The 144,179-nt window shown below is 36.2% G+C and overlaps 1 protein-coding gene across 4 annotated transcripts; it reads left to right on the top strand.

The window, feature by feature from the left end:
- The first annotated feature begins 24,358 nt into the window (after positions 1–24,358).
- On the top strand, positions 24,359–86,108 carry MACC1 (MET transcriptional regulator MACC1). 4 transcript variants are annotated; one of them, XM_055314675.1, is made up of 6 exons: positions 24,359–24,466; positions 46,892–47,011; positions 64,161–64,283; positions 65,756–67,797; positions 71,747–71,935; positions 85,644–86,108. In XM_055314675.1, the coding sequence occupies exons 2-6, from the start codon at positions 46,990–46,992 to the stop codon at positions 85,854–85,856; spliced, it is 2,589 nt and encodes an 862-aa protein (XP_055170650.1). In that variant the 5' UTR covers positions 24,359–24,466; positions 46,892–46,989; the 3' UTR covers positions 85,857–86,108. The 4 variants fall into 4 exon arrangements, with proteins under 4 accessions (XP_055170650.1, XP_055170651.1, XP_055170653.1 ...); XM_055314677.1 differs by lacking the exon at positions 24,359–24,466 and adding an exon at positions 48,242–48,342 and having other exon boundaries at positions 46,898–47,011; XM_055314676.1 differs by lacking the exon at positions 46,892–47,011.
- Positions 86,109–144,179: the final 58,071 nt, after the last annotated feature.

Below are 144,179 nucleotides of genomic sequence, written 5' to 3'. Positions count from 1 at the left end.
TGAACAAAGTGGTTTTTCTTATTTGAGTGTAGTTGATACACAATGTTACACAATGTTAATTTCAGGTGCACAAATTTGTGATTTGATAAGTTTATATATTATGCTATGTTCACCACAAGGGTAGCTACTTGCTACATTGTATTACAATGTCCTGTTACATGGCTATTACAGAACAAAGTGGTTTTTATACATTTTGGAGAGAGTGGTTTGGTTCATGTGGTTGTAGGTCATTAAACTGAGAATTAAGAAGGATTATTATTGTTTTTATATAAACTCCTGAGTTGATTATTAAAAACAAAAACAGACCCTCTGATTAAAGATAACTCATGGCTGCCAAACTCAAGCTACTTATTACTTAAAATGTTCAAATACAATAATACACATAGAAACACACTTAACAATGCACATAGAAAACACTTGGCTTTCCTTGGACTGCCTTGCATTTTTAGGAAAAGAAAGGGGGAAACTAATATTTGCAGAATGGCATTTAAATTCTAAGATAATGTCAGATGTTTCTCTTTTAATCCTTTCTTCAAACCTTGAAGCAAGTAGATAACAGATCTCAAGGGAAGTGAGGTAATTTCCCAGATTCTTCACTAGAAATTAACAGAGTCTGATGTAGAGTTCAGAGCTCTGAAGTCCATCCACACTCTTTCTCTGTGCACTATTGCCTCAGAAACAAATGTTCAAGGCCAGTGATGAATAATACCCAGGTAAATGGGATAAAATATGCCATTTTTAAGTGATAACACTTCAGACCTGACCTTCTTGTTGCTCTTTGTTTCAGCAGCACATTCTATTTGTAACTAAGAGTCACTTTTCACTATCCATAGCTCATTTCTAGTTCTTTCCTGAGGCTGTGAGACTTATTAGAATTGTTTTTATGATGCAATGTATAGGACTCCTAAGTCTACTAATTAGAAATCACAATTTATTTTAATTTTTAAGCTTTATTTATTTATTTTAGAGAGAGAGAGCATGCAGAGGGGAGGAACAGAGGGAGAGAGAGAGAGAAACCTAAGCAGACTCTGTGCTGAGTGTAGAGCCCAATGCAAAACTCACTGTCACGACCCTGAGATTACGTCTTGAGCTGAAACCAAGAGCTGGCTGCTTAACTGACTGAGTCATGCAGGCACCCAATTGTCAGTTCTTCTAAATTATTATGTGTTTTGTGGTTACTAAAGCTTTCAGATATCTCACATTCTTTTGTGCATATACATTATAGTCCAGTTTTTATATATCATGGAAAGAGATTTGCTGTCCGAATATTAAGATTGCTGAAAGGGAATTCAGTTCTAGAGCAGAATTGGGAATTTCATATTATTATTTTATTTCAAAGCTTCAAAATACTTTGCAATTGGTGTTTAAACAGTGGAGTGCTGTGTAAAAAAATTTATAAGATCTGGGGCACCTGGGTGGGTCAGTTGGTTGGGTGCCTGACTCTTGATCTCAGCTTACATCTCAATCTCATGGAGTGCCATGTTGGGCTCCACTCTGGGTATGGCACCTACTTAAAATAATAACTATAACAAAACAATAACAATAATAATAATAACTTTTATCTATTACCCTGATTTCTATTATTTCTCTCCAGATCATATTAAAGATTTCCAGATACTCAGACAGCAACTAAGTATACTTCATTAACACTTATTCACAAACATACTATAATGTCATATCTCTATCATGGGAGGAATATGACTACACACTTCCTTTCGGCATGCAAAAAATAAGAAAATTACAGCTTGTGCTTTTTGAATGAAGGGAGCCCATTAATAAAACAAATTGAAATCTTAACCAATGGAATAACGATTCTGAGGAATTAGGTCTCTATTTTAATATGCATACTTTGATGTTTCCATAAACTTTAATAAAACCTAAATTAGCATTAATTCAAATTATAAATTAATAACTGAATATTTTAAATAACTGTGCAACAAACAACTTTATTATTTTCTGCTATTTTAATATGCATACTTTGATGTTTCCATAAGCTTTAATAAAACCTAAATTAGCAATAATTCAAATTATAAATTAATAACTGAATATTTTAAATAACTGTGCAATAAACAACTTTATTATTTTCTACAATTTCAATTAGATTCTGCTTTGAATTTTTACCAGTTTTATTTTGCAGAACAGAGAATCAAAAGAGGAAACTCATTTTTATAAGTAGGACCAGAATAACAAAATTATGTCAGTGCTTATCCTGTCCTCTCTGCTAATCACTAATAACTTCCTGGGTGTAAATATTTGCTTAAAGACATTGGCTGTCTCCCTGCCATTACCCATCTCCTTTGCATCCCCCTATCCTACAAAACAATCTGAGTTTGTTAATAGATAGCAAGATATAATTTTTAGTGAACTGAATCAAAAGCAGCAGAAAAAAAATGCTTTTTTTATCACCTATGCTATCTGACATATATGAAGGCCATACTTTCTGTCTACAGTCTCATATATAGTAGCAGAATCAAGTCTAAAACACAGACCTTCAGACTAATATTTATGCCACACCACACTGTTGCTTATACTGAGTTCAGTCAATGATAATTTGTGCTTTGCATATAAATAGATTGCCTTGATATTTCACAGATTTTAAGAAATATCCATTCATCTTACAGTATTTATTGAGCATCTGTTGCATGCTAGATATAGAGTTATGACTTAGGTGGACAAATTCCTTAACTTTGCAGGGCTTAAATTCTAGTAAGGGAGATGCACAATAAGTAAACTGACAAATCTAAAATATAGTAATAAATACTCAAAAGCAGTATAAAGAAATAAGAGTATTTTGGATAGTAACTTTGTGAATACATTGTTTGGCTATATTACTTTTTCAGGTGAAGATGGAATTGAGACATTTGGGGCAATGTATTAAGAAAAAGTATGCTTTTATTATTTTTGGCCTTCATACTTAATTTAGTATATTTGCATTTTTGTGAACACAGAGTGTGTTAGTTAGATTGACACAACAATGGCTTTTCTGATGAATTGTTAAAATGCTGGGTGTTTTTTAAAGATTTATTTATTTATTTATTTTAGAAAGAGAGAGCACAAATGGACGAAGGGGCAGAGGAATCTTCAGGAAGACTCTCTGCTGAGTGTGGAGATCTACGCAGGACTCAGGCCCACAATCCATGAGATCATGACCTGAGCTGAAATTGCAGACTGGATGCCTAACCAACTGAGCTACCCAGATGCCCCCAAATGCCGTTTTTAATACAGATTCATCTCTTTGTGAGTATTGCCATTCTTTTACTCCAATTCATTTCAATGACATAGTTATCTAACAGTATTAACACACCTAATCATTGATACAAAATTTGAAAGGCCAAAAGCTATAGAAAAAGAAAAAAAAAAACCAATAGAATGACTTAACAAAACAGAAAAAACACTGGGGTCTCTTTAGTACAACCGTGAAGAAACTTTTCTCATTCCTGGGGAATTCCAGTGTATTGTGGAGAAGAAAGGCCTCTTGCTCCCTCTCATTCTGTTTTATCAGGAAAGAGTAATGATAGTATTCATAGCTTCTGAATGGCCATAAAGGAAGTGGCAAATATTTTCTTTTTATCTCCTCCACTTTTTCAAATATCTGAGAGTTTGCTTTTATAACCAAAAAACAATTATCAATTTGATAATAATAATAGCTAATATCCAGCTCTTATCATGTTCTTAACATTAGCACTAGGAAGTACTAATCACTAATAACTTCCTTGTACAGTACATATGCAAAGAACTTTACATGAATTATTTTATTGAGTGAAAACGAAACCCCCATGAGTTAAAAATATTGTGTTATGGGTAGTAGTCCTAAAAAGGTTAAACATCTTGTTCAAGGTCACACACCTAATCAGGACAGTCAATGTGGACCTTAGCAATTGGACTTAAATCCTCAGCCCTTAAACAAAAGTCATCTGTGTGACTATTTTATTCTAACAAATAAACTTGTGGGTCAGGTTCTAAGTGAAAAGTGGGAAAAACTGAACTGCATGCTATGATGCAAAAAATGTCTGAAGGTGCTCACTGGTCATGATCAGTAAAAAGAGTACTCCAGTGTGGTGAAAGACTGTGGTTTTTCTAAGTATCTGTCCACTTTTCCTGAGGGTGATCCCCATGAGCACAGCAGAGTTTTTAGACACATAGGTTGATACAAACAGAAACCTTGGAGAAAATTAGATAATTTTTCCCTGCAGTATTTTAGACAAGTACTCTTGGTAAAGCATTTGTAGGGTGTGTTTGGAAAGACCAGGGAAAAGCCTCACAAATATCAACCAAAATCAAAAGGGTACTTGTGGTTGATGGGTACATAGGCTTTATAACAACTTTCTGGCCTCTGCTTCTTCTTCTGTCTCTTGTGGCTACTGAGAGTGAAATTCACATTTGCAGACACTTCCTTGATCACATCTTTCTTCATTCAGCTACTATTTATTGAGCATCTACTCTATGTCAAGCATGAAGCTACAAAGAGAGGTTATAGAAATGAAAGAGCAAATTCTTACTTTAAAAGAGCTTATGGAATGTTCCTTCTCTCCTTCTTCTAATCCTTAACAGATATTATAAGAGGAAATCGTATGCAATATACTGCTTGGTCCTGGCTTACAACCAAAAACAAAGGAAATCTGTACCTGAGCTTGTGTATGAGGCATTCTAAAGATGAGACAAAATAATCAACTAAACAAATACAGACCGATTATGATTATTCCTATGTAGGAATTAAGCAGGGTGCTGTGAGAGAAAATATTAGAATGTTCCTCTTTATGGAGGGAGATTAAGAAAATCTCTCTAAAAAGGTGACACATAAGCTGAAATGGGAAGATGAGGTAGAGACAATCATGGAAAAAGCCAGTCAAAAAGAAGTCCAGACAAAGGAAATGAAAGACTTAACATGGGAAGTAAGAGAAAATAGGAGAGGGGAATTTAGTGACTTAATATAGATTGAGAAAAAAAGATTTTTATTTGCAGGGCCAAGAAAACCAGGTTTCAGAGCCTTGTTCCTATAATTTCTGTTATACTTTCCTGTTTCCAAGACAGTGACATGAGAACTAAATGGACCAAAGAGCCATGAGGAGGAAAAAATTATTTTCAAATTTTAGCAGGTCTTCAAGATACTGTGGGACAAATTATATTTCCAGAGAATTAATGACTCTTCAAAGAGTAATACATCAAGGTAAAATCCTTAGGATACACATTCCTTACTTGTGAAAATATGTTATTTCCCAACAGTTAATTGAGACACTGGGATGGTAGGTTTGTTATAAAAAAAATTTTTTTTTGAAACTTCAGTTAAAAGGCTTTATTGAAAATATTTGTCATGACAACACTTCACTTAATGTTTCAGAAAAGTCATTGCTGAGGTCAATATCTGTGGACAAAAGTGACATAACTTTTGTTTCAGCTCAACAATTGCAGAAATAAGTTTTCACTAATGATTACTTCCTTATTTTAACGAGGTACTTTTCTGTATTGTCACCCTAAGACACTGACACCTCATTACTTGGCAAATTTATAGGGTTTTCAAATCTCTGAATTGTCCAAAGAAGAATTTGTGAAGCCCCAATTTCCTCAGTTTCATTATTTATATGACTGATTAAAAATTAAGTCATGAGGGAAGCACTAACAATGTGATCGAAAGTCTGTGGTTAGCTGCTAGCTTGTCAGAAGAATCCAACATATGCACACATGTGTGCAGGCACACTCACCCACACACATCCTGAACACAGACACAGACAGGAAAGCCATATTTTCAGTGAGCATGGCCATAGGAAGGAAAAGACATTCACAGGCTCAACATTTCTTCTTCACGCCCCTACTAGATGAGCATCTGGTCAGAATATTCTTCGATTCTTTTTTTTTTCCCCCAAAGATTTACTTATTTGAGAGAGGTTGGGGGAGGGGCAGAGAGAGAATCCCAAGTGGACTCCCCACTGACCATGGAGCCTGACGCAGAGTTCAATCCCAGGACCCTGAGATCATGACCTCAGCAGAAATCAAGAGTAGGATGCTTTAACTGACTAAGCCACCCAGGTGCCCCATATTCTTCAATTCTTCAAAGATCACTGGATCATCCCCATATTACTCCATGATACAGCCTTGTGACTCTCTTTTGGGGAAATGGTTTATTATAGGGAGCCACGAGAGCCCTTCTTGAAATCTTATTCTCATCTCTCCTTTCTTTGCAGCCCCTTCAATTTAATTTTCTCTGATATCTAATTCTCTATATCCTTGCTTCTCAAGGTGAGGTCCATGAACCAGCAGTATCACAGGAGGGCTTGTTTGAAATGCAGAATTTGAAGCCCCACCCCAGGCCTGCTGAATGAGAATCTGCATTTTTAACAACAAACGTTATATGTACATTACAGTTTGAAGCTCTTCTCTACATTTAAACATGCACAGATCTTACCTGACAAAGCTATCATCAGACCTTGCCCCTTCTCTTTGCTCTAATTATATTTTTCCCTTCTTTTCAGGCAGGCTTCCAAGTGTTGCTTCATATATTCCAATTCCTTTTTGCTTTGCCCTCCATACCACCCTGTCTTCATGTCCAGCTTTAGTGCCCACATAAAAATCATCACTCCTCAGCATCCTTTCACCTTATCCCCACCTAGCCTCTACCGCTGCTCCCTTCTCAGACCATGGGGTTCACACCCCTCCCCCAGGGTACTGCGTAGGTCCAGGTTAATTCAAGTAGTCAACTACTTTCTCCTGGCCAGGACGACTGGTGTCTACAATGGAGTGGGCTTGTGACCACTTAGAGTGAATGAGGAACAACCAGACTTGCTCAGGACTCCTGGGGATGGAGATTTCTTGATTTATTTCTGTGAGGCTTCAAGATGACAGGATATAAGTTCTGGAGCTCCTTCCATCCTGCCTTTAGACCCAGGTAGAACTGCTATTTAACCTGGGCCTTCGTGCTCTGGTCCTAGCTGTGGCTGGGCTTCTTATGGCTGGTCAAGGATCCTCTGAGGTCATGGGGATGGATCGAGCACCCCCTTATCTAGGAACCCAGGACTCTGGAATTCATCCATTTGATGCCCCCCCCCCCCCCCCCCAGTCTGCTTGCAGAAAGAAAGGTGCTTGCACACTTCTTGGGCTATTTCCTGAAATGTATCCTGCTACTGTTAGTGTATATACTTCTTAGCCTGAGTGGTAACAGGGGCAGTTTTCTGTGAGGGGTGTGGACACAGCTTGCTCCTGGGGGCTGTGTGTTCACATAAGTCTGTCACCATATCCCCATGGGGCAGGGTGGGGCCGGAGGAGAAGAAAGAAACAGCTAATGACAGCCATCAGTATTCATTTATTGTTGGTAGCATGAGACCCTTACCCCATTTCTGCTCTGGAATGCCACCAGTGACTTTTCCTTTCCACAACTTTCCTCTGTTTTCATTTTCTTTGTATACTGTTCCTCATTTGGCACTATAGACTCCTTTAGAACTTGGAAAACTCAGTTATGAAGTATTTGTATTGTGTACGTGTCATAGGTTGTGAATGTCAACCTAGATTCTTCTCTCCTGGTCTGATCTTCACCTTCAGGTCCTTCCAATTAAAAATTGTTTTTGATCAATCACATCTTCACCTTCCTCACTGTAGACGTCATGTATTAGTTAATTCAGTAGATTTCAAATTAGTCTCATTCTTCTCAAATGCATCTTCTGCAGAATCATGAGAGATCTTCCAAGAGGAAACTAAGTACATATTTTTTCCTATTTATTAATCACCAGTGGTCCTCTCCACCTATTTAATATCCACAGTCTTTATGATGGCTTACAAATCCCTTCAGTCTCTGTCCCTTGTTTACATGTCCAATCTACTTACTCATTAACTAAATATTTACCGAGTATCTACTTTGTGGTGGGCAGAATTGTAACGTAGATACTCTAGCTAATAAATTGGGTTCCTGCTTTCAAGCAACTGTTAGGGTCAAATAGTCTATAAACAAACAAGAAGCTAATAAGGGAAATTTTTAAAAATTGGTATACTTTGTTAACAGAATGAAAAGAGTTACCTGTTAGAGAATAACAAGGGGCTAAATTAAGCTATGTGGTCTGTCTGGGCAAGTTTTCTAGAGATGTGACATTTAAGCAGAGACTTCAATGGCTAGAACACATTTGTACCTGAAGTGCTGCCAAGTGAACCTTCTAATAAGCGAAACCCAGAAAGAGTGCAAAGGCCCTAACAGACCTCAAACTTGCAATTTCTCAAGCATGCCAGGCTATTTCAAGCCTCTGGTGGCTTGGTGCATGCTGGTCCATCTGCTTGGAATGCTCTGTCCTTCATTCTTCCCAGACAATTACTACTCATCTTTTAGTTCAATCCACCTGTTACCTGCTTTGTTAAGACTATTGGACAGCCATCCTCTTGCCAAACAGATGGAGGTGTTCCCTCCTGTGCAACCCTCTCCTTGCATGAATTCTTACTGTATAATTCGTTTATGGTCTTGAAATTCTCTTAAAGACAGAGAGCATGTTTTATCACCTTGTTTTTCTAGTCTTCAATGTATTACACACTCAATGAATATTTGCTGAAGTGGATGAAGGCAACTTTCATTTGAAACTGTCTCATCTCTTCAAATCCCTATGCCAGTCTGTTCTAATTAGAACAAAACAAAACAAAACACTCCTGGACATCCTTATTTTTATTCTTAGTGGGCTCTTCCTCCTTCTTTCCCTCCCCATCTAGTCTTTATGATTCACTTAGTGCTGCAGATTACAGCTTTCCAGTTTGGAGAGCCACTGAATTTTCAGAACTTGAATAACCATTTCTGTGTTGATTTAATTTTTTTTTAAATTTTCAATAAGATGCTAGTATTTTTTAATTATATGTTTATTTTTTTTAAGATTTGTATTTATTTATTCATGAGAGACACACAGAGAGAGGCAGAGATGCAGGCAGGAGAAGCAGGCTCCTCATGGGGAGTGCAATGTGGGACTCAATCCTGGAACTTCGGGATCACGCCCTGAGCCAAAGGCAGACGCTCAACCACTGAGCCACCCAAGTATCCCATATCTGTTTATTTTTAGTTGACTTTCATCTCCTTGTTTTATTCCTAGTCCTTAAGATCTTAAAAATTATTGAGAGGGGGAAAAAACACAACATATTAGGCATAAAAATCAAAGTCACTGTGTTTTCAAGGAATCCCTGGTGTGTCTACACATGTGGTGATTGTCAAATAGCTTTGAGTCAGATATCCTAAATGCTTTATGTCATTTAAACTTCAAAAGGGTATAATAAAGTAGACACTTTTATTACTTCCATTTTACAGGTGAGTCAAATAAGGCTTAGGGAGATTGGAAATTTGCTCTCAGCTTCCAGTTGGTGCTGTAGCCTGGATTTTAACTCAAATCTGTCTGATTCAACATTCAACCTATAGGCCAGAAGGACATACAGGATGTGTTATAAATATTAAGCATTTTGTGACAATTCTTTGCGTCCTCAATTTATAATCCTATAGCTATCTTTCAAGTAAAGCTAGGATTGCATTTGGTCTTCAATTCCTGGAGCCATTTAATAATGGGAATTTGTATCCAGCCTTTTACCAACCTTTTTTTTTTGTCCTGTAAACAAGTATATATATACTTTATTTATTTTTTTATATATATACTTTATATATAAAATTTCTTTCTGAATCCAGCCACAACATTTTTGAGTTTCTTGCATACTGATGAAAAGGACAAGAATAGGACTCAGATTGCAGCTTGGTAAAATTTTTGGTGTATAATTTAGGGGATAGAAATTTGGAATCCTAAGAGAAGTACATTTTGTAAATCAAATAACACTATAATCAGGATTCAGGTACCCCAAATGGTTTCTTTCAGACAATGTTTTAGAGATTAAATATGTTTTCCCTAGAGAACTGTACTAAAATGTGACAGCAATCAACTTCTCTGGCTAATTAAATACTTGGTGAGCTTCATAACTTCACACTTACCTCCACTGCAGCCAGGCTTATTTGGGGTTATTCTAGCAGTGTCCCTTGAGGAGAAAGGTAGTTTGGCCATACGTGATCAATATGGCAATCCAATTACACACTATAGTGATTCAATAACAACTAACAGGGCAGCCTGGGTGGCTCAGCGGTTTAAGCACCTGCCTTCTGCCCAGGCCCTGATCCTGGCGACCCGGGATCGAGTCCCACGTCGGGCTCCCTGCATGGAGCCTGTTTCTCCCTCTGCTCGTGTCTCTTTCTCTCTCTCTCTCTCTCTCTCTCTCTCATGAATAAATAAATAAAATCTTAAAAAAAAATAACAACTAACATTTATTAAGACATTGCCGTCACATGCCAGACACTGTTGTAGAAACTGTACATGTATTAAACTCTGTTAATCCTTGCAAAATGCTAGTGATATAAGGATTATTGTCACCACTATTGAGATGAGGGCACAGGAGAATCATAGATCACATGGACCAGCACTCTGCCTTTAAACTCTTCTGCCATTTTGTTCCCCCACTCTACAAGAACAACATTCCTTATATTTGAATAGCAATTTATAGTTCTTGATGCATTATTTTCATATTTACACAGAAAAGATGCATAAATTAGAAAAAACAAGTATTATTAAGGAATTAAGGGTGATTTTTTTTAAGGGTGAGGTTTGTATTCTGTAAAGTCACACAGCTATTCCACATCTCTTCTATAAAATGAGCTGACTTTGAGAGCAAATACTATCCAGGCTAGAAAGTGTTTACTTCTGGATAGAGAAAATGAAAAATTCATAGATGAGTGAATCACAGAATGGAGAAGTCAGAATACAATCTAGGAAGTGTGACTTTTACTTCCTAAATTTCGCAATAGACCAGCAACTTCTTTGGGGTCTAGTCCTTATGAGAGGGAGTCCCTACAGGCAAAACTGTCCACAGAACAGTTTACCTCCACAGTTTACCAGGAGTGTATATATATTCTGTGAGATTGAATTGAAGGAGAAAATGCTGTACATCATTTTACTCAAAGCCCACTAAGAGTTAGTGAGCAAACAACCACTTTGCCCCTCAGTGCCTTGTGTAATCTGGCCACAGGCATGCTCAGAAAATGGGCCCATTTTCCCTTTTTTGCCCCCAAGGAGGTTTTCTTGGTCACTTTGTATGAAGATGGAAGGGAATGATCATTCTTCCTCAAAAAATGGGTTTAAATAACCTTATATTCTTATTGTTATTATGGTTTAGTTGTTGACAAACAGTTGTACAAGAAGGTGGGGGTTCACTCATTTATTCAACAAATATTTATCTCTAGTAAAGTGTCACATTGAAGAGAATGAACACTGGAGCCAGGCTGTGTTTAAATCCTGTCTCTAGTCTTAACTGGCTATGAGATTGATCAGTGTTACTGTTTCCTTATCTGTAAATTGTGGCTAATAATAGTACTTGGATCGCAGGGTTGTTATGAAGATGAGATACCTGGCACATGGGTGCTATGTTAGTATTAGTGTGTCACTGAATGCCTACTCTGTGGCAGACTCTGTTGTAAGGACAGGAAATAAAGTCATAATCAAAGGAGATAAAACCTTTCACTTCCCATGGCCTGCATTCAATCATTCTAGTCAAAAGATATTAAGCATCAAGTTCAGTATACATTTTGGTTTCAAGTTATGTTTTAAATTACATAATGGGTGTACATATTCATATGTTTAACAATATAGTACTTTATAGTAGATAATACTCCTCTGTTTCTAGGCACCTTCCACATCTCTTATAATCATTGCAATTATTCATTGGCCCAGAACAAATGAGGTACATATTTTTTTGAGTCCTCCTCTAAATTCTAAAAGGTAAGAAACTGAGACTCAGAGAAATTCACTAACATGGTAAGTGGTGAAGATAAAATCCAAACTTACATTTGTATCACTTAGAAGTCAGTGTCTCATAATGGCTCTATGCTGCCTCATAGCCCTGAGATGTAGGGGGAAGGAAATCACACCCATTTCCAGCTGAGAAAACTGTGGCTCAGATTAAGTGTTTTGGATCAAGGTCAGATAGCTTACTATGTGGAAGAGCTAGGACGTGAATCCAGGTTTTTGGATTCCTATGTCAGTGTTTTATCTACCATAGCAAAATTGCACAATTCCACAAAGCATTTGAAGAATGATTGGAAATGCTATCTAGTTCCTCAAACCACTCTCAAACTTTATTGTCATTATTCATATCGTTCTAGGACTTAACCATGTATACTTTAAAAAATCCCTATCGAATGTGTATGAGTCAATTCTTTGGAATGGGAATATAGTTTCCCAAAGCAACAATGTTCAAATAGTGGTTAGTTTCTTGGATCAGCCCACAAAAGTCTTAACATTTAGGGGCATGGAAATATAATGTTAGTGAAAGCCAGTAGATACTATTGATTTGTTAGTTTCTCTGGATTTATGTGAGGAAACTTTTCTTTCTCAGGCAATTCTAAAAGTCCTGCTCAGTTGGGAAAGGAAAGATGGAGGATGATTATAGAGAGAGATCACTCTATCTCCTGATGGGTCACCTGTCAGTCAGAGAAGGCCTGCATATTCATTTTCCTGAAAGAATTCCATGATAGATAGCATAGATGTTTCTGACTTTTGTGTGAGACAGTAGTTATATTCTTTATAGTTCTTAATTGTTAAAAACTAACATGACTCAGTATATTCAGATAGTAATCTATCAATTCCTTCATGCCCCCCCTAAAAGATTATATATATAAATATTTTTTGGAAATAACTTTCAAATCTTGTATTTCTCTGATACTTCCAAAATCTCAATGATGTTGGAAAATTTGGCCCAAAGAGAGAACAATAGGCAAATCAATATCAGCAGCGCAAATATAAAAGGAAATTGTGTGGTGTCACCACAAACTGTCCTCCTAAGACTGTTAAATTGGCCAGAAAGATTCTTTTATATTATGTGGTTTACCTTCTGGAAATACAAGCAAATGTATTCAAATGAGTCCCAGAGCTTTTTCATATTTCAGAACTTTTACTTTCATCTACCCACCAGTGAATATGAAAGGGACTTTTCTCTGTTTAATTTCTTCTTTGGAATCCTAAAGCATTTCCCTCAAGTGTTTTTGATCCCCAGATAATTTTTTTGAAAATCGTTTTTTCCCTTTTGCTAAATGGTTCCTTTTAACCATTATATAAAATATTTATTTAAAAATATGCAGTACTATAGTTTACAGAGTGTTGGAACATTCATGATTCCAGAAAGGTTATATTAACTGTCATCATGGTAAAGTGGTTCAACATTGAATTAAGAGCACAGAAAGCCAATGTCCAGCCTGGTTCATCCACCATGAAGATTCACTTAAATACTTCAGTCTGTTGCAGTGCCTGATACATTGTTGTGAGTTATATGAATAAATAATGTTTTAGGAATTTGCAAAATAAAGGTAGTCTTTGGCACGGAATAGGTAGTCTTTGGTGTGGAATTGTTGAATTACTATATTATACACCCAAAACTAATAAAACACATATGTTAACTAGCTGAAATTAAAATAAAAACTTTAAACAAAGTTAAGGTAATCTTAGTCCTGAAAAATTCTAAGTGAGCTTTCAATGTTTAGAATCTCTTTTTAGACTCTACCCTAGAATTTTTCTAATAATTTTCATCATACCTATGAGTGACTTGAGCATCATTTAAATCATGTTCAACAGGACCTTTCCTAGATAATTAGCAAACTATTATTCTTCTGCAAAGATGAATGGAATAGGAGCAATCTATTTTATAAATTTAAATAGTATCTATTTTATAGGTATAAATAATATATGTAAATATCATTTTTACAATAGTACTAAAATTCACTGATTAGGTGTCTTCAAGAAGTTAATGCTGTAAAGTGCTTAGGGAAGCTCAGAATTTAATTACACAGAGAAATTAATGTGACTAACATCCTCTGATTTTAGTCTCAAACAAATTTGATATTTTCTTTCTTACATATATTGAAATTATTTTATTCATGTTCATTTTTAAATGTCTTATTGATGACACATGGGCCTTAAACACAGATTTCAATCTTAAAGTCTAAAATTTCTGTTGCTTAGTTCATTATTGATTACTCAAATGCAAATTCGAATTATATCTTTCAATTGAAAAGAAACATTATTTGTTAAACAGCATTTAAAATTCCACTAGAGGAACTTTGGTAACTTAAAAGAGTTAATATATGTCTAAATTGAGATAAATTATTTCCTTTTTGCTGGCAGCATCAGTCCCTAGGATGACACCAAAAATTATCATCTTGGAATTTAGAGTGACACATTGCTTTAATCACTTGCGTATGGGGCTGGTTAACTTCATTTCCCAGAAATACAGTGAAATATGCAGGCCTGATTTATTTAATATGGCATCCATGACTTTAAACTCTGCCTTTGGAAATTCATAAATTTATTTTCAAATGGAAAGGGGGAAATCACAGTAACTGTGTTCCAGTTAATTATTCTTTTTCAGCAGTGGCCATCTGGATATGTATTTAGTCTCTAAGTATCATGTTAGGGGAATGTCCATGACATATAATTTGGAAAAGATGAGCTACTGTGCCTCTTTTATTAGTGAGGTTATCACCAATGATCCCACAAACAAGTACATTTTCACAAAAACCTCTTCTAGCTAAAAAAATAAAGTGTTGCTTTATAAATTTCCCTAGTGATAAGGACTTCATTTCATCTCCATTTTGGGGGCAATTTTAAAGAAAGATGTAAATCTTGCTTCCACTAAAATCTACTATACAAAAGGAATATAAAATCTACCATTCAGTCATACATTCAGACTATAGTTAACAAACATCTACTGTATCTCAAGACACTATGCTAGCTGGGAAAATAATGGGGAAAAAGCACAAACACAGGCCCTGAACAATAAACATGAAGCCTGAACAAGAAAGAGACATCTATTATGGTGAACCTGAGGTTTTTGAGGCTGTTTTTCAGTGTAGTAAAATCTAGACCATTGTAACTAATACAAGTGTAAAATTTCTTGAGAGATCAAAAAAGATAAAGATTGAAAAAGATCATTGATTTTAGAAAAAAATGGCCATAAGGAGAGCTTGATGGAAGCAGGATTCAGATTAGAAAGGGCTGAGGACCGAGAAGAATGTAAGAAAACTGACAGTGAGTATATATAGAAAGATTCCGTCTGAAGCTTATTAATGATGAGAAGCAAAGATTATCACAGTTGCTCAACAACAGTGTAAAAGTTTGCTGTTTTGTAAAATGGGGGAGACTTAAGAGATGTGCAGGTAAGATAGGATCCTGATGATAGAAAGTGATAGAATATGAAATAAAATATAAAAGAAAATAAGAGATAATTGACACTGAATATTTCTTAAAAAGGCAGGAGGCATACACCTTGAGAACTACTAACAGAGTTATGCGAAGTTTGACTAACAAGTAATTCCTGGTTCCTTATGAAAAGAATAATTTATTGGAGGACAAAAATGTAATTACTAATAAATAAATGAATATTCCAGAATGAATGATGAAACTTTTATTTTATTTAGCTTACTTCATTCTTTTGTTTTGGTCTCAATGCCATTTGCAAAAAAGACAAATTCTTACTTCATCCTCTCCATTATGAGACTCCTGTGTATTTAGAACTAGTCCTAGGCAAAACTCTAAGTAGTCGACTTTTAATTTGGCTCTTTCATTAATTAGAAATACAACAATGAGGATGTGTTGGAAGAATAGAGAAGAGTGAAGGAGCACAGGAAGTCACTGTGACATTTGATGACCAGAAACAACCCAAACCGACTTTGGGGTACAACTCTTAGTAGACAGTCACTAGAATATAGACTCTATGAAGGTAGAGATTGTGTCTGTTTTCTTCATAGGAATATCCCCAGCTCTTAGAAGAGTCCCTAACACATAGCAGACACTCAGTAAGTATTTGTTGAATGTGGGAATGGTGAACAGCTCACCTTGCCTTGCCCTTGTAAATGAGTGTCTCATACTTCCATCTCTGCGATTCTGCTATTCCTGTGACTGACCTTTCTTTTTACTCTGCTTCTTTCTGTTTCTCTTGCCACTGTCAGTTACCAGCTCTCCACCCTGCTGCTCTCTCCTCCCACAGTTTCTGCAAATTACTCAAGCTTTTGACTAGTTTGTGGTTTCTATTTTCCGTCTTGTCAGGTGTTCATCTCGGTTTTGTAACACTCCAGAGCCTACAACTCTTATTTGCAATTTTTCATTGGCATTCCATGAGAGAGATGATTTAATTGGTTTGTTAGTTGCTATCCAATATGTGTGTGTGTGTGTGTGTGTATCCCCTCTATTTTTGAGCATACTCTCATGCCAGAGTACCTTATCAGACCACTATTTATCTCTGTAATTTTCAAATTTGCCTGCAGGAAGTGACACGTTTAATGTTTAACCCAATAGTCAAACATACATACAGACACGTGCACACATCCACACATACATACTGAAATAGACACTTTATGAAACAGTACTGACCCTTTTTATTAGTTTAATGCATCCGGGTCTATTCTTTTCTAGTTTATTTTATTCTTTTCACTGCATGCCATTTATTCTGTTCAATTCTGTTCTGTTTCATTTCCATATACTCTATTTTACTCTAAAATGTTGGAGAATGGATTCATAACCAACAAACAAGTCAAGCACGAAAAACTGGGATCTAGCTTGCATATGGACAACTTTGTTTCAGACATCAATTTTCAAACTAATTACCTATGATCAGTCATCTATGGTCAGTCAGGGCAGTAGAATCCTATATTAAAAAGCATGAAAAACTATCTGTGGCTAGATTCTTTCATGAGAAGGGAAAGACACTCCTTTTCCACGTGAGTTAGAGAGGTACTTTGTATGGCATCTCTGATACAGGCAAACTCCTGCTTTTATCCTTCCCACATTCTGCCCATTTCATAAACCATCCCCTTCTAAAACGTTGGTTAATGAAGCCTTGCAATGGGAATCCCTCTAAGGTGTATTTCCATTTTAATATGGCCCTTTTAAAAGAATATTTTATTTATATATAGAGAGTAAGAGCACAAGAGAAAGGGCAGGAAAAGCAGACTCTCCACTGAGCAGGGAACCCCAATGTGGGCTTGATCTCAGGACCCTGGGACCATGACCTGAGCCAAAGGCACTTGCTTAACCAATTGAGCCATCCAGGCACCCCCCTTTTAAAAAAAATATGGTCTTATTTAATTAATTGAATTTAATTGCTCTTGAGAGCAAATCACTTTTAGAACTGAATCATGGGTCTCTCAAAATAACAGGTGACATTCCAGAAGCAGGTGGATGTTTGGGGGACCTAGGGTCTTTCTTTATGCCTCTTCAATTATATGTCATCTCTTAAAATTGGCTCTGTATGCAAATAAAAATATTTTCTGTCAACTTCAATGGGAAGTCTGTGCAGGGCCCAGCTCTAACCTTAGAATATTACACAGAGGATTTCCTGAGGTGATAACCTGGTATGACAGCCTGAGTAATGTCCCCTCCAGGACGTCCATATCCTAATCTCTAAGACCTGTGAATATGTACCTGACATGGCAGGAATGACTTAGCAGATATGATTAAGGTCTGTACTTTTAGATGGGATGGAGGAGGGAATATCCTTGGCCTTTCAAGTGATCTCAGTATAATTAATGAATTCTTTGCCGAGATGCTTTCCCACCTTCTGAGAGAGAGTGAGAGAGACAGAGAAACAGAAACAGATGGTGACAGAGAAAGGCAGAGAGATTGGCAGATAGAGACATAGAGAAAGAGAGACAGAAACAGAGAGTGATGACAGGATTAGAAAGATGTCACGTGAGAGGATTCAATCTGCTGTTGCTAGCTTTGAAGATGGAGGAAGGAAATCTAAGCTAAGAAGTATGGATGGCCTCTGGAAGTTGAAAAAGGCAAGGAAATTGATTACAGAATTTCTAGAAAAGAATTTACTCTTACATATACCTTGGTTTTAGTCTAGTGAGATTCATGTAGCCTTCTAACTTTGGAACTTTAAGATAATAAGTTTGTGTAGTTTAAATCACTAAATTTGTGGTGATTTGTTATGGTGGCAATCAAAACCAAATACACTCAGAATGACCTTGTTAGCACCAGCAGAACATGTGAAATATAAGCAGCCAACCTCATATTGGCTTTGACATCCCAAATGGTAATCCTTATAGGATAGTGGAGAAGTAACTTAAGACATTTATCTTTTTGTATGTCAGAGAACACTGGATTTTTGTACCTTGTAGGTACACTTGTGTCTGTATGGAGTCCAATCTCTTAGCCCCAAGTTAGAGAATAGAGATTATGCAGTTTAGTTTTTTAAAGATCTTATTTATTTATTCATTAGAGACACACAGAGAGAGGCAGAGACATAGGCAGAGGGAGAAGCAAGCTCCCTGCAAGAAGCCTGATATAGGACTCAATGCCAGGACCCTGGGATCATGACCTGAGCCAAAGGCAGACACAACCACTGAGCTACCCAGGCACCCTAATATTGTGTTTTAATACTTATTAGGAACATGCAAAAGAAGAGGCAGTATTCCCAGAATATTATATATACTTCTACTTTATTACAGAGCTTCAAACTGACAGGAAAATTCCAGTGATGTCCATAGCACATAGCAGTATGTGGATAGATGTTAATATTAAAAATGTTTTGTGTTTTCTTTGCACAAAAAATTTTTAAAAGATTTTATTTATTTATTTATTCATGAGAGACAGAGAGAGGGAGAGGCAGAGAGAGAAAGAGAGAGACACAGGCAGAGGGAGAAGCAGGCTCCATGCAGGGAGCCTGACATGGGACTTGATCTCAGGTCTCCAGGATCAGGCCCTGGACTGAAGGTAGTGCTAAACCACTAAGCCACCTGGGCTGCCCTTTTTGTACAAAATTTAAAAATGTTCAAGAAACATATATTGTAAGACATATTATCCAAATCATATTAGCAGATGAATTAGAACTATCTTGTCTTGGCTTTTAGATTGTGATGTTTATAGAATAAAATTAAAAGTTGATATTCTATTCTCAAATAACTTACCATCTGGTATACCAAGGACTCAGAGTAAACTCTTTTTCCCCCCTAGAGTACACACACATGCACACACACACACAGACACCTACTAAGTGAATGCACACAATCACTATTTTAATCAAAATTCTGCACATTCTTAGGGTTTAATGACAAATATACATATAAATATTCTGGAAAATTATGTAAGTTCCAGGCAAGTTGATGTAAAAACAGTTGAAGATTTTAACAGAGAGTGATATTGGTATAAAAGTGGCAATTGTACCAATAAGAATACAGAAGAGCCAACAAATTAACAACTCTTTAGGTTATGGTTAGGAGGCAAGTAATCCATACATTCCAGCAAAAACTTCACACAGGGTCCTCTGTTGTTGATTGGTAGCAAAAGGACAGGATGGAAACATCTTATGATCATGAGAACAGTTGGCACATGTATCCTTGTGTGTTATCCTGAAAGTAGCGAACGAAAGAAAACAGTGATGAACTTCTGAACTTTTACAGCTTGGTAGGGGTCAGTTTATGGATGATTCATCTTATAGTTGAATAAGGAGCCAGAAAGATGTAATGAAGGAAAATATGAAATGGTAGGAACAATTTGGTTACTTTCATAATCTAGAGAAATAAGATCAATCTGACCTAAATTAAATTTGGCCGTAACATTTTACTATGATTTGAGCTATTCACTGAAATTAACTGGTAAATGGCATAGTTATTAACTGGTTTTGGAAAGTTACAATGTGATCATGACTCAGGGACAAACTGACCCAGAAAACGGATGTCACAGGCAGCCCAGGGGTCTGAGAGTCAATACATAGTGAAAGACAACAGAGAAAAAAACTCCAGGGGGAACTTTCTTCTAAGCTTCAAATGTGGCCTTTCTCTCCAAGATAACCTCATACTGGGAAAAATCTGAGCATGTGGGGAATATGGCTGTTTCCTATCACTTTTTCTGGTATATTTGTCCTTCAGAGACCAAACATGAGTGACATTTAACATAGGTCATTGAAGAAAATCCCCTTTTGATTATTAAGTAACACCCTATTGTGTGTATGTATGTTTGATTTCCCCCTCTAGATGTAGGAAATCACGAGCTACGCTCTCTTACTAGATACAGAGAGGGGATAAAGCCAAAATTCCAAATCAGCTGTAGAAAAAAATTACCTCTGCATTAATAAGCAAGCGACAGCTTCCATGTCAGCTTTCATTCTCTTTAGAGAATTTTGAAATTAGAAGGAAGTTTAAGCAAGGCTTCCTTATTTTACTGGTCAGTTTAATTTAGATAAACAAATATGTACCATAGCCAGGTGGAGGTTTTGGTATTTAGAGATCAAATAAGCTCCAGTCCTTGAGCTGATGAGGTCTAATAGTAGTAGGGTAAGCAAAGGTACTATCCGTGTCATTGAAGGAAGAACTGTGTTAGATACATGTATCAGTCGGTGTTTTTACCTCCTAGCAAATGAGTTCGGCCGATATAAATTGAAAGGCAACATGCCAAACTCCATCCCATGATTTCAAGGGGGGCTGAAGAATTGGACATACAGCTTGTAAAGCCAGAACAGCGCCAAAGCAATGCCACTGGATAAATTGATTGTTTTGGTATCCCTAGAAACTGCAGTTTGCATGATCAGCACCAAGAGTCCTGGACCCTGCTTTCCATGACCATTATAGCCACATTAGAAGTGGGACATTGTTTACACTGCTGCTTATGTTCACTGCAGGAGTGGATTCTCTCCTGTCCTGACTTCTTTGTGTTGCCAGTTCCTGATTCCAGCTCCCAGATGGCTGTGTCTGATCAGATATTCTGAGTGCTCAGCTCCTATCTACCAGGCTGGCTGGGTCAATGAGTCACTGCCATTTCAGCTTCCAGGTTGATTGTCACCAGTAGAGTGTGGATGGAGTGAAGCAGATTTGAAATTCACAGTTTAGTACATCACAGTCATTAGCTTAAATAATATTTTGGGTGACTCCTATTTTATTTTCAGTTTCTCCTCTGCTTTAGTCTCTGGTTTCTCTTCAAGATGGTACCTGAGTATATGGTAGGAAGATAGCCATAACATTATGGTGTGGTGAAAAGACGGGGGCCTGAAGCCTATGTGATGGTATCTGGGTCTTGTTTGGCCTGCTGTGGAGCTGTCCTTTTTGATCTGGTGCTTGATCAATGGGCCTTTTGGGAACATTGCTCAAGCATGGCATCCATTAATGGATGATTTTTGCCATTTTTCTGTAGTCACAAAAGCACAGTGTAGCCTCTTTGCCTCACGCCTGGCTTCTGCATGTCCACTAGCCCTTTTGGCACCTTCACATTCCCACACTTAAGGGTATAGTTATAGTTAGTACCTGGTTAGTTAGCTCTCCCAACTGGGCAGAGCATACAATGGTGTAAGCTGTGTGGCTAAACATGGAGGCTCTACTTCCAGTACATTTGACTCTTCAATACCTACCAATATGTTTCTACAGAAGCCCCCCTTAGTGTTCCACTCTACCTTTGGCTTGCTTTTTCCTACACATTTGGATCAATGGGGCTGGCTTTCCATACCCTTTTTCTATCTATCAGGAAATAACATTTGTCCACATTTTACTTACTTTTTAGATGCAATAAATATCATGGCTGCAAATGATCATGATTTCATGGGTAATGGAAACATCCTGAATTAGCATGAGCAAAATATTAATCCAGCCAGACATCTGCATAAATCAATATAAGAAACATGTAAGGGGAAAAAGTAGAGGTGAAGAGATCAGAAAAGACTTTTTAAAGAAACTACAGTGAGGTATATGTTGATGTTGAGGATGAACTCTGCTCAACTTTAGATAGTTTAGATTATGTTCCCATAGGCAGTCTTTATGACATGTTAGAGGAGGAGTTAGGAAGACTTTCAGGACAAAGTCACCTTCTGCAGCCTGCCTTTGTGTATGATGGTCCACAAAAATATCATTTTGTGTCAGAAGGATCTAGAAGGTCCTTCTAGATCTAGAAGACACAGTAGTGTGTGTGGACCAGGAGAATCCTATAGAAGCAGTGGTGCAAGGAATTAACAGGTGCTGAGAGACTTCCCTCACTTTGGTGAAAGAAATTAGTGATTAGAAATTATTTACAGCAATCAAAAATTCAGAATTACATCTTGAGAGCCAAGAGGTTAGATTATAGGAGAAGTAAGCCAGAGATGCTGAAGCTGGTAATCAGAAAGCATAGATAAAGGCAGGGCTGACTCTCCAGGATGCAGTCACGGGGCTGAGGGCCAGTCTTAGGGAAGCTGTTGGGAAAGCTGAGTGGATGACATAAAGCAGAGCTGTGAAATAATTAGTGCTGATCCATGAGAGCCTTCATTTCAGGTACTGTCAGGAGTTAAACTGATAGATTTAATGCCTTACCGTTCAGCAAACAAACATTGTGGAAGCCACACCAGATTAGACCACGGGGGGACTCTGATAACAGTACTCTTTACCTGAGTTTAGAGAGTTCTTTAAAAAGCAAATGTTTGTTTTATGGGACAGATAGAAATGGTGTTGGTATTGGGGCATCTGGAGGGTTCAGTCAGTTTATATCTGACTCTTAATTTTGGCTTAGTCTGCTTGAGATTCTTCCCTTGTGCCAACCACTTTTGCACAAACATACACTCTCCCTCTATCAAATAAATAAATAAATCTTGAAAAAAGAAATGGTATTGGTAGTGACATTCAGCTTAGATTTAATATCTCATTATTTCGTTCATTGCATATTTATTTGAGTTAGTCAAGTGGGAACAAAATAAAGTATTGTCTTCATACTAGAAGGTAAGACTGCAAAAAAAAATTAAAAAAGAAGGTAAGACTGCCTGTACACACACACACACACACACACACACACACACACACAATGAAACAAGGTATAAAAAGTATTATGAGAACACTAGATAAAATATTATGCAATTTATTAGGACATTTAAAGGTGGGGAAAGAATATTTTAGGGAGAAGAAACAGCATGGAGAACAAAATCTGTAGGGCCTGGGAAAATGGAGAGCCATTTGTTCTGGAAGGAATATAAATGACATAAAGACAAGTTAGGTTCTAGTCAGGAGATTCAAGGACCTGTAACAAAGGAAGATAGAACAGCCCAGTTTGGATTGTGGGATTACTCAAGGAGAAAATTCAGCAGAACTCGGGGTGGGCTAAGCAGCTTGGGCACATGAAGACCCAGGGTTCCTTCAGGAGGTAGCATGTAGAATGGGTAGAGAGAAAATACAGAAAGGGAAAAGACATTTCTCCTTTGTCACTATTCTTCCATATGCTTATTATTATTTTTTTTTTAAGAGAGGGAGATGGGTAGAGGAAGAGAGAGAGAAAGAGAATCTCAAACAGGCTCCATGCTGGATAAGGGGCTCAATCTTAGGACTCTGAGATTATGGCATGAACCAAAAGCAGGAGTCAGATGCTTAACTGAATGAACCACCCAGGTCCCCCACCACCTGCTTATTTTAGATGGATCTTCCCATTATGTTTTGGGGCCCAGTCCAAGCCAGAGCTTGTCTATATCCATTTTCTGGGTTGTGTCTAACAGGAAACAAAAGGCTAGAAAAAGATGCTGTGTGAGCAAATGGAGGAAACACATTCCTCAGCTTTTTTTTTTTTTAAGCATTCTCTTTTCCCAGTGAAGCAATTATTGCACCTTTCATTTTACCCACATTTTAAAATCTATTTTTCTTTTTTCCCTTTGATTTTCTTGTTCTTGAAGTTTGAGCAATCAGAAATAATGCCGGAATTTATAGAGGGAAGAAACAAAATCAGAAAATAGAAGGAAATATCAAAAGGATTTTCCATTTTGCTCACACTTTTAAAAGCATGTTTTTAAAAATCCAGAACATTTTTGTCAGATGAAAGGTAAAAGTTCTCTACTGCATCCGTAATAGCTCTGAGTGCCAGTCACAGTGCTAATATAGGAGAACTAGAGACTTTCAGGCCTCACCAGGGACATTCTCATTCACCTGCTCCACCAGGCAGTGAGGCATCCTCAGCTCTGACTCACTGAAAGAGAATCTAGTGGGGCAGGTTCCACCTCTGCATGAGGATTTGTTTGCGTGAGGAGAGTTTAGTCCTTGCCAACACGGAGGGAGCCTTCTCACTCCTTGGCAAGCATCAAACCACTTTTATTTCCTTGTTATAGGTCTGAAATAGGTCTGTATTTACAAATTATTCTTACATATACCCACCTGATCTGATTGTTTAAATGCTTTGCCTTACTGTTGTGCTTTTCTGTTTCTATACCCTTTTTTCCTAGGGTGAAACTGTAGCCATGCACTCTCTTCTCCTGGTTTCAGGTGAAGAGTCTGAATTGTGGGTATTGTAGTTCTTTTGCCTTTTAGGGTTTCTGATTGGGCAACCTTGGAGTCACAGTGGGAGGACTTCTAGTCCCAGGTGTCTCAAAGAGCAGCAGTTCAATAGCCACCACACACACAGGGAGACACGTTTGACGAGAGTCCTTTGGTTTTGGTGGAGTGACTTCCATTCACTAAAATAATGTTCCTGAACTGAAGAAACTGGGGTTCATTTCCACAACTGTAAGTGTTGCTTTTCAAAAATTAATATTTTTTTTCACAATTGATATATAGTACCCACTAGGAAACTGTGTAATTTCCAGAAGAATTGAACCAACTAAATTCTTCTTCCAATCTAAGCCCTGCTTGGAAAGAAAAAAGGGAAGGAAACTGATATTTTGTGACTTTGTGGAATATGATTTAGAATAAGCTTTGAGACAGACACTAGGATGATACTTTGAAAAATGGTTTAGAATAAAATAATTTGTAAAAAGAGGAAGAAGATATGCAACATTCAAAGTCAAACTAGAAACACACACACACACACACACACACACCACACTCTGGTTTACTTCAGAAACGTAGATGGTTGAAATCTTCTGAAAATTTTAAGTATTGCAAAAGATAGCCAAGTGTATTGAAGACTGGGCATCAAAGTCAGATAAAGTTGGATTTGGTGGCTCCACTACTTATCAGATATGTGACCTTTGGTAAGATGTTTCACCTTGTAAAGCATCAGTTTCTTCATTTGTAGAGTCAGTATGAAAGCTACCTCATTGGGTTAATAGGATATTTGCATAGTACTAAATAAATGATTAGACAATAACTGATGGAGCATAAGCTTGGCTTTTTCCTAATTAAGTTTCAACTAAGCTTCAAAAACAGATTAAAGAAACACACACACAAAGCCTGTATGAATTTCACTTATGTGGTATTGAGAATAGCCAAATTTATAGAAACAAAGCACAATGGTGAGTGCCAGGAGTTGGGGGAGGGGAAAATAGGAAATGTTTAATGGCTATAGAGTTTCAGTTTTGCAATTTGAAAATGTTCTGATGATCAGTTGCACACAATGTAAGTATAACTAACACTACCTAACTGTACACTTAAAAATGGTCAAGTCGGTAAATTTTATGTTATGTTTTTCACCGCAATTTAAAAATATAGATTAAAGAGCATATGGTGAAAATTCTGGTGCCTCCACTTTATTAATGTGTCCTTCACTCTTGAAAAATGTCTATGTCCATTTTCAGAGGATTGCTGTTGGATCACCTATGTTAGTATCTGTTTTTTATACACCAATAATTAATAGTGATGATGATGCATTTCAGATATATTCTTAAAGTTGTCTTCACTTTAGTGGTCATCTTTAAATACTCCCTTTAACTTAATCATATGATTATCTCTAATTTGTAATAGTGACATTGAATATGATTTTATGGGTATTGTATGGAATCTAGAATTAAGTCATAATTACTAGTTACAACTCAAATGCATCATTTATTCTTTTTTTTTACCTTCCTTATAGCTTATTTATAAACAGTCTATTCTTATGTGCCTGTGCCTTGGAAATAACAGAGATTGTCAAGACAGAATCTGTTAAATGCCATCTAATCTTAAAATGTATTAGCTAATTTGGTGGACAAAAGACAATTTGGAATTATATTGATTTGAAACTTAAAAGCTTGGGGCACCTGGGTGGCTCAGTTGGTTAAGTGTCTGCCTTCAGCTCAGGTCATGATCAAGCCTGTTGGGCTTCCCACTTAGTAGGGAGTCTGCTTCTCCCTCTACCCCTACCCCTGCTCATACTGTCTCTCACTCTCTCACTCTCTCTCTCACATAAATGAATAAAATCTTAAAAAAAAAGAAAGAAACTGGAAAGCTTGTCATTGTTGAGCTTTTGGGAAATCCTTTCTTGAAGGGCCTTATGTATACCTAGTTGTCTATTAAGACTATCCCCCTTGGTGTTTGGTGAGAACTGAAGGTGATTGCAACAAGTGTTTGTGATGAGTGTGCAAAGCTTTGCGTGTGATATGCCACATGAATTAAAATCCTCTCAGGAGCTATGTCAGGAAATCCAGGGTAACATCAGAAGAAAATATAGGAGAAGGAAAGCTGAAGAAGCACTTGATAAGTACTACCTAAAAGCACCATTTTTGCCATTGAATGCCATCTGTGGCCTACTTTCTTTAGGAAGCATCATTTATTTATCTAACAACTACTTCTAGCAATCCTGCAATGTTCTCCCACTGGGCAGGGTCCTGGTTAAAGAGTGACTGAGGCTTAGTCCTTGAAGGGGTCCTGACATTAAGGTATCATAATCCTTAATTTCTAAAAGAGAAATGTATTCACAAATAGCTAAAGGGTGGTAGTGCTAATACATCAATCATGCCTGCTACTGTGGCATTACTGTACATTAATTCCCACTCCTTAGAAGGTGTGATGCTTAGTATCAGGGAATAAAAAGAACTCCATAAATCTTTGCTCAAACTGTTATCATTGGAGATTAAAAGGAATAAACTTTCAGCTTTTATATGAGTCAGTCAAAACCAGAATGGAGTGAAGAAATATGTACCCAGAATAGCTGAGAAAGAGGAGGCCGTGGCTCACTGAATATGAAGAGGACACTGTGGGAAGTGGTGGAGCTTTAGCCAGGCATGGAAGGATGCACAGAGTTGAAACTGGCAGAAAAAGATGAAGAGACTATCTCATCTAAAGCAGTATTTCCCAAACTTTGCATGGATGAAATGATTTTAGGCAGTAGATAGACCAAACGATCAATAACATTGAGTAACATTGTGAGAAAGTATATTTTTTCAAATTTCTTTCAATTTTTCAAGGAAAAAGTCTTATTGTTGTTGATAAGACTTTAACACTTTCTTCTAACATTTGTTTTTAATTCTTTGTAAGAACTATAGAGTAACAATAGGCTTAATGATTTTATTGAGCAAGAAGTATTGTTATAACTTAACTTTTAGAATAACATTAATTTTTAGACTTATTGCCTATTTATTCCAACAGACACTGATTTTTTTCCATTTATGATACTGCTAGAAATGTGCTTTTAAAAGACTTATCTGAGCTAAAATGAGAGTGGGTTTACAGAGAATACTAAGTAAAAAATAGTTCAGATCATACTTGATAATAGAAAAATCATGAAGAGGTACGAGAATGCCTCAAGTTTGGGAAACACTGAAGTAGAGGTGCTATCCAGTACAAAAATTAGGAAGCAAAATTGAAGCAGTTATGTTTATGTATAGCTGGGAAAGAAGGACATTTGGTATTATATGGATATCTTTGGATAGTGATGCTGGAATAGGGTTGATTGTGGAGCTTTAAAGAGATTTGGACTTCAGCTTCTAGGTGGTGAGATCATCTAAGGCTTGGCTTATTAGTGGTTTGGAGCACAGGGACTATGAATACAGATAGAATACTTTGGACATACGTCTTGATAACCTGAGCATGAATAAACAACGGGTTCTGGGAATGAAAATGGAAAAGAGAGGGACGAGGATGTCATTCAATAAAAAAGAAAACTAAGCAATAATTATACAAAGACAACCACCAAGTTACTCTTAATTTGTTAAGTTTGGTGGTCTAAGAGAATTACAGTGACACTGAGACAAAAGAGAAAAAGCTAGTGTTTCCTGGGGAAATGATCCTTTGGGCTATGGGCAGTTTGCAAATAAGACAGATCAACCTTCCATTGGAAAGGGAAACTGCATTTTTAATCACACTGGGAATGGAATTCTAGAAAGCCATCAGAGTTGACCCAACAAGTGGAGAGACATCAAGCATGTCCCTCCTTAAAATGAAACTCAGCCCTGCTCTTTTTCTCTACCCAATTCACAGAATAATAGAGAACTTTTAGGTATCTGGGGAAAGGAAGGGGAATGGAGAGGAGGTTGACTGTTTCTTCCCAAGATTTTATTTTCTCCTGAGAATTCTCTTAGTTACAGTAGCTACCACCTTGCTCAGAGATGAGACTCCTTTCTAGAGTTCTTGATGAAAATAATCAGACACCAGGTTTAATTTCTAGGAATGGTAGAGTTTTCTGTGTCTTTTCTTTCTGCTAGGAAAGGCACTTAATTTACATGTTTCCCTAATATGTACAATACATAGTAGATAGATATTTAAAGGTAGACAGATATCACAAAGACTCCCAGCTTAACCAATAAAAAATTAGGAATTTTTAAAAAGGACAGCAGTCTCCCTGATCCTGTTCCCCACTTTTCCAGCTCAGAAGTTACTACTATCCTGTCTTTGTACATTATCTTTCCATTGTATGCTTCTATTCTTTTATCTGTTTTTATTTGTATGTTTATTTATTCTTCCTTCCACTATGTGAATATATGCACAAACAGTATATAAGATTGTTTTGAATGTTTAAAAATTTTACATAAACTTTAGAGTATACATTATTCATCTGCAACTTGCTCTTTTCCTCAACATTGCACTTTTGAGATGAATGCATGTTGATTTGGTGGCACAACTTATTCATTTTCATAGCTGTATGGTATTTTGCTATCAATATTTATTCCTACATATGCGCTTGGGTAGGAATGTAAGAATGACTGTAGAGACTATTTCAAGACAGATTTGCTGAGCCATAGGCATATGCATCCTCAATTTTATGAGATACTGATAATAACTTGCTTTCCAAAATATTTATGCCATATTTTATTCCAGACCACAATGAATGAGGCTAAGCTGTTTCTCTACATTCTCAACACACCTATTTATCTAAAATGTGCTAAATAAATAATCTTTCCAGATATAACAGAAAACCAGACCCTGGTGGCATCTGAGAGACTAAGATGTGTTGGGAACATTCCAGTCTCTAAAATATAGTGCAAAATGTGATTTCACATCAACTTTCTTATTTCTCAACCTATGAGAGAGATTAACTGACTTGTCCACTTAACACTTACTTTAGTATTAATTATATTAATAATAAAGATGATAATATTAACAACTGTTAATGTCATTGAATGCTTACCATATGCCAAGTGCTGTCCTGAGGACTTTAATTATATTGTCTTATTTAATTAATTCTGGGAGGACATAATGATATTATACCAATTTTAGAGATGAAGAAACTGATTCACAGAAATATTACATAGGGGTACCTGTGTGGCTCAGTGGTTGAGTGTCTACCTTTTGCTCAAGTCTTGATCCTAGGGTCCTAGGATTGAATCTCTTATTGGGCTCCCCCCCACCCCCGGAGCCTGCTTCTCCCTCTGCCTATATCTCTGCCTCTCTCTCAGTGTCACTCATGAATAAATAAATAAAATATTTTTTTAAAAAAGGAAATATTGCATCAATAATTAGTAAGTAGGGTTAGTGGATTTAATATATACTCAGTCTATTCCAGTTAGGACAGGTGAGAAAGGATAGGTGGGAACAGACTGGAAAGAGAGACATTAAGGTATCATAATCCTTAATTTCTAAAATTTCAGAATCTAGTTAGTATTTAAATTACATCAAAGAAACATTTAATTTAATTTAATTTTGCCTAGGAAAATTGAAAATGATCCTTATAGATTATCAGACTTTACTGAGCAATGGAGATGAGAGAAAAAAAAGGCAAAAAAAAGAAAGGGAGTAGCTTTTTATAAAATATAAGAAAGTAGAAAATACAATGTTTGGTAAAGTTAATTTATCAAATCATTAATTCAACAAGTAATTTCTGAACATCTGCACTATGGCACTGAGCTAAGTTCTGGAATACAGAATTGAATGAGAAAGTCACCATCCCTCCCCATAGACAGACGTACTTGGAGATTGAGTAACTGGGAAAATGGGAGCCAAAAAAAAAAAAAAAAGAAAGAAAAAAAAAAGAAAAGATAGGTTGTGTCTAATTACAAAGGACTTTCAAATATCAGTCCTAGAAGTGTGCACTTGCTCTGAAGGCAGCGAGGAATCAGAATGAGTCACTGTGAGGTGAGTTGCATTATTCATTAATTTATTCATTGAACACTTATTCTGCCTCTGCTTTGCTTTGCTGAGGAAGTAGAGACGGAGAAGCTCATATTACAAAGGAAGTAACAAATAAGTATATAAAATTGAAAATAGAGTGTGAGAACTGAAACAGGAGTTTGTGCGGCATAGAGACACCTAACCCAGAATGGGAAAGTGTAGTGAGGAGTGGGAGATACTCCAAGGCTGTTTTTGGGATAAAGAAAATTGTCTGAAGAAATTTAACAATTGTGTTTAGTCTTTATTTTTTTTTGATTTGAGTATAATTTCCATACAATGTTACATTAGTTTCAGTTATGCAATGGAATCAGTTATGCTATGCTCATGGGGTAGCCACTATTTGCATGCAACCCTATTATAATACCATTGACTATCATGAACCTTTTATTCCTGTGACTTAATCATTCCATAACTGGAAGCTTGTATTTCCCACTCTCCTTCACCCATCTTGCCCATCCTCTACTCCTCTCCCCTCTGGTGACCATTGGGTGTTCTCTGTATTTATAGGTCTGATTCTACTTTTTGTTTGTTGGTTTATTTATTTATTTTCCTTTTAGATTCCACACATAAGTGAAATGATATGTTGGTTTTTTTTTTTCTTTCTCTGTCTGACTTATATCACTTAGCTTAATGTCCTCTTAGGTCCATCATGTTGTCACAGATGGCAAGATCACATGCTTTTTTTATGACCAAGTAGAATTCCTCTGTATGTGCATGCATGTGTGTGTATACCACATCTTTATTCATTAATCTGAGTATAGTCTTTTATAGAATAGCATTTATTTGCTTTTTCTGGTTTCAAAAGTGTTGCACGTTCACTGTAGAAAACTTGAGAACCACAGTCATATTTAACAAGGATATACATCTTAAAGATTTGTGTTTGTGTATGTATCCTGCCTTTTTATGACTACAATACAAATTAAGAATGAATAATTAATAAAAATGTTATGTGATCATTTTAGTTTACCCAAATAATATAGTACATATTTTCTTATCATTGTATATCCTTCAATAACATAGCTTTAAATTGCTCATTTGTATATGGTATTATAATTTATCTAGTCCTTTAGTATTGAAAATATCTGTTTCTCCCCATATTTGCGATTTTGAACAGGGCCACATTGAATATTGTTGTACAAAAATCTTAGAATGTATCTGAGTACTTTTAAAGATAAATTTAGGGACACCTGGGTGGCACAGCAGGTGAGTGTCTGCCTCTGACTCAGGGTGTGATCCCGGGGTCCAGGATTGGGTCCTGTATCAGGCTCCTTGTTGTGAGCCTACTTCTTTCTCTGCCTATATCTCTGCCTCTCTCTCTCTCTCTGTGTGTGTGTCTCTCATAAATAAATAAATAGAAACTTTTTAAAAAAAATAAAAAATAAAGATAAATTTATAGAATTTGGATTATAGGTCATAATACCCACTAAAACTTCTAACCCTATCATGCTAAAGAAGGAAAGCCCTCATAGTATAGTTAACAAGAAATTGAATTGATGAAACTTGCATTTTAGAAAAATCATATTTCAAAATATTACGTGGGGAGAACAGGAAAGTTTGGAAGCAGCAGGCCAGATAGGCTTTATTGCAGAAATCTAGGTGAGAAAAAAATAAAGCCTACACAAATGAAGCCACGTTAGTGTTGGAATATGGCAGAAATTTTTAGAGATATTAATTTTATAGAAATTAGTGGATTAGGGAGAGTGGCTGAGGGACAGGAATGGAATAAAATTGATTGTAGATTATATTCTTGTTTCTGACATGGTTAACTAACTGGATGGACAGTGGTATCCTTCTTCCCTTAGATAGAGAAGACAAGAGAAACAGGCTTGGGAGGAAAGATAGGGGAGTTCCGCTAAGGCTAATGGACTTTGACCTGCCTGTGACTATTTACATGAATAAATTATTTAGGCAATAGGACAAGTTTGGGCATCAGGGGTGCAAATAAATTAGAGAAAGATGTGGGAGTCAGCAATCCCTAAACATAGCAACAGTCATTGGTGTGGATGGATCTCCCAGAGGTATTGAGGACTACAGAATGAGACGAGTAGGAGGCTCATGGTGGTATCTTCTGACATAATAACATGAATTAATAATAATAATAATCCATAATAACATGAATCAGAGGAAGAAACAGCCATAATGGAAACTGAGAAGGAGAGACCAGAGAAATAGGAGGAAATCCGGTGGCAAGTAGAGTGAGTGAAGACAAAGGAGGAGAACTTCCAACAAGGGAGAAGTTAACAATGTCACATGTCAGAGCAAGGCCTAACAAGAATAAAAGGTGTTCTTTAAATTTCTGTGGAAGGCTTGTCCAGAGCAGTTTCAGTAGAGCGGAAGGGACAGACACCAGAATGCTATGACTAGACTTGTTTCAATGACATGATTTTCGTGCAGTGGGGAGAATGGTGTAGGGAAGGAAGAAACAAGGAAATGGAAGGCTAGTGAAATGGAGAGGGAATTACGGTTCCAGAAAGGGTGTAATAAGGACTAACCAGGTCAGTTGCCATGGCATTAGATAGAAAGAAACTGTGGCCTGAAGGTTTACCAAATAGGTGGATATAATATGTGGGAGAGAGGATGGAGCTCAAGAGAGCACCAATATTTTAATCTGATATAACCGAGAATATTGCAAAACCATCAACAAAGGCAAAGTTCTGGGGGAAAAATAAGAATTTTTTTGGTAAAGGTAAAGAAGGAGAGCTGAGTTCTACCATGGATATGTTGATTTGAGGTACATCTGGAGAAGTTTAAGGGTATGGTAATATTCACACTGATGGTAGCTGTTAAGGGTCTGCAGCTCAGGGCAGAGATCTAGGTTAGAAACAAAGATCACTGAGTTTTTCCCATGAAAATGGGACTTAGAATCACGGGAAAAGCTGGAGTAGCTCAAAGAGATCACTGAGAATTAAAAGAATAAGAAAAACCTTGAACATTTATTTATTTATTTTTAAGATTTTATTTATTTATTCATGAAAGACAGAGAGAGAGAGAGGCAGAGACACAGGCAGAGGGAGAATCAGGCTCCATGCCAGAGGCCCCATGTGGGACTCAATCCCGAGTCTCCAGGATCATGCCCTGAGCCAAAGGCAGGCGCCAAACTGCTGAGTCACCCAGGGATCCCCCATGAACCTTTAAATAAATAGGTAACATAGGTGGAGTCACTGAAGAAAACAAGGAAGATGTGATCAAAACAATAGCAGGAAAACCAGTAAGATATTAATTCAAGAAAGTAGAGGAGAGAGAGTTTTAGGAAGCCATGGTCATGACCAAATCAGCTGCAGGCCAGACAATCAGGCAGAGGACCAAGGAAGACATTTGGGATCTGGGCTACTTGCAACTTTCTTTGTCTTGGGAAAAAATTTTTAGAATATTTATATCTTTTGTAATACTGTGACTTACATTGTTTTCTAGGGTTTTTTTTTTTTTTTTCCTTTTTTCTTCTTTCCTTTTGCATGGAGTTAAATACCTACCTTTGTTTAATTCTATAACACAGCTTTTTATATATATATATATATATATATATATATTTTAATTTTAATTTATTTATGATAGTCACAGAGAGAGAGAGAGAGAGAGAGAGGCAGAGACAGGCAGAGGGAGAGCAGGCTCCATGCAGGGAGCCCAACGCGGGACTCGATTCCGTTTCCAAGATCAGGCCCTGGCCTGAAGGCGGACTAAACCGCTGAGCCACAAGGGCTGCCCTGATTTATCTTCCTGAGTGAAGTTATAGGAAATATACTATGACCAAACTTACATTACTAGAAACTAACCAGTCTGACCTCATGAAAATTTATCAAAGGCAAAACTTTATGTGGGTTTCTCTTACCTTTTGCCATTCTAAAGAAAATAAGTTGTGTTAATTCACGTATCAATTCATATACCACTTTCTTTTTATCTACTGGAAATTTCCCCCTGATATCTATAGCTAAATTTAATTCTAGATTCTCACACTGGGCTACTAGGAGGAACTTCTATTCTTGTTTGAAAAGTAGCATATCTCCAGCAGAGACTGCTCAATGGGTGATTCTCTTTTTTGGGTTATTTCAATAAACTGAAAATTCAATAAAAAAATGATTTGTCTTCAATTATCAAGAATCAAACATCATTTTCCAGATGTAAAGTTAATTTCTCCATATTTGCACATAGCTTACAAACTTAAACAATGAACGTAGTTTGATGCTATTCCTATAATCCAGTCTATTTTTCTGTATTCTCCTGGGAAAAGAAAGCAGGTTTGTTACAGCTCACCTATTTACTCAAAAACATAGACTCATTTATTTTTTCTTTGGTGTTTCAGTCAGGTTTCCAGAGGTAAATGCTATAAATGAGCTGGTCAGTTGTTTAGATAGTGTATTTCACTCAGACTAGCATTTAGACAAATCTGTGTTGGGTTGCCTAGGCTGAAAAACAGGTGTTAGAGAATCTGTGCCAGAAAGAAAGACTTGAAAATAATATATTAAAACATTGAACAATCAAGAGTTGCTTTAATATCTCTCCTGATATATTTACAAAGATACCTTAAAACATAATGTAAATTATACCCACAGTAAAAAATCCAAATAGTATACGAGCTTAGAGAGTGCAAAGTAAGTTAAAAGGCCAGGCTTCAGATTCTTCATCTGTAAATCCTGTCCTCAGAAGCACAGCATGGCAGTTTCTTCTGAATTCTTTTAGTAATAATTATTCTAAGCACATGGAATATGTGCCCTTGCTTTTTTCACTTAATATTTTGATGGTTAATTCATATCATTGCATATAAAGATACCACACTTTTTTTTACACAATGGATATATATATATATATATATATATATATATATATATATATATATATAATCAAGACTTTCAAGACTTATTTACTGCTCTCCTATTGGCAATTGTGTACTTTCTAGTTTCTAACTCTTGACACCACAGCAGTGATCATTTTTTGTTAAGTAACAGGATATTAAATTGGAAATTTTGGCCAAGATTCTAAGACAATTGACCAGAGATACCAAAAAGAGGTATCTGACTAAAATCCCAATTGGAGATATTTTTACAGTTCTTGAGTTCCTTACTCACTTCCAGGTTATAAAAAAACTATAGGGAGGAAAAACAGAAGATCTTATGAGAATGAGTTTGGAGAGCTAACCCAATACAGAGGGCAGAAGTGAAGAATGGTACTTTTTATCTCAAGCTTTGAGGAAGTGGCTTTATTGCGAACTCCTGGAAAGCTTGCAGTGTCTTTCTGAGAGAAAAACAGAGCTGAAGGAGGCGTAGCTGACAGAAGGATTAGATGCATTGCTCATTTCACCAGCAGTGCAGTCATAAGCTTCTCAGGATCCCCCAGGGCTCACTGGCACATGGGTGCTCATGCGCACAAGTGCACAAACATACATCCCCCCCCCCCCCGTCACACACACACACAGGGTATCAGCAATAAACATCACCAGAGAAAAAAAACCAGCTTTCAGTCATACTAGTAGAGTTAAAAAGTTCTGTTTTATCTCTCCCTTTCCTTCACCATTCTCTAACTTTGGAGGCCTCAGTAACAAGACCTTGCAAGTTGGGTGATGGAGGAGGTGACAGGAAAAAGAACGTGCACAGGGCACTCCCTCCCCCAAAGGCTGTAAAGCTGCAGGGCAGGAGATCTGTCTTACGCTGGGAGTTGGTGTACTGATGGAAATACTGGATGAGACATTCTAATTTATGAAACAAAACTGCATTTTGCAACTTAAGTAACCGCAGGATTTTCTTTCGGGCTGAGAGTGACCAGAAGATACATGGGGAATTTTTATTAGTGGTAATGGGAAAAACTTCCCCAGTGAATACATTTTTAAAAGGAAAGTGGTAGAGAAAAATGCAGTTGCATTCTGAATTCATCTCACAATTGTTTTTAAATTGATCATATACCCATCTTTGCGTACATACAAGGAATCAATCTTAAGTAACTACACTATACTAATTCATGGATTTCCAGAGCAGAGGAGAGATAATTAATTTACAGTAGGAATAATTGAAACTAAAACCGTATTCCAGGGTGCACTTTCCAAAATGGTAATCATAACCACATGTGTCTTTTAAAATCTAAATTAATTAAAATTAACAACTCAGTTCCTAGGTTGTACTAATGTATTTTAAGTATTTAGTAGTTGCATGTAGCTCTTGACTCTCTGCTTTGACAGGGAAAAGTTTTGGAACACTCTTAAAACCATAGAATTTTTGGTCCTTATAACACACATTAAACCATTTAATTCTCAAAAAACACAGTGGCAAAGGCATAATTATTATTCCCGCAAAATAGATTTTTTAAAAAATGAAGATCAGAGAGATTTAGGAACTTGATCACATTCTTTGATTCCAGGCCCCATGTTCTTTCCTCTAACCCACATTTTTCAACCCTCAAACTAAGTATAAAATATAAAATTAGCTTCACTCTACTTTCACCGTGCAATGAAGAATATTCTAAAATCTAGAAATCCCTAAGGGAAGGGAGGCTTTGCCCTTCTCTATGTCATTACTAGGGAGAAACACAGTTTTGTTTCTCCTTTCTAATACCTGCCATCTTACAGCCCATGAAATTTATCAATAGAGGTAGATTCAACTAAAAGATAGTTTTAATGAATGGGAAAGGTATTAATAGCAATACCAAGTCCTAAATATCTGCACTTACCTATATTATTCTTCACTTCAGTAGGGGTCTCTAAAAGGCTTCTCGCTGACTGGGATACGTAATAGATTCTTTTGAGACTTGCGTTTTGTTTTGTTTGTTTTGTTTTTGTTTTTTGTTTTTGTTTTTGTTTTTGTTTTTTTACAAATGAAGATAAATGAAATTTATAATAAAACTGCTTCACACTGAACATCTAGTGGTTTGTTGCAGATGGCTGTTTTATTATTTAGGGGAGATACAGGAGCAACGGAGGGGGAAAAAATCATTATCAGTAAGTCAGTATGAATACACACACTCTTCCTTTCTGGGAGGACCAGAAAGGTCCAACTGGTGCACGGACTAAGGGAGTTACCTCCAAGTTGTGAGTCCTTGGAGGCTGAAACTCAGAAATTGAATCTAAGGAAGTCTTGAGTTCAGAACTTGTAGTTCCTGGTTGCTCAGGAGTGAAAGACAAAGAATGAATTGAGCTCTGTCTACATCTCTTCACTCTCACGACCACTTTCCTCATTCAGGCCACTGCCATTTTTCCTTGTCTCTATTTCTGTTCTACTTTGTGGATTCCATACCTCTGCAATGTAAATTATAAATTGGATCATATTATTCCCTTGATTTAAACTCCCCTGTGTCTTCCTTCTTTTAGGCTTAAGTTCAATTTCCTCAGCAGGTCTTGTAAGGTCATTCAGGCCCAGCACTGCTGACCTCTGCATCCTTTTCTCTTGCCGCTTCCTCTGTCCTCTCACCTCCGTCCCTACTGCACTGCCATGGCCCGGCCTTCCTCAGCTACATAATTCCTGAACGAGCCACACTCACACTCATTTCTCCATCCTCTGTATCATATTCCTTTTACCTGAAGCTCCAGTTTGGCTGTCATTGGAACCCAAATAGCACAATCTTCAGAACCCATTTCATAAACACTACAGGATAATATGGGGCAGATAGGCTGAAGGGTGTCTCCTATCCTTAGGATCCCAGCTGCTACTTTCGTCCCTCTCTCCTGTTATACCTATACATGGTGTGAGCTTTCTGCTGGCTTGGGCTAGCACCCATCAGTATCATCTCTACATTGGATCATCAATTCTGATGACACAGTATCACTTCTCTCTCTTTAAAATATTTATTTTTAAATAAAGAAACATAAAAATAGAAACCCATTTTACTAAGTAATACCCAGTCATCTTGGGAGGTTTGTGAAAGAGAAGTGAACAGTTAGGTTGGGTAGGCTTAGGTTAACGCATTCCTGGATGCAGAATGATATTAAAAATATTCAATAGTGGATATGCATGGAAAACTGACCTATCAGAATGGATGCTGGCCAGTGTATGATATCTGGGTGTTCTCACTGAATATCTACTTTGCTTGGAAGCAAGGAATAGGCATGAAAATATTGCCTTATTTTTATAAACTTCCAATAATGAAAACACCCATGTTTCTGGGCAATAATGTCAAGGGATATCTTTAGAAGCCTAACTGTGCATAAATGGGAATATTTCTCCTGGCCAAAACAAAAAGGAAATTAGATACTAATGGTTGCATGCAGTGCTTTGGCTCCCCTCTTGTGTAATTACATTGCTTGATCTCTGGTGTCTTCAGTTGGGTTTCGCAGTTTCCTAAAGTTCAAAGTCCCTGTGATTAACCTATGCACTCTTGCCTGTTGCAATTCGACGATTTATTTTCTCTTCCAGGATTTGTTGTTATGACCAGTAAGTTGGTTGAGAATGTTGATAAGAGAGGTCTCTCAGTAACTTCTTTCTTCTTGGATGTCATCATTTTTTCTTCAGTTTTTGTTATTATTTTGAAATATAACTTAGTACTGTTTGTTAATGGAGAGGCATCTTTATGTTTCTCTGTAGCTGTCCATTTCTGGTAATTTTTAAAAAATATTTTATTTTTATTTTTTAAGAGAATGAGAGAGAGAGCATGAGCAGAGGGCAGAGGTCACCCCCTTCTCTCTTTTCTTAACTATATGATTGTCTCAGTAGTAGATAAATAGGTAAAATTGCCTCTGGTACCTTCCTAATGCCACTTTGTACCTTCCAATATAAGGACTCCCCCCACCCCCCACCTCCTGCTCGCCCCAGGCTCACTAATTAGTGAACAAAGGTGATATATAAAAATAAAGCAGTGTGGAGAAGGGCATTTGGAGCAGGACCCTCTGTGTTGCCCCCCAGGTGGGTCAGCCTTCTTATCAGCCCAAGTTTCAACTCTATAGAACCTGCACTTCTCTGCTTCAGAAGCAAAAGGTTTTCCCAATGTTTTTGCATAGTTTTCCCTGTTTTAAGTAGGTTCTATGAAAGTAGCTGAGGAAATAATTATTTTTGTAGACTTAAGGTATAAATAAATAAGGAAAGCTTTGATATCTATAATCTTCATTGAAGAGCTGATCAGTAACATAATGAAACTTGATTAACACTTTTTAAAACTTCTATTAATATACCTTAGTCCCTATTTTGGGGGGGAATTATGATTTTAGAGTTCACCTGCATGAAACAAGACTATAAATTTTGAATATAAACTTCATGAGAGTCAGGACTTGTTTTTATTTTGTATTTGTTACTTCTTTACTGTTTTATTGTGTGATAGAATGTATGAGAAATTTGTCTTTGTATCAGAACTTTCTGATTTAATAAATTATTTTTCTAATACTTTTTAAAAAAGATCTTTTTTTTAGCTTAAAACAATAATCATTTTATTGTCTATCATAGTTTCTGTAGATCAGGAATTTGGAAAGGACTCAGCAGGGAGATTCTGACTCAGTGTCTCTTATATACTTGAAGTCACATGAGTGGCTACAGTTGGAACAGCAGGGGGCTGGAGCAGCTGGAGGGAGCATGCCCAGGCATTTTTTTTTTCTCTTAATGTAGTCTCAGGACCATTCCATATGGTTTCTATACCTGGGCTAGTTTGAGCTTCCTCATACCTTGGACTCAGTGCAGTCAGACTGCTTATCTGTTGGCTCAGAGCTCCAAGCACAAGTATTGCAACTACGAAGGCATAGCTATGTTACTTTTTATGACCCAGCCTCAGAAGTCACAATGTCACTTCTTCCATACTCTATTGGTTAAAACTGTTACAAAAGCCAACCTATTTTTAATGGTATGGGATATAGACTCCACCTCTCTATTTAATAATGTCAAATTCACATTTAAGAAAATCCCAAACACGTAGTATGGGAGATACTGGATTTGTGGTTCTCTTTGGAAAATACAATCTCTTCACAGGGGTCATGTTATCTGTTATGGGCCTTTTTTTAAATTAATTTATTTATTTTTTCATAGGAAAACTTTAAATATTTTATTGGAGTAATCTAGAAAATTTGAGAATTGTTACATCTTTGGTATTTATAAATGTAGTAACTTCTGTGGGTAAGTATACAAGGACTTACAGGATCAGAAGATACAAATTGAAACATTCTAGCACCTTTTAATATAAATAGAAATGCAGTGATGTAGAGGTAAAAAAAAAAAAAAAAGATCTTTAAATAAGTTGGTTTTTTCCCCACCAGTTCTGCATAGCCTTCTCTAGGTCAAGCAGACTCCCCACTGAGCAGGGAGCCCAGGACCCTGGGATCATGACCTGAGCTGAAGGCAGATACTTAACCAACTGAGCCACTGAGGTGCCCATTTCTAGTCATCTTTTACATGAGTGTATATGTGTGTATGCATATGCATGCCAAATGGTATTGCCATTTGTTTGCCTTTATTCTCTATCTTGCTAATGATTGTATAGCATGTGGCTAAATCACAACTGCTTTAAAATTCTGCTCATAAGGCTTTTTTCTTTTATGAAGATATGTATAATTTATGACTTTCTAATTGATTCATTTTACAGAAACTTTAGTTTTATTTATTTGTAAATTTATCGTAAGCATTATTTTAAAATAAAATTAAAGAATTACTAATTTTTAAATAAAATTAGGGTTTTTTTTCTTTGTTTTTTGTTTGTTTCTTTTTTTTTTACTAAAAGAAGGAGGTAGAAATGAAAGTAAATTCTGCAGTATTATTTTGGATGACACTTTATGTACTCTTGACTCACTTCTGTGATTTCCTCTTCATTCATTTTGTTGTTTAATTCTTGTGTTAATGAGTGCTCTGTTGTCATTGTGTACTTCCTATTTAATTTGAGCAATTGTACTTATTCCCTTATTCTAATCCTTATTTCAGAGCATGGTTCTGAAGTGATTGCTTCCTGATGGTTATGCGATGATCTCTCTACAGTTACTGGAGGGTGTGGAGAAGGAGGGTAGTGTGAGAGCAGGGATTGGCTTCAGGCCAAGAGGATGCCAACAAGTCCATTGTGCTGAGCAAGGCAAGCCAAACCCTTCACCTGTGTACCTCACTGGTTATCTTCTTGCGTAGAACTGCTGCCTCCAACACTCCACTGCACACTCTCAGGTCCCCTTCTCTTGTGTAATCCCCATTTACCTCAGATAACTTTATTTGGGATGGTCCCCACTTCTTGATATGTCTGGACAAGAGAAGGTCCAATCTGCCAACTCTATATGTGGACTACATTCCCACCTTTGTAGATAAGGAATTTTCCTTCTACTCTCAGCTACCTGTGCAAATCTTTATAAGCCACATAATTGTGTCTTAGTTTCTTATCTGCAAAAAGAGGTAATAACATTGGCTACTCTTAAGATAGCCCTGAGGATTAATAAACTGGCATTCAAAAGCACAAGTGTCTGAAATGATACGCCTTCCAAAATTCAAGTTACTATTATTACTACCATCCTCCCTTTTTATAGCCAGCAGGATAATAACTCATATAGGATCTAGTATTTATGGAAGGCTTTGGATTTTTAAAAGTACTTTATAATATTTAATCATTTGGAAAAGCCTCTTCCTGCATAGTCTCATCATCATACTTCTTTGGGCAAAGGATTTACTGAGTCTTCTGTAGATCTCCCTTTCTCATGAACTCTTCATCATCATGCCAATTGATATTATTATTTTTTAGCCCTATTTTGTCTCTCATTTGAAAGATTTGTTCATATCAAGGCTGCTTGGAGTGTATGGGATTAATTCTTATGATTAATTGGATAATATATATGTAACTTGACTTATAAATTGATAACGCTCAAAAAAATCTTGTTTCATTAGAGAAAAACTGAAAAGATTAAAAATGTTGCTGAGATTTGAATGGAGAACTCCAGAATGGAGGCTAGGACCAGGGGCTGACTTCAGGAGCTTATCAAGACATGATTGGATAATCAAAAGGTGGAGCCTGGACAAAATGTTTACTTGTCTGGGTAAGCCTTCAGTGTTTACATTGGCCAATTGATCCCCTTTCATCCTCTGATGCCCACTAGGAGACTAACATCCATTAAACTCAAGTCTTTGGCAGTCCTGCTTTATTCATTGTTTACATCCTGAAAGAGCATGATTCTTTTGGCTCTTTATCCCTCTTGATCTCCCATGCTGCATTTGGATTCAATGGCTAAATCTGATTCAGAAAAGTCCCTGGGACTTTACTTAGGGACTAGTTTAATTACTGCCAGGTTTTTCCCAGTCCTCCTGAAAGGAGATCAGACATTGCTTTGATCAATATCTTTTTGTCAGTGGTTTGCTTCTCTTCCCACCATACTGCATGCCTCAGGTATCTGATGCCCTCAGGAACCTCCAGATGTTGTAGTCTTCTTGAGGTTTCTTCGCTAATACCCACTCTTCAGACCCTTCTTTTAATTCCTCTATCTGGATGGGTCAGTGCCAGTCAGGAGGAAGACCTTCTGCCCTCAGGACCTTGCTATTTCAAGGTTTCACCACTAGAGAGTGATGTTTTCTTCTTATGATCCTTTAAATGGTTTATGTTGAAATGGATTTTGTTAAATAAATTTTTCCATAAATGAAATTGTCTATATATTCTAGTGAAAAAATAAGCCTGTATATTGTATGGAGTAAAAATTGAAACATACAGTAAAAACATTTCTCCTAAAAGCCATGATATTGAGCCTACTACTAAATGATCAAAATTTGATTGAAACTTTTACTGCTTCAGTTGAAATTGAGTGTGAAGATTTGTGACTTTGAATTTTGCAGTTCAAATATGGGTTTTTTAACTTTCCATGGTCTATCTAGTTTTTCTGAAACCGTTGTGCATAATACAGTTACATTTTACTTTCTTGGTTTTCATCTGGAGACATTTGTAAAATAAACCATGCCTCTAAGTTAATTAATTCCTCAGTTAATTCATTCCCCAGTTATTCCAAGTTAATTAATTCATCAGTTAATTCATTCCCCAGTTTATTGATGGTACCTACACAAGAATATGTGCAGGTTTTTCTAAATGGACAAAAGAATTTGATGTGTATAATCTTAAAAATCAAAGTCTGGCCAATTTTTAATGCCCAAGAAAGAAAAACGAGTTGTCACTAAGATTCCATATAATCTTTATCTTAGCTGTCTTTATTTAATATACAAAAAACTGCAGGGCCACATGATTCTTTACTCAGAAGGTCAAAAAATTTAGCTCTACGGAGATTGCATTGGGATGAGGCAAGTGGCAGAACCAGCTGACAGCAAATCTGAGAAGAAAGGAGAGCAATTCCTTGCTGGATAGGCCTGGGAGGAGGAAGAAAGAGAAAATAGCGTTTGCTGCTTCATTGATTTTAAGAAAATCTCAGACTCTTTAATTTTTAACAAAATCCCAAATCACTCAACTCTTTTCAAGCACCACAATTTTAATGTTAAACCGATTTTGGGATTTATCTTCCTGTTGTGAAAAAAATAAACATTTGGAAGTCAGGGACCTAAAATCTGATATTGACCTCATAACCAACTAGGTTTTTTTGGTAACTCATAATTTCAATGTTTTAATTTCCATATTTATAAAAGAAGACAACTGAAGTTGATCAGTAGTATTTAAATACGCACCATGGAAAACCAAGTTCTGTGGAATGACTCCAGAGCTCCCCATTCAGTGAACAGGGCGGTAGCAAGGTGAGGGTAGTGAACTTTTATCTTCCTTCCTTTCAAACAGATGGGCTTTGCTTTTATTTATTTCTTTTACAACTGTATTTCTTTAAGTTCTGGACAATATTTCCTTTAAAGAAATAGATTCTCCATGCATGAGAAAATTATGTTAGGAACTAATCAATTAAATTATTACTAAAGTCTTTTCAGTTCTAAGGATATGTTTTCTGTGATAATCAATGATAATATATATCACATACAACAGAAACATATATACATATAACCAATACACACTGTTATATATTTATATATTACCTTTCCCCAATATGTCTCGAAGTATCTAATCATAAAAATATACACACAATAAAATTGAAAACAATTAACAATAGAAGCTAAGCCTCACATAATAATGACAAGGTATGGTTGGTTGGGATTGGAAGAGGAAATGACTTATATCAAACAAATCAAAGGTGGGAATATAGGGATATTACTGCAAATGTATAAAAGCCCAGCCTAAGCTTCCTTAGTAGCCAAAGGAAAATCCAAAGCACGAGGTGATGCAGACTTTTAGTAAAAGAAAACATTAGGAGGAAGAAACTTTTCCTATCCCTAAACTCTGAAAATAATTTGCCATACAGGGCTTTATATGAGAACACCACAGACAAATTCCCTGATTACAGTTTTACAAAAATATTTAGAAATTTCATATATGGTCACATCTCATCTGTACCATGAGTAAAAACCAAGGAGATAGTGCTGAACCATCACTCTATAAAGGCCATTTTGATAGGCTGGAGTAAAATGCTTTACTTTTTAATACTGTCTCTTGATTGAAAGTGATTTAGAGGTAAGACTAGAAGAACTGTGTATGTAAATGGTTCCTGTATCCTCTTTTAGTCTCAGCATGGCTTTTAAAGAAAAGATGTGGTAGGTGAGTTTAAATTCACATTGTGAGGACACACCCGAAAGGGAGGCTTTCCATATTGCTCTTGAATACAGCACAGTGATGTTTTGTGTGGAAGTAAAGTACCTGACATAGTCTTGCCTTCCTAGTTGTCTATTGAAGCTCTGCCACAAGAGCCCAGAGGTTTAGCTGGCTTGGCCATCACCCAAATGAGGCACAGTGAAAGAGGGAGAGCTATTTCAGAGTCTCTCTTTACTTCTGCCACGAGTTCAGTTTAAAATGGCTTTCCCTGGGTTACTCTAAAGAAAATTAAAAGGAGAGGACATGGGGGTGGGATTTGGTTGCACTGTTTTGGAGAATAGAAGGAGAGCTGGGTCCCTTGCTTCTGTCACCAGTGAACTACGTCCAAACCTGGCTTCCCTTTCAGTGCTTCTCTAGTGTCAAAAATTTTGACATCTGAAATCTAATTATTTGAATGTATGATATAACAAAGAGATAAAACCCACTTAACAGTGTGGTTTCACAAATTCCTTATTTTTTAAATGTACCCCATTTCATTTTGGACAGAGCTGGAGTGTGGTGACAACAGACTGGATCTTGGTGATCACGTCTTGACGATCCTTCCATTTTACAGATGGACACATGAGACTCTCAGCAAGGAGAGTGTCACTGCAGTCACATAACTAGCTGGTCGCAAACCTAGAACTAGCTTCCAGATCTTAAGATTTCCCACCAGCATGCCATAATATCCAAAAAATTATTATAACAGCTAATGTTTGCTTTAAATATGTGTACTTGAAGCTGTGCTGTGTGTGTGTGTGTGTGTGTGTGTGTGTGTGTGTGTCTGCGCGCTTAAATCCATTCCTTTTTGTATAAAGATGGGAGATGTGGAGATGGTGACAGTATTAGCTCTTCGATTTCTGGCCCCTCACAGTTTTACTTTGTCATTCATGAGGTGAAAGAGGAAGAGAAAGAAGACAAACTTCCCCATGAGTCTGAGTTTACCTTCCTAATGACAAATTTATTTTCCCACATCAATTTTGCAAAGATATGAGAAGTGGACTTCCACAGCCCAGTTGGTCTGCTTTCCTGATATTTGGGCAGTACAAGAATTCCCTGAGTTTAGCCACAACTTTACAGGATATGTCTTATAAAACCTCATATGCTGATTTCTGAGAGAGCTTGCATCACTTACAATGACCATAATGGGATGTGACTTAGAAGAAAAAATGTGAAAAAAAATTAAAGACAAAGTTGCATCTCATGACCATCATCTCAACCATTCTCACTTCTCCAAATTTCTTTCCAGTTTTTATCTGTAATGTATACATTTTTATACTTGCAATCATAGTTTATATAAACTTTCCAAATTAGCTTTTTCACTTAACCATACTATAAACAACTTCTTGTGTTGTTAGAGATTTTGTAAGTAGTTTTTAAAAAGTTGACATTGTGCCCTCAGTTGATAGTTTATAATTTATTCAATTATTCATCTGTTATAGAACATTTGAGTTATTTGCAGTTTATTTTTCTATTATATATCATGCTCTGATAAGGAGTTTTATAAACTTAGCTGCCCTTCTTCCTTTTGAATTATATTCCTGGGGAAAATATAAATTACTGAGAAGGGCTAAAAGAGTTTTAGGATTATGAATATACATTCCCCAGGGACAGATTCTATTTTGTGGGGCCTGAAATTTGTACAACTTGGGAAGGCGACCCTTTGAGAAAAATAATACAAATTGTAAACATAAATTTTTAGGGGCCTTCTCAGTGCTTTGAATGAACTCATCACACTAAGGGGCCATAAGCTCAACTTGTATCAACTTCATATTGTCAAAGATTTTCCTTCAGATATTATATTAATTTTCAAATTCATAACTCAGATATGAGAACACCTTATCCCTGAATACTGTGTTTTGTGATTTAATTACATTAGCCAGTATAACCTGGTTACCTTTAAAATGGATAATTTGCTTTAGTGTGCATTTCCTTGCTTATTAGAAAGACCACATTCCTTATCTCTTGCTACATAATGAACTATCCCAAAACTTAGTGGCTCAAAATAAGCATTTTATTACATCTCACAATTTGATAGCTGTAAGGTTCAGGTAGGGATTGGTTGGGTGGTTTTCTGCTCATCATTGTATGGACTGTGGTTCTTGGTTTGCAGATGATTTGGTCTGGAGGGTTCAAGGTGCCTTCACATTCATGTTTGGCACCTTGCAGGGACTGGCTAGGAGTTGGAGCTCCACTGGAACTGTCAACAAGAGCACCCATGTGTAGTATCTCCACCAAGGTGGTCTCAAGGCAGTTGGATTTCTTACATGGCAGCTGATTTCACCCAGAGTAAGTTTCCTTCTTTCCTCCCTCCCTCCCTTCCTCTCTCCTTCTCTTCTTCTTCTCTCTCTCTCTCTCTCTCTCTCTCTCTCTCTTTTCCAGAATAAGTTTTCAGAGAGACCTGAATACAAGGCTGCAAGATTTATTATGATCTACACTTGGCAATCGCAGCAATCCCAGTTCCTCCTGGATTCTATTAGTCACGCAGATCACTAAGGCTAATATAAAGTTGTAGGGATTCTCAATGAGAAGAGTAGCAAAGAATTGAACTACTTTATTTACCAAAGACTAATAAACATTTCTTGATTGCTTACTTCTTGTATTAGTTATCTGTTCATGAACATCATATGTTGGAATTTGAACAGAATTATAAAGGTTTAAGTAAAACATTAATGGCTTCATGGCAGTAAGAAAACACAGATACCATTTTGTAATTTGCAAAAACTGGCTAAATGTGCCTTTATTAAAGTTGGAAAATTCAGATTTTTTTTAAATAGCAGGCTTAAACAAAATCACTAGTTTATAGAAATATATTATATATTACATATTGTATATTATATCCTTGTCTTCTATTTATATCTTATTTGTTTATCATTTTATTCCTTTGGTAAGATTATAAGAACAAGATGCCAGATTCTCACTGACAAATTTAGATATAACCATTTTAAACAAATACTACAGAGAAATTGGCACAGAAGATAAAAGATGTTACAGCCATTTGCCTATTTTCCTTCAGTCTCCCTTTTTTCCCTACTATGTTTTTCTATGTATGATAGGCTTCTGATACTCCACAGTTTTTATTGCCAGCAAAATTCCAGTTAGCTCTTGCTAATGTGAGATCCTGGCAAGAGGCTGAGAAGTGAAGGAGATGCAAAGTGACTCACCTCTTATTTGTAGCTTTTGGGTCTCCATCCACAGCAGCTAAAGGCTATGGACTCCAGCATCCTCTGGCCATTCCAATTACCCATTATTCAGAATTCTTCCTTGGTTTCATGACCAGTGCCACCTCAGATATCCTAGCCTCTGCCAAGTGGTGCTCTTCTTGGCTCTGCCAGCACCTGCAAGCAGAGCCTGTTGGTAGCCTCAGCTCCAGGTGAGTGGTACCTGCCTGGCAAATCCAGTACCAGTTATAGAGGCCCCAGCTATGTTTTCAGATCAATGTGTAACACACCTTGAACCAGGTTCCTTACCTCCAGCTGAGGTGTGAAGGACCTTGTATGGTTTCTGTTTCCCTTACAGGACCCTGTAGGTGCTGTGTTACTGCTAGTCATTTGTAGACATGGATAAAATGTCTAAGGAAGAATGTTTTGATTAGTGCAGCTGGCATGACAAAAAGAAAGGTGAGTGAGTCATTCAAGAAATATTGGAGCTTTGTTTTCTGAGTTTTTACTATTCTCCCTTGTTTATAGGCTTTGTGTCATGGTACCAGTTGTGTTTTGCAAGGGAAGACTGTATTTTCACAAAACAGAAAGCAAATATTATTGGGAGTAATACTCGTTTTTCTTGTCAGCGTCTAATTGAATTTTTAACAGAGAAATCACAGTAATATGTCCACTGATAATTCTGTCATTAACAGTTCCACAAGCAGGCTCTCAAAAATAATAAAAAAAGAAAGGTGGGTTATTATTAGAAAAAAAAAAGTTTGTGATTAACCCCACACACACTTTTTTTTTTATTTTACAAAAACTAACAGATTTTGGCTTTGTTGCATTTGAAGAAATGAACTGCTCCAGAATTTTCATGCTTTAGAATGTAATCTCTGCAGTCTGTGGGAAGGGGAAAAGGTGCTGCTTATTCCTTTTTGAACAAAAGAATCAACAGAATAATGTTTGTTTGTTAATGCCTTGACTCTCATATTCTTAGTTAGTTCTGCAAAATTTGATTTGAGCAAAAATTTTTTATTTATTGTCAAATCCAGTAACAATATATTAGTGGTTTGTTAGTTTATTAGCCAATTTCTGGTTTCAGATACTATACAAATGCTAAATAGTAATTAAAATAGTAGGTCAAAATGTTTTGAATAAAGGAAAGTAAGTAGAAAACTTGAAAATTAAACATTTAATTTGGCATAATTGTAATTTTCTTTGATATTCAGCAAACAAATATAATCTGGTATTACATACATTTGAATAAATGTGAAGTGTCCTGATTTATTTTTTACCATTTTAAGCCTTTTCCTTTGGCTATTAATTGTATATTTATCCTTCTATCTTTAAAGTACCACTTATTTATAGTTCTTCTATGTCCTAGATGTCCTTATTTTATTAAGTCGCTTTGGAATACAAAAGACTGGTTCATGGGGGAGGCAAGTGGGGGGCAGTGAAAAGGTAGTAAGATCATTAAGTTGCCAGTCCTGTAAGATGAAATGATTATTGGAATCAAGGGGGATTGGCATGAAATACTAATTTATGATAGAATTTTAAGAATTTAAGAAATTTTCTTTGTTCCCATTGTGGTTTCCTCTTCATCCTGTTTTACTCTAAATGTGTCCCTTTTTTGGGAACAAACTATAATTTAATCACCATGGTCCATAAATTATGCAAAAAATTTTTCATAAGAAGAGAACATATCTTGTTAAACACTGGAAAATAGACAAAAGGAAAATGAAAATCAGTATTAAGATTCTAACCATTTATACACATCTTGATAGTACTTTAAAATGTTTGTCGGGGATCACTGGGTGGCTCAGTGGTTTAGCATCTGCCTTAGGCCTGCGGCGTGATCCTGGAGTCCCGGGATCGAGTCCCACATTGGGCTCCTACCTGGAGCCTGCTTCTCCCTCTGCCTGTGTCTCTGCCTCTCTCTCTCTCTCTCTCTCTCTCTCTGTGTCTCTCATGAATAAATAAATATAATCTTTTTTTAAAAAATAAAATGTTTGTTGCAATCTTGTTTCCCTTTCTCTGATTTTCTAAAACATGGTAATAATAATTATATGCATTTGATTTTGGACCACATTTTAAGCTTTTCTGACTTACTGTAGTCTTATAACATACTTTATGCTATTACATACTTCCATCCAGATTATTTTTAACAGCTGCATAATATTCCAGTGAGATGATGTTTTTTTAATTTATTCAGTTTTGTCTACATTACAAGATATTTATATTAATTTACTTTGGCATTGAAATTGTGTAGTAATGAATATCTTTATGTATGATTAAACTATTATTATTTAGATTTCCTTAGGACTCTCTATAAACTCATTCTCTTTCTTCAAACAAAATAATCCAAATTCCTAAGTCAATCCTTAGACATTTTTATGTGAATCTCCTGAAAGTTTCCACATCATATTTTAATAATTCTCCCACTGGGACTGATCTTATATTTTCAGTATTTCTTGCTCCTGTTTATTTATTTTATTATTTTACCCACTTTCTGTATGGTTTTAGATTTTTATGGTGTTCCATTCTGACTGCAGCCATAATTTCACACATTGTTGATTAATATAATAATTTATTTCAATTCTTAGTACAGGGAATAAATATTTTGTATTTTTGGAAGTTTCCACTACCCCCACCACCCACCTCAGGAGTGTTCAAGAATCATTTAGAATGCTGTTGGTAAATGCTTCATCTTCCTTATATTGCAAAACTGAAAATTAACATCCCAATTATCAAGTTCCTTTGAGTACATAAGGATCAAAGACACTTTTAGATTACAAGGAGAGGCAATAAAAGAACATGAGGAAGTAAGAAAGAAAAACAGCTGGAGGAGCCCAGGAGCAAAACTTTCCTGAACTGAGACCCCATTGTGGATATAATAGGAGCTCTGGCCATAGGGTGGTAATTCTTGCAGGGGTTCCATCAGAAGCTCCCTACCCCATGTCTTCTGCATCAAGGACTTTAGGAATATTGCCCACGGATCACTCTGCATATAGCAATAGGGAGTGTGGGCTCTGGAACAAGATTTGTGGGCTTTGGCTCCTGTCCCATTTACTCCCTAGAGTATGATGTTGGATAATTGAATTAATCTTTACGTACCCAAGTTTCCCCATCTGCCAAAAGAAGACAATAATATGGTGTATCCCCTAGCACAGCTGTGCTGATTAGAGGAGACAACAGATACAAAATACTTGGATAGATGCTTGGCACAGAGGATGCCCAATGAGTGCTAGCTGTCCATAGTTGCTACAAATTTAATTTGATCTGTACTAGACAGTCTTTTTTCTATTTCTGTCAGATTTCTCATGTTTTCAGTATCTTTATTTTCTATTACTGCATTTTATTTGCAATGGTTTAAAAGTACTAAAAGTGAATTTTTCTCACTTTGTTCTGTTTTCATTCTCTTCCTTTGATAATTCAGCAGAATTAATTTTCTATTTCATTTTTAATTCATAGTTAAAACCTATTTAAGGAATGTTTCTATTCCCTTCTGTATATTTTATAAGTACCATCTCATTTTTAGCTTGGACATCCAAACCAGTTTTAAGAATCTTCCTTATTTCTTGCCTCTTTTCCATAATTACATGTTGTTTTCATTTTAGTTTATGTCTGTCTGTGTGAGTTTGATTGGAATGCTCATTTTGGCTATTATTTGAATACCAAAAGATATATCCTAGAGAAATAAGTGTTTTAATATAGTTATATAAAAAGCTTATAAGAGATAAGTGGCTAGGATATTGACAGAATTTTAAAGAGCATTTTGTCTCTTATTAGTTCATTTATTATAATGGCAAACTGTAGACCTGTGTACACATAAAATTTCTTGGTGATTCAGATTCGATTTTTCTACTTCTTAGAGAGGACCGATAACTATTTACCCTCTATGGTCTTAGTAGGAGGTTAAAGAGAAATATGATATGTGTTTAGAGATGTGGAATAGGGAATGTAAGGGAATATTGAAAATTTTATAAATCTAAGAGAAGGAAAAGAAAAATAGAAGCAAGTAAGTAAAATATGACATAAGATAGTAGAAATAGATGTGGGAAACAAAAGCAGAAGAAAAATCATTAAATTTCCTTACTATCTACAGGCCATTGACAAGTCCTTGAAATAGGCAGAGTGACCTTCCTCTAAGGACTCAACTGCCTTGATGTTAATACTTTGCAAAGGGCAAAAGGCAATCTTAGCCCAATCCCCAGGATCCTTTAAGTCTACTTTAACATATAAAAGTTCCTTTAGAAATTCACTTTATCTCTAAGCCCCCAAGATCCATGTTGGTAATCATCCCCCAAAACATATGGCCCACCGATATATCTGAAAGGTCTCATGACTAAGGTTTTATTAGACAATAATAAATGATCCTTTCCCAATAATACCTAGTTCCCTCAAAGTTCTGGAAACCTTGCTCCCAAAATTCCTTAGAGACTTATGCTATCCCTAATCCCTTCCCAACATGAAAGTCTATAATGGGCTACTCCTCATGACCCCAGTACAGCTCTTTCTGCCTACGGGTCCTGTCTCTGTGCTTTCACCTTTTTGCACCAAAGCCACCTCAAGAATTCTTTCATGGCTATCAGCTTCAAACCCTAACATCTTTTCCTACATCAGAAATGAGTAAAACTTGGGAGTTTTTAAGTGATTGTAGAAGGATAGCACTCAACTACTTAAAGTTAGAGGTTAATAAAAAGCATAAATTCTTAAAAACCCAGCTATTTGATGTTTAAGGTGGCATATCTAACAATCAACCAGAGGAGTTGAAATACAGAAATAGTAAAAGATATGCCAGGTAAATACTGTATTTCTTTGAATTTAAGATACCATACATTTTAAGGCACACTTATTTTATGTAATACCATAGTGAAAAAGTCAAAGCCAATTAAAATCTGACATCAGTTGCATATGCATCTTGATTTCTAGAGATATTAAACTTATCTTAATATCTTAATATCTTAAAATTGTAGAATATGATAATGAAAAGAAAGTGGTATGGCAATACTAATATCACATGAAATAAATTTAGGTCAAAAAGTATTCAGGGATAAATAGAAACACAGAGGAAAATAAAGAGAAAATCCATTTTAAGGAAACATAGCCTTTGCATACTTGCATGGGCTTAACAACAAAGCCCTGAACCTTATAAAGCAAAAACTGACTGAATCACAAGACAATTTAACATCTTCAAAATTTTGTTTGGAAATTTTTTCATGTCACCAGCAGAAACTTATAAAACAACAATTATAAAATAGTTATAAGCATAGAGTATACTTGAACAACATAGTGTAAAAACTTCACCTAATAGACACAAAGGGACTCAGAAATTTCCTACCTGAATTTAGTCATTTGTCCTTTAATTTCAGACATTCTGTATTTCTATATTTCCAACCTTTTAAATGAGAAAAGTGATAATGCATTATGTATCACCCCAAACCCTCAACTCCTTTCCTAAATATGTAATAAAAATAGTAAAGCAGACATACACATTAAATACCACGCAGTTAATATAGTAATATAAAACCAAAAAAAATTTAAAAACTCAATATTACTTAGTGTCAGTAGCTTCAAAATGCACGTCCTTTATATATACTATCTTTTTTTAAAATTAATTAATTTATTTATGATAGTCACAGAGAGAGAAAGAGAGAGAGGCAGAGACACAGGCAGAGGGAGAAGCAGGCTCCATGCACCAGGAGCCCGACGTGGGATTCGATCCCGGGTCTCCAGGATCCCAACCGCTGCGCCACCCAGGGATCCCCTATATATACTATCTTGATTTTGAAAAGGCTACTATTGTTCCAGTGTTCTGTTGGTTGGATTTGACATGAAACTTTAAATTTTCTTGATATTCTTTAGCTAAAGATTTTCCTTTGAGTTTAGGGGAAATAAATATTTTTTTTCCCTAGGCAGATAATTGGTCAAAATATTGTAATGAGGGATTCACATTTCTATAAAATTTATGTACTAAGGGATCCCTGGGTGGCGCAGCGGTTTAGCGCCTGCCTTTGGCCCAGGGCGCGATCCTGGAGACCCAGGATCGAATCCTACGTCGGGCTCCCGGTACATGGAGCCTGCTTCTCCCTCTGCCTGTGTCTCTGCCTCTCTCTCTCTCTCTCTGTGTGACTATCATAAATAAATAAAAATTTAAAAAAAATTTAAAAAAATTTATGTACTAAGTACTAAGAAGCTTTTACTTGGAAAATGTTAACCAGAGAGATATTTTTTGGGATATACATGTGTAAGGGAAAGAGAGAGTGAGTGAATGCTAGAAAGTACCACCTGGAGCCCAAGAAAACTCTTCCTAAGCCACAGGTAGAACCTAGACTTATGCTAAAAGCAAGTTGTTACATTTTCTTAATATCTGGAAGTGTCTCCATCTAGATCTTATAATTCTAAGAAAAAACAGGAGCCCTGAGCCCTGGTAAAGCAGTGTAAAGGAAAAAGCTTTTCCCCCTAACCTAGAGCAAAATTGGTCTTAGAAACAATTCCTAGACTATCCCAGGAACGGCCATGCTACCCACAGGGAAGAGAGAGTCCTACAGTTTTCCTTTATCACCCTGATACCTCTTGTCTAGTACAATATCCTAATACATGTTTTTGCCTCTAGAAGAGTTGCCTTCTAGGAGGTGGGGCATCTTGAGCTGCCATATATTTTATTATTTCCAGTAATATGTTTGTCTTACAAACAAAATTAAAACAAATATATTTTTATCACATGATTTCATGGCTCTTAATCTTCATTGTATATCAGAATCTCCTGAGAGGTTTTTTTTTTTTTTTAAATAAAAATAATGATACTGGGCTCCATCCCAGGATCTTGGGATTGATTTAGGGCATCTACATATACATATATTTTTTTAAGTTGTTAAGTTGATTTTGATGAAGGAACCATTGAGAACCACCGTTGTACATTAAGCTGGTTAGGGCAAATGGTTAGCCGGCCAGAGCAAAATTCCAGAACAGCAGTCCAAGAGGACCCTGACCTGGCACCAGGTGGTGCTGTGGACACAACTCTGAGCCTCCTGCCATTTTCCCCATCTGTTGGTGAGGAGCCCACGGCTCTCACAAGGGTTTCAGCAGAGAGAAACACAACTCTTAAACCTGAGTATTACCCTTGTTTTTAAAGAAGGGGGGCATAGAGAGGAAGAGAGAGAAAGGGCTTGTTCTTGGAAAGATTTGTAGTCTGTTTGGGCTGCTGAGGAGAGGGTTCCATTTTTCAGGCTGATTTAATGAAATAAAAAGGACAATGATGGACAATTCTATTCACTCCATTCTGGATGATTTCCTTTGTGTTTAATTTGCTGTTCCCATTAGAATAATATCTGAAAGTAAAAAAATAAAACGGAATTTAAAACATTAAAATTAATCATTCTTGTACAGCTCAGATATATGTATTTGCTTCTCTTTCTCATGATGGTTTCAAATATTTTAAAAATTTGTATAGAAAGAAGGAATTTACATTGAATATTTTACATCCTCCTTGTGAGATCATGTGTTTATAGCCCTATATTTGTAATTACAGTGACTAACAATCCTGGTTTTCACTGAGCTGAGAAGTTTCAGATTTAACACTGAGTGGTCCTGGGTAATCCCAGATGGATGGTTGGTCTGCCTACTTGTAACCTATATGTTCATTTGGGAAGCTGTGTTTTCCTGTTATTTATCCTTCTAAGTAGAACTCAACACCTCTCATTATTCAGTATAAACTTTTTTTTTTTTTGCATCAGTGAGTCATATCGAGATTTCTGAAGATTATATGTAAAAAATAGATAGTAAGGTTAGCAATGGATACCTCTTAGTGTTTCATTGAGAATATTCTCATTAGTTACATCTTCCTATTCCCCATATCCCTTTTAGACTGCAATCACCTGCAGTCCTAACTCTCTACCCCATCAGTTGGTTTCCATTCTTACATAGGAAAATTTTAGTTTCTTTTAACCTTTTTCTTTAGACTTCTTGTATACTCCATCACTACTTGATACTATCTTCAAATAAGTGAAATTTTGAAGATTTGTCTCTCAGAAAGGAAATGATCTTCTAGTTTCCAGTATTCAGAGAGCAGTGAAGTATTATTAATAACAAAAATATTTATTGTTTGACTAAATTGTGTGTATATATATAATCTGTCATATATATCTATAAAATTATCCATCTATTTATCCATTCATCCATCTATCTGAATACATGTATTCACATAGGTACACATATTAGAATTTTCTAGGTTTGTACTTTGATAAACACTTCCTACTTTGCACACTATTCCCAGTTTACAAAATTGACAAATAAAAACACGGTAAGTCCCTGGAACTTTAAAAATTAGACATGATAAATTGTGGAGAACTTAGGGGAAACTCTTGCTTTATGCATTGGATGATGTGGCATAATGAGTGCTCCTTTTTAAAATCTACCAAACTTCATTCATGTGTTCTACCAAACTTCATTCATGTGTTCCATCTCACAGCAATTACCATGAACACTCTGTTCTCATTTAACAGCCACTGAACATTGACATTTGCTTTCTGTCAAGAAGGTAGACTTTGTCAGATGATATGTAGATGATTCACACCAGTGTTCTAAGTTCAAAACAAGAAAGACTGTGGGTGTATACAAAATGTCTGTCAGAGGCTATGTTTCTCTTGGCAAAGAATATTGGGAATCTTATCACTAGTTCTGTCCACTAAGAGTGGGGCAAGTATTGGCTGAAAAACATTAGATTTTTGTTGAAAAGGGACTGATAAACTATAGTTGGGGAATAATATGGTGTTTTTAAATTATCTTTAAAGGTAAAAAAAAGCATTTCAGACATTGAATACTCAGTTAAGCTAAAATGACAATAATTGTTAAAATGTTCTATAGAGAGTGATGAAAAGGAGATTGAGTTCCAAAATACAACTGGTCAGTAGTCATTTTTTTTTCTCTTAGGAAGTAAGGTTAGAATCTCAAGCCATCTGAGGGAGAGCAACTCAAGCTTCTCAAGTGGGTCCAGTTGGAGAAATTGTTTATATATTTTCAGGAATAACAGGAGGAAGAAATCAGAAGAAAAGAAAAGGAGTCAGCTGGTTGTGTCACTTTTTATAGCCATTTGACTATTAAAGCAGTACTATGAAGATTGTGGGCTCGGTATATAATAATAAAAGTAACACATAGAAATACTTGCTGCTTTTCTTCTTCCTCTTCTTCTGCTTTTGCTTCTTTTTTACAGATGATAAATAAAATCACAGAAATGTTTAGCAACTTTCTCAAGTTTATACCCAGGGTCTTAAAACAAGAGAATTCTAATTTCAAAGCCTGTATTCTCTGTACTTTCCCAAAATGCATTTACATATAACAAACAAACAATACTGCTGATAGGTGAAAAGCAGATTTAATGATGTTAAGTGTTCTATAAAGTGGAGGAGTTATGCAGTATATGAAGCTTACAAGAAAACAAAGAATTAGGCTCAGGGCCTTGGAAAGGGTTGTGCAAGTGAGGGCCCTACAGGTTTAGCTTCATTAGCCACACTGTAAATCCCAACTCTGGTTCCATGCCTTTTGAATCAGTACCTTTTGAAAAATACAAGTCAGGAAGTTTTTTCTTTCACTGAAGGGTGCAAGAAAAAAAAAAAAAGGCTTAAGTTCACTGTTACGTAGCCAAAATTGTATCCAAGAACTTATGCAACAATTAAACTTGTTCTGTTACTATGAATAGGTTTTACAGCTAATTTATCTTTGAAGGCTATCTAGGAGCATGCAAAACTTAAAGTTGAGAGACACATCACTGGGAATATTATACGGCAACAGTGGGCATTTGATAACAAGTTTATTAAATGTTTTCACAATGCAAGTACTAAATCCTTGTTCTGTGACTATAAGGTAAGTACTCATATGCTTTTGTGGGGGAGCAATAGCATAACCATGTTCAGAGGAACATGGTAGCTACCATATACAAAGGTAGAATTATCTTCTGTTTAAGGCCTACATTTGAGCTACTTGTCTCGATTTTTACAAGAGTGTGATTCTCATCTTTAACTTAGCTTATTGTTTGGGTCTTTTTAAATTAATTTTATAAATTTATTTGTTATTGGTGTTCAATTTGCCAACATATAGAATAACACCCAGTGCTCATCCCGTCAAGTGCCCACCTCAGTGCCCATCACCCAGTCACCCCCACCCCCCGCCCACCTCCCCATCCACCACCCCTAGTTCGTTTCCCAGAGTTAGGAGTCTTTCATATTCTGTCTCCCTTTCTGATATTTCCCACTCATTTTTTCTCCTTTCCCCTTTATTCCCTTTAACTATTTTTTATATTCCCCAAATGAATGAGACCATATAATGTTTGTCCTTCTCCGGTTGTTTGGGTCTTAAAGAGAAAGTGCTGCTCTCTGTCCTCATCAAGAGCTAAAACATCTAACTCTATGCAGGTTGAGAAGTGGAAACAGTTGAAAGAAAGTAAATATGATGGGTTTTACTAGACCAGATGACCTATCCTGGCTTTTTCTAACCTAACATGTAGTCTTAGATCCATATCTGGATAATGAGGCAGATGGCTACTTAGCTGGACTCAATGCTTTCCATCTGATTTGACACAATTGCCCTTGGGCAAGATACCATCAGCGCACATCATGAAAGAGTTCCATGAGAGAAAGCAGGTGTTGAACATAGGGTAAAGGGTGGGGTGAGGATGTTGTTCCCAGAAGTCCTGATGATGCTGGTGCTTCTGCTAAGTGATTTATTTGTATTGTATGATCACTGTGAGGCTTGTAACTAGCAATAATTTCCTTGCTGTGATCTCTTTGAGAAAGGGAAAGACAGATTTGTGGTTTATTGTTGGCCATATATGGAACTTAAAAGCATGGTATTCATAAAATTACTTATTTTGGGTTTCCTACCAGCTCTCTGTAAGTATCGCCCTAATCACTGGCTTGTGTTTTTAATTTTTTTTTAACTTTCTGAAGAATAATATGCACTTGCTTGTCATTTAAACACATTGTGTTGAGTATTTGTAAGCATTTTCAAATTCTTTTTACATTAAGGAAAGGAGTATGGGGGCGGGGAGCTGTGCTCACAGCCCCCGCCCCCATCCTTAAAATGAATATCATTATGATGGCAAATTTTTATTATTAGTTTACAGGCCTGAGATATTCCTTTTAGTGTATCTACTTAGAGCCTTCATGTTTTCCCTTCCAGACTGAGGCTTCTGTGAAGGTTCCTTGGCTACATCATTAAACTAAACATAAAACAATTTCTGATCACTGTTTCTCTGTTCCTGATTTGTGTTCATTAATATGTTATCCTGAACAATTATCATAATTTTCCTGAACTTCAATACTATCATTGATGTAAGGGTAATAAGATAGAAAGGTAGTGATAGACATATTAATGTGGTAATATTAACAAGATGGAATATTTTGAGTTACCAAGATTGAAAGCATCATAGAAATTATTGTGCATTACTAGTACTGCTTATAAAGTATCAGGGTCCCTGCTGCCCACCCCAAAGAATCTAATGAAGCCACTTTCCTTGGGGAAAAATTCTCTATCAGGTTTTTTGAATCTTTGATCATAATGACCAGAGATAACAAATTATTTAATTATTGGTTTATAGAATATAAATTACTAATGAGAAAGTGCCACAAGCCCATCAGAAGGTGCTCTGGGGGTAACATCCAGTAAGGTCACACACACCATGGTAACATTAAATAAAATCATACCAGGTGAGAATCATCAGCTGATTATGGTTCCTTACATTCTGAGAGGTATGAGCCTCTCAGACTATTTATTTATTCATTTATTTTTCTATATATGTATTTATTTAAAGAATTTTAAAGTTTTCTTGAGAGAGAGAATGAGTGCAAGAAGAAACAGAGGGAGTGAGACAAGCAGACTCTGTGCTTGGGGGCTTGATGCAGGGCTCTAGGCAGGGCTCTACTCAGGCACTCTTGAACCCCCTCACCTATTTAACCCAACAAAGGAACACATTTTAAAGGAATAATTATTTTAAATGATACTGCTTCCCTGGCTACTCTTGCAAACATTCTTCTCCCCACCCTCCTAAAATTTTCTGGGGTCTTGGCTAAGTTGTATAGTTGGTATATATTCCCAGTTGCTTAAGGTCTAGTTTAAACAGTAAAATAAATGAAGAACAAAACTTTGTTCATTGTGGGTTTTTTTTTTGAGAAAAAAAAATAATGGATCATGTAGGATCAGAATAAGTGTACTAAAAAGACATGTTTGACAAGAATATGTCCCCAATTAAATGAATAGTCAGCTGCTCTTTTCCCACTTATTCATTTTAGCCAAGACTGACTCATGCTTCTTTAGACAAAATTTTAAAAATTCCCTTTTGGGAAAGCAATTGCCATTGAGCATGACATTTAATTGTAAGAAAACACAGGGAAATGACAAATATGGCTAGTGCTATTTGCACCTGTGTAAACAAGCAATGCCCTCCGCCCAAGGCCCCCACCATGGGCCTTTCAGTCAAAGGTTTTTCCTGTATACCACATCTCTTTCCTGTATTCATAGAAAAAAAATTCATATTTAGGGTGAAGTCCTGTGAGATTGTGTGTGTAAACAAAAAGAATCAGAGAAGAAGGATTTGTTGGGGGATAGTGAGAACAGCCAGAGAATAAGGAGAAATCTATTAGGCCAAGAAAAGAACTTAGTGTGGTGGTTTTCAGAATGTGGTTCTCAAAATTTTGCACCTTTCTGTTATCACATCACTTTGCCACTTTGTTAGAAATGCAAAACCTCAGATGGAATCCCAGACTTTCCAGATCAGAAACACAGAGTGGGTCCAGCAAAACTGTCTTTGAACAAACCCTCCAGGTGATTCTAGTACCACTGATGTTTAGAACCACTGGCATGATCTGCTTGGGTGACTGGAGAAGAAGGCTACTCCACAAAGAATTCTAGCTGACAACCACCTGTACCTTTGTTTCTGAAACGTTATGACCCTTCAGGACCACAACTGTGTAACTCATCATTCTGATTCTTATGTTGCTGAGAACTTCTAAATGCATTTCACTGGGTTATAAATATTTTTTTACACCAAGGACCGTTAGCCTCAAAGGAATCCTAGATATAAATTGTTCCTTTCTGCTCTTTCCTCTACAAGAAATTAAGGAGTTTTAGGGAGCTTTCTGTCTAAATTGATTTTCCATTAAAAATACACTTTTAGGGCAGCCTGGCTGGCTCAGCGGTTTGGCTCCGCCTTCTGCCCAGCTCGTGATCCTGGAGACCCCCCCAGGGTTGGGTCCCACGTCGGGCACCTTTCATGGAGCCTGCCTCTCCTTCTGCCTGTGTCTCTGCCTCTCTGTCTCTCTGTTTCTCATGAGTGGATAGGTGAAATCTTTAAAAATACACTTTTATCTTTTTGAAAAATACTTTTTCATTTAAACATTTTTATTCATTGTAATTTGATTTGCTTAATTTTGCTCAAAGATGTGTATTTAATTTTCTGTCCTAAAGTTTTGGATACATATGACATGCCAAGGGCTTTAGTTTTGGACATTAAATTTGGTAAAATCAACCACAAAATTTGAGGATCTGCCAGGAAACTTGACATTTAAGTACAAATTGCATATTGCAAAATTTGGCTTTTCACCCAAACTTCCCATCTCGTTTCACATAGCAGAGGAGAAAATTGCTATTTCACCATTTGAATTTTTAAAGTATGCCACATAAGGGATAATTTTTGCATTTGTTTATTCATTATGTATGGAAAACATGTTTTCCCCATTTCTTTTCCTTTTTCCCCCTTTCCTCTTCTCTCCTTGTTAATTTTGTTCTTTACTTCTTGATACCAAAAAAAAAAAGGCCTTTGGTTTCTTTAAAAAATAGAATAGATGTCTTTGAAATAAAATGTCAAGAACTTGGAAGAAGAGTATGACAAGAAGAATCAAAGGTGAAAGAGGTACAGTTAACACCTGAAGGAGAAAAAGAACTAAAAGTTTAGCATGACTGGTAGTTTGAACTAGAAAGTAGGTTACTTTCAGAATATAGGGTTGAGAACCTTGAGTCTGAGATGGGGTATATGGCATCCTGAGTCATGCATGGGCTGTATAGAGTAGCTGTAACGTTCATGAGGAATTATTTCTGGGTCAGTCACTCACCAGCTATTTGACCTTGTAGGTTAGTTATGTCCTGTTGCTGAGATTCATTTTTCTACCCTGTAAAATCTTACTGAAAACATCTATTTTTCAGGATTGTCATGGGACAAAGAAAACATATATGTAAAGAAGGCTGAGTCTCAGCAATGGGACGCTTACTGTTAGTATGTACTGATGCTTTTAGTTGTAATTCATGTTTTCATAATTACATGGAACTTCACTGAATTAAAACACCATATTTACTTATCCATTCATATGGCAAAGAATTCTAGCGTTTTGTTAATATAATATAATGCACATCTGTGTATATCTTTTCTGACATACATGTACATGGTTTTACTAGAACAAATAATTGAGATTGGAATTGCTGGGTACTAGGGTATAAGCATCTTTCCTAGATAATGCCAGATTGATTTTTAAGTAGTTATACCAATTAACACTTACACTAAGAATGTATAGGGTTTCCCTTTTTCTCCACATCTTTGCCAAAAATTGGTATTGCAGATTTTAAATCTTGGCAAATTTGATGGGTGTAATTGTATCTCCTGTGGTCTCATTTAGCATTTCTCTGATTTCCAATAAATTGAGCATATTTTAATATACTCTTGGGTCATTTGTGTTTACTTTTCAAAGAAATACTTGTTAATATCTTTTCCAAATATTCTATAACTTTGTTTCTATTTTGGTTACTGATTTATAGGAGTCTTTTATTTTTTTAAGATTTTATTTATTTATTCATGAGAGACACACAGAGAGAGGCAGAGACATAGGCAGAGGGAGAAGCAGGGAGCTCCTACAGGGAGCCTGACATAGGACTCAATCCCAGGACCCCAGGATCATGACTTGAGCTAAAGGCAGATGCTCAACCACTGAGTTACCTCGGTGCCCCTATGGGAGTGTTTTAAATTTCTTTTTTTTTTTTTAATTATTAAGTGGGCTCCACACCAAGCATGGAGCCCGGTGTGAGGCCTGAACTCAGGACCACAAGATCAAGACTAAGCTGAGATCAAGAATCAGATTCTTGGAACGCCTCTCTCTCCCTGTGTCTCATGAATAAATGAAAAAAATCTTAAAAATAATAAAATAATCAGATGTTTAACTAACTGAGCCACCCAAGCATCCCTGATTTGTTGAAGTCTTTTAGAATCCAGTATTTTTTTTTCTTTTTCAGTCATGTAATGGAAATATCTTCTCCCACTTTTTTGGTTTATGTTTTACTTTTTGTAAATGATGTCTTTTGATCTATAGGATTTCTCATTCTTCTTTAATATGGTTTACATTTTGTACTTGTGCTTTGCTTAAGAAATTCTTCTCAGAAAGCATAAAGGTAATTTCTTAGATTCTGTTTTAAAGTTTTGCCTTTTTAGTCTTTAAATCTCTTAGAATTGATTTTTGTGTATAATCAATGTAATACTTTTAAGCATGGACAACCAATTGTATCTTCATTCAATCAATCCATCATTTCTATACTGCTCTGTGTGGCAAATTCTGTCATATATCAAGTTTTCATGTGAGGGTGGGTCTGTTTGTAGGTGTATTGTGTGTCCTTAGTTTATTTCTGATCCCATTTCATAGTGTCCTACTTAGCACATATTTATAATAAATGCTGGTGGCACACTTCACTTCTTCCTGTTCTTTTTCTGGATTGTCTTGGATATTAGCTCTTTGCTTTTCTATATAAATTTTAACATAGCTTAAGGAATTACGAACACATACATATATGTGATATGTTGTGATTTCTCTTGGAACTGCAATGAATGTATAGAAGAATTTAGGGGATAATTTCCACTTTTGTGAATGTTTGTTTTCCAGTCACCAAACAGGAATTTCCTGTTTATTGTAGTTTCAACTTACTATTCTTTTTTGTTATCCTTGGGATTTTCATTAATTACTTTTTTTTATAGGATCAGTAATACATTCTAATTTTGCTTGTTAGTATTAATTCAGAATCTGAGTATTTTTCAGTGAAGTGCTAATAATGAATATTTTAGGATATCTAGTCCAACATCCCAATAGAAGTAGGGGATCAATTAGAGTATTTTTATACTCTATTCTATAGAATTCTATAGAATAGTATACTTCTATACTCTGCAGTTTTCTACTTAAGTATGTGTGAATACTTTAAGTATGGTTTCTCTGCCAACCTGTATGTGTATGCTTATACAATTTGTTATTTACTTATTTATTTTGTAGGTGGAAAAATGATAACCAATGAAAAAGCCCAATTTTGGCTAGGAGGAATTTCGCAAAGTAGATCTGAAGGAAATTTGTTTGACATGGAGGCTCAGAAATCCTCAAGAAATTTCCATATTACAGGTATGAGAATTTATAACTTGTAATTTTTTTACCCATCACCAATAACTATTGGAGGGCTACCTCTGAAAAGAGCTACAGAAGATTAAAACTACAAAATTATAAACTTATTGTGGAAATACTTACACTATCATTAAAAAGATGAGCAAAATAAAATAGCATAGCCAACTGATTACATAAACCTTAGGAGAAGGCAAAAATTCATTATTAAGTGAATGATATATGCAGTAAATATAATGAATTTTGGGGTTAAAGATATCTTAGAGGTTGGAGTGGGTAAGAAATCTTCATGAAGAAACCTTCATAAAAGAATTGAACTGATCTTGAGAGGAAAAGTAAGTTTTAAGAGAGTTAGATGAAACCAGATTGAAGAAACATGGAAATGAGAAATGCAACTTTTATTTTTCAAATACATCTTCTAACTTTTAATATGTGATGCTTAAAACTCATTTCAAATAAGATATAGTTCTATACATATTAAACAAAAAACTCTGACAGTTTACTTGAATTTCTTCTTCAATTTTGGCTGGCCAGTTTGGCTTTTGTTTTCATGAAAGCAGTACCAGTTTCACAAAGTTCTCAGAATCAATACCAATATCTATTGAGAATTGACCAAGGATTAGTTACTCTAAACATTAAAAAATCACTAATATTTGTGAGATATATAGTCATGTATTGCTGATTCTTAAAATATTCACTTGTCAAAGTAATCACATGTTTTCATTTCATAGAGATAAGCCCATTCTTTGTCATTTTAAACTCGGAAAAGCTCAATGAATTCTTTCAAGTAGTAAATCTAACGGTGATCTATTTTTCAATGTTCATTTTCATGAAATTTTTTCCATGAAAAATTTCAATGTTATTAAAATTTATCAGCATAAAGCTAGCAGGAAATAGTTTAAGAAATGCATTACTGTCTAATTGGCATATTGTCTCTTGGCATATTGTTTTTTAAAAATTATTTTAGCTATTCACAGATGCTTTATTTGATTTTTTTACATGTGGACTATTATCAGGAAAGAAAAACATTAAATGAACAATCTACATATAATGAGACTGACTAGTGTTTAGAAAAATTTGGATAGTTGACTGAATTATTCTGTTTGTTCAGAGGCTTTCTTTTGTGGAAATGAAATATAAAACAATAAAGTATAAGTATATGTCGTCTGGGTAATTTTCAAGGAAATGTGTTCAAATGATTATTATCTGAATTTTTGAACACTTACTTGTAAATTACAGTGTCCTAAGACAAAATAATATTAAACATGAACAAAATAAACTGGTAGAACAGTTTCTCTTCCCTTATAACATGACAATTTGAGAAAATTTAACATTAATTTTGTAGTAGCTATTAGACTGATGATCAAAAAGCAAAATAAAAAGTCTTGAAGTTTTAAGCTATAAGAAATACTCTTGCTTATATCTCAGAATGTTACCTCACCTTTGTTTTGCTTTATTTTTGTCTAAATAACAAGAACGTCCAGACCCAGGATTTCTTCTCAATTGGTCAGATCGTCTCACACGTCAAGGCAATAATGTTTCCAAGGCTACAAATCCATTCTGGAATGAACTGTCTGCTTCTAACCCATTTTTGGATGACATAACTCAGCTAAGAAATAACCAGAAGAGAGATAATATTTCCATCTTGAAGGAAGATCCTTTTCTTTTTTATAGAGAAATAGAAACTGGAAATTCTTTTGATTCTTCTGGTGATGAACTAGATGTGCATCAGTTGCTTAGGCAGTCTTCTGCACAGACATCTGGAAGATCTAAAAGTGTTTCAGAACTTTTGGACATTTTAGATGGCACAGCACATGGCCATCAGAGTATACATAACTCTGGCCAGATACTGGAACAAGACTTAGAATGGCTTCAGGATGATAGAGAGGCTTATAAAATGGCTTGGTTAAGTCAACGCCAGCTGGCCCGTTCCTGCTTGGATTTGAATATAATTAATCAGAATCCTGGATGGGCCCAAACACAAGTTGCAGAGACTGTGATAGTTTGTAAATTAAGCCACCAAGGAGGGTCAGTACAATTACCTGAATCAGATATCACTGTTCATGTGCCCCAAGGCCATGTAGCTGTGGGAGACTTCCAAGAGGTGTCTCTAAGGGCATTCCTTGAACCTCCACAAATGCTTAACCATGATCTTTCATGCACTGTAAGCCCACTGTTGGAAATCATGTTAGGCAACCTTAACACAATGGAAGCCATTTTGCTGGAGATGAAAATAGGGGCTGAAGTGAGAAAGGATCCTTTCAGCCAAGTCATGACAGAAATGGTGTGTTTACACAGCCCGAGTAAAGAAGGCCCTTTCAAAGTGTTGAACAACTGCTATATTTATAAGGACATCATCCAAGTCAAGCTAATAGACTTGAGCCAGGTGATGTATCTCGTGGTTGCTGCACAAATTAAATCTACTCGGTCACCAGCTGCCACCGTTTGGGATTGTATCCACAAAACCACATCAGTAGGGATTTATGGGCCCAGATACATTCATCCCAGTTTCACTGCTATTTTCATAGTTTGTGGACACAGTTATATGCCAGGAAAGCTTACAATCTCAGATATAAAGAAAGGTGGAAAAAATACATCTCCAGTTGTGTTTCACCTCTGGGGGAAGCATTCGTTCTTACTTGACAAGCCACAAGATTTAAATATTTCTGTTTTTTCATGTGATCCTGATTTTGAAGTAAAGGCAGAAGGAGAAAGGAAAGAAATTAAACAAAATCAGTTGCTAGCAGGTGAAGTAGTTAATCAACAATTTTTATTTTCCTTAATTGACTCCAGAGAAATGCACTTGTGTGTTTTCCGTGTTCAGATGGAGCCTCCTGATGGTAAAGCAGTGACACAGTTCTTTGTCACTACACCTGACCCAGCTCCCAACCTGAAAAGATTCTCAAATCTGCCAGCTGATTTGCAGGAAGAGAAGAAAATCAAGTCTGCTCCATTATTACCAAAAGTGTGTGTTAAATATCCCACATTTCAAGACAAAAATATGAACTTTAACAACTATGGAGTAACCCTGAAGACAGTGCTAAGGCAAAAAAAGAGTGACTACTTACTTGAATATTTCAAAGGGGACACAGTAGCTCTTCTTGGAGAGGGTAAGGTAAAAGCCATTGGGCAGTCCAGAGTGAAAGAATGGTATGTAGGAGTCCTCAGAGGTAAGGTTGGACTTATACATTGCAAAAATGTCAAGGTGATTGCAAAAGAACAAGTCATATCTATGTCAGATAATGTCTTCACAACCAGAAATCTTCTTGAACAAATTACCCTACCTTTCAAAAAACTGACTTACATCTACTCAGTTGTATTGACTTTGGTGTCAGAAAAAGTTTATGATTGGAAAGTTTTAGCTGATGTCTTGGGTTACTCACATCAGGCACTAGAAGATTTTGATCAAATACAAGCAGACAAAGAATCAGAAAACGTTTCCTATATTGTAAAGAAGTTAAAGGAAGATTGCCATGCAGATAAAAATACCAGGAAGTTTCTTTACGAACTTACTGTGGTGAGTATTGCTTGATCACAGTAATTTGTTTACTATAGAGAACTTTATTAACTTGGGAATATTTATAGAAACATGTGACAGAAGTTAAAAAATTCTCAGCAGGCTCAAATAAACTGAGTCACTTTATAGCAAATACAGAGATTTTCTTACAAGATCATATAATTGATTTCTTAGTTTTAATATTCAAGTGTGATTTTCCCAGAAACTAGGCTCCTGAGGATCATGTTTCAAAGGCACATTAAAGATTCTGTTTGTGCTAGAGTACAGCAGTTAAGAGATCTCTTCTCCTCCTCTGTCAAGTAGTTGAATAGCTTTTAAAATATCAGAGCAGCTTCAATAACATGGAAGTAAATAATACCAAATTGCTGGGGTGCCTGGATGGCTCAGTTGGTTAAGCGTAGGACTCTTGGTTTTTGGCTCAGGTCATGATCTCGGGGCAGTGAGATTGAGCCCTTGTGGGATTGAGTGCAGAGTGGGGCTGCATGCTCAGGAGGGAGTCTGCTTGATTCTCTCCCTCTGAGCCTCCCTCCCCATACCCGCTCACACTCTCTCTCTAGAGTGTCTGGGTGGCTCAGTTGATTGTCTGACTCTTGATTTTGGATCAGGTCATGATCTTAGGGTCCTGGGATCAAGCCTCATGTTGAGCTCTGCCCTCTGCATGGAATCTGCTTGAGATTCTCTTTCCTTCTCCTGCTCCTCCCCACCTGCTCTCTCAATCTCTCTAAAAATAAATAAATAAATCTTTTTTTTTTAAAGGCAAACTGAAACAAGATTGATTAACTTGTCCATTCTTGTAGGTCCACTATATAGAGTTGTTGTTTTTTTTTTTTACTTCGCAGTGTTTTGTTTTTAAAACATGCTGTTAAAATTTTAAAAAACCCATATCGTCACTGTCCTTTATTTTATCAAGCTAATATTCTTCTTGTGTATGCAATGCATCACAACCCCAAAAATGATATTGCTAATTCTCTTCTTAGTCTTCATGTTTTAATAAAACTCTCAGGATCATTTTTTTTCAACATAACATTTACTTCATTGTAAGGCTCAGTGGAGAGTTATAAAATAGATAAAGAACTATTTTGCCTTTAAAGTGGAAATTCAGTATTTTATAAAAGTCAAAAGAAAAATCAAGAGTATATTCCTAAAGTGACTATAATATGAATACATAAATAATAATAATGGTAGCTAACACTCCTTTAGCGTTCTCTATGTGTTTGACCCTGTGCTGAATTCCCTCTACACACTATCTCACTTAACCATAGAAACTCTATGGAGTAAGTATAGCTAGCCAGAAGATTCATCCTACTAAGATAGTCTTGGGAGGCTGGGAAACTTGCCCAAGATCCCATAGTTGGTTAGTATCAGAAGTAGATTTGAGTTTGGTTCTAAAGCCACACTTAATACTATTATACTTTCCTAAATCAGTTATGAATTTGTGTGTGTATGTGTGTGTGTGTGTGTGTGTGTGTGTGTGTTTATGTGGTCTGGTATAAAAGTTTGTGTGAATATGTATATTGAGCATGTAGTAAATACCATTGTAACTGCAAGACTGGGGCCCTCCAAGAGATGAGTAAGATTACAGAGGTAGGTTCATGTAGAGAAGGAGAGCTTTAATTGAGGTGTTGAGGTGCACATGGAGGAGAGAGGTTTTGGAGAGGAATTTATTCTGAGACACTAGTAATAATTTAATAAAGAAATAGTATATATAAAACATTTTCTTTCATTATTTTTATGATTCTACAGTGATACTGACAGGGTTAAATTTTACAAGCCCCAATATCCAGTTGTTCAATAGCTAGTTTTATGATGGGGTGCTGAATTCTCCATCTAGGCCATTTAGAGTTATTGGCTAATGTACTTGTGTGAAGCTGCATGTGCATTTTGCAGCAGCTCATTACATCTCATTACCTCTGCATTAGCTCGTGTTCAGCATGGACTCATGAAGGCTTGAATTGAAAATTGCCTTCTTGTTTCTCCTAGTGACCAAAAATAAAGTTATTTTTTGGCCAAATGGTCTGGAAGTTTAAACCTAATCATACCTGCACTATATTGGTGTATGCTAATTAATTGAGTGGCTTTGGTAACTAACTAATCAGTGCTGATGGAGAACACATTCAAGGGAATAGTTCATAAAAACTCTTACTGTGCCTCAGTGGAAGCTCAGGATTCCTGTGTGGAAGGGGCTTGGCCTGGTTATATGGCCAGAAGATGATGAAGTGTGAGGTATAGAGAGACCATCTCTTGAAACTTTATTTGCACAATAAGTACATTTTTGTTGAAATATATATTAATTTGGAGTGCTGGAAGGGAACTAATAAAGATAGTGGGTTCAAAAAGTAGTCCTATCTAGACATTGAGACTGGTTGTCCTTATATATTTGACACTTGACATTTCCTAAAGCGCTTGAATATCTGATTCAATTTTCACAAAGATAGGCAGCTAGAGAAGATGGTATTACCTCTGTATCCACTTTAAAAAATCATTAGACAGAGATGTTTTGTGATTTATCTAACGTCCTTTGTGGAATTGAATTTTAAACTCAGATTTTGTAACTCCAAGTGCAGGTTTCTTTTCCATAAAACAACAATCTGGAATAAGCATTTCTAAAAGTATTCCACAATTTACTAAAAGCACTTTCAGGGGCCTGCTGGCTCTATGCTGCTTTTTCCTGAGTTCATAACTCCTCACCATAAAGTTAAGGACCAGTACAGTCGGTGTATAAAAACCATGGGTGGTCTTTCTTTTTTTTAATTTTTATTTATTTATGATAGAGAGAGAAGAGAGAGAGAGAGATTGAGAGGCAGAGACACAGGCAGAGGGAGAAAGCAGGCTCCATGCACCGGGAGCCCGACGTGGGATTCGATCCCGGGTCTCCAGTATCACGCCCTGGGCCAAAGGCAGGCGCCAAACCGCTGCGCCACCCAGGGATCCCCCATGGGTGGTCTTTCTAATGTTCTTATAGGAATGAATACTCTATGGACTTTACTAGTTGCCCTACTTGGCCATTCATTTTTACTTATTGTTTCATAGTGATACATAAAGCTTTTAAGTGCTGTTAAGTGACAAGGCACTACCATACCTGTTTATTTGCTTGTATGAACAGGCAAGAGATATAGATAGACCTAATGCCATGTTTTAAAAACATATTCAAGGCAAAAGGAAGCTCATAGATTTGCTTGAAATATACATGGTGATTGACAAAGCTCAGAGGCCTAACTAAAGAAGGAAGAGAAAGAGGGAAAGAAAGGAAAGAGAGGAAGGAGGGAAAAATTGATGGTTTTCCATTTTGCATTGCTGAAGACTAAGTTTTTTATCTTTAATACTCTGTGGTTTCTATTTAACGCAATTACACTGATGGTGAAGGGAGAGAGTTAATTTTCTAAGGTCATAGATATCAATAGCTTTGTTCAGAGTTGTAGAAGTATCTCATTTTTATGCAAGAGGCACTATTCTGGGAAGTTTTAGATCACATTTGGATGAAAAGTAGAATAATATTTACCAGCACTAGTGTGCTTATTCTTTAGAGAACTCCTGTAGCCAATTCTCTGGTAAGGAAAGGGATTATTTTTTGTAGGGTGAATAATCATCCCTGGGTTGATAAATTATAGACTGTCAGAACCTCAGGGTATCTTTGGAAGTGTCTAGTTCAACTTCCTCCTTTTCCAATTAGTACATTAAGAAACATATTAGTTGAGTAGCCTACCCAGGGCCCTATAATTAGTCACAGAGTTGGGCTTAAATCTCCCCTAATTTTGGTCTAGTCATATCCTCTGTACTTCGCTGGTTGGATTTGTTTAAAAGTAAATCAGCTTTTTGAATTTAGAAACCTCAAATATACATGTGGTGAGAAAGAGGTTGCCAGTTTCTAGAAAATATAATGAAAATTTTAACTTACAGGAGAAAGCCCAAATTAGTTGATTTTAACTATGATATGTAATTGTTGCTGCAGGCTCTGCTGAAGATGGATTGCCAAGGGTTAGTAGCACATCTTATCCAAGAGTCTGCTATTCTGACTTCAGCTGTCAAGCTTGGAAAAGGCTGGAGGGAACTAGCTGAAAAGTTAGTACGACTCACAAAGCAACAGATGGAGGCATATGAAATTCCTCACCGAGGAAAAGCTGGACATGTTGCTGTTGAGGTAAGATTTGTCTAATTAAATAGTAAAAAAAATTACAGACCAAGTAAATCAAATGTGATCAAACCTATACTACATACAGAGATTAAATAAGGGAGTGTCCTAGAGGATCCACTAACTGAAGTCACTGCACCCATAACCATCAACATTATCTGAATACACACATCGCTCTTTAAAGGCATCAAGAACCTTTAAAATATATTGATGTTTCTCCTACTGGATTGCATGTTAACATGATCTTTGCTCAAATAAATGGACCAAATTGGATATCTAGTCAATCAGTAGGCAGGGCTATAAGAACTTGAGGCAGAGAAGAGATAAACTTTGAAGGGAGGAAATGGGGCCAAATCAGAATAAAGGAACAGGACATAATAATAAGTATTTATCAGCCTTCAGTCATAGACTTAGTCATTTGTGATAAATAATGTTTGGTAACAAGCATTAAGGAGGTAGATAGTGCGGGGTCACTGGTAATGAGAGCCAGAAATATCTAAGAGTTTCATTGCCTCCTTCACAATTTTGTATACAGTAAGAACTATAGACATCAAATACAGAATAACAACACTTGGTATAAAGTAAATATTTGCCATGCAAATGTTGTTTTTATTAATATTAAAACAAATGTAAACTGTTACACCTAAGTTAGATAAATATTTTCTCTATTTACCATAAAGAGTCCATTTTTATTAACTTAAATGAAACTATTCTGGTGACGAGCACATATAAAATGTCCTGTAGCTTTCTCTCACATGAGTGAAAGCATTTTCAAGATATTTCAGTTAAGAAAAAGTCATTTCTTTGATTAAAGGATGATTTGGAAGTTATATTCCCCACTTCCTATTTGGACATAGAGCTGGGTTTTAATTTCTTGAGAAAATTTTCTGGTTTTGAAGCAACTATGCCAGCTAGATGGGCAAAACAAGACAACCTTTCCATGAAGCTTGAAGAGTCAAATCAAGTCAGTTGAATCCCAGCAGCTGCAGTGGAAGCTTCAGGGTTCCTAGAACCTGGGTGTCCAATCAAGGACTCCACTCAACAGACTCTTTAGCCAGGAGCATCCGGGACTTATTTCTCCCATATAGTCTACTTCCCCCTTATAGACTATATTTAACCCCATACACTAAAAAGGACATTACAGTCTACAAATCAGTTTTTGCTGAATGAGCTAAAAGATAACAGACCTTTAAGAAGGGAAAAAAGACAACATTATTCTGGGATATACTCTTCTGATATTTCAAAAAAGATGTCTAATTTTGATACCACCTCCTGGGACGCCTGGGTGGCTCAGCGGTTTAGTGTCTGCCTTCGGTTCGGGTCGTGGTCCCGGAGTCCTGGGATCGAGTCTCCCATAGGGCTCCCCACATGGAGCCTGCTTCTCCCTCTGCCTGTGTCTTTGGCTCTCTCTCTCTGTGTGTCTCTCATGAATAAACAAATAAAATCTTTTTTTTTTTTAAGAGATACCACCACCTGTCAGAATGGCCAAAACCCAGAACATTGATGACACAGAATGCTGTCAAGGATGTGGAATAATAAGAACCCTCATTCATTGCTAGTGGAATGCAAAATGGTACAGCCATATTGGAAGGCACTTTGGCTGTTTCTTACAAACAAAATATACTCTTAGCATATGATCTCTCAATAACACTCCTTGGTATTTGCCCAAAAGAGTTGAAAACTTTTGTCCACACAAGATGTCCTTCTGCAGGTATATGGATAAATACACTGGTGCATCCAGATAATGGAGTATTATTCAGTGCTAGAAAGAAATGGTCTACCAAGCCATGAAAAGACATGGAGGAATTTTAAATGTCTATTACTAAGTGAAAGAAGCCAATCTGAAAAAAGTTTCACACTATATGATACCAAATATATGACATTCTGGAAAAGGTAAAACTATGGACATGGTAAAGAGATCAGTGGTTGCCAGCTACCGGGAGGGAGATATAAATAGGCAGAGCATAGAGGATGTTTAGGGCAGTGAAAATAGTCAGTATGATATCATAGTGATGGATGTATATCATTATACATTTGTCTAAACCCACGGTATATATATAACACCAACTCCACCCAAGGAGACTTTAGGTACTTATAATGTATCATTGTTGATTCATCAACTGTAACAAGTGTACCCCTCAGGTGGAAGCTGATGGGGTAGGCTATGCATATGTGCGAGTGGGAGATATACGGAAAATCTCTGTACTTTCCTCTCAATTTTGCTGTGAATCTAAAACTACTTTAAAAATAATTCTTTTATAGGGATCCCTGGGTGGCGCAGCGGTTTAGCGCCTGCCTTTGGCCCAGGGCGCGATCCTGGAGACCTGGGATCGAATCCCACATCGGGCTTCCGGTGCATGGAGCCTGCTTCTCCCTCTGCCTGTGTCTCTGCCTCTCTCTTTCTCTCTGTGTGACTATCATACATAAATAAAAATTAAAAAAAAATTTAAAAAAAATAATTCTTTTATAAAGTTGCCTAATTGAAAGCTAGACTTTTTTTCTTAGTAAGGCCTTATTTTAAAAAAATGTTTTCTTGAGAATTATTTATCAGAGCGTTATTTATTCTCTCAGGTTTGTTAAGCATCTAACCTCTCTAATTGTGATTGTTTATATTTTGTCTTCCTCCAAATCTTGACGGAAGCCAACAAACAGCCTACTTGTCCATTATTCACTTTTGCACAGTCCAAATCACAAAGGACTAAGTCTATGTCTGAGTTTGATAAAATACTCAGAAGCAGGGAGGAAAATCCCTAGGTGTCCTTCTAGAGGTTATCATTCAATTTACTGTGGCTAAGACTAACAAACACCACTCTGAACTGTGTTATTAAATGGAAAATTATGCATGGTCTATGGGCCTAAAGCCATTCCAAATAATCTATGGGAGTCTTTACCTCTTAGACCACTTAAACCAAAGGGTAGATGTATACTAATTTTCATTCCCTTGAAAAAAAAATCCAATTGTACATTTTTTTTTCTCTCAGGAAGGAGTTGATTTTTTTTTTAAAGTGATGGTGGTATTTTTTTTAATTTATTTATTTTTATGATAGTCACAGAGAGAGAGAGAGAGAGAGAGAGAGAGGCAGAGACACAGGCAGAGGGAGAAGCAGGCTCCATGCACCGGGAGCCCGATATGGGATTCGATCCCGGGTCTCCAGGATCGCGCCCTGGGCCAAAGGCAGGTGCCAAACCGCTGCGCCACTCAGGGATCCTGAAGGAGTTGATTTTTAAGTATGATCAATATACAAGTCAAAAAATGATTTCAAACCACACTGATACTAGTTCTGGGTAGGACATGCAGAGGGAAGGAACCAACATCAGGGAAGGGAGATAACGAGGCCTGGCGGTTCCCATGTGGTTTCCATTTCCTTTATCTCACTTCCTCAGAGGGGCACATTTTCCAACAGTTCCTCTCTATGTGTGCCAATGTCTACAATGGGGCTCTTTCACTCACTTTCCTTCTTTTTCAATTTCTCCCTTTTCCTTTTGTTCTATTTTTATTCTGTCTTAAAGACAGTTATCTGGCGCTTATTCTGGGCCAGGCACTGTTCCAAGAGCATCACAAAAATTACCTTTATTTAATACCTTCAACAAAAACTTCTGGGGTGGATGCTAATACTAATATATAGAGGTTAAGTAACTTGCTTAAACACCTATAGCTAGAAATTCATGGACCCAGGTTTGGAGCATGGGTTTTGATCTTAGAGTCCTTGTACTTTAACTATTATACTCTGCCCACCCACACCAAATCCACTGTGCTGTGGAGTGGCAGAACCAGGAGGTGTGGTCAGGACTGGGGGGGAGGGTGGTAAGGGGCTCCTTTCACTCTTTCTTTTCCTTTTTCAAGTTATCACATGATACTACCAAAATTTCCCTTAGCATTTTTTATTCAGCTTCAATCCAGTTAAAGAAGAGATTAGTAATAGTATCAAATTTTTCTTGAGTACTTTTGGCCATTTCTTATTCTTTTATAAAGTTAAAAAAAAAGCTTCTCTCTGGAAATTTCTGAGAATGTCACTTTTTAAACTAACCATCTCCCTAAGTTATAAGAAATGTTACTCAACTTTTCTAATGAAATAGCATTTCCTACATAAAAGCAAAGCTACAAAACTTGGAATCTGTTTTTAGGGAAATACGTTTGTCAGAGTATTTCTTTTGAAAAGAAAATACATTTATGCTATACAAAGATGTTTAATCATTGCCAAGGTTTTCATGTGAAATTTAATGAAAATTGGTTGGAGTTTTCCTGAATATTTATTTATTTATTTATTTATTTATTTATTTATTTATTTATTTATTATTTAGAGCTTTAATTCAAAAAACAGAATCAACAAAATATTAGTAAAGTAGCTCATTTAAAAAATTTGGGTTTTATAAGAGGAAATGCTGGGGATTTCAGGGCTAAGATATTCTCAGGTCTAAATTGGATATTCTTTACCTATCCTTCTGGGGATTAATAGTATATATGACAAATTTCCTAGCCACTATCTTCCATTGGCTTTTGCCTAACAAAAAAGACTATGCTCTCTCCATCTTATTCAGTAAGGGTGCTTACTTATGAAGGACACTAAAAGGTCACTTCTTATTAAATGACCTTCTATCCCATTGGGCTCCACCTCAACCACAGGCACAAGTAGGTCTGTCAATGCTGATTTTTTAACTGTCCTGCCAGAATGGGCCACCTTGACTGTGGAAGCCTAAGGAAGTCAATATTACTAATTGTAATATATTTTTATATCAGAAGCTACTCTCCCTATAGACTTATGACTGGCATGGTGTGTTTATAAGTCTTTTTGTAGTCTACACTCAATCAGTGAGGATCTGATTCCTTGTTTTATCTTCTAGCCATAAATTTGCCCCTCCTTATTTTTGACCAGCAGCTATAGTGTCCCAAGCATTTTATTTTAGGTCTAGATTTATTTTTTTTTATTTTTTATTTTTATTTTTATTTTTTTTATTTTTTTATGATAGTCACAGAGAGAGAGAGAGAGGCAGAGACACAGGCAGAGGGAGAAGCAGGCTCCATGCACTGGGAGCCCGATGTGGGATTCGATCCCGGGTCTCCAGGATCGCGCCCTGGGCCAAAGGCAGGCGCCAAACCGCTGCGCCACCCAGGGATCCCTAGGTCTAGATTTAAAATGACAAGTAGGTATTCCTCAAACAGCTAATTTTATTTGCTTTTATACATTAATAAAAATTCTATATGGAATTCTTCCTACTTATTTAGTATCTTTCCTCTGAATCCTTATTCTTAGTATTTAATTCATCTATATATTTAACACGTTTACTAGGACTATCAGTTCTTAGCATTAGAGCATTAAGAGGTACAAAAATCACAAGCAGAATGAAAAATGTGTTTGTTTTTGTTCTCCCTAAGGCCAAGTTTTATTTGGCCTGGGAATGGAGATAAACTGTTGCTTTTTTTTTTTTTCTTTTTTTTTTTTTTTTTTTTTTTTTTAAGAAGGGGTAGGGAGTATAGGAAGAGAGAGAGAGAGAATCTTAAGTAGGTTCCACACCCTGCACAGAACCCAACATGGGGCTCAATTTCATGATGCCGGGGTCATGACCTGAACCAAAATCAAGAGTTACTTGATAAACTAAACTGACAGCTACACAGCCACCCCAAGATTTGAGTTGCTATATTTTAAGGAAGTATATGATTAGATACTGAAATAAGTGAAAATGAGAATAGCAATAGGTTTGCAATTTATTGCATGTTTACTGTGTGTGTCAGCTAATCATTATGAGCATTTTATTTACTCTATCTCATTTATTTTAACAAACTTTGTAAGGAAAACATTGTAGCTATTCAGTTTTCACAGTATGCTAAGGGTGAATGCATTTGTGTAAATTATCCAGAATTACATGGTTATTAAATATAGAACTGTGATCCAGACCCAGGTATGTTTTGACACAGTTCTATCCATATGCACAATTGATAAGTCCTTTCAGAATTAACTAATAAAAGTTCAAGTGAGAGGAGCTGTCAGAAGACACATCCTAGTTCTGAAGGATGGATAGTATTTGAATAATTGGAGAGAATTGGAAGGGCGTTTCAGTACTTTTTGATACCAATGACTTCTAGAGACTACTGAAGACAATATGTGGGCTGGAGGGAAGAGCATTTTAGTAATTACTGGGAGATTTGGTCAGAGATATATGTGTTTTGAAGTCGGTAGAGAGCGCCTTTAATGACTGCCAGAGCATAGTGGTTATGCTTCCTTGTCTAGATTCCTGTTCCAACTCTATCATCTACTAGCCCTAGGACCTTAAGCAAGTTACTTGACTTTTCCGGGAATAATTTTTTTTAATGCAAAATGAGGTGAAAAATACTTTCTTGTTTATTGGATACTTGGAGGATTAAATGAAATAATGTATGTGAAATATACATTACTAAGAGGAAGAGATAAATTTGACAACTGTGTGACATTGAATGACTTTGGAAAAGGAAATAAAGTATAGTAATTTTTTAGTAATATAACTGAGTGTAACTATAGAAAGAATGTAGGTAAGGGAAAAGTCAGCAGTGATTTCAAGGTTTCTCTTCTGAGAAAATGGCAGAATGGTAATGCATGGAAAAAATGAGAAAAAAATCTTGGCTGGTCAGCTTTTTTTTTTTATGGTTTAACAACATTTCATTTTCCTTGGAAAATATCCCCTGCAAAAGATAAAAAGAATGTCCTTGAACTCTTATGGTTTTCTGGCTCACACAGCAAGTCCTGGATTCTGCTTACAGGTATGGCATTGTCCAGGTCTAGCCTTGGTACTTAAATGTATAGTTTGCTGGGCTTTTATAGTAAGAGCTATATTTATAATTTCTTTAAAAATGGGAAAGTATTATATGGAAATTTCCCTACCAGTAGCAAAAAGTGTAGAATAATTTCTCAACTCTTCATTGTTTGCACTAGAGATTTGACACAGTGACATAATATTTAGATACCATAGTCTGTTTTGTATAATACTATCATGCTTGTTGCTACCATCTTTAATTCCAAAAAGATACTCAATTTTTTGAAATGATGGAATAAAGAAAAAGATGACATCATAGTGAAATTCATGGGGTAGCACACTGTATTCTTATGATCTTAGCTTTAATCCTACATTATGTATCTTGTTACATCTGAAAATCAAGTAGAAATAATAATAATCATTAAATATAATAAGGGTATCTTAAAATGGATTTAGAGACACCAATATTTGATTTAGATTTTAGATTTTCTTCATTAAGGCTTACTTTGAGGGATCACAAGCAACCAGGAATTTTAGAAAACCGTAGTCCAGGGATCCCTGGGTGGCGCAGTGGTTTGGCGCCTGCCTTTGGCCCAGGGCGTGATCCTGGAGACCCGGGATCGAATCCCATGTCGGGCTCCCGGTGCATGGAGCCTGCTTCTCCCTCTGCCTGTGTCTCTGCCTCTCTCTCTCTCACTGTGTGCCTATCATAAATAAATAAAAATTAAAAAAAAAAAAAAAAAAAGAAAACCGTAGTCCAGCTAAGTATAAGATTTAAATCAGCATTTATTAAAACTTCTTAATATTGAAACAAATCTGTAGCTATACTTTAATGAAATGAGCCTGGATTTATAGCCATGTGACCTGAATTCTCTTACTGGTTAGTGAATGAGTTAGTGAGGTAGTGACAACAGCTTGTCCAGCAGGTTCTCCTAAGATGTTAGACTGAGTGGATACACTAGCAAGGAATGAGTACTCTATCCTCTGGCTTATGCTTAACCCCTGATTTTCCAAGTGGTTATTCCTAGAAGAAACAGAGCTGGCTATATCCAAAGAGACTTTTCCAAGAGAATCTTACATAAAGTTTTAACCAAGTACCGTCTCCCTTTGGAAGGAATAGGGACCCCTTGATATGTTAGCCTCCTTTCTTTTCTGAAGATAATGGTAACTTCATCTTCAACAATATTTAGATAGTTACCAATTAAAGGTGATATAAGGCCCACTTGGATACTGTAAATGATGTACTGAATATAGAACACATGTAATAATCATTAATAAGGCAAATTTGCCTTAATATTTCTTCAGCTAATTATACTTAAAATGAAACATTGCTTCTATAGTTTTATGAGGAAAGTAGGTGGGTTATGAATCTTTTAATGTGGTAAAATGTAATTATCCAAATGTAGTTAACCAATTGCATTCTTTATGCAATTCATGTTTTATGAGCTAAAAAAAAGACATAGAATGCTTTCCTCAGATCTGAATTGCTTTTATTCATGTTGTATTTCATTATCTAGAGCTTTATCTAATGAATCTTACTGGCTTCTGGGAATAAGCACTCTAAATTTGGAAAACTATTTTTTAGATCTCTATTCCTGTTTCATTTCTTTTGACATCTCACCACTTCTTTTATTGCTCTTTTACCTTTTTCTTTGTCCTTTAATATCTGAAAGATAAACCAAAGACATAATTCTTTTAGAGAAATGCTAGAACTTTGGAAACTGTTAACTTTTGATTGGTTAAATGCTTACTGATGCTACTGCCACTTATAGAGTGGAGATCAAACACATTTCTGAGAAATTAACAACTCTATGCTTTTGACAGCCTCATGCTCCTATTCAGAGATGAACCCATAACATCATAAAGTTAATATTAAAAAATATAAGAGTAGAGAAGTAAGAATGAGACCTGTGTGTCAAATAATTGTGATTGAGATGAGAAAGCTGAGAGAATTTGTTTTGTGGTTAAGAATAATTCAACAAAAAATCTCAGGAGCATGCTTTCCTTGTGATTTGTCTAAGCATTAACACAGAGATTCTGCGTATCACCCCTTAAATCATAACACTGAACACAAGCAGAACTATTTCAGTGGAAGAAGTATTTCAAACCACTGAAGAGATAGAAGATAATATAAACCTGGAAGAGACCTAAGCAATCCACAATCACTTCCAGCTTTTGGAGGACTTAGGTCATCCTGGAAAGAAATCTGTTTATTCTATTTATTTTTTTTCATTCAAACATTTCCAGAAAAAAAAAACTTCATTTTCATTTTCTCTTGAATTATTACAAAGCTGAAAATCCTTTGTGGCTTTAAGTGTGTATTTTTGGACATAATTTCATAAAGTCTGTAGTTAAATTAACGTTTGCAAGTTCCCTTTTGTGTCTTTGCCTTCAATAGAATATGTTCACTTGCTGAGTAAGAGAAGTACAATGACATAGAAAGAAATGCTGAGGAAATAAAAGTGTAAACATTTAAGGATTTGAGTCAAATATCATATAGCTATGCCACAAAAGACAGCAACAACTGATGCATTGATGAAGGCTGGATTTATGTCATGCTTTGTAAGGCAAATCTCAATATAGAAAAAGTTATATTTACCATACCTGACAGAGATTTGCTTATTTCTCTTAATAAAATACAATTTTAAAACACAGTTCCCCAAATTTAATATTTTTCTTTTGTGTCAAGGACATAATTATAGCTTATGCTTTTGCTCCCACTTCTTCTCAATAGTTCTTGATATTTGCCCTATTATGTACCTTAACTCCATAATAATTTTAGTATTTGTATGTGTTTCTGTGTTCTGACTGAAGTAAGTTAACTTATCTTCTAGAATGTTTTATATACGCTACCTCCTTAATTTTCATCAATTCTAAATTCTTCATGTCACTAAGTTAGGATTCAAACCAACCTCCCCTTTCAATTATAAAATACTAGTAGTTTTTGCAGATTTTCTCCTTTTAAAAATGCTTTTATTTTCCACAGCTTCTCCTTCTCACTTTGTCTCTCTTCCTTTAACTTTGAAATTCCAAATGTGACCCACTTTTTCTGTGGCTTCTAGTTCCTTGGCACCTGCTCATACCTCCAGTTTGCCTTCTGCCACTTGAAACTGCCTTCTTCATGGTTACCAAAGACTTACTAATTGCCAAATCTCTTGATTTTCTCAGTTTTGCTTCATGCTTCCACATTATTTGATGTTAGAGGTAGCAGAGGGGGATAACAGAGAAGAGATATCCTCAGCCAGTGGCATGCTGGCAAATGTTCAATAACTCTTCAAGGGAGAAAAAGCCCTACACTGTAGGGTATAACTTTGCCAGCTTCCATGGTATAACAACTCCTAACATTGATGACTTTAACCTCTCTATGTGATGTCACTGAACATGGAATTGGAAGGCTATGTGAACAACAGGCTCTGAGAAACTGCTGTGAGCTGAATGTCCTTTTTGGGATGCTATCAGTCCTTGACTTTTGCAACATGAAGTACCCCCTTCCATTTTCTATTACTCTGACACCAGTTTCTCTTCATCTTTTTATTGCTTCTATTTATTAGTTGTAATCCCTAACTGTAGGCTTAACTAAGGGTTAAATTTTTCATCCCTTCATTTTCTTTCTTGGCATTTTCCTCCACTCTCATGCTTTCATCATCATTTAGCATGAGTCATGCTAAACTCTTGACTGTTCCCTGGAGGTCATATCTCTACTCCAATATCTTATTGAAGATAAAGATACTCCCTCCTTCACCTCATATGCAGTAGGGTTAAAGCTAGATTTCTTACCTTTCTCTCATCCCAAAACTACACACTCATATCCTATTAAAAAGTATTAAATATAACTGTATGCTGGACCCTTCAAGAAGTGCTTTAGACATAAACCTGGAAATTATTATCTATATTTTTATTTTCTATATTATTATATATACTTTATAGAGTGAAAAATTCAAAGCTCAGATACTTTGATTAATTTACTCAAATTGACCCATCCAACAGGGAACATAACTCAAGATGTTAACCCAGAACTCTGACACCAAAACCAATCTTTCTTTTTATTACATTGTAATGCTTCTCAGTCAATGGAACTATCATTTTTATTTTATAATTTTTATTACATTAAATTAAAATATGAAAGTAATTTTTTGAGTTTTTCGTAACTGTTAGTAGTGACCAAATCCTGTCTATTCTTGCATCGGGCCAGTGTTTATGCAAGTATCTATTTCCTTCCATGCTATAAGCTTCTAAAATCAAGCCATGCCATATTCATCATTTTATTCCTTTGTGTAACAAAATTATTTGTAGTGGTAGCTACTCAAATATTCTTGATTTAATAAGTGAAATAATTAATTAATGAACAACAATGTATTTTGAATATATTCATTGTATTTATGCTTCCATAATGTTTCTATGTCATTTCTATTCAGAGCCATAAATGATGTTTTATATAGCAGATCAGGTTTTGCACTGAAGGAATATTCAGGTTTAGTTTGCTGAAAAGAGAAACAAAAATGGAATGCAATATATACTCATTTTAGTATAAATCATGACGTTTACCATTGCCCTAAGCTATTGTACCCATTTCTATGTAGCTTATGGATTAGACTCCAGAGAATCCCCAATAAGTTTAAGGCAATATCCTTCCTTGCACTTCTGACTAATTCAGAGTAGTCCTGGGGAGTCCTTTTATACTTTCAGATGTCTTATTTAGGGTTCAGGCTCAGAAATTTCTCTGAATTGCGAGAGCTGACTGAAACGCTCTATCAGTAAAAATTGCCAAATGTGAGAGCATTGTATGGCTCTCTGCACAAGTGAGTAGATAAATGTATCATTGGACTTCTTCTGAATCTGTAGTTTCCAATTCCTGCATCACCTGGGTGTATTTCCTGCTTCAGACAGCACCAAGGGACGGCTGCCTGATTGAATATGCCTCAGGGCTTTTCTATACATAGCAATCCACCGTGCTGCTGCGGCAAGATATGTGATGCAGAGTTTTTCTATCAGGAAAAGCAGTGGAGCCATTTTGGCTGCCTCTATGAAGTTACTTTGAATCTGCACACGTAGTAGTGCACAACCTGAAAATTACCCACTGCGATTCTTTAGAAAACATCTGTTTTTTTTTTTTTTTTGTGATACTATGCCATCATCTTGGTACCAAAACATCCCAGTTGCTATTTATCATAAAATATCTTCAAATATATCTTTTTATCATTCACTTACTAAGGGATTTAGCATAAAATCTTAGAAGCCTTTAGCTATAAACATCATGATTTTAAACAACATATGACATGTTGAAAAATAACGTACCAGCTAGTTGAGCATCAGGGAATTTTAAATGAATGCAATATAGAACTCAGGTCTCAAAAGCTTTTACAGAGAGTTTGTATATACTCACTACAGAATAGTCTACTTGTTTAGTGTGTCTTTGCATCTAAGCAGTCACAGGCAAGATTGAATCTGGCAAAAAGGCTCTGGTACTATGCCTCAACTCATCTACCATTGCTGAACTATTAGTGGTGACCACTAGGTTTGGTTTCAAAGTGAGTATTCAGAAAAATATACAAGAGGACACCCCATTCACAGTCTATCAGTGATGGAAGATACCGTTCTTTATAAGCCAGGTTGGAGAGGGTAAAGCTTACCCACCAAAATCTGGGATCATTTAGGACAATGCATCATGACCACCTGGACATGGTAGAACTTTGATAATTATTTTCTATTCAGTACCTTGCAGAATCAAGCTTCCTTAAGAGGGATGAAGATACGAGTGTCTGTGGTTTCTCAGGAATGCTAATTTGGACGAATAACATCAAACTGTCTTTTGAGTTCAACGCCTAGCCTTTTATGTAGATTAAATTGAAACATAATGGAACTCCTTATTTAGGTCTTTCATTCTTTTAATTTCAATTGTAGAGTATATGAGGCCATCAAAGCAGGATGAAAAATTGTATCCCAAGGCCCAACTTCATGTGCTACTACTGTGAATGGAGGCTCTACTTTAAGAGGGCAACTTGCATAATATTGAGCTCACGGTCTGTGTTCCTGCATTTTGCAAGTGATAAAATCACAAATGAATTAGTTTAGTGAACTCAAATTAGTAGCAAGTAATAAAGTTTAGATTCTAAATATTCCAGTTATAAGTGCATGGTTCATTTTGTCGTTTTCTTAGAGGGAATTTATTTTAAGCTGGATGTGTTTCTGTGTGTGTGTGTGTGTGTGTGTGTGTGTGTGTGTGTTATTCTACAATTTGTCTTATTTGTTCGGTCTTTGTCTTTATTCTCCCTGAGACTGGTTGCCTTGGTTACCATTACATACATGCCTGAACATGAAGTTCCTCTTTGACGTTCATTTATTTCTATGGAAACAATGATGTCATTGGTATGGGTGGGTGCTCAGGGAAAGCATAATGAAGTACTAAATATTGATCTTTCTTTTGGTCATAAAGTGATTCATTAAATTATTTTTTTAAATTAAAATACTGTATTTTTGCTTTCTTTTTGACTTGATCATGAAGGTACATTTTTCTTTGTTTATAGACTTGCTCATATAAAATGACTTACTTAAAGCATTAAATATAGCTCTTTCTCTGATGTGTGGTATTGTAAAGCTCACCACAGATACTATTACAAGAGTCATTACCTTACCCTAAAAGTGTCTCAGAGAGTGAGAAGTTTATCTCAGTAACATCTAAATATCATCCAGAAATTTTGCAAGGAATTTTTATATTCAGATCAAAGCAATGAGTAATGTTTAGATGATGGATCAAGAAAAAAAGAGGCCCTACTTGTAGTCATTATTTTAAAAATCGCAAGGTTTAGAAACAGGGGATATAACAGGGAAGTGATAGTTATTAGAGCATGTTTTCTATGATATTAAGTAAATCTACATATAATTGGTATTCCTTTTTTTATCCTAAAAGGCTTTTAAAACTTCTTTTTTAAAAGCATCTATTTTCTTCTGTTTTAATTCTGCTCTACTCCAGTCTAATTTTTTTTCTTTATAGATGATGTGGAAACCTGCTTATGATTTTCTCTATACTTGGAGTGCTCACTATGGAAACAGCTACAGAGACATGTTACAAGACCTTCAATCAGCTTTGGACAAAATGAAAAACCCTGTGACCAAACAGTGGAGAGATTTAACTGGAGCTTTAATACTAATACATTCCTTAGAGTTTTTGAGAGCAACTGCATTCTCCACTTCTGAGGAAGTATAAAAATGAAGGGTGTGTTCTGGGGAGGAGGGAGAATGGTAGGGAGAAAATGTGTGTGTGTGTAAAGAATCTCATAAAAGTATTACTTTTTTTTTCAAGTTTGAAAAAGATTTTTTTCCTGGTGAAAGCACAGCCTCACACAAAATCCAAGGGTGTGTCTTACAATCAAGCATGTATTTTTATGTATGTTTCAGATGCAAACATTAAGCTGTTGTATTGTTGAGAAAGGAAAATAAAACCCTCTGTCTTTTCAAAGTTACATTAAATTTCTTTAAGTTAAAATAAATGACTGTTAGCATAATTATAGCACACAGATACCCAGATAAACTAGAGGCTTCCAGGGTGAACACTGGAATTTTACCAGTAGGCAGGTCAAGAGAGAGGAGAAGGAAACACATATTCTGTGGATAGGCACAGGACTACAAGCTTTTGATATTTAATCTTTTTTTAATTTCTCAGTGGAGTTTGCTAACATTCTTCCCATTTTTCATCTGAAAAGACTAAGGACTGGAGAAGACACTCAGGGCAATATAGCCAATGTGAAGTTAAGTTTTCTGTCCGCAAAACCTGGTTTTATTATTTTTTTAAATAGCACATAGCAAAATAGTAAAAATTAAAAATGCATATTAAAACTCATAGGGACAGGGTAGCTACTTCCTTTTAAGTGAAGCTTGCTATACTTTTCCACTATATTTTGAAAGACTGCCAGAAAGAAATATGATTTATCATCAGAAATCTATTGTCTGCATCCATGAACTATAGTTTTCACCATCTTCTTCCAGTAACTTGGGACATAGCTAATCCTGCTTAACTTGGATTTTTTCTTCAGGATCATAGTGCACAGTAGTTCTTTCACTCTCAAGGAGTTTTAATAAGAAAAATTATTTTTTAAAGCCTGATTTATCACTGTTGAGTGTAGCAGTCTCAACCACCCAAAACACTGATACCCGTGTGTGTGAATTTTCATGTGTTCATGCAAATATGTGTGTATGTGAGTGTGTTTGTCAGAGTTTTTCAGAAAGCTTTTGGAAAACAGAGACTATATAATAATTTAGGTCAGTATAAATGCTAACTGCTGGTGGAGTTCACAAAAAGATGGTTTGGGCTTACTCATAGGTTCAATCCTTTTGTCACCTGCCAGCGTTGATTTGTTTTGGACAGTCATTTATTTATTGTCATTTAATCAACAGTTGGAGTGTGTGTACCTATTCTGTGGCAGACACATAGATGCTTGAGGTTAATAATAGGGAAAGAAACATGATCCCTGACTTCAGTATTGCTAAGTGATAGAGACAAGTAACAATTTAAAACATTATACAGTTAAATGTAAAACTGAATCTGTAATAAGAGCTGCAAGGGACAGGCTGAGACCCCTTGGCATCTCAGCCTTATATGGAGGACCATCACATGAAGCCAAAAGATCAGACATGTTTGCCCTGGGAAAGAAATGATGAGCCTGAAGGAGATGGGGCATTGCTTCTAGTCTGGGAGGGTAAAAGAGGTAGTTCCTCCATGCACTGAAGCCCCCAGGCAGAAGGGGAGCTTTGGAAATGCAGGGAGCCAGCAGAAAGGGCCTAAAAGGGTAAAGGAGTGAAGGAAGGAAAGACACACCCTCAAAGGTAACATGATAAGCTGAATAAGGATTTTGTCCGGGGATCCTGAATAAAACATGTCCATTTGGCTAAAAAGTAAAAGCAGAATCTTTTTAGAGCTTTTAATCCACCTACCCAGGGGTATTTGTTATGCTGGCAAAGGTAATTTGAATTAGGTTTAAGAACAATCTTCAAGGCTTTCAATATTTATATTTGATAATAAGAGAGCATAGCCTGCCCAGGGAGTTATGCACATACATTCAAGGACAGAATTTATTTTAGTTGAAAATAAATTCAGAGAGAGGGAAAAAAATACAGTATGTAAGTTCAGGACACAATCATTTTTACTGGTGATTTTGCTTTCTTTAGAACATTCTTGGAATCTTATTAGCATGTCAGCAAACTAGAGAATTTCGGGAAGAGATAGTACGGAATTAATAACTGGGTTTTTCCAGGCTCTAAGATCTGAGAAGACACAGATCTTGTTAGCTGATTAGGGTAGTAAGATTAAACAAATCACTTCAGGTTTATATCACATCATGTGTTGTGACTGTGGCTGGGAAGTTTAAAAAGAGTTTAAAAGATGAAAAACATGAGGTCCAACTAAAGGATGAAGCAATGGCTTAAATATTAATATATACAAAGATATCTTATATTCTTATAACAAATCCTTCCAGAGGAATTTTAAATCCATGTACAAACATTCTGTTCTTATAAATATATTCTAATATTTTTATAAATCACTTCTACTTTTCTGATTTTTGTATTTTTCTTCCTATAATGGATTTCATAATCAGGCAAGATTAACTCAGTAATCTTGAATTGCCTTTAATATTTGGCAGCAAATCAAGGGAATTAATAAGGCACTTAAATCCCATCCTTGACATCATTAAAAGCATCAAAAGCCATTAATCTAAAACTTCTTTAAGCATTTCGGAAGTGGAAATATCGTAGATAGTTCTTTCAGTACCTCGGGCTTTTTCTCTAATGATGCATTAGGATGAGATTTTAGTTCAGCTCTCAGCTTGCAGTGTAACAATTTTTCTATGTAAGCCACTGATCCTCCACTTCCTCTGTTAAAGCCTTAATATGAAGACCAATTAAGGAGGTGCATGCAAGAGTGGATAATTAACTGTTCATACCAATAATGGATACAGCACACTTTCATGTCCTGTAATGTAGAAAATACCATATGAAGTTTTGACCTTGGGGATAACTACACTTCTGGAAGGAGCAGCATGTACAGCATTAATAGATGGCATTAGTCTAAGAAATGTCATTGCTAATAAACAGGTTTGAATATATTTAGTTAGTGAAGTTCCAAAGATCATATATTACCAATTATGCTAGGTGCGGTTAACCCAAAGGCATTCTTCAGAATAAAATAATTGTTAAAAGTTGTTTTCTTGCATATATATTTATTAGTCCACAACACAAAATAAAAAGCGACTATGTGTACACAAGAAACTTGAATTTGTGCAGGTGTAGCATCTGTTGTTTATCTCATATTCAGCATCAAGATTTCAGTAAGTGTATAAATTTGTGGCTTCTGCATGTACTTTTTACATTGATTTTCTCTTTATGTATAGCTAAGCTTATATAACCCAGAACGTCTTGAACCTAATAGCTTTGCAATTCTGAATAATAGTGTCAGTTTATATATGAGGGAGTGTAGGAGAGATCAGTACTGAATAAAAATTAGTAGTGCCAAAGGAGAAAAGTCCAGAGCAAGTACTGCTGTTGTAGTAGTGAATACAACAAGAGGGGCTTCCTCTGTAAAACAGCAGTCTAGAAGTTGAGAGCTGTGGCTTCTAATCTTTGCCTATTACTTCCTAAGAGACTTTCTCTTTTTTTTTTTTTAAGATTGTATTTATTTATTTGAGAGAGAAATCACAGAGCACAGGAACAGGGGAAGGGGCAGAGAGAGAAGCAGACTTCCGGCTGAGCAGGGAGCCCGACATGGGGCTCCATCCTAGGACTCCAGGATCATGACCTGAGCCGAAAGCAGCTGCTTAACTGACTGAGCCACTCGGTGCCCCTCTAAGAGACTTGACTTGTTGTCTAGCCTCTCTGGGCTTCAGTTTTTTCATCCATAAAATAAAGAATTTGAACTAGGTAACCTCTAAAGTTCCCGTTGGGTTTGAATGTCTATGAATATATAATAAGTAGGATATTTCATGTGTTTTTATTTGTTTTGCTATACAGAAAGAGAATGTGAACTAAGACTAATAATTTGAACATAATGATCTACGTCATAATAATGTCCTCTATGTGTGAGGCATAGCACACATAGCATACACACAGGAACATACTAAGCACTTTACAGCACTTTACACTATTACTTCATAACCTAGTGAAATTGTTTTTGCAATATGTACTGTTTTGAATAGTTGAAAACCACCCAACCATTCAAACAGACTAGACAATGGTACATGAGGGTTGCTTAGAAGGACAGCAGGAGTTTTACGAGTAGTGGCCTAAAACACACACACCACCAAGCATTCTCTGGTCTCATTGCAAGGCCTTAGACCAGGCAACCTCTCTTGCAGAAGTCTCCAATTTCAGCAGCAGAATCACCTGGAGGACTTTCTGGAACACAGCCTGCTGGGCCCCACCCCCAAATTCCTGATTTAACAGGTCTATGGTGGTAACCAATAATTTGCATTTCTTTTAAGTTCCCCTGTCATATAGATACTGCTGGACCAGGAACCCCTCTTTTGAGAACCAGTGAATTAAAATTTCCTTTCTCTGTCTAGAAATAAATTTTTGTTAAGCCAGAAAAACTTGCTCTTAGATAAACAAGTTTTTGTGTCATTCCATCCGAGAATTAGTTTTTAAATTATAAATTATAAAAAACAAAAATGCAAAAAAATAAGTAAAAAAAATAAAAAATGCTATATATCAAGTGAACTTTTCACAGTGAATCTTATTGATAAAAGCCTTATTATTGGGGGAGCCCTGGTGGCGCAGCGGTTTGGCACCGCCTGCAGCCTAGGGTGTGATCTTGGAGACCTGGGATTGAGTCCCACGTCGGGCTCCCTGCGTGGAGCCTGCTTCTCCCTCTACCTGTGTCTCTGCCTCTCTCTCTCTGTGTCTATGAATAAATAAATAAAATCTTTAAAAAAAAAGATTTAAATAATTGAGAACTTTGCATCTCATTTGAAATGTAAACACATTTGAGTAAAAATAGGTTAATAATTTGAGATTAATAATTCATAATTTCAGTGTGTTAAGATGATTTTGCAAAATATATGTAATAATGCACTTGTTTCTTTTGAGAAATCCTTGTTTTACTGGCCCATCACTTGTTAAACTTTTTGTTGAATTAATTTTCCCTACTGGGAAAAATATTTTTTAATCTGATCAATACAGCTATCTAGATGCATCACTTTCATTGTAGAATTCCAAAATGATTATAGGCACTTGTTAATAAGATAGCCAGACATTTTCTTTCCTGAATACTTCCACATTTAAAGGGATGGTGATTCTGAGAAGAGTGATGAACTGGACAAGTTCACTTAAACATTATGTATTGTATTTCACCCTCTACATCATTTTCTATTTAAGTTGTTCTTCTTTGGGTAACTAGGAGGGTCTATAACTTTTTTTTTCCTGTTCATAGAAATAATTGAGGCTATCCTTTTGTGCCTGGAAGCAGATTTTTAAAGTTCCTAAAATTTAAGCCTGCATTTGAGCCCTTGGTACATACTGGGACATTTAGCTTATCCATATAAGTATGATTAGTACTTAAAATCAAAACAGTCATGATGAAGTTACTGGTCTTATTTAAATTGGTTCTACCAAGGTCAGTCTTTTAAACAGACTTTGGGATTGGTAAATTTGGTATAATGTTAATCTTACACACATTAGATTAAATGGCATAATAGAATTAGCTAACAAACTTCTTAGAAAAATTCATTTTGTGGGAGGAAAATATACTCTTTTACTCCCAGAAAATATGTACTCAGTGCTCACCTAGGCACCTCACATTACAGTGTAAAGAAAGGAAAGTGGAGGGTAGATATGGAAAAGACTTTGATTATGGTCTAAGGAAAAGAGACTATTAAGAGACAATGGAAACTCTGTCTTCCTTTCTTTGTGTTGGTCTTTTTAAAAATGGAAAGTATCTTCCTTCTTTCTCCTTATCTGCTCAGTAATAACTTACAAATTAACTGCAGCTTGGTCTTCTCCAGGATAGAATTAATACTGCTTCAGTTTGGTCTTTAAAGCTACTCAGAAAGTTCAGCTAAAGCAAACCCAGCAGCCCTACGTTAAGATGGTCATTTAGCAGGCTATCAAGAGCTGGTATCAGAAAACCTGTTTCAAACTGGCTTAAGCACCAAGAATTTATTGTCTTTCATATCTGAAAACTCTAGGGCAGTTTCAGGCTTCACTGTATTCATGGCTTAAAGGATGTGATCAAATTTCTTCTTTCTCCCTCTTCTGTACCTTTGATTACATTGGTTTCATCCTTGGGCTGCACAAAAGCAGCCTTGCCACACTGGGCTATCCTCTCAGGATTCAAGTTGGCTGCGGCACGTCCAGCCAAACATTTCCCATGTTCCACATTCAGTCTGTTTTATCTTTGTAGTGTGTCAACTCAACTAAACCAAACTATGTTCCTCAGAGTTCTCCTCACTAAATATTTCTAGTTAGGGCTGGCCTCAAGAAAAATTTGTGGAATATTTGCAAGGTCACAGTAGAGCAGCAGCCACTGTGACTCTTCAAAGGTGGGTTTGGTTCAGGCCCTACTGCAGACCCTGACTCAGTTTGTTGGAGGGGTGAGGATGGAGGGGCAACTGCCTGGCTTGCAGTTCCAGTTTCCCTATGTTCTCTTTTTTCCCATTCTCCAAATCGTGGCCAGGTGTGAATGCCAGTCAACAGCGAGAGCCCTGCTTACATGGGTTATGATCAGCAGCCAGGCTGCAGATTTGGAGTCAGAGAGAAACCAGCATGGGTGCTAGTGACCCACAAGCACAGATTCCAGTTGTATCTACTCTTCCCCAGTCCATGTCCATCTTTTCTTTCCTATGGTGTGATCTATGACTTTCAGACTCAGCACCAAGACAGAAGGAACCAGCCAAGACTGACCAGCTCTCATACATGTGGAAGTCAAATCACCATAATAAATCCTTAATGTACATCATTGCTGATGGTTCTGCTTTTCTGAGCAAAACTGAGTAATGGGTAGGACAAGAGAGTAATCCCTGATAACCCAAAAGAATGGTCCTTCTGATTGGACCAATTTAAGTGTGCTCATCCCTCAGCCAATCACAGAGAACTATAACCAGTGGTCATTTGATGGGCCAGAACTGTCGGTCACATACTCCTCCTTTGATCCAAGGAGTACTGGAATCCTTGATCACCAGGTGAAATCAATTATGTTTTTGAAAATGGAAGGAGACGGCTGTTGGGGAGGCCAACAGCAAAAATGTAAGGTGAGATTAACCTCTGCACTATTTCCTGTAACAGGAAAACTTTCTCCCTCAGGTATAATTCAAGAAGCTAGTCATCTGCGTCCTTATGAGACTGGGTAATGGGCCTGCTTCTGTAAACTTCTGCACTAAATCAAATGCTAAGTAGATGGAATTTCACCTGTAATATCTATCCTCCACATACCACTTTCTAAATTGCTGATAACATGACCGAGCCATCTAAGACCCCACCAAGACTATGCGTTCATTTGACCCAGGAGGTCCAGGGGCGATCTGCCTTCTATTACTCTAATTTCTTACTCTCAAAGTAGGACTCATAACCTAGTAGAAATCTCACCTACTGCCAGGAAGAAGCTGAATGAGAGGGAGGGATAAAGGAGTTCCCAGAATAACAGATTGATAAAATTATAAAGTTAGAATTGAATGGTATTACCTACCAGTGAAAAACAGCATGGCAAAACCTTTTTAATATCCTCTGAATCCAATTATGAAAGCAAGCCTAAGATCAGTGGTATATCTTTTTTTTAAATTATTTTTTAAAGATTTTATTTATTTATTCACAAGAGACACGTTGGGGTTGGGGAAAGACAGAGACACAGGCAGAAGCAGGCTCCATGCAGGAAGCCTGACATGGGACTCGATCCTGGGTGTCCAGGATCAGGCCCTGGGCTGAAGGCAGGTACTCAACGGCTGAGCCACCCAGGGATCCCCCTCAAGATCAGTGGTATTTTTATCTTTCTCAGCCATCTGATGTTTCACTGAAGACTTTTATCTCCTCTTTTGGATCAATAGTAATTTCTAAATGTTGCCCAAGGGGAAAGTAGAACAGCAATATGAACAAGATGAATTAGATGATTCCAAGACATCAGTGAAAAATAGGGTCAAATGAAAGAAATACACTGACAAAAGTGGTGTGTTTGCTTGTTTGTTCTACATACATAATAGCTTTTTAAGATATAATGCACATGATCATACAGTTCACCCTGTCCGTTTTTAGGAACCCATAAACATTTTCTTTCTTGATATATAGTTCCTGTTTAAAATGTGTTCAGTTATATTCCAAATTTGCTCTGTGTGGAGAGATTCTCTTCAGGAGAGAATATTGTTCTTTTTGTTTTTGTTTTTTGTTTTTCGGGGTGGAGTGGAATACTGTGGGTTGTGGCAAAATAAGAGATTAGCAGTCAGGGTTATTTGTGAGAAGACTAGGAGAGAGGACTTGATGTTATATCCCTAAAGCCATTTTTAAGAGGTTTCACTGATAGTTTGGAAGAAAAAAAAAAATCTAAAACCCTTCTTTCACAGTCTTGGATGGAGAACCTTTGTATTTCCATTTTGATTGCTGGGAAGATTACTGTGTACTTAGGGATGAACTTGTTCCCATGTGAGAGCTGCAAATGCACTGCAAGTAATCAATCCACCCGCCCTGGGTTCCTGCCTCAAGCAAGATTCTAAATCTTTCTTTAATGAGAGCTCCATTTTGACCACTTAGTATATTCTGTGTTTACCTACTAGAAAACTGTATTAATTTGCTAGCACTGCCATAACAAAGTACCACAGACTGTGTGGCTTAAACAACAGACATTTATTTTCTGACAATTCTGGAAGCTAGAAGTGCAAGATCAAAGTTTTGGCACCATTGGTTTCTTCTAGGACCATGAAGGAAGGATCTGTACCAGACCTCACTCCTGACTTAGAGATGATTATCTTCTTCTTATGTCTTCACAGGGTTTTACCTTGGTGCCTGTGTCTGTGTCCTAATCTCTTCTTTTAAGGACATAAATCATATAAGATTGAGGCATATCCTAGTGACCACATTTTAATTTACCTCTGAAAGTCCTTATCACCAAATACAATCACACTGTCAGCTACTGAGGTTTAGGACTTCAACATAAGTATTTAGGAGGCACAGTTCATAACAAAAATGATTTGCTCAATTTTTGTCTTTTTATTTGCTAAAATCAACTACTTTGTTTAAATGCATTTTTGTCTTTACATTGTTTTTTTTTAAGTTTTTTATTTTAATTCCAATATAGGTAACAGTGTGATATTAGTTTCAGATGTACACTGTAATGATTCAACTATTCTGTACGTTACTCAGTATACATCATGACTAAGCATACTCTTAATCCCCTTTACCCATTTAACCCACCCCCCCACCCACCCACCTCTCCTCTGGTAACCACTAGTTTGTTCTCTAGAGTTAAGAGTCCATTTCTTGGTTTCTCTCTCTCTTTTTTTCCCTTTATTTGTTTGGTTTCTTAAATTCCACATATGAGTAAAATTATATGGTATTTGTCTTTCTCTGACTTATTTTGCCTAGCATTATACTCTCTAGCTCCATCTATGTTTTTGCAAATGCCAAGATTTCATTCTTGTTATGCCTGAATAATATTCCATTATATATACATCACATCTTTTTTATCCATTCATCTGTTGTTGGACACTTGGTTGGTTCCATTATTTGCCTATTGTAAAAAATGCTGCTATAAACATAGATGTGCATATATCCTTTTGAATTAGTGTTTAGTATTCTGAGTAAATATTCACGAGTGCAATTACTAGATCATAGGGTAGGTCTATTTTTAATTCCTGCAAAACGTCTACACTGTTTTCTCCAGTGACTGCGCCAGTTTGCATTCCCATGAACAGTGTAAGAGAAGCCCTTTTTCTCCATATCCTCATGAAAACTTTTTGTTTCTTGTGTTTTTTATTTTAGCAATTCTGACAGATGTGAAGTAATATCTCATTATAGTTTGGATTTGCATTTCCCTGATGATGAATGATGTTGAGTGTCTTTTCATGTGTCTGTTGGCTATCTGGATGTCTTTGGAGAAATGTCTGTTCATGTCTCTGCCGTTTTTAATTAGATTATTTGTTTTGTGGGTGTCCAGTTGTATAAGTTCGCTATATATTTTGGATACTAATTTTTTATTGGATATGTCATTTGCAGTCAGTAGGTTGCCTGTTAGTTTTGTTATTGTTTCCTTCGCTGTGCAGAAGTTTTTATTTTGATAATAGTCCCAAAAGTTGATTTTGCTTTTATTTCTCGTGCCTCAGGAGACATATCTAGGAAAATGTTGCTGTGGCCAATTTCAGAGAAATTACTACTTGGTGTCTCATCTAGGGTTTTTATAGCTTCAGGTCTCGCATTCAGGTCTTTAATCCTTTTTTGTATGGTATAAGAAAGTGGTACAGTGTCATTTTTTTTTCAGATAGCTCTCCAGTTTTCCCAACACCATTTATTGAAGAGACTGTCTTTCCCATTGCATATTTTTACCTCTTTTGCTGAAGATTTCTTGACCATATAATCTTGGGTTTCTTTTTGGACTTTCTATCCTTCTCCATTGATCTAATTTCTATACTGTTTTGATTACTACAGCTTTGTAACATAACTTGTAGTCTGGAATTATGATACCTCCAGTCTTATTTTTCTTTTCCAAGATTGTTTTGACTATTTGGAGTCTTTTGTGGTTCCATACAAATGTTAGAATTGTTAGTTCTGTGAAAAATGCTCTTGGTATTTTGATAGGGATTGCATTAAATCTGTAGATTTATTTGGATAGTATGGACTTTTTAACAATATTTATTCTTCCAATCCATGAACATGGACTATCTTTCCATTTGTTTGTGTCATCTTCATTTTCTTTTATTCGTGTTTTATAATTTTGAGTACAGGTCTTTCACCTCTTTAGTTAAGTTTATTCCTAGGCATTTTATTATTTTAGATACACTTGTAAATGGGATTGTTTTCTTAATTTCTCTTTCTATTGCCTCATTATTAGTGTATAGAAATGCAATAGATTTTTGTACATTGATTTTATATCCTGTAAATTTACTGAGTTCATTTATCAGTTAACAGATTTTGGGTGGAGTCTTCATGGTTTTCTATATATAGTGTCATGTCATCTGCAAATAGTGGGTTTTACTTCTTCCTTACCAATTTGGATGCCTTTTATTCCTCTTTCCTCTCTGATTTCTGTTGCTAGTACTTCCAGTACTATATTGAATAAAAGTGGTGAGAGTGGACATCCTTGTGTTGTTCCTGAACTTAGAGGAAAAATTCTCAGCTTCTCTCCATTGAGTATGATGTTCACGTGGGTTTTTCATATAAGGACTTTATTATGTTAAGATATGTTCTCTCTAAACCTGCTTTGTTTAGGATTTTTTTCATGAATGAATGTTATACTTTGTCAAATGCTTTTTCTGATTCTATTAAAATGATCATATGTCTTTTCCCTTTTTGATGAGATATATGACATTGATTGATTTGCAGATATTGAAAAACCCTGTATCCCAGGAATAAATCCCTCTTGATCATGGTGAATGATTTTTTAAATTTATTGTTGGATTCAGTTTGCTAATATTTTGTTGAGGAATTTTGCATCTATGGTCATCAGAGATATTGGCCTGTGGTTCTCTTTTCTTATATTGTCTTTATTTGGTTTTAGCATCAGGGTAGTGTTGGCCTTATAGAATGAATTTGAAAGTTTTCCTCCCTCTTCTATTTTTTGGAATAGTTTGAGAAGAATAAGTATTAATTAATTAATTAATTAATTTGTTGAAATCAATTCTTTAAATGTTTGGTAGGATTGGCCTTGAAGCCATCTGGTCCTGGACTTTTGTCTGATGGGAGTTTTTTGATTACTGATTCAATTTCGTTGCTGATAGTCATTCTGTTCAAATTTTCTATTTCTTCCTGATTCAGTTTTTGGAGGTTATATGTTTCTAGTAACATCTAGGTTGTCCTAGATTGTCTGGGAACTTCTAGGTTGTTCAATTTGTTGGCATATAATTTTTCAGAATATTCTCTTATAACCCATTGTATTTCTGTGGTGTCAGTTGTTATTTCTCCTGTTATACTTCTGATTTTATTTGGGTCCTCTCTCTCTCTCTCTCTCTCTCTCTCTCTCTTTCTCTTTTGATGAGTGTAGCTAAATATTTATCACTTCTATTGATCTTTTCAAAGAACCCACTACAGTTTTTCATTGATCTGTTCTATTGCTTTTTTAATTTATGTTTTGTTTATTTCTGCTCTAATCTTTATGTTTCTTTCTATTACTGGTTTTAGATTTTTGTCTGTTTTTTTTTTTTTTAGCTCTTTTACATGTAAGGTTAGGCTGCTTATTTGACATCTTTCTTGCTTCAGATAGGCTTGTATTGCTATAAGCTTCCATCTTTAGAACAGCTTTTGCTGCATCCCAAAGATTTTGGATATTGTGTTTTCATTTTCATTTGTCTCCATGTATTTTTTTATTTCCTCATTGATTGCTTGGTTTGCCCATTCATAGTTTAGTAGCCTGTTATTTAATATCTACATATTTGTGCTCTTTCCAAATTTTTTCCTTGTGGTTGATTTGTAGTTTCATAGCATTGTGGTCAGAAAAGATTCATGGAGTGACTTTAATCTTTTTGAGTTTGTTGAAATTTGTTTTGTGGACTAACATGTGATCTATTCTGGAGAATGTTACATGTACACTTGAAAAGAATATGTGTTATGCTGTTGCTAGATGGAACATTCTGATTATATCTGTTAAATCTATCAATGTGTCATTCAAAGCCATTGTTTCCTTGTTGCTTTTCTGTTTGGATAATCTATCCATTGATGTAAGTGAAGTGTTAAAGTTCCTTTCTATTATTGTACTATTGTTGATTACTTCCTTATATTCGTTGTTAGCTGATTTATGTATCTGGATGCTCCCATATTGAGTGCATATGTGTTAATAATTGTTAGATCTTCTTATTGAATTGATGCCTTAATGATTATATAATGTCTGTCTTTGTCTATTGTTACAGTCTTTGTTTAAAGTTTATTTTGTTCAATATAAGTATTGTTACTACAGATTTCTTTTCACATCCATTTGCATAATAAATTGCTTGTCCATCCCTTCACTTTCAACCTGCATGTGTCCTTAGTTCTGAAATGAGCCTCTTGTAGGCACTATATAGATGGGTCTTATTTTGTTTCGTTTCGTTTAATCCATTCTGTCACCCTGTATCTTTTAATTGGAGCATTTAATCATTTATATTCAAAGTAATTATGTATTTTTTGCTATTTTGTTACTAGTTACTTGTTTTATAGTTGTTTTTCTCCATCCCTTTCTTCTCTTGCTATCTTCTCTCACAATTAGTTAGCTTTCTTTAGTGATATACTTGGATTCCTTTCTCTTTATTTTTTGCATATCTATTACTAGTTTTTTATTTGTGGTTACCATTCAGTTTGTGTATAACATCTTCTGCATATAGCAGTCTATACATATAAATTATATATAAATTTATATAAATTATATATATTATTTATAAATTATAAATAAATTGATGGTTACTTATGTTTGAATCCATTCTTCACTCCTCTCCTCCCACATTTTAGGTATATGGTGTCATACTTCACATCCATTTACCTTGTGAATCCCTTGACTGATTTTTACACAAATACTGGTTTTTACTGATTTTGTGCCTTCTACTTTCCTCTATCTTGCTTATGGTCTTTTCTTTCTATTTCTTTTTAAAGATTTTATTTATTCATGAGAGACACACACACACACAGAGGCAGAGACATAGGCACAGGGAGAAGCAAGCTCCATGCAGGGAACCCTATGTGGGACTTGATCCTGGGACTCCAGGATCACACCTTGGGCCAAAGGCAGGTGCTAAATCACTGAGCCATCCAGGGATCCCACTTTTCTTTCTATTGACAGAGTACTCTTTAATATTTTTGTAGGGCTGGTTTAGTGGTCATGAATATCTTTAACTTTTTCATTTGGGATACTATTTATCTCTCTTTATTGAATGATGACCTTGCTGGATAGAGTATTCTTGGCTGCAGATATTTTCCTTTCAGCACTTTGACTATATCATGCTACTGTCCTCTGGTCCTTAGTTCTGAAATGAGCCTCTTGTAGGCACTATATAGATGGGTCTTGTTCAGTTTCTTCAGGAAAATCAGCAGATAGCTTTATGGAGCCTCCCTTCTATGCAACCACTTTAAAACTTCTCTCTTTATCATTGCTTTTTGTCATCTTAATTACTGTATGTTTTGGTGTGCACTTCCTTGGGTTAATGTCATTGGGGGATCACTGGGCCTCCTGGCTCTGGATTTCTCTTGTACAGATTTGAGAAGTTTTCAGCTTTTATTTCTTGAAATAAATTTTCTGCCCTCTTTTCTTTTTCTTCTCCTTCTGAGATCCCTATAATGGTAGGTGTTATTATAGTTGATGGTATTGCTGAGTTTCTCAGGTGTATTCTCATTTTGCCTAATTTTTTTTAACTCATCTGCTCAGCTTAATTACTTTCTGTTACTCTGCCCTCTGGATCACTAATTTGTTTTTTTTTTTTTTACTTTGTCTAGTCTTCTATATATTCCATCTAGTGTATTTTTAATTCCATTTATTGTATTCATCTCTGATTGGTTCTTTTTTATCTCATTATTAAATGTCTCATTGATGTCCTCCTCTCTTTTCTCAAGTCCAGTGAGTATCTTTATGATCATTATTTTAAATTCTCTACTGGAGAATTTACTTATTAATACATAGATTTGTTTAATGTATTTTAAAGTAAATTTGTAAATTAGTTATTAATTAGTAAACATTAATTAATATTAATAAGAATATTACCTATCTCCATTTCTCTTTGGTCTTTTGCTGTGATTTTGTCCTGTTCTTTTATTTGGGACATATTCCTCTGCTTCTTTATTTTGTCTAATTCTCTAGGTCTATTTCTCTGTGTTAGAAAAGACAGCTATATCTCCTGCTTTTGAAAGTAATGGCCTTATGAAAAAGAGATCCTGTAGTGCTCTGCTGTGCAGCATCCCTGTTCACCAGAACCTAGTGCTTTAAGGGTGTCTCCTATGGGTGTTGCATACATCCTGCTGTAGTGGCTAAGCCACTTTTTCCTTCAGTCCAGTCTTCTGCAATGACTCTTTTTGCCTGTTGTGGGCGATGTTTGGCCTCTGCAGTGTTGGCGGGCTAGTCTGGGGACTCCTTGGGCTTGAATTGAGTCAGACCAGGCACTTGTCAGACATGCAGTTGCACCAAATTGCAAGTTGCTTTCCCTGTATTGTCCCCTGTGCAGCTTCTGTTGGTGGGTGGGGCCTGAAGTCAGACCAGTTGTCTGCCTCCAGCTTATTCCTGGGACCTCCATCTATCTCACTTGTGCATGTGGCTTTCTGTCTGTCTATGGAGGAGTCATGTTGGAGTGGTGGTGCCCACTGTATAGGGTTGATTGCACACTATGAAGCCTGTGATATCTGGCTTTGATCAAGAGCATATTGTAGAGGGCAGATCCAATGAAGCACAGTGGGGGAGATGGGGTCTGCAGCCTGGTAGCAGTGCTAGCAAGCTTTGTGTGTGTCTCAGATCCTCTGTGTGAGGGGGCCCTATAGTGCCAGGATTGAGGTAGCCAGGATTGAGCACATCAGAGTGGGGCAGCAGGGTGGCAGTGCTAATAAGCTTTGAGTGGGGCAGCTCTTTGTCCTGCAGCACTGAGACTGAGGCATACTGCCCAGAGGGGTGGATTAGTAGAAGCACAGCATGGGAAAGGGGTGTGGGGTGACAGCACTAGCAAGTTAGGTATCAGGTCCATCAAGTGATCGCATGTTTATGCTGGTGGGAGTGTGGGGAAGAGGGAAATAGAGCTTGTCAGTTCCTTTGTTCCTGAGGAGTTCCTCAGAGATTTCTGTCCCTCTGGACAAACTCTGAAATTAATAAATAAATTTCCCTCCCATATATTCCAGATGCCTTCAAACTGGTGCTGCTATGTCACAGACTGTCATGCTCTCTTTTTAAGGGTGGGGGCTCTGTTTTCTCTCACCTTCCCACTCTCCTCAAGCTGAGCTGCTGATTCTTTTAAATTCTAAGTTGTAAGTCTCTCTAGCTTAAGAACTTCTAAAATACAGCCTCTCTGGTATTTCAAAGCTGAATGTTATGGAGTTTGTCTTCCCCATAGGGGCTCCCTGATGTGGGTGTCGGTTTCTCTCCCCTCTCAGTGCCCCTGGCATTCCTTCCTCCTGTGGACAGTCTTGGGAGTTTAGTTCCACTCTAAGGACAGTGAAGGCAGCATTCATAGCCAGCTTGATAGCCCAGTATTTTCCCAAGTAAGTGTCTAGAATACCAACTTCCAACATGTCCTTTACAGCAGGAACTTCAGCCTCAATATCTAATCCAACGTTCTTATTTCCTTCTTGATGTACTGCATAGAGTTTGGGCAAGATATAGCATCTAACTCTGCTTAATAGAGCTAATGAAAAATATTGGTGTGGATAATACATATTTGTAGAGAATTTCCCTTGGGTTTCCTTTGTTGTCACTAAACGTTCTTAATGCTGCAGATAAAATATGTTCTTTTGACAGGTGGGGAATATGAAGACAGTTTAAGAACAGACTAAGTGTCATGGGTGGGGACTATCATATAAATCTGGACTCTTTTATTTATTTGTTTATTTTTGTGTGTGAACGTGGAAATGCCTGGGAAGGCAAATGTCTCTTATTGCGCAAACAAAAATAATAGAAGGCTTAGATCACCCAGAAAGCACACTGAACAAATCTGGGAAATTTGTCTTGAAGAGTGTGGTGGGTGGGGAAGAAAGACGGGATATGCTGGACTCCTGAGAGGGCCAGATAGATCATTCCAAACAGGGATTTGAGAGGAAGTAGAAAAAAATCTCCAACTGGGAACTGCAATTTGAGAGAGAGGGTAAAAAAGTGTTCCCCAGTTATCATTTTTGAGTTTTTCCAGTGTGGTTAGGATAAACAACCTTCCCAGTTTGCCAAGGACTGAAGGGTTTCCTGAGGTTTGGGATTTTCATTGTTGAAACTAGGAAAGTCCCAGATAAACTGAGACAGTTGGTCATCCCAGGTGCAAAACACTGAAAGTCACTGATAAAAATAAAGTAGCAACTAGGAAGGAGAACACTTTGAAATCATTGTCTGGCATTTTTGTACAACCTCAAGTAATTAAAGTAGTTAAACCCATGTTAATGAAGGGACATGGGCTATTTTAAGTGAAGGGAGTCATGAGAAGTAGCAAGAAGGTGTGAGACAGGCTGTTTTGTGAAAAAGAGAAAGTTTAAAGCAAATACAAGGTGCAAAAGTTGATGAGGAGAGAGATTGAAAGCAAATCTTGCTAATTAAAATTTTGGCTGAGGACCAAGCCTGATAAAACTCATGCCACGCTGATATGAATAATCTTTGTAAGTATATCTATCTGTACGTTTATTGCTTGAATACCAATTTTCCTGATTACAAAACACTGAATTATTAACTTAATTCAGTCAAAAGAGTATGCAGTAGTCAAGCTAGTTGTGACTTTCCTGGCAGATTTATGGAAATAATATTTGCTAAAATGGTTATTGTGATTTGTGAAGACCAATGTTAGGTGTGCTCATCTGCACATTAAACTTAAAACATAGAGAAGGTGTGAAAAGCTTTTAAATATCTAAATATGATTTTTGCAGAGTCTTTGGAAATCTTTCTCAGGGTTACTTAGAACATAACAGTGACTTAATTTGGATGCAGTTATCAACCAGCCTATAAATTAGCGTTTAAGGATCACCGATTTGTGCTGTTTGGCATCATGTGTATGAACAATGATCCAAATAAATGCAAATGGGAATTGATTAATTATGTGATTCTAGTCAATGCTGGCTCCTCTGATTTTTTTCTTTCTCTTCTTCTTCATCCTCACCTTTATCCTCCTCTTCTTTTCCCTCTTCTTTTTTCTCATTGGCGAGAAGAATGGACTTATACCTATTATCCTCAAAACAAGACATGAAGTAACTGTTTCTGAGAAAACGATATTCATTGTCTACCATGTCTACAGCACTATGCATAGCATGAAGCATAAATATAGGAAATTTTTTCATTACTGTATCATCTTCTACCTAAGATGGCAGAGTAAAGCATGTAAACAAATCATTATAAACATGGCAGAAAAAAATAATTGGTCAGAGGTTGAATTCACATGTAGAAAGTTCTTGAATGGATACTTATTATCTTAAAGGACTTACGAAACATATTAAAGATGAAAGGTAGTGATATCTGTTGTCACTAGTATTGCAATTCAGTCCTGTTGCTTCCCCTGTGGTTTTGTGGCAAACAGCACACATGCCTGTGTTAACATAAGTTTTATTTTGTATATTTACATTTAGCTAGATTCAAAGTTCATTTGACAGTTAATTTCAACTGTTGCACACAGTAAAAATAGTGGACTTGAAGACTCTTCTTCTGTCTGGACTACCTACTTCTTAAATTCCATTTTTCTACGTCCTGGGAATGCAGAGTAAGTACAATCGACCAGTCTCCTGCCTTCCCAGCCTTATTTGTATATTGATAGTGTCTGTATTATTTAGGAGCAAAAAAAACACCTTCAAATGGAAAGTTTCTAAAATCTTACACAAGGTTCTTTATTAAATATTACAGTGACAACTACATTAATGCACTCCTTGATTCCTTAGGGGCAAAGGGCACTTGGAACACAATGTTTAAAGCTCTGAGTAAATTCAGGAATCTATCAGTAAGTCCTGACTCAACAGAATTAACTCAAGTTTACGGGCAGGGCTCTTACATTAATAAAGGAGATTGTATTTCCAAAACATTCCACTGTTTAAAAAAGTCTAAGAAAAGCTACAATACTGACTAAACAGTGCTTAAGTAGAAATAATTCTGTAACAAAGTACTTTGTACAGGAAATAGGCCTTGAGAAAGGTCTAGTTATAATAACTGTGAAGATGTGGCTTTGACAGTTGTTCCTCTGTTTAGGAAAAAAAAAAGTAAACATTTTAATAATTGGGGTTTAAATATAAATACTTTCTAGATATTGAATAAAGTAATTGGAAAGAATCCCTATAACAAGAGGCTTGATATATCTCCCTAAAACACTCTACCAAATGAAATTGTAGACTATCAAAGCACATCTGTGAAAGGAGTATCTAAAGTTATATAATATGTAGGAATATATATAATCACATGATGTTTCTGGATTAATATCATGAGTGATTGGATAAACTCATTGGTGAAACAATTTGAGTGACTATCAGTCACATTCATTTTGGGTATAATTATCAGAATCAGTGGACCCAGCAAATATATAGTAACTCATTGGAAATACAGTACATAGGTCAAAAAAATCTTACAATTAAAAGAAACCCAATATATGATCATCCAGATTCTGTTTCAACAGTCTAAATCCTGAAAAACTCATCACTCAAAAGGTAGGTCATTCTACTTTCAATCAATTTCTCCTTTTATGAATAAAGTCTGTCTATGTGTAAGCACAAAGCTACCTTTTGAACCTCATAACTGAGCTCATTCATTAATTCATTTACCATTTAATAAGTATTGATTGAGTACCAGGGATATAATGATAAATGAGACATATTTTCTGCTCTCATGGATCTGACAGTCAGTGGGAAAAGCCTATTCCACCAGCACCATTCTATATTTAGCTCTTTCAGACATGTAAGACAACTAACACTTTCTCAATTTTAACACATTTCCTCATTAGGCTACATGTCCATTAGTCTACCTCATTTTAAATAAAGAAATTCCAGATTCTTCACTTCATTTGTCACTTTTACTGTGGTTTGCCCATGCTCTTTTTCACATATTTGCCCAGTACTAAACCCCTTTCTTGGGGAGGTCTGTTTAGAATATAATGATCTGTTCATTTATTTAGAACACTTATTTAGCACCTGTCATGTGTCAGGCAAATGTGAATATGGCCATAATTTCTGCCTTCAAGAAGTTCATGTTCTAAAAGAAATTCCAGAATGCACGAACAACTGCTACTCTAACACAGTCCCATTAATTCTGTCTGTGCTCTGCAGATAAGGAAATAGGTGTTCCGAGGCTTATGACTTGTCTCGTGTTAGATTAAGGAATTATGGCTCCAGATCCAGGCCCAAATACAGCAAAATTCACTGAGCTAAGCCAGTAATCTGCAACTGAAGACCTGAGAAATAATGCAAGCTACAAAGTAATCAGTTTCTTTATATGTAAAATAGAACATCAGCCTCTGCAGGGCTGGAGTAAGTTGTAGAAAACCAGTAGATTTCTAGTCAGTATTAATTTGAAAATAGAAAAGTATATACACATATTTTTAAGAGTTATAAGAGTCAAATAGTCTTACATGTTGTCATCATTAACTTTTTTTAAAAGATTTTATTTATTTATTCATGAGAGAGAGAGAGAGGCAGAGACACAGGCAGAGGGAGAAGCAGGCTCCACGCAAGGAGCCCAACATGGGACTCGATCCCTGGACCCCAGGATCACACCCTGGGCCGAAGGCAGGCACTAAACCACTGAGCCACTCCGGGATCCCCATTAATTAACTTTTTTGTTTGTTTGTTTCCTCATCTTCCTCTCAAGTAATGACAGCTTCTGAGCCTGTAAACACAGCCTGATAGTGGCAGCTTGGATACAAATGTCTCTTCTCTTTTCTTTTAGTCTCTTGGAATGAGAGGAGGTTTCCTGCCCATTTTCTGTGTTAAGTCTTTTTATTTTGAGATTATTTTTAGCTCTCTTTGTGCTACAAAGAGAGCTAGTGAGCAAAGTGGCTAAAGTCATTTGTTTGCTCATACACTTAATCATATTATTTCACTTATTCATTAAATTTTTAAAAAATTGATATAGTACTTGGTTCATATTTGGACCTCAGTTAACTTTTGTGGAGTGAATGAATGAATGGATGACAACCTACTTGACCAACCCTCGGTAGATTAAGATTCACCCACTTAATGGACAGGAACGGGATTTGGTTTCTTGTAGCCTCATGAAGCTTTAAGTCTGTGATGGAGAAATGCTACCAACAGTGTCAAGGATATTGCAAAAAGTACCTGTCCAATGGGGAATGGGTGGCTATAATGACTTACTCCTGTGCTTCTCCAGTAACTAGCAGACTTGCTAAAGTCTTATTGTGTTATGCCCTTAAAAAAGCCAGGGCTTGCAGGAATATATTTGATTAAGTTTAATGTACCATTAGGCCTTTTTAATGATCATTTTAAAGATGCCTTGTTATTGCTTCATTACATTAGGTATCGATACTGATTCATTTGTACCTGTGCCTTACTTATTTTTAAATATTGTAGATATCACTCCTGCCACCATGAGATCAGCTTTCAGCTCAGACATCATTTATAAATGGCTCTTCCCATCAGGGGTTTACAATGATCCTCTAGTCCTCCCAACATGATGGAGAATAAGGCATACATGCTTGGGTTGGTGAGCAGTATCGCAGAGTTGAAAAAATGTAGGTGTCATTTCCAAGGCAATAAATATATAGGTAGAGAAAGTTTTATTTTTTTTCATTTTTAAAGATTTTATTTATTTATCCATGAGACACACACAGAGAGACAGAGACATAGGCAGAGGGAGAAGCAGACTCCCTGTAGGGAGCCCGATGTGGGACTCTATGCCAGGACCCCAAGATCACGACCTGAGCCAAAGGCAGACTCTCCACTACTGAGCTACCCAGGTGCCCCAGTAGTCAATTTTTTAAAAGATAAAAATGTTTATAGACATTTATTGCTAAATGCCCTTGTGTACATTTGGGGGAACTAGGACTAAGGATCCAGAAGTAAGGATCCAGATGCTGAGAAGGGATCAGTCCTGAGAGGGAAAAAAAACAACATGGAAAAAGAGAAATTCAGGCAGAATTAAAATAGAAATTTACCTTGGTTAGTGGTCATCACTGGTAGCTTAAGAAGAAGGAACTAGCAACTGCAAAGTAATTTCCGAAACCAAACATAAGAAGTTACAAGGATATATTTTTTATGCCAAATTTAATTATATAGTACTGTTAGTGTGGCAGGATGAGTTTTCTAAGCCTGCCCAAAACCAATTCAAGATACTGCTTAGAATGCATTGTATTTCAAAGTTTAAGTAATAAAACGGAGATGATTTTATCAGTGGAAATCGCAGTGAAGTTGATAGACATATTCTGTACAATGATATGTAGAAGATCTGATGACTCTTCAGTGAAGGGTCTTTTAGATAGTGTGCCTGAGACCAGATCATGTTGAACTTGTTTCTTTCAATGGTCAGGATCTAAAGCTGCTGGGTCTCTATCAATCACAAGAATCTCCTGAGGTCTCTCTCCTTAGCTTGTAACCGGCCTCTCTCTCAATGCCTCTTTGCATGGTCATTTCTCTGATAGCTCTGGTGTCCTTTCCTCTTCTTATAAGGACATAGTCATATTGAATTTGGGCCCTACCTAAGGGCTTCATTTTAGTGAAATTATCTCTTTTAAAATCTTATTTCCAAATACAGACACATTCTGTGATATGGCGCACTGGGACTTCATATGAATTTTGGGGAGGTCATAATTTACCCCATACCATTGCTATGTACATGTAAGAGGCAAATATAAACAGACTGGAGAAGACATGTCTAAATCCTAGGCACTATCTAGACTTTGTGTGGAATGAGGGAACATTCTCCAGGTACCAGTGCGTATGTGTATGTGGGCCACACTGTATTCCACATCTTCTATCAGAGACAGGTGGTTGGAGTTATAGTAGCAAAACAGAATTGCCAGTCCCTAATTTTTTGTTATTTTAATGCAGTTTGGAATTATAAAACTTTCCAGATACTACTACAGACATCTAGGTTGATGAGGCCTAATTTCAATATTTCATTAAAATGTCACATCAAGTGGAACTTATCAGGGTAAGTAGGCTCCTCTGGGGAACACTGTCCTCATACTGCTGCTTTTTCTCAATGCATTTTATATTTACCTCCTTCATTTGGCATTCCAAAAAGTAAGCCTACATCTAGCTTTTTGCCTGAGTACTTTGTCATGATACACATGAAGATAGCGGCAAATTAGAAGGAAAAGTAGTCTGCAGCTTTAAATATCACTCTTTTTTTTAATCTCTTACTGTTGTGAACATCAAATAAGGCATTGTAAATAAAAGTGATTTGTAAATATATTGATGTATAGATATCATTTATTTATAGATAGTTTGGCCCTCCATGTGGGGCCATGCTTCTGGCATTTATCTAATATTTGAATGAGAGACTGGTACTCTTATTGGTCTAACTTTCAGAGTTTCTTATTAATCTTTTTACCTATTATAAAACCAGTAGCATACATTTTATATAGTATGACAGTAGAGTCCTGGAGAAATATCATTTGAAAAGCCACTGAGTTATTAAAATTACTTATAATTCCGTATGCTTTAGTCACACAACAGGTATGGGAAATGAGAAATTTGTGTCAAAAGAAATAAAATGCCTTGAGGAGTTTTTACAGACTAAATGCATAAATAATGCAGCACTTAAGAAGTCCAAAATAATTTGTCAAGGGAAGACATTTGCAAGAGTACTCCTAGGGTAGGTGGGGGACTTTTAGGTTTTGTTGGGTGACAAGATTTTGAAGGAAAGGGAGAGAAGGAGTTCCACTGGTATTAACAGGACTATAACTCAAAACTGGGTAGACAGGGGATAAAGAGTCATTGTGGGGAGGCGGTGAGGGGGCAATAAGCCTAAGTAAGGGCTGAGTAGGAGTGGGATCCCAGATCATTTGGGTTTCTCCATACTTCTTTGGTGGGTCTCCTTTATTCCAGATTTTCTTATTATATTTTACAGCTTGGTTCCCTATGCCTAATACTTGACATTGTTATATCTCCACTCCAATTTATTATGTCAATTTCTCATCTTCTTTAAGAAGTACACCACCTGCATCAAAATTATATATAATTTAAGATACACAATTGCCTTTGCCTTATGGGAATCTGCTACTTAAATATGTGTTTTCCTTCCTAATTTCCTAATCATATCTTATGCTCATGCTTATCATATGCTTTCACACCTAAGGATATAATTTATGTACCTAAAGGCAACACCTTCTAACTAAAAGCTAAAACAAAAACATGAGGAGTGAAGAAAGTACAGTTAAAAAGGATTTACACAATATGTAGCCCTTCATATACATTTTTAAGTATGCAAAATTATTCATATTATTTATGAGTACATAATACCTGTGTAGTAAATATGTAAAAGAGATGCATGGAGGAAATGCATGGCAATTTCAGAAGAGCAATCACATTTAGAGAGAAGAAGAAACTGAGTAGTGGGGCATTGGCTGTTTCCATACATTTTTGTTTTCTAAATGGGGTTTGAACATCATATAGCAAAATATTAAGATGTGTTTAATAGTTATTTTTGGATATGGATGCTTGCATGAATAATACATTTTGTACTTTTTCTTACATTTTGTACTTTTTCTTACATTTCAAATACCTGTAAGCAAAAATGAATTTTAAAAAACTAACAAGGGCAGCCTGGGTGGCTCAGGAGTTTAGCGCTGCCTTCAGCCCCGGGGCCTGATCCTGGAGACCCAGGATCAAGTCCCACGTCGGGCTCCCTGCTCAGAGCCTGCTTCTCCCTCTGCCTGTGCCTCTGCCTCTCTGTCTCTCTGTCTGTCTGTCTCTCTGTGTCTCTCATGAATAAATAAATAAAATCTTTAAAAAAAACTAACAACAAAAAAAAAAGCCCAAGCCTTTATTTTTCTGCTAGAAAAAATTTTTTAGCAGAATTCCTCATCAAGCAGAATCTTCCTTGAAATTCCTCACCAAGCAGAATCTCAAATCATTCAACACTCTTCACTAACCTCTCTACTTAATAGTTGAGAAATATGCTTTCATCCCACATTATGTGGCAAGGATGCTACCTTTAAAACAATTAGTTATGTATTACCGTTTTATAAGAGATAACTCCTATGCAAAGATAACTGAGTATACGAGGAACCAGGAAACTCTGAGTTTACTACAGTTTTCCTCTAAAACATTAAAACTACACACAAATGACATATATGGATTGTGTACCATACAGAGAAGGGTGTTGTAGTAAAGAACTCTGAGTTAAGGACTAGAAGACTAGGTTCCGGCTCCTTTCTGATGTTTACTGTAAACTATATAAAAATTGGTTATTCTCTCTGGATCTTTACCTCTTCATCTGTAAATTGAAAACTTGAAATTTTTCCTAGCTCTGGGTCCTCTCAATAGGGGGCAAAGTAGCAGTGTTAAAGAAGTAGCTTCAGGGATAAGGCTGGAGCAGATTGTCATCCCTTCCATAAAAGGTGTTTGTGAGAACCGAATAACATAATACAAGCAGAGTTCTTAGAATTGGATTATATTTGCTATTTTATATAACTATTTCATATGTGAAGTGCCTGACAGCTACAAAAGGGCTCAGTTCTTTTTACTGCTGTGATAAAATGCTGTGATTCTGTGTGCTCGGAATCATGCTAAGCTTGTGGAAACTTATGATACCAAATGTTTTGTTTTGGTTTATCACATGTAAACTACTTTCACACTATTACATTACATCTCAGGACTACAAGGACATATATGTTCTGGTCCTGGGCCTTGAAGACTTAACTGAGTAGTTGGGCTATAATAAGTAAAGTACATCAGATACTTACTAATCCATATAAGTTCTATGCAGTGAAGAGCTAGAAGATGAGGTTCACATTCAATATAGAGGAGGAGATTGGAGATGGAGCATACATAACAGTGTTGGAGATAAGATGGAACAAAAATGACTCAGTAATCAACATGGGAACCCAGCTAAATCTCAGGGTCCATTGTTATCTTAGTCTCTTCTCAGCCATTGCCAATGCTAATTAACAGAATGAGTAGTGAAGTCCTGATTGTGGTGATCATTAACAGGGAGGGCTCTGGGTTCTGGGAAGAATATGATTTAATTATTTACAACTTGGGACATGGATTGATAACTTCTTTCTTAGGCAAAGAAGCTTATGTGCCAAAATCTACATTCTCTCACTTAAAAGTATGAATTCCATTTGTTCTAAGGCTCAAATACTCTTTCCAAATAAGCTATTTACTTTTTAATCCTGTCTGCCAGGAATTCTTGTTGTAATGAGCATCCTTGCATGCTCATTACTGATCTCCTGCTCAATGTGGCAATGCATTTGGTCTTATGCTTTTTAGTTTGAACCAGGAGGATAATTCAGCCCTCACAAAAGGAAGAAATAAGCCTTGAGCAGAGACTTAGAGCCCACTGTTGTTGTCTAGAATTGTCAATGCCTTCACTCCTATTAAGAAGGAAGCTACCCTTGGAAAGCTAGCTAGTAAGTCCATGTAGAAATCAGACTCTGGCAGAGTTTATCCTGAGTCTTTCTGGCAATGTAGTAAACAACAGTAAAACAAGATTCACAGGCAGGTAGATTTGGGTGGACCTCTACCTCCTACAAGCTACTGAGCTTATTTTAGCAAATTACTTAGCTACTTTTAGACTGTTTTCTTATTTGTAAAGCAGGAAAAAAATAGCTATACCTTATTGGATTATTGTGAAGATTGACAAGATAGTTCATATAACATATTTAGCAAAGTAATCAAAAAGGGTTATCTATGTATGTGATACATAGAATTAAAAATATCTGTATTAATTCCCATTATCTTGCTATTTCCTGAAGTAAAAGTAAACCACAGTATTTCAAAATAGGGATTTTTTTAACATTTATTCTTTAGAAAATATAAATAAGAAATTCACATTTCAAATAATTCAGATAAAAATCCAAGACTTTAGTCAAGAGAGAGAAGACTATAATGAGCAGAATAGAGTCATACCCTGTTCTTTTATACTGCCCAAGGCATTTAAAGAGGTATGGTGTTTGTTTCCCCAGTCCACATTCTATTATCAACATTTATTAATGTTTTGTTTCTGTGAGGATCACAACTTTCCTTTGCTAATACCCTTGGATGTGTCCTTCCATCATCAAAGTTTTTGTTTTATGGTTACTCATTTTTCTCATGTTATTGAGTGTAAAAAGATTTTGAATGAAGGGGCTTTTCATTGAATTGAGTCAGGTGATCTCAGAAATCTGATTTAGAATCCAAACTGAGTTGTTATGTTCCTTTTGTCCCATACTAATCCTTTTATTCACCTCAGCTGGCTCCCTGGCCTACAAAACTAACCAAATCTTTGAAACTCTCCCATCTCCTCTTTCATGCTGCCTTTCACAAGGAAGAACAAATAAGCAGTACTATTTCTGACAGAAAGAAGCTACACAGAACTGATAACAGACTTCTGTTTTTACATTGTGGTGCTCTTTATATTCTTAGTGTGGCTTTGGTCTCAGAAGAGTAATGCCTAGAAAGCAGCTCTTCTGAGCATGGCCCCAAACATCTGATAGTCTTCCATTAGTGATGGCATTTCTGGAACTCAAGTATTTTCTTATGTTACCTTTACTTGGCTTACAAAAACACAGAATATCCAGACCTCTTCCTGAAATGACCATGATGAAACCATATGTGGCTAAGGAGAGTGAGGATATAATTGGGTACTCTTTAATGTTATCACCTAGAGGTAATGAAAATGGATTCCACAACTGATCTTTAATTTTACCAATGTCTCTTTTCTACATAAGTACTTACCTTAATGATAGAAATAACTAAAGTTTATCAAGTACTGACTACATGACAGGCATTGGCAATAAATGCTTTAACATGTGCATGTGCACCTGTAAGGTATAGGTACTATTATCATATATGCTTTGCCAATAAGGATGCTGAAACACAAAGTAAATAGCTCATAGTCACACAGCGAGTAAGCTTAAGTCCTAAGCCCTAGAATCAAAATTTAGTCTTTGGATTCCAGCAGAACCACATTTGGAGAGTATTCTTACAAAAGGCTGCAATTTTTCCAAGGATGCTATTGCTCCCAGATTCCATTTGGATTTTGTGAATAAGACAGCTTTGAAAAGGAAGACTCCCACCCAGATTCAAGGTCCATTTTGAACAGCCTTGCCTCAGCTAGCTATTTCAGTGTTTCTCGTATGCAGTGATGCTCCCAACTATCTTTCAATACAAGAAGGCTATAGGGATAATTAGAAAAGGCAGAGGTGATATTAGGCTGTTGATTAAGGACCTATTATAAGAATATTACTTTCTGGATTTATTATAAATTTCCCAGACACATACTATATGTGTTTGCTATTTTAATTCTTAGTTTTTTTTTTAATTTCAATCTTTTAGGAGGAGAAATAAGTTGCAACAGAGAATATGTATTCTTTTTAAAACTATTTTTCAATGCATATATTTCATCATGTATATAAAAAGACAGATAAAATGGTATTAAAGGGAATGCTAAAAAAAAGAACTATAAGAAGGACTTTAAATAACAGAAATGTGTTACATGTGGGCAGGTCACAATGGAGAAATGAAAAAGGAGAGTGTGAATCAGAAATGTTTAGTGGAAACTCACTTTTCACCCCGACTTGGTAATAGGCAGTGAAATGAAAGGGGTTTTCTAGTTATAGCTCAGAAGGAAATAATTGAGTAGTGATATCACTCATCCCAGAAGGAAATATCTAGTTAATGCTAAGAAAGAACGTGACCCTTTGTCATTGAAAACATTTTTTCATTTTCTTGTGACATATGCAAGACCCTCTTTGGATTTTTTTTTTTGCAGAAATATGCATTAATGAAAACAAATGTTTCTTTCCCCAAATTTTGTGTGAGAACTGTGCAAGGGCATAGAATGTTCTTCTGAGCTATCATTTCTTTCAATCAGGGTAATTATCATTCATTCTTAAAACTGTGTGGACTCCAATATCTACCAGGACACATGGGAAGTCCCTATATACTGCTTTTCTTTCCTCTATGGCTTCATAGGTATTTGCATCGTAAAACATCTATGCTAAGATTTTAGAATATACCTTAAAGTGAAACTGCTATTATATATGGAGACCTGCTCCTAGGATCTCTTTTTGTTCTTTTTTAACTTTTTTTTTTTTAAGTAACTCTAGGGGGACCTGGGTGGCTCAGTCAGTGGAACCTCTGACTCTTGATTTCTATTTAGATCATGATCTCAGGTTTGTAAGTTCGAGCTCCCCCTGGGCCTCTGTGCTCCTTGTGGAATCTGCTTAAGATTCTCTCTCCTCTCAGCTCCTCCCCTACTTGCTCTCTCTCTGTCTCTCAAATAAATAAATAAATAATAAATAAATAAATAAATAAAATCTTAAAAAAAATAAAGTGCTTTACTAACTGAACCAGCCTCCCCTGCTGCCCCTGCCAAGATATCTTTTAAATACAAATATCATGAATTGGTATCCACTGAGGGTAAAAATCCATGAATGACATATAAATTTTTTTTTCCTTTGAAAAGTTGTTGTCAAAATTCAGTACAGTTAGGAAAGAAATATTTGGCCATTGGTGATTTGGAATCTTCCATTGATATAGCACAACTTTATTCTTATATGTCAAGATTTCCAATAAAGTAATACTGTACTTATCTCGATTATTCAATATTCCACGTAAGTTTAATCCGTATAGATAATAAAGTCCTATTCTTTATGTACTGTCCTTTTCATGTTTTTTAAACCTTTTATCACAATCTTTCTAAAATGTCTTTAAAAATTTCCTACCAATGTATACTAAGTATACACTAAAAGTAATGTATTTCTGAATGGTGTGGGTTTGATATGTATTTCACTCTATAAAACTCTGTGGAAGTTTTAAATTTTTTCCAGTCTCTTCCTTTGGTGTTGTCCAGCTTTTCATATTGTAACTCTTGCTGATAACCAGGGCTTTTCTATCAGCCCACTTCTTTTTTCAAAGTTGCTATTTCTAATCTGTTGTAAACATAGAAACCAGATAATAGTTCTTATGTGAAGTTAGAGTTAACAGGCTCTAAGTTAGATCTCTCTTAAGTGTAACACTGATTTTATCTTATTTGGGGAGAGCTCTTTAATTTTATCTAAGATTCTAAAATATTCTGGAGAGTTGACATTTCCAGATATATGACCTCTGATTCAGCTAGGGAAATGAAGAGGTGGAGGTGGGGTCTCCAGGCAATCCAAGGAACATGAAAAGAGGCAGGAATGGGAGCTGGAGATATGGTATGTTTTGAAAACTGCAAGTAATTTAGCAAGGCTGCACCCTCAGCTATGAGGCAAAGAGAAGGAATGTGGGATATGGCAAGAAGTGACAAGGAATGGAATAATAAGGGAGGGAAAAATAAACTCAGCTCTTATATTTTATATTAAGGAATTTTAACTTCAACAATGAGGTGTGAAATGACACTGAAGTGTTTTAGAGAAGGTGACGTCATAGTCAGATCTGCATGTTAGAAAGGTCACTATGTCACTGTGAAAATGTTGCTCGAAATGATTAAGGAAATCATGTTAATATTATCTGTTACATTAGCTGGCAGCATTTGGTGTAATAGCCAAGATAGTGGAAGGGGGTTGTGTTTAACCCTTGTTTATAATATGACTTATTTTCTTATCTAAAATTTTAAAAAATGATGCAAACGACCTAAGACTCAAATGTGACAGTAATACATCAGCTACTTCCAATAAGGGACACACAGAAAAGAATCACTAATATTCTGTAGGGCTTTTTCAGAGAGTTCCAGAGTTCCATTGTATATATTTTTGGCCTCTGGTATGTAGTGGTGAAGTCTGGAGACAAATCTAGAATATCCTTACTTTTTTTTTAAGATTTTATTTATTTGACACAGAGAGATAGAGACAGAGAGAGAACACAAGCAGGGGGAGTGGCAGGCAAAGGGAGAGGAAGAATCAGGCTCCTTGCGGAGCAGGGAGCCTGATGCGGGACTCAATCCCAGGACCTTGGGATCACCACCCAAGCTGAAGGCAGACACTTCACCGACTGAGACACCAGGTCTCAGTGTCTCATCATGATTATGATGTTAATCATAATACATATGATTAACTTTTAAGTGATAAAAGAGATGCCAGGAAGGATAGGTGGCTTGCTCAAGTAGTAAAGATAAATATACAAATAGGTCTTCACTTAGTTATGTAAAAATTTGGTCATAAGAGGTGAGTTTTTTCTTTCGTACTGGTCAAAGACTCTAACCCCAAGTATACCAAGTTGTCTGTCCTAAGAAACTGAGAATGGAACTCTGAGAAATATTCTGCTGTGCTGTCATGAAAATAATAATAATAATAATAATAATAATAATAATAGTAACAACACAATGATTTTGATGGTAGTGGTGATGAGAATGATGGTTATTTGGTTTCCCTCACTGGTAGTTTTGTCCTTTTATTTTCTCTTATGGACAAATTCTAATAAAGCGTAGGAGGAGCTAAATATATAAAGTTGATTTCAATCTGTTTATTACTTAAGGAGCTAAGTGAAATAATTAAACCCTGCCCTTTAATTTTGTTCATTAGGAAACTAAAGCTCAGAAGAGGTAGAAGGTCACTTAGTTGGACATAGAATTTCAAAGCATCCGGCTTCATACACTTTGCAATTCAGTACATATTTCTCATATATTGAGTGTTCCTCAAAAGAACTGGTCTTGTGGGGCTCAGTCCCTAAATTCATAAGGGGGGGTTATGACAGAAGTAATACCACTGAAAGCTACTCCTACGTTGACTGCTTTTTTGATTCTATTCAGCAGATGTCCATTTTGAGATAGGCATAATAACTTCTCTTTAGGAGAGCAAAGAGTGTAGGCTTCTGCTAATCAACTCCCCAGAGAGATAAGGAAGCATATTAAACCATCCAGGATCTATAGGTCTATGCCTCATATTTTATTGCTTACATGTTTCTTTAGATGACTTCAGAATTTAACTGAGTATCATTAAATGCAGTTGAATGCCATGTAAGTTTGATCACCCAATGCCACCAGTATCCTGTGGCAGTGTCCTAGGCTTAGATTTTGCAATATTGGTGTCAGTAATCTGCTACAGAAATATCTAATTTTGTCATTTGGATGTATTTTTTTATTAGTCTGGTCATTTTCAGCCCAGGATGGGAGTTTTTCTTTTGATTTATTATTAAACTATTCTAGTATAATAGTATTATCTTGCTGTACTTCAATAAGCTTATAATGGTCTCTTTACCTAGCAAGGAAAAATCCTGAGAAAATATACCAGCAATTAAAAAGTATAACTTATGATCTGAAAATTGTATGAAGGTGAGGTATGTCTTGGATTTTGCTGAAAAATGATTCATAGAGAAAATACGTGGCCATCTATGGTGTGCATCTGAAAGCCATTTTGATAGAAAGTGTTCCCATCTCCAACATGTAGTGTGCTTAAATACAAATGTTATGCATATTGTGGCTATAAAAGCTTAAAAGATTTTCTTAGGAATGTGATTTCATGAAATGCATGAATGGTGTATATCAAATCAGCATGTTCAGAGGAGACCAGGAAAGCTGAATCAGCTTCATTCTAAACCATCAACATTTGTGACCTTGGAACAAATCAATAGAATCTATTCAGCCTGTCTTAGGGAAATGAAGTTAATTCACCTTCTAATTCAAGTCAATTTATATCTATGGATCCCTCAGAATGTTCCTGGCTCTAGGGATATAGTGAATGGTCGCTTTTCTGTTCTCCAGTAGCCCGCCATCTAGGTAGGAGGATTTGTACACATTGCACCAAAATACAAGTTTGGGCTATGACCATCACACAAGCAAAACACCGAAGGGAAACAGATGATGACTAAAGGTTGAAGGGAGCCAGGGAGGGGAAAGCTTTACGAAGGAAGTGAAATTTAAGTTAGATATTTAAGGAAAAGTAATTTTTTCCTTCATTATTACCAAATGCTCAACAATCCTGTAGAATCACACACCTTTTCTTCCTTACAGATCAGATTCTTCCAATATGCTAGTATGCGAACTATTTTTATCACTAGAGAATTATTGAACTCAATTGACTTTCCAAAAATGTAATCTTGTCTTTATTTATTTGTGAAGACTAGAGTTGGGAGGAAGTAGGTATTCTCATTTCTCAAATGGGAAATTTGAGTCAAAACAGATAACTTAGTGGAAAACCAAAAGAGAATCAGTACTTCTGTTTTTACAAGGAAACATTTTTTTGGCTTGGATATTTCCATTATCAAAACAAAACAAACTAACAACAATGACAATGACATTGACAACAAAGCAAGCATATCACTTAGATTCCTTAAAAGAATATATATTCATATGAAAAAGGCATAGAAGGATTCTGTTCAACTTCAGACATCAAACTAAGGCCAAAGGTTTGTTTCTTGGATTTGGGCTTCATAATGGCAAACTTCTGAAATAAAAGTGGCTCAAAATTCAAATGAAGTGCCTTGGAAAATAATGAGCTTTCGGTTTTCATATGGAAGAAAGATCACCACCCTTCCAAATAAAGTTAAGCTCTAGGGTTATGGAAAACATAAACATTTCCTCAAGATGCAGTTTTGGATTGACTCACATAGTCAAGGCAAGAGAGTTGCATTCCATTGAGTAAGACTGAGATGACTTTGGCTCAAACATTAAAAATAAAATGAGCAGCTGACAGGGAAAAAGAACAAAAAATAACTTTTTTTTTTGGTCTGAACCATTTGGGAACATCATATATCCAAAAGATATATAAAAAGATAAGTTGAAAAGAAAACTGACAAATCTTTTTTTTCCCCTTTTCCATTATGAATTAAGAGCCATCTGTACAGCCAAAATGCCTCAACAAATACAAGTATTCAATCATGCAGTAGATGAGATGAGATAAGGAACTAGACATGTATGCAGATAGTATGTATGTTTCTTTGACAAATACTTATACATTTAAAGTGTACATGTAAAACATTAGGAATAGGTGTAGATTAATCTCTTTAGTACTCTAATTCTAATTTTGCTTGATATTACAAGACAAACGTTGCTCAACCTAGAGAAAGCAAAGAGGGTAAACCTCACTGCCAGCCAGATTGTCCTAAGCTTCATTTTCTAGGCCAAAGAAAATGCAATGCTGAGTTGGATTTTTCTATTAATAGCGATTGATCTGATTTTAACTGAGATTGGATGACTTCTAAGTTTTTTTCCTATCAACCAAAAGGAAAAGAGAGGACTTGTATCATTTCTAATATTCTTTCCCAGTCAAGGAAGAAAGAAGACTTGTAACACAGAATATTTTATGCAAGTCTGTTGATCCTTGGAATCAGACTCTTTGTACTTCTACATAGAGCTCTGACAGCATTTATTTAGTCATCCCTACTTTGTTTTGTTTTGTTTTGTTTTCCTCTCTGAGCTTCAGCCTTGATTGGTTAGTGGTAGAAGGAGAAAGGGCTTTATGAGTTTAGACACACTTTAGATCTAGATATTTTTTTCTTAAGGATTCCTGAAGGCCTCTGGTACCTGATCCAAATGACTCTCATCTGCCTTTCATACTTACATCATAATTTACTTGGTGAAGGCTGCCAGCACATTTGCCCTAAACTTCTACTCTCTCGATATATAGTTTCTCTTGATAGAGAAATATGTCTTCACCTTCACATGACCCTACATGGTAGACATTTCCATATTTTTATCTTTCCTACCAAGGATTGTAATTGACATGGAGTCATTTCCCATTTACTGTTTAGTGTGGTTTCCTGCATATAGGTGGTACCCAAGAAATATGTTGACTGTCAAGAGACATGAGGCAAGTTTGGTAGGAATTTGGTAAGAATATTGTCTTTCCAAACTGACCTCATTTCTTTTCTTTTCTTTTTTTTCATAGATTACAGATCAGAAGATACCATAAGCAATATACCCAATTTTAATGAATTGTCATGTGATATCCTGAAATAAAATTCAGAGGAACATTAGCTCAATGATAGTATGGTTAGGTAGATTTATAGCTTATTGAATAATTAGACTTTCAGCTTTTTGGTCAGTGGCTCAATGTTAGGCTGTTTTGGTAGAGGTGCATGCTGGAATACTATTCTGGAACTTCTCAGAGTTCTACAAATAAGAACAGCATTCAGAAGCTTATTTGTATCATTATTTAAAAGGACACAGTAAAAAAAATAAAAGGACACAGTAATATACTTTTAATATAGAAAATTCAATTTAATATAGAAAATTCATCTATTTTTTTAAAAAAATTTCAATATACCTAACATACAGTATTATATTAGTTTCAGGTGTACAATATTCAACAGTTCTATACATTACTCAATGCTCATTATGTTAAGTAAACTCTTTTTTTCTTTGTTCATTTGTTTTGTTTCCTAAGTTCCATAAATGATCTCTTTAAACACACTTTTATATTTTATATCTTCTTGTAAAATAAAAGGAATATCTTATAATATGCTCTTTTTTTAAGTCACTGTGGAGTTTCTTCTTTCTCCTGGGTCACATGTTGACCAGTCTATTCACAGACACTACTGGGAAAATAATTGAATAGATGAAGATAACAGTGACAAAATCCAGATCAGATGCTTAGCCCACTGGGCCACACAGGCACCCCCTCTTGTGATTGATTTTTAAAGGAACTGTCTAATTATTTAAAATAATTGCATCAGACTGCCTCCTTTAATGTTGAATATCTCTTTTTATCCATTTTATTTTTTTAACTTAAATTCAATTAGGTTAACATATAGAGTATTATTAGTTTCAGGGGTAGAATTTGGTGATTCATCAGTTGTATACAACAGCCGTGCTCATTACATCATGTGCCCTCCTTAATGCTCATCACCCAGGTACCCCATCACCACCCCACCTTTTCTCCATCTACCCTCAGTTTGTTTCCTGTGATTAAGAGCTTCTTATGTTTTGTCTCCCTCTCTTATTTCATTTTTGTTTTGTTTTTATTTTGTTTGTTTTTTGTTTTATTTTTTCACTTTTTTCCCCTATGCTCCTCTGTTTTGTTTCTTAAATTCCACATATAAGTGAGATCATATGGTAATTGTCTTTCTCTGACTAATTTCATTTAGCATAATACCCTCTAGTTCCATCCACATAATTGCACAAAATAAGATTTCATTTTTGATGGCTGAGTAGTATTCCTGTGTGTGTGTGTGTGTGTGTGTGTGTGTGTACACACCACATCTCAACATAAATTTCAGTAGAAAATTCTATTCTCTCCCTCCTTCTCTCCCTTTCACTCTGTTTCCATCATTACACTCTCATTTCTTCTTTCCAATAACCCTTAACTGCTTGAAGAGATCTAATATGAAGGACACAATAATGATGCTTCAGTTACCCCTTTGCTGTTTAATCTCTCTCAACTCACATTTGGGCAATTGGAGGCTGTTCTCAAAATTGGTCTTCAATTCCCTCTCAAATACTCTTTAAAATGCAGTTTATACTCTGCTTCCCATAGGGTCTTTCTGGTCAATCCTACCCCACAACTAGGATTGTGTTTGAGTGCTGAGGCCAAATATGTGCTCCTTTGACTCTCAGTTCTTGCCTATTGTGCCCCAGACCTGTTCTGCTTCTAGTGTTTCCTGTTGAGGGGCATGGAATTATGTAAGTCATGGAGCTATCCATGGAGATAACATTGCTGCCTTTCTATTCCTCACTCCTCATGTCCAACCCATCACATATTTTGGTCACTTTTTCCATCCTAATCATCTCGTGAATCAAACTACTTTCCTCTATTTACATGACCCAAAATTAGCTCATGCCATCTCCTCTCTGCTAAGACATCTGCAGCAGTCATCTAACTCATCTTATTTCCACTCCCTCCTCCTTTCCAATGCTCAGGTCATTTTCTGTGCACTTCCATTAAAAATGTTTCTCTTTGCTTTTGAGATAAAGATCTCTAAATATATCTTGCCCTGTTCATGGTTTAGCCCTTTCAGATCTCTCTGGAATCACTTTCCCCCCATTTTCTGTCTTGTTCCTCATAGTCCAGTCATAATTGAGTTATCTTAATTCCTCAAACAGGCCTGCTTCTTCCCAACCCACATGCTATTTCCTCTACCTGGAGATTTTTTTCTTTCCCTCTTTCCCTTAATCTTGCTTCATTTCTCAGTTCAGACACCATTTACTTATACAAGCCTTCTCTGACTCCCCTGGCATGTTAATACCTTCCTTCATAGCAGCATACGCCTTCCCTTTGGGCACTCACACCTGGGGTAGGTTTATTTTTATTTGGTTGTTTGATCAGGTGCTGAAAAGAAAAAGGCTCACAGTGGGTCTGTAATTCATTCTTTCCAGCTTCGAAATGCCTGAAACAGTTTTTCTTTTAATCCCAAACACATCTCATTGCAAATATTGACTGATGAAATTTACTAGCTCCTGATCACTGACCTAGGAATGCTCTATCAAAGTGTGCATGATCTGTCTGACCTGTTTGTTGTAAATAGATCTGTAATTTATGGATTTATGAACTGCAGCTGTGCTGATGAGTGCAAGTTGATCACATGGTTAGAACCGGACTGTGAGATGATAAGTAGAAACTGTGAGACCACACACTGAGAGGCTTCTCTTTGTTAATTCAAGCCATACAGGGGAGAAACCTTCACCCCAGAGCGACAACACATCAGAATATAGAAATGGGAGGCTGTATCTAATGGGCTCAGGTCTTCCTGAGATAGCTGTGGCGTTCTCTGTTGATATTCCCTTCTTATATCCTTTGCTAATCATTTGTAAAGGTTGATACTAGGTGAGATTTTTATTTCATGTGAGTCTTACAACTCTGGCTTTTCTTATTATATAAGTAGAATATCTATATTTCCTCTTTATTGTCTCATGAGCTCCACAAAAGCAGGAAAATGACTGTTTCATCTGACAGAAACATTCCTGTTTTCTGGCCCGGTAGTTAGCACACAGCAGATGCATAGAACATGCAAAGTAGATCCTTTTCTTTGTGTGGCGAAGATCACTAGAACTCATCATATCCAATTTTTCTTTTCTTCCTCCACACATGGGAAAACTATCCAGCTTCCTATATAATTATGTTGGGGGCATGTGGTTAATTTTGGCCAGTGGACTTTAAGGGGAAGTACCATGTAACTTCAGGGCAGAGGCAGGTAAGGTGAGATTTACGTTGCACGTGCTATTTTTTCCTTCACTAGCAAATGCTGAGACCTTGTGTTAAGATGGTTTTATTAAAAGTTGGCAGAGCTCTGATCATTTCTGGGTTCTGACTAGTATGTAAGGAATACTCTCCTCCTACTCAGGTTGAGTGTATACTACGAGCCAGAAATGCCAAATGATATTATGAAGTTCCTGAAATTTTGAAGTTAGTTTGTTACCTATATATAACATAACACATGCTGTCTAATACCATGATTAGGTAGGCAAGACCATGTATAAGGACACTCTGGAGCACATAAACCTTCTTCTCATCCCTTAATTCTCCACTCTCTCTGTTCCTTCCCAAAATGCAAATTTGTGAGGTACAAAGGAGAGGGAATTACAGTTTCAACTGCTACTCCAAAAACAATCAACTTGTCTTAGACTGAATTGACTGAATGAATTAAACTGATCCCATAATTTATATAGCAAAGGATATTATGTGCCAGGCCTTTTGCTAGGTATTTGAGGTCAATGATGAAGAATGCCTCAATGTGCTCATATACCCCAATAAGAGTAGTGGGAAAATGAGTATGCTGTAATAAAGAGATAAGGCAGAAAAGATCCATCAATTCTGATTTATGGATGAGAGTTGGAGAATGATTTTATAGAGTAGGGTGACAGCCAAATATTTGAAAGAATGAAGGATTTTACCAAATACAGAGAGAAAATGGCCCATTGTAAACAAATTCCCATGGCATAAATGTTTATGGTATGTTTAGATAGAGAATTTAGTATTTGTGGAATTGGTGGCTGGGGTGAGGATTGGGGAGAGAGTACAGAAGGTCAAGTTCTCCTTTCCTATTCCCTACCTCGAATTCTTGTTTTCATATATTTTCCCCTCAGCTTGAGACTATAGTGGTTTCAATTGGTTTCTGAAATATATCACAATAGGTTTGCATTAAAATTGTAGACAGGGGACACCTCGGTGGCTCAGTGGTTGAGCGTCTGCCTTCTGCTCAGGGCATGATCCTGGGGTCCTGAGATTGAGTCCTGCATTGGGCTCCCTGCATGGAGCCTGCTTCTTCCTCTGCCTACGTCTCTGCCTCTCTCTCTCTCTCTCTCTCTCTATCTCTATCTCATGAATAAATAAATCCTTTAAAAAAATTGTAGACAGGATAACAGCACTTATTAAAGAATAAAAGGAAAGAGAAATATACTTAACTAACCAATTCTACCACCTATTTTATACCCAGGGTGTTGTCTTTATTTCTAGCTTTTTAGTTCAATGATCCATATATGGCTACTCTGAACACTCCTCAAATGTGCTCTATATATCTTTCTGTATCTATATCTAGCTAGCCCCTCTCCTATTTGCATATCTAAGTTCTGTCCTTTATTCACACTTTAGTTCTTTTGGTGCTAATGTTCTCCTTTTCTTGTAGTTCCTTATTTATAAAGGGCAGATCTTCTAGGTTAACTGTTCAGTGGCAATATTTCACTTCTTTATAGCATTATAAGATTTAAGGGGTGACCTGGATCATTGAACTTTGAGAAAAGCTTAAACCAGAGTAGGAGTTTTTCACTTTTGACTAAAAAATACATCCTATGTTCCTGGCCATTGTCCTCACAGGGTATTTAACTATATATCTCTTGTGGTTCTAAAAAAAAATTTGGTATGCATAGAAATCATCTCAATAGTTTAGTAAAAATGACCATTTTAAGATCTCTATCCAATAATTCTGAGTCATTGGCTTTGTGTGAGACCCACAGATTTGCATCTTTAGTAATACTCTACATTTTCTGATTTACATGATTCTCAAATCACACTTTAATAAACACTACTATATACAGTAGTTGTAAAAAATCTAGTTATATGGGCTGTTTTTCATATATTTCAGTGTTTCTTAACCCTGGCTATATATCAGAATTGCTGATACCTTGAAATGGAGAGCTTTTAAAAACAATATCATTGCACAGGCCAGTTGTATCTGATTATCTGGAAGGAAATGCATATAAATGAGTTTGTATTTGCACACTGTGGCAAATTATTGCTTAGAAGGTCTCCTACTTACTGTGGCCATTAAAAGAAATTGGTAAACAGTTCCTCTGCCAGTCATCAGCCAGCCTCTTAACTGAGAACTCTGATGTAGAGTATTGTAGGATGAGGCAAAACAAGTAACAACTTAAATGTTTAGAACATAGAGAGCAGAGCTACTTGGTAAGATACTCTACTTATAACTCTAACCAATCTACCCTTTCCATACTAAATTGGTACTGTAGACCAAGCAGGTAGGGACTGAAGAATGTGAGCCTTAGATTTTCAGAGCCCTAAGAGATGGAGCAACAGGTTGTGAAATAGGGCAGAAATCAGAGTTAGAAAACCCATAATGAGTATCAGAAAGCTATGATTCCTCTACTTAGTTCAAACTGATTCTATTTTGGTTAGGGTGTATGTGTGAGAGTGAAGATAAAGAGCCTAGATAAGCCCACATGAGTGCATTTGGTTTCTTTGACTTTTGAGGCATATGGAGCAGCAGTTAAAAAGTAGACTGAGTTTTCTGTCCCTGAAGATTAGAGTTCCATGGACACCAGGAAACCGAAAGACTTTCTGCCACAGGGGAGGACAACCTAATGGCTGCAACACTGTCAGCCCATGTAGACAGAGGCTCCATCCTGTAGGACTACTGTCATTTAGTTTTTCCCAGAAATTGGATTTTAACTTCAATGAGCAGAACCCAGAAAATTGCAACTCACCTAAGAGGGCCCAAAAAGAGAGTGAAGTAATTGATAGGACCTTCAAATCAGGCTCTTGATCTGGCACACGTGCTGGACATTTGAATAAAAATAAGGCTCATTTAATAAGATTTAACTACTCAAGTTCCAAGTAATTTTAGGGAAATTATACTGTCTTCAAGTTTAAAAGTTCATTACATCAATGGAAAGAGAAGATACTTACTGTTGATTACTGAATTAGTAGCATAAAAGAACAGGTGGAGGAAATACCACAGAATAAAATGCATAGGGCTAGGGGATCCCTGGGTGGCTCAGTGGCTTAGTGCCTGCCTTTGGCCCAGGGCGTGATCCTGGAGTCCCAGGATCCAGTCCCACATCGGGCTCCCTGCATGGAGCCTGCTTCTCCCTCTGCCTCTCTCTCTCATGAATAAATAAATAAAATCTTTCTTAAAAATGCACAGGGATAGAAAACATAAAGAGTTAAGTGGCATTAAGGAGACAGTCAGAAAACAGGTATTCCAGAAGAAGACAAAAGAGGAGATTATGTCAAGACATTAATTAATTAAATAATAGAAAAAATAAAACTTTCCTGAGTTGACGAAAGCCCTATTAAAAGGACTTTCCAAATTCAATGAGAATTTATAAGAAAAAATACACTTAACTTCAATAAAATTTCTTAATTTCAAGCATGAAGAAAAAAAATTTAAACATACATATAGAAAGATCATTAAATTGCAAAGACAGGGATATGAGATTCAAATTGAGCTTTACATCTCCCATGCTAACCACTATAGAATGTCAATAGCAGAATAACATCACAGTAGAATAATAACCACAAGATATCAACCTTAGATGCACATTAGAATCAGGTGGGAACCTTTGAGAAAATGCTGATGCCAGGCTCCATCCCAGATGAATTAGATCAGAATCTCTAGGGGTGAGGCAAAGACTCAGTATAGTTTAGCTCCTCAGGTGCTTCTAATAAATAGCTGATAGTGTGAACTGATCTATAGATTACTGGGGGAAAAAAAGGAATACAACCTAAAAATCCTATGCCCAGACAATTCTACACCCATGTGGATATCTCCTAACCCCATGCCAAGGCAAAGGAAAGATTATTGCAGATATACATGTTTTTAGAAAACATACCACTATTTACCTAGTCTCAGGAAATGGAAAAGCTATCTACCCAAAGAGCAGATAAATATGGGTAGTTAAGATGGAGAGGGACAAAAAGTACATATAGAGGAAACAGGTAAACCAAGAGCCATACAATATCTGGTTACATCTGAATGATGATAGTGATAGTGAATGAAAGCCTGGGAGTTTACAACAGATGACTTTAATAAAGGTTCTTGAAACCAAAGAGACAAATGTGTAGGAATATTCTTTTCTTTAATTTCGTTAAAGATTTTATTTATTTATGAGCGAGAGAGAAAGGCAGAGGCACAAGCAGGCTCCACGCAAAGAACCTGATGTGGGACTCGATACCCCAACTCCGGGATCACGCCCTGGGCCAAAGACAGACGCTCAACCGCTGAGCTACCCAAGCGTCCCAGATTCTTTTTTTTTATTTAATTCAATTATCCAACATATAAGACATAATTAATTTCAGATGTAGAATTCAGTGATTCATCAGTTGTATATAACAGCCAGTGCTCATCACATCATGTCCCTTCCTTAATGCCCATCACTCAGTTACCCCATCCCCCACCCACCTCTCTTCCAGCAACCCTGTTAATTGCCTATAGTTAAGAATGTCTCATGGTTTATCTCCCTCTGATTTCTTCCCTTTCAGTTTTCCCTCCCTTCCCCTATGATCCTCTGCACGGTTTCTTATTTTCCACATAAGAGTGAAACCATATGATTATTGTCTTTCTCTGAATGACTTATTTCATTCAGCGTAATACCCTCCAGTTCCATCTATGTCCATGTGTGTGGGAAGAGTCTAATAATAATAGTTTGGAAAATATCAAGTTACTTCAGTAAAATTTAAAAGTTGGTTTAGACTCATGATAACAAAGCAGAAGTAGAAAGATTTAAAAGATTTCCCCTAAGAGTCAAAAAAAAAAAAAAAAAGTGGGAGAAGAGAAGCAAAGAATGGGAACAATTAACAGTATTCTAAAGGTCTCATCAACTGGCTGGGACATCACTGAGGAATAGAGAATTTTGATGGAGGAAACAGTTGATAACTTGGTTTCATATATATTGATAGTTTTTTTTTCCCCTAAGCATCAAGAATGGAAAGTTAAGCACAAATTGCATGGAAAAATAAAATATAACACCTAACATAAGGATTAAAGAGTGATTTGACCAAAAGAGCAAAAATAAGTAAAAGGGTGTCTTCAGTCCCCTAATTTTCCTTCCTGCTTTTTACTATAGGTGATGCATCTAAAGGTGGTTTCTTTACTTGTGTACATTCCCAGTGGTCTGTTCAATGATATGTCAGAAAATTTCCTCTCTTTCCTACTTCCACCATCTCACTGTCTACTAAAGCATTTACATCAGCATCCAAACATGCTTTTTTTTTTACTTATTTAAAAATAATATCTTCATTCCACATCCCCTGTGAACTGTAGTCGTATTTATATAGTCCAAAATTCCTTTCCCCCTAAATGCTCTTTAACTTCATCAGATCTTCTGCACCTCATTGCTGCAGGTGCAACATGGTCAAATCTCCATGTTGCTAAATCTAGGTTTCAATTCTTAGTCCTCATCTTAGTCTTTCAGTGACACTTAACACAAAGGTCTTTATTTTTTTAATATTTTATTTATTTATTCATGAGAAAGAGAGAGAGAGAGGGAGAGAGAGAGAGAGAAAGAGAGAGAGAGACAGGCAGAGGGAGAAGCAGGCTCCATTCAGGGAGCCCGATATGGGACTTGATCCAGGATCAAGCCCTGGGCCGAAGGTGGTGCTAAACCGCTGATCCACCTGGGCTGCCCAACACAAAGGTCTTTAAAGGTCTCTTACAGTGACACTTAATTACCCTCTTCATTTGATATCCTTTTTTCACTTGTCTTCTGGGAGACCACATTTTTTAAATTTCCTCCTCTCTTACTGGCCTCATTTGTGGGTTTCAGCTTCATCTCAAAGTGCCTCTAGTTTCAGTTCTTTCACCTCTTCCCCACCTATACCCACACTCTTAGTGATCTCATTCCATCTAGTTACTACTAATTCCCAAGTTTCCATCTCTGGCTAAATATGGAATTGATATCCAAATGCTCATTGAACATTTCCATCTGGATATGTAATAGACACCACAAATCAACATGTACAAACCAGTTATATTCCTCTATGTGCAGCTTTCTCTGATTAAGTGTCAACTCATCCTTTCCAATGCTTTTGCCAAGTAACCCATCAAACATTCCCTTTATACTCTACTTTTTGGGTGATTTTTCTCAATGACGTCAGCTCTCTGCAATTCCTGAAATTTGTTATTCATGTTTTCTTGAGTCTTTTGCCTGGCCATTTCCTCTCCCAGAACCACTCTTCCCTCAGATATCTACAATGCTATCGCCATTACTGTTTTTGAGACTTTGTTCAAATATCTCTTTTGTACTTTTATATAGAGTACCTTGAGTACTCTATATAAAATTATTCCTGCCCCTTATGTCATAACATTCCAGTCCCTCTTATCCTACACTGTTTCCACAGCATTTACCACCATATCATCATATAAAAGATTATATAATTTATAATTGTGTTATGTTTTCTATATGCTTCATCCCATTAGAATTTGTGTTTTTTAAAGCTGAGAATTTCTGTTTGGTTTTACTAATTTATTTATCCTGATACCTTAGGACAGTTCCTAATACCAAATAAGGCTGAGCAAATATTTGTTAAATAAATAAATCAGATACATTTGTATTTAAGTAGCATGAATAAGAATGATTCATGGGATACAGAGCCTAATAAATTTTAATCTCTTAAAGTTAATTAATTTTAGCGAGTCCTTCTCCTGCCCCTGCATAAAAATTCATATATGTCCATAAGACGATTTAAAGCAAACATAGTCTCAAATTTATAATTAAAACTTCCCTTAGCAGGAATGAGCTGCAGGAAAAGAGCCTTCATCTGTACCTGTTTGCTTGTTGCTTGCTGACTCACTTCATTTCCTCCTAGCTAGCTGTTCTTACTGAGCTGTCCAAGGTTGCAGTGCCAAGGGGGAGGGAGAAAGGAAGGATGGAAAAAAGCCTAACTAATTGGTGCTCTTATAGGGCAGCTTTGTATTCTCTGGCTCTGATGGATGGTAAATCAGTCTCTTTCCCTCTAGACCACTTCTATGGCCTTTTCAGGTGCTCCTCTGTGGGCTTCCTAGATTTAGACTTATTTTTCAAGGAAGAAACATTCTTTCTAGCCTCAGGGTTTATACTGGTCTACTCGATGCTGTTGGGCAAATTGCCTTTTCAAAGGGTACTCTGTGATAGAAGCCATAATCAACTCTAAGCCTACCATTTCCTTTTTATGCCTCAGACATATCCTGGGCCCAATCTACCACTGGGGAGGACAATATGTCTTCTCAGTAGTAGCCCTCTTTGAGGCCCCAGGCTACTTCTAGTTGTCTTTAACATGAGTTTCCAGTCTCCTTTATTGTCCAACTTCAGAGAACACATGTCGCACTCCCTATGTGGCATTGTTTTAGCCTTTCTTGATAAACCTGGAGTTAGGAGATGATCCTTGATCACCTCAAAGCATTCTTTTTAGAAAGAAATCTTTTTAAAAAGCCATTCCCAATTTCCACACACTTCATTTTTTTATAACCACTTTGTGGATTTTTAAGGTCATCTTACTAGTTCTTATCATTTTGAAATGTCCTCCAACATCTGTACTTCATTTTGAAATTTTATGCTGATTATATTTTGGTATCCAGAGGAAACTTCCTATTTAGTATCTCTTTACATGTGTGTGTCTTGCATTTTTATGCACATATACTTACATACAGTTAATGAAGTTATATGTAAGCTTCCTAGATTGTTTACATGGGTTACTATGAGTTAGATGAAGGTAGGTAAATGATATAGGCCGAGGGAAGAAAAAAATGAGAGATGGACACTCAAGAAAAAAACAGAAAAAACCAAAGTGTTGCCCTAAAATGCCCCAGCATCTTATATAATTGATCTTATAGAATTGTCTTTAAAACTACTCTCATGTGTGTTAGTTTGTATATATTCATATTTTTTTAGAGTAAGAAGTCTTAAGTGAAAATTAGGTTCAGAATACTGTTTGCAAAGTGTTTCTACTTGGTTAAAGTAAAAATAAACTTCAAATATAAACAGTAGTGTGTATGACTTTTTTTTGGTAAGAAGCAACATGGGGAAATCAAAGTTGAAAAACATTAACATCAATGACTTCAGGAAAGTGGAATAGGAGATATGAAATCAGAGGAAGGTTTTCTATTTTCCTTTGTGATCCCTTTATAATTTTTCTTTTGCCATAAGTAGCATGTCTTGTAACCATATGAATAAATTTCTAAAAATCAGTGTAGTTCTGCACTTCTAGAAGTTCTTATCCATCTTCTCACCAAGTAGGTATAAAGATCACTTGCTGAATACAAAGACGAAAAGGGTAGATTTCTGGAAATGAGTAGAAAATCTGAAATAACAGCAGTGGGATTTCCAGTATGGAGTAAATTGGAACTACTAAATTCATTTCAATGGGGAAATGACTAAGGCAAAAATGAATGGGATGCAGCTTATTTAAAGTTCTCAGTTTACACTGGTATCTTTGTTTATTAGTAACCAATAACTTTGTGTTGAAAATTTTCAACATAATACAAAACAGACAAATTCTAGTTTATCTCAAGGTTGGGATTGGCAGGGGTGTAAGTAAATAGGTTAAAAGAATGTTGATAAAAGTATGTTTGAGTCAGTTGATCCTGAAGGTATAGGTTGAGTAGAGAGACAAGGAAAGCGTTGAAGAAAATGATTAGATGGGAAAGAAGACAAAGACATGAAACCAGATTACTCATTAGTGCAGGGAACATGCTTGATAAGACTAAGATAGTAAAATGAGTAGGAAAAGGAGTTATGTCCTAGTTTGCCTGGATGATCCCTGTATTATTGCTAATAATGTCCTACTACACTCTCAGAAGTGTCTTTTGTGCATGATGATTTAAATGAGGTCTCTGCAAGGGCAAGGGGAAAGGCCATTTTGTGAATATGAAGCCAGAGGAGATCTCACATGTGTAGGAAGAAGGAAGTGAGGGGATCTCAGCTCAGTGTCCGCTTTGGGACCAAGCTATCAAGTACATGAAAAGTAAAAGGGTTTACTTTAAAGTAAACCACTTTTCATGTATGTGGTTCACAGGTGAGATGTGTACTCTGGTTATTTTAGATTGTATTTCTCAAATTCTGAGATCATCTTCAAAGTTTAACAAATTTTGAGAATTTTCTTAGGCACTTATTAATAAGTCAGAACAATAGGTCCCTTCATAAATTTCCAAACTATATAGAAAGAGAATCCGAACCCTAAAATGACTGCTAAGTCAATAAATATCTCTACCTTTATATACCTTCTTATGTATTTTTCAAAATATTTACCTTTGCTCTCCAGTTGTCCTTTAACATACTATATATCTGGATGCAGTAGTCCATAGTATGTGGTGACTTCAACCTTGTTGATGGGAAAAAAAATAAAGAACTCAAATTTAAATTCAGTGTGATTGTAACTTTTCAATTCGGATTGATTAGAACTAGAATTTAGCCCTGTCACTCACTAGCTGTGGTTATTGCACAAATTACTCAAATCTCTGAGTTTCAAGATCTTGAGTCTCTAAAATGAGAGATCTACCTTTCAGAATTTATGTAAGCAATAGAGGTCATAACATGTAAAGTAATTGACATGATGGCAAATACATGACAAATGCTCAAAATGTTACTTCCTTATTTTCCCTTGGTTGTATTTAGAATTCTTCTGTAATGAATTGCATTCATTTACTTAGCATTCTCATTTTTTCCTAAAAAAAAAAAAAGGGCAATGAGTTCCTAACACCAGAGTCCAACATATTTTTGAAATCATTGTAACATTTTTGAAATCAAAATCATGCACAAGAAAAGTTATCCCTAAAATAGGGAATATAAGCTCATCATTCCATATCATTTCATGTATTGGATTATAAGCTAATCTTCAAACTGACATTGTAACATTTTTAATCTTGCTCCTTACATTCAGAAAAATAATTCATACAAATTTGTTTTAGACTGTTTAGTTTTAAGAGAATACAGAAAGAGACTATGAAAACACAAATTTAATTTTTTTAGACTCCTAAGATAGTAGTGTTTATTATCCTTAGAGCCCACATTGCTGAAAGTTAACTGGAAATAAAAGGACATATTTTATTCTATTTTTATCTATTATTAGTTTTCTATTGCTGTATAACAAATTAGTAGAAACTTAGTAGCTTAGAACAATATCCATTTATTATCTCATAGTTTTTAAACATCAGAAATATGGATAAAGGAACGCCTGGGTGGCTCAGCAGTTCAGCGTCTGCCTTCGGCTCAAGGCGTGATCCTGGTCCAGGGGTCGAGTCCTGTATCGGACTCCCTGTGAGGAGCCTGATTCTCCCTCTGTCTCTCTGCCTCTCTTTCTGTGTGTCTCATGAATAAATAAATAAATAAATAAATAAATAAATAAATAAATAAAATCTTAAAAAAAAAAGAAAGAAAAACATGGACATGGAGTAGCTGAGTTCTTTGCTCAAGTCTCACAAAATTACAATTAAGGTATCAACCAAGGTGCTTTCTTACCTAGAGTTTGGAGTTCTATTTCAAGCTCATTCAGGTTATTGCCAGATTTTCTTTCCTTGCAGGTGTATGTTAAGGTCTTCACTTCCTGACTAGCTTGGTTGTAGCCTGGGAACTGTCCTTCAGCAATTAGATATGACACTCAGGTATTTGCCATGTGGTCCTCTCCTCTCCTAACATGGAAGTTGGCTTCTTCAAGGCCAGCATGAAAATTTTTCTCATATTTTGAATTTCTTCTTTCATCGAAGTCAAGGTCTCTTTTAAAGTCTTACCTTATTATGTCAGGTCCGCCCAGGATAGTCTCCCTTTTGATTGCCTCAAAGCAACTGATTTGGGACCTTTATCTGAAAAGTCCTTTTGCCTTTTCATATAGCATGATCCATTTATCATATAACTTGACAGTCATGGGTGTGAATTCCATCATGTTCACAGTGCCTCCCACACCCAAGGAAAGAGGGTTATTCAAGGAGTACACACCAGAGAGTAGCAGGGCTGGATGCCACCTCAGAATTCTGCTTCTCATGGTCAGATTTAGGTGAAACATCATATTCATATTGCTTTTGTAGCAAGTGTATCATGTGGAAAAATCAGACTGAATATATGTGATATTGTACTTTCACCTTTTATCATTGTATTCATTCACAGTTAAAAACAAATTTTTCTTTTCCTTCTATCACATGTAAGGAAATTATCTTTTAATGTTTACTCCATATATAATCCAAATGGAAAAAAAAAACTATCTTATGAGAGTTTACTACTTATGGTGATAGGTCTTTTATTTCATCATAGAATATTTAAGAACAGCGAAATTGTTGCCATTTATTTTCTAGTCATAAAAAGAGATTCTGTGTGTAATATATAAACCAAAAGTTTAAAAATTGATAAGTAGACTCTTAGAGGAACAGAGACACTATGCCATTAGATGAATAGCACCTATGTGGAAAACACTTTTCAACTTTAAGTATTTTAAATTATTGCGATGTTTTTGTTACTATTTATGTTTAGGTTCATTTACTTATTAAATTTTAGATATTTCGTTCAATAATAGAATAGAATTTAGCATTTAGAATACTATTAGGAAAATGGCTAGACTTGATATTGAAATAAAAATGGGTTTAAAAAGATTAGAAATATGTATTATTAATATGTCAAATCCATCCCAAGAAATACTATCAATTCCCACTTCCATTAATAATTTGCATGGAGAGGTACCTGGGTGGCTCAGTTGGTTAAGTGCTCGACTTTTGATTTAGACTTAGGTCATGGTCTCAGGGTTGTGAGATCTAGCCCCACGTGGGGCTCTGTGCTGGTCATGGAGTGAAATGAAGCCTGTTTAAGATTCTCTCTCTCTTCTCACTCTGGCCCTTCCTCAACCACTCCCATGCTCATGTTCTCTCTCTCTCAAAAGCAAATTTACATGCAAAATATAACAATTTATTCTTCTTCTAAAAATTATCTGTAGTATCAGTAGCAGAGAACAAATCAGATAACAGTCTCTCATAATTTTGAATTTATTATTTCTAAGCAGAACATTTTTTCCTTTTTATTTTTTTTAAGATTTTATTTATTTATTCATGAGGGACACAGAGAGAGAGGCAGTGGAAGAAGCAGGCTTCATGCAGGGAGCCCGATGTGGGACTCGATCCCGGGACTGCAGGATCACGCCCTGGGCCGAAGGCAGGCCCTCAACCACTGAGCCACCCAGGCATCCCCAATTTTTCCATTTTAAAGAATGATAATTACCTGGAAAAATTTAGGTTTATAAAGGTCAACTGTTTTCTATGTCAGGGAGTCCTAATGTCTTACCTTAGGTTCTCCCAAAAGCATAGCTTGAAATAAAGTCTTGCATAAATGTAGTTTGTTTTGCTAAAAGATTCCAAGGAACTAGAGGGGGTGAGTGGAAAGAGTGAGCCAGGCAGAGAGGAAAATCTGACCTAAGAATATGTTATAGAGCTGATCCCAACTGAGGACAGCTGAAAATCCATCACACTGTGGACTTGTTAAGGCCCCGTGTATAACGTATTTCAAAATTGTCTGCTAAAGGAATCAAGAACTGTTTATCCACAAGCTCTTATCGACTATCAGTCTAGTGTTAGTAGGATATACACTACCTTGCCTTTTCTGATTTTTTTTTTGCTTTTTCTGATTTTTTATGTGTGTCAAAATGGTCAGGCAAATTCTTGCCAGCATCCCACATGGTGGTGGCAGGGAAGCGCCTGGGAGCCAGAAATGAGCAGGTCATGGTGCAGCTGTGGTGAGATTTCATCAAGTTACACTTGCTTGCAGTGGATTATTTAGAAATTACTGGAGTTATCCTGGGTGGCTCAGTGGTTGAGCTTCTGCCTCTGGCTCAGGGCATGATCCCAGAGTCCTAGGATCGAGTCCCACATCAGGCTCCTTGCATGGAGCCTCCTTCTCCTCCCTCTGCTATGTCTCTGCCTCTCTCTCTCTCTCTGCATCTCTCATGAATAAATAAATAACATCTTAAAAAAAGAAATTACTGGAGTTAAATGCCAATAGAACCCTTAGTCATGTGCCCAGTTTTGCCACTCTACTGTAAAATGTCTCCCTTCTTCTGAGGCAATGTTATATGAGAACCTATGGTAGTGAATCAAGCATTCTGTAAGCTTCTTGTGTTGCTGCTATTTGAGCTATTAGAAGCAGGGAAGGAAAAACTATATCCAGGACAATTGTCAACTCCACTAAGGATAGATTTCTGGCCCTTCTGAGGCTATCATATTTCGATAATACTTTATTCATAATGTCAACATAAGAACTTATGACATGCTTCAAGATTCCCTTGATTATTTTAATATATAATAACTAAGTAGTTAGAGGAACTTCCAGGCATCATCAATGCCATATGTGGTCAATCTCACATTAGAGACTGACCAGTGTGGCATTTTCTTGTTCTTCAGTGCTGAATGTATTCATCATAGGGCAACTTGACAATTATAAAACTAGTAGAATAAAACTCTGTGAAGCTGGTAGATGTTTGTTTATTTTTGTGACTGCATTGCCATGATCTCACCAGAGACATTAAATTCAGGAAACAATAATTAATTAACTGCAGCTGCTAAAGTTGTCACTTGTAATTTCCATATATATCAGGGACGAACATACTCCTTTAGAAAATAAAAGTTTATGGAAATTCAATCAATATTTGTTCAGTAACATTTTAGTACATGTTTATTATATGCCAACAGATATAAGCTTATATGGGGGGACGCAGCAGTGAATCAGAGAGATAGGGCCCATTCTCTGGGAGCAGATAATCCAGTAATGGGGGAATCTCATGTATGTGATTAGGTGATGGTTTGCAGCGTGGGTGTTTTTGTTTCTGTCTGTGGATGTGGTGTGTGCATAATTTTGATCATTGCTATTCAAAACAACATATATTTTTCAAGGATTCTTTAATGTATGTCATTTCATGTGAGCAGTTAATGAGCTACAGAGATAGGATAGAGGGTATGAGGAGGCTGTCTGTCTTCTAATTTTATTTTTTTATTTTTTTCATTTCTTTTGTCCTTTTGGTGTACTTTCTGGGAATATTTCCTCAATTTTATCTTCCAACCATCCACCCCTTACTGATTTTTTTCATTTCTTCTATCATATTTTTTTAATTTCTAGGAAGTCTTGTCTCTTTTAATTAACCTGAAGCAATTTAAGCAATATGTTCTCCTATCCCTGCATATATTCATGATGTCAGTATTTTCTTGTCCCTGCATAATCTGTTTTCCCAATTTCTTTTCCCTTTTTGGTTGTTTCTATCATAACATTCTACATTAAAGACATCTCTTCTCTGAAATGTTGGTTAAGACTTGGCATTCTGTTCATGGGTAAAAGTGGGAGACAAATTATCTAGGATCCCTGTATGATTTAGATTGCCTTCTGGGTTGTGCAGAATCCCTAAAGTCAGCATCTTGGCACAATGAGATTGCTCAGCTTTCTGAATTCCAGAATTTCAGCAGCCAACTGAAGGAGAAGGGCTAAGGGTGGTTCTGCTTTCAGTGTTGGGAATGCTAATGGTCATTTACTCCCTCTGTTGCAGAGGAGCCTTCAGAATTCTCCTGGGGTCCTCATTTCGGAGGCCCTGTTTTCTAAGCCAGAGACTAAACCTTCAGATTTCTGCTCCAAATGGGGGCCAGTACTCCCAAGGCATGGTGTGGGAGAGGGACCCAACTTCTCAACAGTGTTCATTCCAATCCCTTCAGTCTTTACCTGCTTTCCCACTTAGAACTGCTTCCCTGTGCCTTTTGAAATACAAATTGTATTGCTTCTTTGTTTTCCCTATTACCAACTTTAATTTTGGCTTTTTTGGGTGTACTAAACCAGTTATCCTTCCGAATTAGGAAAAATTGTTTCTTCCGGGAGGACACAGGTCTCACTTGGTGAGGACAGTTGAAAAGCTGGATTTTATGTCCCACTGGCTCTCATTCCCCCAACATCTGTCATACAAAGTGGCCATGGTCAGTCACTACAGGCCCATATGCTGTTACTTTGTCCTGGTGAATTTTTATCTTCTCACAAAATCCCTTTGCAAAAGCTTAAATGTGTGGGGTTTTCCTTCCTCTGGAGGAGGCTAAATTATATATATAATATAATATATATAACATATATATTATATAAATATATTATATAAATATATTTATTTATATAATAAATATAATATAATTTATATATAAATTATATAAATTATAAATTATATATATAATTATATATAGTTATTCTATCTGCCATTATAACCTGGAAATAATATTTTAAAACATTTAAAGTCAGAAAAATATAGTGTTCTGGAATCATTATTTCAACAGAGCTATTCCATCTTTATCGTTAGACAGAATCATTTAGTCAGAATTCTAAGACAAATCACATAGCAACTGATAACAGACTATTATTGCCTAAGTAATCCTGAAGAACATACTGTTTGCAAAGTAAATTCAAAAATACATACTTGACTTGGGCAATCTTAAATCTTAGAAGTCAGCTAGGATAAGCTTGATATTTAAAACTAATGAAGGAGTTGTACAAACTGCACATAAATATATTACTGTAGGTGCTGTATGGTTCACTGCAGAACATTATGCATCCCTCTTAGTAACCTCCCTTTCAGAAGTGAAAATAGAGATTTCTTTATGCTCAATGATGGAAGCCAAAAGCTATTTATTGTTAAGCTGAGAGTTTCCACACTCTAGCTTTTCTAATGGGTTGGAAATTAGTAAAATCACAAGGGACTTTGCACTTTCTTTCTCTTTGCTACAGAGATGTGGCAGAAATGCGTGATATGAATTATCTTTAACAGAATCTAGAAATGTGTTTTAGACAAAAGACCTGTTTTAGACACCTTTTTTTTTCTTTTTCCCCTGGGGGTTAAAGAATGCTTTGGGGGACCACTTCCTCTGACTACAACAAATAAGTGACATTACCCATGCCCACCTCTACAGCAGTCAGCTAGTTCCCTTACACAAACCTAAAGGAAGCTGAGGTACTCCTCTAGCAGCCCATCCAAGCATCCCAGTGTTTACTGTTCTCAAGAAAAACTTGCCCATTTGCATTCTATGAGTTCTATGGGCCTTGTTCTGAGCACAGAAATATCTTCAGCCAAATAAAAATTTCTAAAGTACAATTTAGATTTGTATCATTTTCTCTTTAAATCCTTTTGCAGTTCCTCATTGCTTATCTGTTAAGGTCTATATTCATTAGCTTGGCTTCTAAAGCTCTCAGAATTTGTCTTCATTATGTTGTTACCACTTATAGTCTCTATTGGATGACTTGCTATTTCTCTAAAAATGTTGTACAGTTCCCTGATTTCATATATTTGCCCTTAGCAATTTCTCCACTTGGCATTTCTTCCATCTCTCTCCCCATCTATATCTACTATATTTTCTCTATTAATTAAGTTCCAGCTCAAGGGTCACTTCTTTACTCAATCTAGTCTTCTGACTCAACGAACTTTACAACATTAAAGTTAATCTTATGTAACATATATTTTTAAAGTTTTTATTTGTTTTAATTTTATTAGAGAGATAAAGAGGGGGGTTGCAGAGGGAGAGGGAGAGAGAGAATCATAAGCAGGCATCATGCCCACTTCAGAGCCCCAGGTGGGGTTTGATCCTACAAACCCTGAAATCATGACCTGAGTAGAAATCAAGATTCAGACGCTCAACCAACTGAGCTACTCAGTCCCTTATGAGATATACATTTATGTCATTTTCCTTACTCAATTTCAGTCCCCTTTCTCCTCCTCCCCCTCCTCTCCCTTCTTCTTTCTATTCTTTTTTAATCCTCTCCAGCTCTGAGCCAGGATACTGGCTCGAATAGTAGATACTGAATAATTTTCCTGAACAAGTGACATACTAAGTTTTTCAGATGTGTTTTGTAGTTAGGTTTATAATAAATCCTGTATGGACAGAGAGAAGACATTTGTCTTATAAGGGAAACTTTGTTGTTTTGGTAATTTAAAAACTGAAGTGGACTTTTACATTTCTTCTTCATAATAAGTAGGAGGTTTACTATTGTGAATTGGTTGGACTTCCTTTGTATACCAGTATCAGGAAAATTTATATAAATATTCAATTTGTGCTTGAAAACAATGTGTAATCTTTCTCTTTGCTGTAATAAGAGTTTATTCAAGAAGTATTTTATTGAAGAGCTACTATATGCCAGACACTTTTCTGGGCACTAGGAAGTATAGTATCTGTATGATATTGTATTATGTATGATATCTGTATATCTGTATGATATTCATCTATATTCATGAAACCTTCTTTCTAGTTTAGTGATAGGCAAACAAATAAGCTAATAAACATATAGTAGTCACATCATGTTAGCACCTTTACAGGCTATGAAAAATGATTTGGATTTTACTTTGAATGAGATCAAAGCCATTGGGTGATTTGAGCAGGGATATGGTATGATTTAATTGTAAAGGCCAGGCACTGGAGGTCAGTTGGAAGGTGACTTCAGTTCTCTAGATGAAATATGATGAGGTCTTCGATTAGGGGGAAGACATTGAATATGATCAGAGTGTTCATATTCAAGAGACATTTTGAAGTTATAGATAAGCAGACTAAACTCTGATGATTGGATATAAATATGAGGGAATTAGAGGATTGAAGCATGACTCAGGTTTTGGGCCTGAACAAAGTGCTGTCATTTAATGAGCTAGAGAAAACTGGGGAAAGAGCCAGTTACTGATGAAAAATCTGCTGTCAAATCTTTCTTTTAAAATGACCGCTTATAATATTTTTGTTTTGTCTTTGGTATGTAGATCTGTTTGTATTTATCCTGCTCAGATTATCCTGTCTATTCTGTATGAAAACGTTTGCATTTTTTTTTCAAATCTGGAAAGTTCTTTGTTGTTATATCTTTAAATATTGCATTTGAAGAGAGCCATTCTTCCTATTTTCTCTTTCTAAAATTCCTATGGAATATATTGGACTTTCTCATTCTATTTTTCATGACTCTTTAACATCTTGAATCTTTTCCCTGCTTTCTACATAATCTTCCAGTTTATAATTTTTTCCTTTAGCTGGATCTAATCAGTTCCCTTTTTAAAGTTCAATTTGGTTTTTATATATCTTCTTGTTCCTCTTTTCCTCTTATTGTGTCCTTTTATTTAAATACTAACTTACAGTTTTCTTTCATATTCATCTATGATCTCTAGTTCTTTCAGTTCTCCCATATTTCCCTCTTACCTTTATAATGATGACTCCTCCTTCTCCTCCTTCTTCCTCTTCCTCTTATTATTCTTTTTGCTATGAACCCCTCCTCAGTAGGGGATTTTTTTTGTTTTTAGTTTTTATTTCATGTACTTTCAGCCATGGAATTGTAACTATACAGTATTTTTTGCCAAAACAAAAGTGGCACAGGGCATCACTAGCCCAGAACTGGCTTTTATGCTAGATGTTAGTTTCTCAAATTGGGTTTTATGCACTATTTGTTTATTTATTTATTGGGGGGAGCTTTATTTTATTTATTTAATTTTATTTAAATTCAGTTAATTAATATTTAATGTTACTGGTTTTAGAGGTAGAGATCAGTGATTCATCAGTATTATATAATACCCAGTGCTCATTATATCATGTCCCCTCCTTAAATGTTCATCACCCAGTTATTCTGTCCTCCCACCTCCCTACCCTCCAGTGACCCTTGGTTTGTTTCCTCTGATTAAGAGTCTCTTATGGTTTGTCTCCCTCTCTGATTTCGTCTTGTTTTATTTTTCTTCTCTTTTCCTATGCTCCTGTTTTGTTTCTTAAATTCTACATATAAGTGAGATCATATGATAATTGTCCTTCTCTGATTGACTTATTTCAGGTAGCATAATATCCTCTATATCTATACATGTCGTTGCAAATGGCAAGATTTCATTTTTTGATGGCTGAGTAGTATTCCCTTATACATATATACCATATCTTCTTTTTCTATTTATCTGTCAGTCGACATCTGGGCTCTTTCCATACATTGGCTATTGTGGACATTGCTTATGCACTGTTTATCTAAGCAATTCTACCGGTGTATATAATATAAGCTTGGAGTCAGTCTTGATTTATTGTGGATGACTTTATCCCTTCACCTTCAGGCTTTAGTAGAAGAAAAACTTCTCCTTGGTTTTGGGGGCAAGTGGATAGAGTTTTTCATGGAAGAGGCAATAAGATTTCTGGCACCCAGTATCTCATAGGTCTCACCTCACATTCAATTGAATTATAATCCTAGCCCTAGTCTCTGTAACCTGTGCCCATTCAATTGAATACATTGAAGAAAAATTACAATGCTGAATTCTACTCACTTCTCTTACTTGAGTTACTAGCATATTCCTGGCACATAGGTATATGTGTATTTTTCTTTTTTTCACTCAGATTCATTTAATTTTATTGTTGATATATATGATCCAGCACTTATAGTATTTTTATTAAGAAGAGTTTATTCCCTGCCTGCTTAGGCCACTAAGTTGCCAAACTTCAGAAATATCTTTGTGAGGTCTACATATCAGACCATATTCAGGAGAGCTTCACCCCAAACATTGAAAATATGTGTTAATCCTCAGGCCCTTGGACCAATGTCAGATTGCCTTTGTTGAATGGTCTAGTCCCAGATATGCTAGTGTTCTTTTGAGAATAAAGGGCAAAGCAAAATTAACACCTCTTGGTGTCACAAGACTGTAGTAGAAGAAAAGGCTAGGGAAGAGAAATACCCCATCTTGCTGTTAATAGCTTCATCCAACACAGCATCAGGAACAAAGGATTTTCCAAGCCAAGAGTGCTTCTTAAAAACAGAAATCATTATTTATAATTCAAGAAAGAGTAGGTTGTCTTTTTATAACCTTTACCTACTTGTCATTCAAGTAGGATTCAAGCTGAAATCCTTAAAAGGGAATGGGTTGCCCTTCCTTAGTTTTGCATGAATATCAAATAGTAAATAACTTTTTGAAGGTGTATAAATTAGTTTGCAATCCCATCCCATTCCCATCCAAACTCCTACTTTGATGAGTTGGGCACTTTACAAACTTTTTATTTAATTCCCACAACCACTAATGCAAATAGTTACTATTACTCACTTTTGGTGGTAGTGAGCAAATAACATTCATAGAAATTAAATATACTTCCCAGTGTCTTAGAATTATTTACCAGAGTTAGAACTTCAGCCCTAATACTATTACCTTGGTTTCATAAAGTATCTAAAATTAGAGAAATATAAAACTCATTTATGAAATCTGACTAGTGATTTCAGGTCATTGCTAAAAAACAGATGGGTGGACCTAGAGCCATAATTTAAACATCTTAACAACATCATGCTTCATTTCCCTTAATTTTTAACTTCTGATGAATAGTACTACCTTTTGAAAGTCCTTTTCAGTTCCATGAACTCCCTCAGAATGATCAAATCCATATATTGTTTTCTAGGAATTCTAATACTAAAATCCAAGTAGATAAACGAAGTCTTTTTTCTTGTACATGTTCCCCCCCCCCTTTTTTTTGTCCGTATTTCAAAGCAAGAGCTTTATGGGGCTAAGTAAAGGCGACTAATTTGGCTACACAAATATTTTAATTGGTTTAATATTTGCCTCAATATCCTGAGATGCAATAGCAAAATAGTTTTCCATACCATAATCGTAGCTGTCATTTACTT

Source organism: Nyctereutes procyonoides, unplaced genomic scaffold (genome assembly GCF_905146905.1).
Source record: "Nyctereutes procyonoides isolate TBG_1078 unplaced genomic scaffold, NYPRO_anot_genome, whole genome shotgun sequence".
NCBI classification, from domain to species: domain Eukaryota; kingdom Metazoa; phylum Chordata; class Mammalia; order Carnivora; family Canidae; genus Nyctereutes; species Nyctereutes procyonoides.
The sequence above is the reverse complement of the archived record's forward strand: the minus strand, read 5'-3'. Positions and strand labels throughout refer to the sequence as shown.

Excerpts from the sequence above, each read along its gene's own strand:
- MACC1 (XM_055314675.1), top strand. The coding sequence starts at position 46,990 with ATGGCAGCTGATTTCACCCAGA. Across the intron at positions 47,012-64,160 it reads GGCAGCTGATTTCACCCAGA|GTGGAAAAATGATAACCAAT; the intron begins GTAAGTTTCCTT and ends TTTATTTTGTAG. Across the intron at positions 71,936-85,643 it reads CTGGACATGTTGCTGTTGAG|ATGATGTGGAAACCTGCTTA; the intron begins GTAAGATTTGTC and ends TTTTCTTTATAG.